General features: G+C 39.4%; 12 protein-coding genes across 13 annotated transcripts; 7 read left to right on the top strand and 5 right to left on the bottom strand.

Annotated features, from left to right (window-relative positions):
- Positions 1-11,493: 11,493 nt before the first annotated feature.
- Positions 11,494-13,655, bottom strand: LOC121172215 (olfactory receptor 4A47-like). Its single transcript, XM_041004066.1, has 2 exons — positions 13,647-13,655; positions 11,494-12,411 (listed from the first exon to the last, which is right to left on the bottom strand). The coding sequence occupies exon 2, from the start codon at positions 12,409-12,411 to the stop codon at positions 11,494-11,496; it is 918 nt and encodes a 305-aa protein (XP_040860000.1). The 5' UTR covers positions 13,647-13,655.
- Positions 13,656-27,839: 14,184 nt separating this feature from the next.
- Positions 27,840-38,637, bottom strand: LOC121172145 (olfactory receptor 4C12-like). Of its 2 annotated transcripts, XM_041003986.1 has the most exons (2): positions 37,740-38,637; positions 27,840-27,865 (listed from the first exon to the last, which is right to left on the bottom strand). In XM_041003986.1, the coding sequence occupies exons 1-2, from the start codon at positions 38,635-38,637 to the stop codon at positions 27,840-27,842; spliced, it is 924 nt and encodes a 307-aa protein (XP_040859920.1). The 2 variants fall into 2 exon arrangements, with proteins under 2 accessions (XP_040859920.1, XP_040859921.1); XM_041003987.1 differs by lacking the exon at positions 27,840-27,865 and having other exon boundaries at positions 37,735-38,637.
- LOC121172391 (olfactory receptor 4A47-like) lies at positions 31,631-32,560 on the top strand. The gene has a single exon (XM_041004266.1). The coding sequence runs from the start codon at positions 31,631-31,633 to the stop codon at positions 32,558-32,560; it is 930 nt and encodes a 309-aa protein (XP_040860200.1).
- An 11,513-nt stretch (positions 38,638-50,150) lies between the features above and the next one.
- On the top strand, positions 50,151-51,098 carry LOC121172155 (olfactory receptor 4C13-like). Its single transcript, XM_041003998.1, has one exon. The coding sequence runs from the start codon at positions 50,160-50,162 to the stop codon at positions 51,096-51,098; it is 939 nt and encodes a 312-aa protein (XP_040859932.1). The 5' UTR covers positions 50,151-50,159.
- A 16,061-nt stretch (positions 51,099-67,159) lies between these two features.
- LOC121172148 (olfactory receptor 4C46-like) lies at positions 67,160-68,098 on the top strand. The gene has a single exon (XM_041003990.1). The coding sequence runs from the start codon at positions 67,172-67,174 to the stop codon at positions 68,096-68,098; it is 927 nt and encodes a 308-aa protein (XP_040859924.1). The 5' UTR covers positions 67,160-67,171.
- Positions 68,099-75,866: 7,768 nt separating this feature from the next.
- Positions 75,867-77,433, bottom strand: LOC121172160 (olfactory receptor 4C12-like). Its single transcript, XM_041004004.1, has 2 exons — positions 76,538-77,433; positions 75,867-75,894 (listed from the first exon to the last, which is right to left on the bottom strand). The coding sequence occupies exons 1-2, from the start codon at positions 77,431-77,433 to the stop codon at positions 75,867-75,869; spliced, it is 924 nt and encodes a 307-aa protein (XP_040859938.1).
- Positions 77,434-86,546: 9,113 nt separating this feature from the next.
- Positions 86,547-87,479, bottom strand: LOC121172214 (olfactory receptor 4C12-like). Its single transcript, XM_041004065.1, has one exon. The coding sequence runs from the start codon at positions 87,477-87,479 to the stop codon at positions 86,547-86,549; it is 933 nt and encodes a 310-aa protein (XP_040859999.1).
- Positions 87,480-102,063: 14,584 nt separating this feature from the next.
- LOC121172213 (olfactory receptor 4C5-like) lies at positions 102,064-103,091 on the top strand. Its single transcript, XM_041004064.1, has one exon. The coding sequence runs from the start codon at positions 102,126-102,128 to the stop codon at positions 103,089-103,091; it is 966 nt and encodes a 321-aa protein (XP_040859998.1). The 5' UTR covers positions 102,064-102,125.
- Positions 103,092-110,215: 7,124 nt separating this feature from the next.
- On the top strand, positions 110,216-111,148 carry LOC121172314 (olfactory receptor 4C45-like). Its single transcript, XM_041004164.1, has one exon. It carries the CDS (start codon positions 110,219-110,221, stop codon positions 111,146-111,148), a length of 930 nt encoding a protein of 309 aa, XP_040860098.1. The 5' UTR covers positions 110,216-110,218.
- A 10,204-nt stretch (positions 111,149-121,352) lies between these two features.
- LOC121172212 (olfactory receptor 4C45-like) lies at positions 121,353-122,258 on the top strand. The gene has a single exon (XM_041004063.1). The coding sequence runs from the start codon at positions 121,359-121,361 to the stop codon at positions 122,256-122,258; it is 900 nt and encodes a 299-aa protein (XP_040859997.1). The 5' UTR covers positions 121,353-121,358.
- An 8,927-nt stretch (positions 122,259-131,185) lies between these two features.
- LOC121172159 (olfactory receptor 4C3-like) lies at positions 131,186-132,194 on the top strand. The gene has a single exon (XM_041004002.1). The coding sequence runs from the start codon at positions 131,286-131,288 to the stop codon at positions 132,192-132,194; it is 909 nt and encodes a 302-aa protein (XP_040859936.1). The 5' UTR covers positions 131,186-131,285.
- Positions 132,195-136,621: 4,427 nt separating this feature from the next.
- LOC121172211 (olfactory receptor 4C45-like) lies at positions 136,622-139,367 on the bottom strand. Its single transcript, XM_041004061.1, has 2 exons — positions 138,475-139,367; positions 136,622-136,682 (listed from the first exon to the last, which is right to left on the bottom strand). The coding sequence occupies exons 1-2, from the start codon at positions 139,362-139,364 to the stop codon at positions 136,622-136,624; spliced, it is 951 nt and encodes a 316-aa protein (XP_040859995.1). The 5' UTR covers positions 139,365-139,367.
- Positions 139,368-144,179: the final 4,812 nt, after the last annotated feature.

Here is a 144,179-nt window from a genome sequence, read left to right as displayed (position 1 = left end):
CTCAAGGTCTCAGGTAGGGCATCTTCACTGACTCACAGGAACCTAGGAATGTCTCTTCCACATTTTAACACTGCAGAGCGTGAAAAACGACTTTGTTCTCTTAGGGACATACTGCATTTTGCATGACTATTTCCATTTTACTCACATGGTCTTCTAAATACTTGAATCAATCACTGTGAGTTGCACTAGAAATCTAGGTAAAAGGAATCAGATAATATGAAGAGAAATTAAAATTTTCACATTAGGGAAATTCATGAAAATGTTAAGAAAACCATACATCTACCTAAGATGATCGCATCTAGAGTGCTACCAGGAAACATTTCTCTTGAAATTCACTTCTTTCCTAGCACCTTCAAGCAACAAAATTAACATTTAGGCAGTTGACCCACCTCTTTCTATCAAGTTAGGCTTGTGGAATACTGATTGCAGGCAGCAGTCTTGCAATCATGATTGTGCCCCTGGAAACAGCTGCATCAGTGCTTAAGAGTTTAGCATCTAACCCAACAGAAGACAAAGTCACTGCACAGTTTATGTGTCTGCACACTATACAGCACTGAGTATTGCAACTGGAAACTGTCCAAGATGAATGCTTAATTAAATTCACTGGGATTTTCCAATAAATTTTTAATCAGCTGTGTATGAAGGTATCATTAGAACAACCACATAATCAGGTTCATGGAGCCTCAAAAAAGGAGGGGAAAAAAATGCTTTAAAGACTCAGCGTGGTAGCCTGGTGGCTAAAGTCCTCACATTGAACGCATAGGGATCCCATATGGGTGTCACTTGATATCTCGGCTGCTCCACTTCCCTTCCAATTTCCTGTTTGTGGCACGGGAAAGCACTAGAGGATGACCCCAACATTTGGGACCCTGCTCCCAGATGGAAGAGTAAGAAGAGGATCCTGGTTCCTACCTTGAATCAGCTCAGCTCTGTCCGCTGCTGGCATTTAGAAAGTGAACCAGCAGATGGATGTTGTTTCTGACGCCTCAGCTCCATAAATGCGACTTTCCAATAAAATTCAATAATCTTAAAAAATACAAATGCTCATTAATGCTAGTGTGTGACTTTCCAATAAAATTTAATAAATCTTAAAAAATACAAATGCCCATTGATGAGTAGTGAGAGATTGGATATGAAACCTTTATCTATGACTCAGCTCTAACAAATGAAATTCTATATAGAATTATATTTTTAAGCATTTTAATGATTGTCTATTTAGAAATAGGTTCTATGCTCTGTGTTATAGATACATATTTAGCAGTACAGAAAGATGAGATCAAAGTCTTGCCTTGATAGCATTATGTCTTGTAATACAGTCAAACAGGAACAGATTAATATATTTATATATGATGTGTGATCAGTGTTAATATGACGACAAAGTGATGTGATAGAAAACAAGAAGAGCCACTATAATCATCACGGAAAGAGATCTTTTGCAAAAGCTCACATGTAAGTTGGAACCCAGAAGACATAGCTATTACAGGAAGAACTGTTATGTCAAGGAAAACTCCAACACTGGGAAGAACTTGGAAATCTGAAGGCAATGGGAAACCATTGTAGATGAAGGATAACATAAATGATGAGGCTACAACTGCAAACCCTGATAAGCAGGACAGATCTTGCTGATGGATTTGAATTTCAGGGCCATGATAGTGTCTCTGAAGCTTAAGCACTACCTACAAGGTCTGCATTCTCTAGGAACACCAGTGAGAATCTTCACAGCTCCACCTCTATTCCAACTTCCTGCTAATGCACACGCATATGAGTGACCCAGATTGACTTTCAGTATTTTGGCTTTGACCTGGTCCATCCTCAGGAGTTGTGGCCATTTGTGGTGAGAACCAGTGGGTGCAGGATGTGTCTCTCTCCTTTCCCCTTCTTTGCTCTTGCTCTCTTATTCTGCCTTTCAAGTAAATGAGTAAATTCTTAAAACATGAACTTCACTTGTAGTTAATGTGTTACATATATTGAAAATTACATAATACCTCATTCATTTGTATATATAATATGTACACAAATATACATATAACTTGTATATCAGGGGCCAGCACAATGGCTTCACTGGCTAATTCTTGTCTACAAGCATCAGCATCCCATTTAGATGCCAGTTCATGTCAGGCTGCTCCACTTCAAATCCAGCTCCGTGCTAATATTCAGCAAAAGCAGTAGAAGATGCCACAGTGTCTTGGCCCATTGAACCCTCATAGGAGATCTGGAGGAAGCTTTCCCTGGATCCTGGCTTTGCATTGGCTGAGATCTCACTACTGTGGACACTAAAAGAGTGAATCAGCAGATGGAAAACCTTTGTTTCGCCTCTATGTAAATCTGCCCTTCCAATAAAAACAAATATTTTTTAAAATAATAATTCATATGTCAATAATTTTAGTTATTAAAATTTAAATAAATCAAAACCAAATATAAATAAGTAAATAAGTACAAAAATGAAATAATTAAGATAGTCAATACTAGTTGTATTTTATGATGTAATTCCATAGGCACTTTGATTTCCCTTACCTCCTCCCAAAATATACCCACCCACTAATTCCCCTCTACTATTACAGTAGTATAATCCTTCAGAAGCAATCATAAGTCATAAGGACTTCATAAGTAATCATAATTCATCATTCTGCTATTTAACTGTGTCCTGACACTGCTGGGACTGACAATGGCAGAGAGTTCGACATCGTATTGTCAAGACACATTCACTAGTCTCATTGGGAGTCTCTTTGACTTGGAAATAGAGATGCATATCGCGTTGCATCTTCACATCTGGACATGACAGTCTCTACTACACAATTACTATGCATTCCTTTAACAAAAGCCATAAACAAAATCAACAAGACTGAAGTCTAAAAATTTACATTGGCATGAAGTTAAATAACACGTTACTGAATGAACAACGTGTTGCTGCAAAAATGAAAATAAAATTAAAACCTTCCTGAAGAAAATTATGCTACTGTAAGACCTATAAATCAGGGAAAGAAATAAGGAAAATAGTATTTTATGAGATATAAAAATAATAACAAAAATATAAAAATAATGTGCTGCAGCAAAAACAGTTTGAAAGTGCTTATATTTTTCATGAAATTTCATTATATCAGAGCCAATATATGGTATTTGTCCTTTGCTAATTGACTTATTTCATTTAGCACAATGGTCTATAGTTGGTACCATTTGGTTACAAATGGTAGAATTTCATTCTTTTTAACAGCTGAGTAGTATTCCATGGGCGCATGTACCATTGTTTCTTCAGCCACTCCTTTTTTGATAAGCGTCTGAGTTGTTTTTATGTCTTGCTATTTTTCTTTTATGCTTTATAAAAGATTCATTTATTTTTATTTCAAAGAGTTATTTTGTTATATTTTTATTTTGAATTTTTAATTTTTTGGTACAATTTTGTATAGACTGGGATTCCCCCTCAAGCTCCTACCCTCAACAGATTTTTCCCATGTTGCTACAATAGTATAGTCCTTCACAAGGAGTCATAATTCCATCAGTCTGTTAGTTAATTGTGTCCCCACATTGCTGGTACAGACAATGTAACACTGTCCGGCATCCCATTGTCTATACATTTTCAATAATTTCTTTGGGAGTCCATCTTTTGTTTGGAAGTAGTGGTGCATGTTGCTTGTACTTCCACATATGGATATGGTAGTTCCTAGTACTCCTTCACTACACATTTCTATAAATGAGAAGCCATGAAATAAGGTCAACAACTGATATGAATTAGAACAACAGCCACAACGACAACAGTAACAAATTATAGCACCATGAAAAGCGTGCAACTAAGTGACCAACACATGGAAACACAAAAGTCTCTTGGGAAAAATCATGCCACCATGTAATCCATTCACCGATGATGAATTCCACCAAAGAAAAGAAGGTATTTTGAATAAATGAAACTGAAACAAAAACATCAAAATACATGGGATGCAGCCAAAAAAAAAAAACCAGCATAGATCAGGTTATTGAAGTTACACTTTCCATGCTGGTTTCTTTATATAAGAGAGAACATACGGCATTTGCTCTATTGTGATTGACTCATTTCACTGAGCATAATGATCTCTAGTTGAAGCCATCTGGTTGTAAATAGTATAATTTCATTCTTCTTTATAGCTGAGCAATATTCCATGGAGTAGATATACCACAGTTTCTTTAACCACTCGTCTTTGGTTGCACATCTGGATTGTTTCCATGTCTTTGCTATTATAGATTGTGCTGCTGTAAATATAGGATTACAGATCCCCTTATCATATGCAGATTTCATTTCCATTGGGTACATTTCTAGGACTGGGATACCTGGGTTGTATGGCAGGTTTATTTGCAATTCTCCATGCACTCTCCATACTGATTTTCACAGTGGTCGTATTAGCCTACACTCCCACCAGCAGTGAAGGAGGGTACCTTTCTCCCCACGTCCACACCAGCAGGTGTTGTTAGTTGAGTTCTTAATGTAGGCCAGTCTCAGTGGAATTAGAGGGTACTTCAATGTGGTTTTCATTTGTATCTTTCTGATGGCTAGGGAGCCTGAGCATATTTTCATATGACTGTTAGCCATTTGCATCTGTTCTTTTGAAAATTGTCTGTTCATTTCCTCTGCCCATTTTGTTACAGGGTTGTTTTCTTTGCTGTCCCTGAGTTTCTGAAGCTCTTTGTAAATCCTGGATGATAGTCCCCTATCATTTGTGTAGTGTGCAAAAATTTTCTCCCATTCTGTTGCTGGCTACTTCACTTTGTTAATTGTTTCCTCTGCTGTACAGAAGCGTTTTAGTTTGATGTAGTCCCATTTGTTTATTTTGTCTTTGACTGCCTGTGCTTTTGGCATCTTATCTAAGAAGTCTTTCCCTGTTTCTGTATCTTGGAGTGTGCTTCCTACATTTTCCTTTAATAGTTTGATGGTTTCTGGGTGTAGATTTAGGTCCTTGATCCATTTAGAGCTGATTTTTGTATGCTGTGACAGGTGTGAGTCTTGCTTCTTAACTGCAAGCTGCTATTCACTTGTCCCAACAGCATTTGTTGAATAGACCAGGAATTTTTCCTGGATTGTTTTCAGTTTCTTTTTTAATAATCTTAGTTTATTAGGGTACAGAAGGTCAAGGGCTACAGGAAATTGGGTAAGATCATTTTTTCCACACTAATATAATTTTCCCTGCATATGGGTTCAGAGGACTAAAAAGGGAAAAGCCCCACCCAGTCTCACTCCCATCCCAGGTCCCCAATGTGAAGCATGCTCTGAGGGTCCTGCTCCACCAGTTTTGATAGTTCAACAGTTCTGAATTGCTGTCAATCTTGCTATTCCAAGCGCGATGAAATCAGTTTTCTTGTCAAACATTCATAGTCTATCCATATGTGGACTCTCTTCTGGTGTTTCTATTCTGGTCCATTGATCTTCTCTGTTTCTGTACCAGTACCAGACTGTTTTGATTACCACTGCTCTGTACCATGTCTTGAGGACTAGAATTGTGATTCCACCAGGTTGATTTTTATTTTTCAGGATAGCTCTGGCTATTCATGCTCTCTTGTGTTTCAGGAGGAACTTGTGCATCATCTTCTCTATTTCTGAATAATGTTATTGGGATTTTGATTGGGTTTTGTTTTTTAATCCAGTCTACTAATCAATGACAATTGATTGAGCTTAAGCCATTTACATTCAGGGTTAATATGTATGGGTGGTACTTCTGTCCTGTCATTTTAGGAATGGGTTGCTCATTGGATTAGTCTTCTGTTGTTATTTTACTGGAATGTTCTTTACATTTACTTATGGTTTTGGTAGGTGCTATTCCTCTTCTCTGTCAAGAAAACATCTTGAAGTATCATTTGTAGGGCAGGTTTGAAAGGGTCAATTTGTTTTAAGTTTTCTTTACTGTGGAAGAATTTTATTTCATTTTCAAAGACAAAAGAAAGCTTTGCTGGATATGTCATCCTAGGCCTACAATTTTTTTCTTTTAGAATCTGGAAGATGTCACTCCATTCTCTTCTTGCCTGCAGAGTTTCCTGTGAGAAATCTCCTGTGAATTTAATTGGCATTCCTTTATATGTCAGTAGTTTTTTTTTTCACGTGCATATCTAAGGATCTTTTCCTTATGTTGAATTGAAGAGAGATTGATAATCATGTGTCTTGGTGAAGATCGTTTTTGATCAAACCTGTTGGGAGTTCTTTGTCCCTCCTGGATCTTGTTTCCCAATTCTTTCTCTAGATTAGGGAAATTTTCCTTGACTATTTCATTAAATATATTTGTAGAACCAATTTCTTTCTGCGTCTTCTGGGACTTCAATAACTCATATTTGGCCTCTTAATAGCGACTTTCAATTCTTGGATACTTTTTTTGGCCTGATCCAGCTCTGTTTCCAGCTTTTTGTTTGTTTCTTCATGGTGACAGGAAGAATTATCTTTCTGAAACTCTTTCTTCTGCTTGTTTCATTCTATTTTGGAGACTCTCCACTGTACTTGTGATTTGCTCTACTGTGTTCTTAATTTCTGATACATCAGTCTTGATTTGATTCATTGCTGCTATTTCCTGTGTAACATATTCCTTAAATTCTTTGACCTCTTGTATGTGCTTCTCATTGTTGATCAGAAGCTTTAAAATGAGTTATCTGAATTCTGTGTCCCCCATTTTCTCAATGTCTTCCTCAGTAAACTCTGAGGGTGCTCAAGGTTTTTGCTCCTTTGCCGGAGAGTCTTCAGTAACATTCATAGTGCCTCTGTCTTGTCTTTTATGTTTTTGCTTGCCATTCTGGTTGGCAGGTTCTTCTAATTAATGCAGATATCTAAGATGTATTACCTACTAGTCTACAAGTTGATTTTTATGTTCAGTCAGTGCCTTGGTTTAGGAAAACACCAGTTGTTCTGAAAAACTGCTGCTTTGGAGACATTGATCTTCTCGATGCCCAGTAACATATATCTGAGTGCAGCCTGGAGTTACTTTGTGTGGCGTTGGTAGTGTTCCTTGACAGGACTGTTTTTTTCAGTGGAGCTTGTGCACTGCTCTAAGGTGGAGGTGATTCTGTTCCCAGCCTAGCTCTTGGGCAACTCAGCTGTCCTCCCTTCAGTCTAACAGTGCCTGGTCCCGTGACACTGATATCTGAGAGCTACTGATTTAGCACATGTGCAATTTACCACTGCTCCTCCTGCAGTTTATCAATGCTCTGAGCCCTTGCCTGTCTGTGCAAGATGGTGCCCATCGGGGCACCAATGTAGATCTGGGGCTGTCAGCCATCAGCCCCAGGGACCACACAGGCCCTGCACAATGCAAGGCTGATGCTGCTTTCTCCATCTGTTCAGCTCAGAGCAATTAGATAGAAACATACCCACTCTGGGCCTTCACTTGAAATCCATACTCACTGCTGCACTACACAAGATGGTACCCAAAAAGGTACTTCAGGAAAACTGGGGCTGCTGGCATTCAGTTCCAGGCACCACACAAACCCTACAGGGAGTGAAGTTAATGCTATCCTCCCCTCTGGATCAGTTCTGTGTGATCAGCCAGAAACGAATCCCCTCTGAGCCATTCCTTCAACTCTGTACTCTGTTTCTCCACACAAGATGGAGCCCAGAGTCCCCTACATTTTCTCCAATTATGGCTGACTCAAGCTATTCAGTGAGATTGGCCTCCTGCGCTCTCAGCATGAACCCGAGCTCCCACCTGGCTGCCGTAGGAGCCGAGCAGAGGCCACTGCTAGATGTCTGACTCGTGCTGGAGACCAGATAACCAGAGTCTGGATTGCCACTTGCCGGCTGCTGGTGGGCTTTTCTATTCACTGTGACACTGCTCTATCACTGCCACCACTTCCCTGTGTCCAGGCGGGATTTCCAGGTAACCCCCTCTCTACTGCCTTACCCCTATTTTCCCCCCTGTAATCTGCTTCTTGTGCTTCACCTTGTCTGAAGATTCTCCATCATAGCAACTGTGTCTTGTACTCTGTGCCACCATCCTTATTTCAAAGATACATAGCGAGAAAAGGAGAGACATAGAAAAAGGATCTTCTGTCCTCGGTTCACTGATTTTCTATAGTAAAAATAGGATACAGATCCCTTTCCTATATGCAGATCTCATTTTCTTTGCATATATTCCCAGAAACAGCAATACCTGGGTCAATTTTTCAGTTCTCTCGGCACTCTCCATACTGAATTTTAAAACGTTTGTACCAGCTACAAACCAACCAACACTGAGAGAAGGCAACATTCTCCCCACATCCACACCAATAGGTGTTGTTAGTAGAGTTAGACCTATCTAACTGGAGTTAAGTGGAACCTCAATGTTGTTTTTCGTTCGTATCTCCCTGGTGGCTAGGAAGCCTGAGCATTTTCTCATATGTCCTTTAGCCATTTGATTTTGTTCTTTTGAAAAATGTTTGTTTCCTTCACCCATTTCTTCACTGGTTGTTTTGCTGTCCCTGAGTTTCTGAAGCTCTTTGTAAATCCTGGGTATTAGTCCCCTATCAGTCAGTGATGTATGAAAAGATATTCTCCCATTCTGTTTGTTGGTACTTCACTTTGTTGATCATCTTCTATGCTGTACAGAAGCTTCTCCACGTGACGTAGTCCCAAGTGATTATTTTGGCCTTGACTGCCAGTGCTTTTGGTGACTTTTCAAAAAAGGTCTTTCCCCATTCCTATATCTTGGACAGTGCTTCCAATGATTTTCTTTAATAATTTGATGGTTTCTGGGTGTAGATTTCGGTCCTTGATCCTTTTACACCTGATTTTTGTAAAGGTGACAGGTAGAGCTTTGCTTCTTTAGTCAACAGGCTGCTTTCAAATTGTCCCAACAGATTTGTTGAAGAGAACAGAATTTTCCCATGCATTATTTTCAGTTCTCTTCTCTAAGATTAATTGGCTGTACATGTGTGGGCTCCCTTCTGGAACTTTTCATCTGTACCATTGCTCTTCTCTGTTTCTGTACCAGTAACACGATGTTTTGATGATCGCTGCCTTGCAGTATGTCCTGAGGTTTGGTATCGTGATCCCTCCTATTCAACTTTTTATAAAGATTTATTTTTATTGGGCCCGGCGTGGTGGCGCAGTGGTTAAGCTCCTCACCTTGCACGGCCCAGGATCCCATATAGGCGCTGGTTCTAATCCCGGCAGCTCTGCTTCCCATCCAGCTCCCTGCTTGTGGCCTGGGAAAGCAGTCGAGGAAGGCCCAAGGCTTTGGGACCCTGCACCCACGCGGGAGACCTGGAAGAAGTTCCTGGCTTCGGATCTGCATAGCATTGGCCGTTGCGCTCACTTGGGGAGTGAATCATTGGACGGAAGATCTTCCTCTCTGTCTCTCCTCTCTGTATATCCGCCTTTCCAATAAAAATAAAATAAATCTTTAAAAAAATAAATAAAATTCAATGATACAAAATTTGTTGCAAATCTGCCATCCTCTACAGATGCCAGTTCAAGTCCCAGCTGCTCCACTTGTGATCCAGCTGTGTGCTAGTGTCCCTGGGGAAGCAGCTGAAGATGGCCCCAGCCCTTGGGCTCCTGTTCCCATGTTGGAGACCAGGATGAACCTCCAGGTTCATGCATTTGGCCTGGTGCAGCCTTGGCTGTTGTAGGCATTTGAAAATGAACCAAGAAATGGAAGATCCGTCTCCCTCTCTCTGACTCTGCCTGTCCTTTGTAACTTTGCCTTTCATATAAATAAAATCTCTTAAAAAAATTAAATGCTGTTATTAACATCCTTGTTCTCAAGAAATTATATGTGTGTGTGAAATCTACATATGAAATGAGTGTAATAAAATATTAGAAGTTGTTAAGTCTCTAAATTTGAAAAAATGTTTCTATAGGCTTATACACAGAAAAAGAAATATCACACTGTACTCCATCAATATGTACAAGTTTGTAAGATTTATTTTTATTTACATGAACAGCATGGTGACAGAGAGAGGTTGACACAGAGAAATAATTCTTTCATCTGGCTTTGATGCGATAGCCTAGTGGCTAAATCCTCTCCTTGCATACCTGGAATTCCATATGAGCACCAGATCATGTTCCAGCTTTTCCATTTTCCTTCCAGCTCCCTCCTTGTGGCCTGGGGAAAGCAGTAGAGAACAACCCAAAACCTTGGGACCCTGCACCCATGTGGGAGACCCAGAAGAAGTTCCTGACTTCAGATTGGTTGAGTTCTAGCTGTCGTGGCCACTTGGAGTTGAACCATTAGATGGAACATCTTTCTGCTTATCCATCTCTCTGTAAATCTACTTTTCCAATAAAATTAAATAATCTTAAAAAAAGAAAGAAAGAAAATCTTCCATCAGCTGATTCCACTATTCCATTACCAAATTGGTTAACAACACTCAGGACTTGGCCAGACTGAGGTCAGGAACCTGCAACTGCATCCTGTTCTCTGACAGTGGTGGCAGAAGCTCTACTAGCTGAACATCTTTTGCTGGCTCCTCAGGCACAATGGCAGGGAACTGAATCAGATATGCAGCAACCGGAACTCAAAATCATACTCCAACAAGACATGCTGGTGTCATAAGCAGTCATTTATCCAGGTGCATCATAACACTAGGCCCTTATAATTGCCATTTAAAAATTTTTAATCAAAGTTAATTAATTTTAGTAACATGAAAACTTAAATGAACAGATAAATAAACCACAGGAAAGTATTTCAGAAATGTAAGTATTTGCAAAGTGTATTTCCTGAGGAAACCTCAAGAATGGGATGCAGTGCATCTTGGAGAGGACCCTGAATATGTCAATGTTTAAGGAAATCATTTTCATTTTTATCCTTTTTGGTTCATTTCCCTTACAGGGTGGCAAAGACAAAGAGAGCCTGTGGCTATTATCCACTGGTTCACTCCACCCAAATATTGGCAAAGGCTCCAGCCGGGAACCAGATATTAAACCTTAATCTCTCACATGAAATAAACCCCATTACTTTAGATATCATTGCTCTGCCCAAGTTTTTGCATTACTAAAAACCTAAAATCAGAAGATGGAGCAAGAAATCAGAGCCAGAAACTCTTACATTAGACATGCATTACGTAAACAGAGTCTTAACCAGATAGAACACTCACATCATTTTACATGGATTTTATTTTTAACATTCTTTAATATCATCTAAATTTCAGTGTGTAAAGCAATATATGTATAATGCTTATAATCATATACACAGTATTAGTTACCTTGAAAAACACTATCTGGGAGTAAATAATGTAACATTGCAAAAATGAACTAAAATCAGTCTCAAAAAGAAAATAAAGTAAAAAAATTAATACCCAGTGTAAAAATATAATTTCTCCATTAATTACATATTATTCAATCCTTACTATATTTAACAATACATTGTAACTGAAGTAAAAATTAAACATAAGTCTTACTTTAGAGCCATACAAAAATTTGAATAATAAAACTACTGTCTTTTGAATCATAATTGTCACAAATGCTAATGCTTTGGGGAAGAAAAAGCAGTTAGCATTAAAGTTAGTAAAATGTCTATTCCCAAAAACAGGGATTTAAGCATATGATTCTCAATGCACAAAGTGATTAACATGTTACATTACATGACTTTTCCAGAGATTCTTCATAGCATTTATCATCTCTGCATTTCTCAGAGTATAGATTAAGGGGTTCAACATGGGGCTTATGACTGTGTAAAACACACTCACTAATTTGTCAAAGGGGAAGGTCTTTGCAGGTCTGGCATACATAAAAATGCAGGGAACAAAGAAGAAGACCACCACGGTGATGTGAGAACCACAGGTCTGGAGCGCTTTCCGCCTCCCTTCCTGACTCAGGTTCTTTAAGGAATGCCAGATGACACCATAAGAAATGAGTAAAAGCAGAAACACAATACTGCAGATCACACCCCCGTTGGCCACCACTAAGAGGTCAATCACATAGGTGTCAGTACAGACAAGTTTCAATAAGGGGTACATGTCACACATGTAATGATCCATGACATTGGGGCCACAGAATGGAAGTCCATAAATAGTGCTGAGTTGGATGATTGAATGTAAGAACCCTCCAAGCCAGGACGATGCCAACAGCAGAACACACACCCACTGCCTCATGATAACCAAATAGTGCAAGGGCTTACAGATGGCCACATAGCGGTCATAAGCCATTGCCAATAGAATAAAGACTCCAGAACCACTGAAAAAGTGCTCAGTGAAGAGCTGGATCATGCATGCTTGGAAGGATATGGTGTTTTTCCCAAAGAGTAAGTCTGAAATCAATTTAGGGTTAATGGCTGAGGAATAAATGACATCCATAAAGGATAAGTTGGCAAGAAAGAAGTACATGGGTGAGCCCAGACTCTTGCTGACAGACACAGTCACAACAATGAGCAGGTTGCCCAACACAGTCAAGATGTAGATGATCAGGAACATCACAAAGAGCACTTTCTGTTCCTTGGGATTCTGGGTGAGGCCCAACAGGACAAAGTATGTCACGTTGCTCCTTGAATCCATCTGTTCCTTCGGTAGGTTCTGATTTCCAATCTTACAGGCAGTTTTCCTATACACGAAGGAGAGCATCCTTTAAGTAGAAGAATTTGTATTCATTGTCTAAAAACTTACAGAAATATCTTACATGTCAAATCTCTCAGGGACATGAGAATCATCACATCAGATGTGACACAGTCTCTGTTGTTAGCAATTTGATACATAAATATGGGCTCAGACCAAAACAAATTAACCACTATTATATGTGTATTCCTGCAATTAAAAAGTATCTCCAAACTAGAACGTCTAAATTACAATAGCATCTTCAGTGGTTTCTCAGAGGAAATATGCTTCATCTGAATTGTGATGACAAGTGAGAAAGGATATGAAGGGAATTCTACTAAAGAAGTATCATACAAAAATTCACTACATCAGAACACTTGAGAAGTCACTGAACATAATTCACATTCAAAGCACAAGGAACTCATTATTCACAGGTCTTTGCCACGACATTTTCATCTCAAATTGCATATCAATTTAATATTTCTCAAATGACTTTAAATGGTATTCACCTGTTCTTTCCTGTTTCTTCAATGGTTAAGTTATATCACCTGACACATTGTTCATCATGCTAGAAAGATCTTGCAAATTTTCTTTCCTCAACTCCTCTCAGATTACTTTGTGACTCATTTTGAAAACACTGCTCACTCCACCTGCAACTTTCCTCAACCTTCTTCAACCTCAGACCTCCCCATTTCCCCACCCACCGTGATAGCCTCTTGCTAGCTTCCTACTTCTACATTTCAAAATCCAAACGTTACTTACAAAAAGCAGATCATGTGATCCCTTTTATTCCTTACTGAGATCATTTCACCCTCTGTTCACAGCTCCTACAGTTTATTTCAATAGAACAGAGTCTACTTCAAGACCCTGGTTGGCTGAATTTAAGACCAGCTTCCCACTTTCATTCTCTCGTAAGCTTCTAAATCCACCCTATTCCTGACATTTGTTTTTGCTCTTCAAAATCATTATGCTTTTTCATATCCTTGGTTTCATTTTAAAAAAATAGTAGTTTCAGAAAACAGAAGCAATCAATGCTGATTTAATAATGAATAATGCTCACAGGACACATACATTGTGGTACTCCTTACAAATAATTTGATTTTGAGACATCAGAAATTCTGCTACCTCACTTAGGTGTAGAATCTAAACCAGGAGTCACATCTTCAGAGCCAAAATGTTTACACTAACTCAGGAATCACATTTTCAGTATTATTCCCCTGTTTACCAAGTAGATTTTATTTGTGGAGGTAATATTAGCCAATGACTATTTGTGGTAGACCTGGAAATGTTCCTGGCTCCTGGATTCATACATGCTCACCTCTGGCCATTATAGCCACTTGGCAATAATCAGTGATACAAGATCTCTCTTGCTCTCCTTCACAGTGTAAATCTGCCATGAAAATAAAAATATTGTCCAAGGTTTCCTTAATGTGTTAGTGGCATGTACTTGCAAGTGGCAGAAAATTTTCCATGTTTTCCTGTTTCTCAATGATATTCAATCTCCTTGAAGAAGTCTCCATTTGGCTAGTCAACAATCATATATGCTTATAAATACGCCTCTCTTATTTCTAAAACCCTGCTCTTTATTTCACAAAGCTAAAAATTGTAAGTTCCTGGGCATTTAAATAAATCAAATATTTTATATGCATGCAGAAACCATTTTAGTTTATTCAAATTTTTATACTCATCTCTCTGACCTACAATTTGGTATATTTGGAAATGAAATTATCCCAAATAGGCACTGAAGTTTTTTGAAGATCTAATAAGTTGAAATATATGAATGCATGCTGTACTGCATTTAGACCAATATGGGTAACTACTAAAACTCCGTTTCATGCATATTTGTAGTGAGTATATAACTTACTGGTATATAAAACCCCAAGGGAATGAAACATATTCATCTTACCAGTTCCATTGAAATAGGCAAAAGAAAATTTAATGAATGGAAATACTAACTATTCTAGAACAACTATCATTATCTGTATGAAACTTCATCAGATACTTTGTGATTGTTACATGTACTTCATATAGATTTATACACATAAATAATCTTATGTAATATACAATAATGATTCTTCAATGTGGTATGAATGGAAATTCCCATTTTACAGTTGAGGAAAAAGTCTCTGATTGCTTTGTTAATTTTCACAACATCACATAGCTTTTAGTGACAGAAATGGAGTAAAATCAATTTTCTTAAGCTGAAAATTCATTTGTAACCCACAAAGTTTCCAACTTCTCACATTACAGCTTCGAAAAAATGCTTTCCTCCTTGACACAAATGGACACAATCAGAAACCAGGAATTCTACTATTACCTGTTATTGCTTCACCTTTTACAGTTTTTCTCAAGGTCTCAGGTAGGGCATCTTCACTGACTCACAGGAACCTAGGAATGTCTCTTCCACATTTTAACACTGCAGAGCGTGAAAAGCGACTTTGTTCTCTTAGGGACATACTGCATTTTGCATGACTATTTCCATTTTATTCACACGGTCTTCTAAATACTTGAATCAATCACTGTGAGTTGCACTAGAAATCTAGGTAAAAGGAAGCAGATAATATGAAGAGAAATTAAAATTTTCACATTAGGGAAATTCATGAAAATGTTAAGAAAACCATACATCTACCTAAGATGATCGCATGTAGAGTGCTACCAGGAAACATTTCTCTTGGAATTCACTTCTTTCCTAGCACCTTCAAGCAACAAAATTAACATTTAGGCAGTTGACCCACCTCTTTCTATCAAGTTAGGCTTGTGGAATACTGATTGCAGGCAGCAGTCTTGCAATCATGATTGTGCCCCTGGAAACAGCTGCATCAGTGCTTAAGAGTTTAGCATCTTCCCCAACAGAAGACAAAGTCACTGCACAGTTTATGTGTCTTCACACTGTATAGCACTGAGTATTGCCACTGGAAACTGTCCAAGATGAATGCTTAATTAAATTCACTGGGATTTTCCAATAAAATTTTAAACAGCTGTGTATGAAGGTATTATTAGAACAAACGCATAATCAAGGTCAGAGAGCTTCAAAAAAGGAGATAAAATTTTCTTTAGAACTATTGTTGAGACCATTCCTAGTCATAAATAAAATGTCAGCTAGTTTTAAATTTTTATTTATTTATGTTGTTTATTTGTGTATTTATCGAAAAATAGGGTTACAAAGAGTGATTTTCCATCTTCTGGTTCACTCCGCAAAAGCACCATTGACCAGAGCTGAGCCAGGCTGAACGCAGAAGTCAGAAGCTTCTTCTATGTGTCACACAGACGGGAGGGTCCCAAGGGCTCTGGCATCCTCCCTTGCTTCCCCAAGCCTTGATTAGGATGCTGAATTAGAAATGGAGCAGTAGAGATTTGAACCACTGCCCATATGGGATGCCAGCATGACAGACATAAGTTTCTCCCACAATTCCACTACAATGGGCACAGGGTCAGTCATTTAGTTACAATGATTTTTATTTCACTTACTATTATTTTCTTCAGTTATAAAGATGGCTTTCCGTTGGAGATTACTAATTCATATGTAATGTGAGATTGGACACATGACATGTTTATCTCTGATTTAGCTGTAATAACTGAAACCAATGCAGCCATTCCCATTTCAAAGCATTTTAATGATTGTCTATTTAGAAATAGGTTCTATGCTCTATGTTATAGATACATATTTAGCAGTACAGAAAGATGAGATCAAAGTCTTGCCTTGATAGCATTATGTCTTGTAATACAGTCAAACAGGAACAGATTAATATATTTATATATGATGTGTGATCAGTGTTAATATGACGACAAAGTAATGTGATAGAAAACAAGAAGAGCCACTATAATTAACACGGAAAGAGATCTTTTGCAAAAGCTCACATGTAAGTTGGAACCCAGAAGACATAGCTATTACGGGAAGAACTGTTATGTCAAGGAAAACTCCAACACTGGGAAGAACTTGGAAATCTGAAGGCAATGGGAAACCATTGTAGATGAAGGATAACATAAATGATGAGGCTACAACTGCAAACCCTGATAAGCAGGACAGATCTTGCTGGTGGAGTTGAATTTCAGGGCCATGATAGTGTCTCTGAAGCTTAAGCACTACCTGCAAGGTCTGCATTCTCTAGGAGCACCAGTGAGAATCTTCACGGCTCCACCTCTATTCCAACTTCCTGCTAATGCACACGCATATGAGTGACCCAGATTGACTTTCAGTATTTTGGCTTTGACCTGGTCCATCCTCAGGAGTTGTGGCCATTTGTGGTGAGAACCAGTGGGTGCAGGATGTGTCTCTCTCCTTTCCCCTTCTTTGCCCTTGATCTCTTCTTTGTAATTCTGCCTTTCAAATAAATGAGCACATTTTTAAAACTTAATTTGAATTTCTCTTGAAGGTAATATGTTACATATATTGAAAATTATGTAATACCTCATAGATTTGTATAATTTATATATACAAATGTATATAATGTATATGTTCATATATGCAATCCAGCTCCCTGCTTATTGCCAACAAAAGCAGTAGAAGATGCCACAGTGTCTTGGGCCATTGAACCCACATAGGAGATCTGGAAGAAGCTTTCCCTGGATCCTGGCTTTGGATTGGCTGAGATCTCACTACTGTGGTAGGGGTCTAGCTTCTTACCTCGGCAGGCTGCTATCCATTTGTCCCAACAACTTTTGTTGAAGAAACCAACTTTTTTTTCTGAATTGCTTTCTATTTCCTTGTCAAAGATTAGTTGGCTGTGCATGTGTGGGCTCCATTCTGCTGTCTCTAATGTGTTCCATTAATCTTCTCTGTTTCTATACCAATATCAAACTGTTTTGATGATCTCTGCTCTGCAAAATGTCTTGAGTCTGGAATTTGGTTTCCTCTAGCTTGATTTTCATTTTTCAGGATCGCTTTGCCTATTCATGATCTCTTTTTTTCCAGATAAACTTTTGTATTTTTTTTCTATTTCTAAAAAGAATTTTGCTGGGATTTTTATTTGGATTGCATTGAATCTGTATATTACTTTTGGTAATTTGAGCATTTTGATGATGTTGGTGTAGCTCATCCAGGAACCCAGGTAAATTTCTCCATATTTTAATGTCTTCTAGTTCTTTTTTTAATGTTTTATAGTTCATCATAGAAGTCTTGCATGTATGTGGTTATATTAATTCCAAAGTATCTAAGATTCCTCTCTGCTATTTTAAAGGGGACTGTACTTCCATTTTCCTTCTCTGCCATGGAGTTATTTGTATGTACTAGCACCACTGATTTGTGTTCCTTAATTTTGTATCCTGCTGCTCTTCCAAATATCTCTTATGAATTCCAATAGTCTCTTGATTTAATCTTTTTATTTTCTTATGTACAGAAGCAGGTCATTTGCAAATAAGGGTAATTTTAATTCCTCTGTTCCAATCTTAATTCCACTAATTTCTTTTTCTTGCATAACAGTTCTGGCAAGGACTTTCTATACTATATTGAATAGCAATGGTAAAAGTCAACATCCTCGTCGAATTCCAGATCTTAGTGGTAAAACTTCCAGTATTTCCCCATTTAGTATGATGCTGCCATTGGGTTTTTCATACAGTACTTTGATTATGTTATAGAATGACCAGTGTGGTAGCCTGGTGGCTATATCCCTTGCCTTGCATGCACTGGGATCCCATATAGGCACTGTTTCCAATCCCAGCAGCCCCACTTCCCATCCAGCTCCCTGCTGTGGGCCTAGGAAAACAGTACATGATGGCCCAAAGCCTTGGGATCCCGCACCTGTGTGGGAGACCCTCCTGGCTCCTGGCTCCTGGCTTCAGATTGACTCAGTTCCAGTCACTGCAGACACTTGGGGAGTGAATCAATGGACAGAAGGTCTTCCTCTCTGTCTTTCCTCCTATCTGTTTGGAATGATCTTTCTATGCCTATCTTGCCGATGCTCTTTAGCATGAAGCGATGTTTTATTTTATTACATGCTTTCTTTGCATCTATTGAGATGATCCTATGATTTTTATTTTTCGATTTGTTGATGTGGTGTATTGATTGGCAAGTGTTAAACCATCCCTGCATGCCAGGGATAAATCCCATCTACCTATTGCAATTCTGATTAGCAGATTCTTCTCCTTAGGGCAGGATCCTTTCTCTTTTTTAAGATTGATTTATTTTTATTGGCAAGTCAGATATACAGAGAGGAGGAGAGATGCAGAAGAAGATCTGCAATCAGCTAATTCACTTCCCAAGTGCCTGTAACAGCAGGAACTGTGCCAATCCGAAGCCAGGGTCCTGTGTGCAGGGTCCCAAAGCTTTGTGCCATCCTCGACTGCTTTCCCCAGCCACAAGCAGGGAGCTGAATGGGAAGCAGGGCCACTGGGACACAAACTGTCACCCATATGGGATCTTGGCATGTCCAATGCGAAGACTTTAACCTCCAGGCTACCACGCCAGGCCCATAACAGGTTCCTAAGTTGTGTCACGAACAGGTGTACAGGTTGATTTTATTGACTGAGTTTAGTATCTTGCTCTTTGTTGTCACTGGTTCCACTCTATCTAGCAAGTTTCAGGCCTGGGCTCTTGTTCTAGGCTTCCACCAGATTCCCAACGTGGCCTCACCTCATGGCTCACCACTCTCCACCTTCCGTGATCCCATGCTACTGCTTGTACAGCCTTTCTCCCACTTCCAGTTCAAGTAGTGTCCAGGATTGGGGATACACCAGCTGTTCTAAATAACTGTGTCATAGGTAGCTGGAAGCTGCTGGCTGTTGTGTCTGAGGGCCACCCAGATCTATCTTGGGTGGAACCTGCACGGTACTACATTGATACCGTCTTCTTTAGGAGACAAGTGCAATGCACTGAGCCTAGCGTGATTTTTCTCACAGTCACCACATATGCAGCTCACTGCTGTCCCTACAGTCCTACAGCCTTGCCACACTACAGAAAATGGTGCCTGACATGGCACTGGTGGAAATCTGGGTCTACTAGCCATTATTTCTGAGGGCCACACAGATCTATCCTGTGGGCAACCCATAGGATGCCACATTGGAACTGTTTTCCCTGGGGAACAAGTGCAATGCACTGACCTAGAATTAATTATACTCTTAGCCTAGTACATGCACAGCTTGCTATTGTCCCTCCAGTTCCAGAGCCTTTGCCACACTACACAAAATGGCACCTGATGTGGCACTGGTAGAGTTCTGGGCCGACTGGCCTTTGCATCTGGGGATTACCTTGACCTACTTTGGGTGGAGCCTGGAGGATGAGAATTCGGCACTGCTCTCCCTGTGGGGTCAGTGCAATGTGCTGTGCCTGAAATGAGCCTGCTCCCAGCTGTCCCTCCTGCCCCACAGCCTTTCCCCCACTACAGAAAACTGGTGCCAGATGCGATGCTAATAGGTGTCTGGGCTGTGAAAGCCATGCTGTTCCTGTACCACCACTTGGAGTCTGCTACTCTGTCTTTGCTCATTGCTGAATCAGACATGTCAGCAGGACAAGCAGTTCTTCGCCTGTGTTCACCTCCTGAACACCTGGTGAACTCCCTTTCTCAGCTGACTGCTGCTAGAGTTCTGACTGCTGGTGGAGCTTGAATTGCCACTGGCCGACTGTCCCTGGGTTATCTGGTCACTGCAACACCACTCTGCTGTCTCCATTGCCTCCCTGTGTCCAAGGATCTCCAGATACCCTTCAGCTATAAGCCTGTCTTCTATTATTTCCTGAATCTGCCCTCTCTGCTTCACCCTGGCTAATGATTCTGTCAGTTTAAGCCTGGCCAATGATTCTGTCAGTTTAAACCTGGCCACACTCTATACCACCATCTTGCCTTCCTTCCACGGCAAGACTTTTAAATGGTGAAATGTTTCCAAATAGTCAAAATTAAGATAGACTAGCTACTTGAGAACTAATGCCAAGACTTCTATGATACTATGCAGATTCCAGAAAATTTATAACCATTCTAATGTGGAAATACAGGTAACTAGAGAGAGGAACTGAAATTTGGTAATATTCTCAACCAATCTATTCTATTATGGACTGTGGCATAACAGAACCCATCTTCCCACCAAAGGATAAGTTTAGTCAGTCCCATGCATTTGCTTAGCTTGCCAGAGTGACAAAGAGAGATAAAGAGAAACAGAAGTCTCCTGGTTCAATCCCCCAAGACCCACAATGACCCGTACTGGACCAGGCTGATGGCAACAGCCAGGAACTATATTAATTCTCTGTTATGGATGACATGGGACCAAGCACTTGACCATCATCAATTACTTTCCCAGGCACATTAGTGCAGAGCTGGATGGGAAGCAGAGCAGCCAGGCTATAACTAGTACTTTGTTATGGGATTCTAGCACTACTAGTGGCAGCCTAAGACACGATACCACAACATATCTCCCATGCATCATCAAGTTTTGTTTTATATACATTTAGTGGGAAAAAATTCCTTAATGTTGCCAACTTAGACCCAGAAATAACTTGAACTATCCAATAGGGCTGCAGGTTCTGTCTGTGCAATGACAGAGGCCACTATAGGTCACTGTCATCATTATGACAAAATAAGCATGGCTATATTCCCACTCACATCCTGCATCTACCTCTATGACATATGTAATATAACTGAGTGGCACTCAAAGCTGAAACAAACTGCCTTCCTTTGGAATAGTCAATGAAACCCTTCCACAACACATGTTGTAAGTTTTACAGTGATATAAAGGGACAGTCCCACTCTTGTTGGGTGCTTTGTGTTCATTGTATGTTTCACATCCTGAAGTTTTCCCACACTTAGTTCTTTTTTAAAAAAGATTTGTTTGGGCAGTGGGGGCAAGGGGTGGAGGCATATTTACAGAAAGAGAGACAGACAGAAAGAGCTTCCATCTGCTGGTTCACTCCCCAAATGGCAGCAACAGCTGCAGCTAAGCTGATCCAAAGCCTGAAGCCAGGAACATCCTCTGGATATCCAAAACAGGTATAGGGTCCCAAGGCTTTGTTAATCCCTAAGTAGGGAGCTGGATGCAAAGAGAAGCAGTCAGGACTGAACTGGTGCCATCATAGGATGCTGGCATAAGCAAGGATTATGCCACTAGGCTACTACACCAGGCCCTGCACTTAGTTCTTGTGTATGCACTTGTATTTTAAGTAAATCCTGAAATCTGGGCATGTCCAAATCAAATTCTTTCATATGTGGTGGGAGTAGCCTACAAAAATTCCAAATGGGAGCCCTGCCCACAACAATTTTGTTTCCCATTCCATTTCCATAGTTTCTACAATTAGAGGTATTGAGTTAATTAGAGGTAGGGTGTGTGTGTGTGTGTGTGTGTGTGTGTGTGTGTGTGTGTGTGTGTGTGAATAATTTATATTTTATCAATAATTTTTGTGCTCTTCAAGTTCCTCCTGTTCCTCTAACTACTTTCTTTTTTAAGTCAGAAACAGGGACATACTTAAGTTTTAAGTTAAAGAAATAAATTTTCCATAGGATAAAATAAAATACCTACTGAGATCCAAACTCCAAGTTGGAAAAAAAAGTCAATGTTGTCCAAATGTCAAAAAATCCCTTAGGAACATGAATCACCACATAAAACGCAAAGGATTGCATTTCTCTCTCATTCCACAACTTGGATGCACACTTGTAAACGGGATTATGCCAAGTGAAAACCTCTATATAATCTTTTTAAACTCAGAATTATTTATCTGCCTTTTAGATACATAGATAGATAGATCCCCTCTTCTCTCTCTTCCACCTGTGGGTTCCCACCCCAAATGGCCACAATGGCAAGGGCTGGACCAGAAGAAAGCCAGGAACCAGGAACTCCTTCCAGGCCTCCCGTGTGGCTACAGGGACGCATGTACTTGAGCAATCATTAGCTATTGGATCAAGTGCATTATCACACAATTCATTTAAACTTGAGCCATTGTGAACTCAAACTGATGTTCCAAAGACTACAAAACCCTTAATTGAATATCATAAATCTTTTCTCCTCAACTTGGTTAGCCTTGATGCAGATTTTACTTCCTTTGGATATAGTCTCCGGAGTACGATAGCTGGTTTATATAATAGATCAATTTTAAGTTGTCTGAGCACTCTACATAATTACTTCCATAGTGGCTGTACTGGTCTACACTCCCGCCAGCAGTGGAATAGCATAGCCTTGTCCCTGTGTCCACCACAGGATGTGTTGTTAGTTGATTTCTCAATGTAGGCCAATTGCACTGAAGTTAGATAAAACTTCACTGTGGCTTTTTATTCATATTTTCCTTATAGCTAGGTAGCCTCCTGAGCATTTTTCATATGTCTATTGGCCATTTGAATTTATTCTTTTTTAAATATATACATATATATTGGTTTTTATTGGAAGATTTACAAAAAGAAGAGACAAAGATCTTTCATTCTCGGGTTCATTCCCTAAGTGATGGCAACAACCAGAGCTGAGCTGATCCAAAGCCAAGAGCCAGGACCCTCTTCCAGGTCTCTCCCTTGGCTGCAGGGTCCCAAAGCTTTGGGCCATCTTCCACTGTTTTCCCTGGTCAAAAGCAGGGAGCTGATTGGGAAGTGGAGAAGCCAGGACATGAACTGGCATCCACATGGGATCTCAGAGCTTGCAAGGTAAGGGTTCACCCATTGAGCCATCATGCCTGGCCCAAATTGTTCTTTTGAGAACTGACTAACATGGAATCTTTTTATTTTGCAATTTCCCCTTTAGTCACTTCAATAAAGAATAATTATTATTTAGCTTTTTAGCCTGTCTCAATACGCAAGGTTGTTAGGCCCAAATAGCCATGCTTGAGCTGTGGAGAAGACATTCTCTTACAACTCCAATGCATCATGATTTAAACCTAACAAAGTGTCTTCTGGAATAGTTCTTTCAGTTCCTAAAGGATAACATCATCTACCTGACAAGGACAGAGATCACTGGCAAATTTATTATAATCACAGTCATCAAGAAGTGCTGCGGGCCAGGCACAATAGTGTAGTGGTTAATGTCCTCATCTTGAACACGCCAGGATCCCATATGGGTGCAGTTCTAATCCCAGCAGCCCTGCTTCCCATCCAGCTTGCTGCTTGTGGCCTGGGAAAGCAGTCGAGTACGGCTTAAAGCCTTGGGACCCTGCACCGGTGGGGGAGACCTGGAAGAGTCTCCAGATTCCTGGCTTCGGATCAACTCAGCTCCAGCTGTTGCAGCCACTTGGGGAGAGAACCATCAGATGGAAGATCTCCCTCTCTGTCTCTCCTCCTCTCTGTATATCTGCCTTTCCAATAAAAGTAAATAAATCTTTAAAAAAAAAAAAAAAAGAAGTGCTGCAACAGGAATGTATCCAAGACTGATTCTTGCTTAATTAAATTTGCTGAGATTTTCAACATATTGCTAAAAGGACATTATACATAAACATATGCTTGAATAAAACACAAATTCAGGGGAAAAAACAAGGACCACAAAATAGCTTTATAACCATAATGGAACAGCCAGCAAATAATAAAATATAACCCTAATTATTTCATTCAGTTGAAAATAAATTTATCACTTCTGTTTCCACTTTACCATAGGAAAATGGCTTCATCTTACTGATATGAATTTGAAAGAAATTTATGCCTTTGCAATAACTGCTCATTTATTTAATTAAGTATGTCTGTGTTAGAAATTCAAGAGCATCTTTCCTTTTACACACAGCTCTTTTCTATCAGACAGGAATAATACAGTTAACTAAGCAGGGGAAGAAAAAGAACTACGTGCACTGTTTTCATGGCCTTTAATCAAGTCAGTAAATCAAAATAAGAACAACTTAAAACAGTATTTACATTCCATGGTCATCATTAATAAAACAATCCATAGGACATTACAGCAGAAAATAAAACAGATTACTAACAAAATAATCAGATTAGGCATTTTAAAAGATCATGTTTAAGCTGATCCAAAGGGTGAGAAGTTGCTCCCATGGGAAGCAATGTTACAGGGTAAAGTCCTATACTTGTCAGAAGTGAAGTTGAACCCAGTGAAAATTCGTTCGGCCTGATGGGAAACAGGAAGTCAGAGCAAAGAACAAAGTGAGGTTGGGGAGTTGGACAGGAAGCACCCCCGAAGCACAAAACTTGGTAAGGAATTAGGATTCCATTTAAAGTTCTTTTCCAGTGAGAAGAGAGAAACTTTCTGCTACAGATCCACATGTAAGGAGCTGAGAAGTTTCCACTCTGTCCCCGCGACTTGCAGCAAACATCAACAGCTATTCTCATTAGAGTCAAAACACAAACCACTTCCTCTCAAAATTGCAGACGCTGAAATCTCCACCTCACCTGTGCAAGACCATAGGCAGAAATCCTCAGGGCATTGGAGGGAGGGATATGAATATCTGAATTTGTGGGTGAACTGCTCAATGTGAATGAACTCCACAGGTAGAAAACCGGTGCAGTCCATCCTAGGGAGTTCCCAGTCCAATCAGCCATTAATGGAGAAATAAATGGTCCCGGAGGCAGAGGGGAAAAGAACCATCCTAAAACACTCCACGTAATCTGTTCTTAAGGAAAACCCTCAAGAGAAGCTGCCTTACACTGTCAGTAGAGTGTTTGCAGGACCTACCTTCCTGGAGTGAGTGAAATACCTGCCTGGAGAGTTTCTGAGGGCCTCTTTTAGAAAGGCCCTAATCCCAGTTGCCAGGCCTCTACCCACAGAATCAAGTCGCTTTCCAAAGACTCCATATATGGTTGAAAGTTAAAGTTTGAACGCCGGTTTTATGGCTGCAGAACCTCTGAGAGTCTACAGCCCTTTCCACAGCAGATAGCACCTGGCCTGAACAGAGGCATTGGGGAATATTTAATTTGGGGGATTCTGCAAATGTTTTCTTTATTAACATGAAATATTTGTATATTTTAATGGCATCCAGTCCAACAATTAATCACATTCTTACGGCATGTCCAATCCCTTACATTATCTTTATGTTTAAAGTTAGGAACCCCTGTCTCTTAGTTCTTCATAGTGCATGACAAAACATTGTAACACACTGGTTCTTATTACCATTTTTTGCCTATGGTTTGGCAATTGTCATTCAACTTCTGGCTCATCTCCTCTCTCCCTTCACAGCCTCTAGTAATCATTATTCTAAGTTCAGATTAACCTTTCATAACTTCCACATAACAGAACAGGCAATGTTTATTCCATATCTGCTGAATTCATTTAACTCTAACCCTATAATTCCATTAGTTTTACTAAGTTAGAATTCCCCTTAGCTTTATGATCCGGTATATTCCATTGTGTGTAACACCACAATTCCTTTATCCATCAATCGATCAACGTGCATAATGATTGATACCATGCTCTAGCTATTGTAACTAGTCCTACAAAGGAGTTTCCGTGTCTTGAAATCTTAACCTTCAGGGAGATAATGATGGCAGGTGGGGCTTTTCAGAGTCTCATTACATCATTCGGGCTCTGGCCTCCAGAACTGGTCATTTCCATTTATATGGGAGAGGGTTAGTTAATACAGGAAGGGGTTTCCAATCACATCGGGTTCAGCTCTCTCTTGCTGTCTGAATCTTCCCTCCTTTCCCCTGCCACCTTTTAACATGTGACCGTGCAGTACAAAGATCCTCTCCACATGCTGGTGCCATGAACATGGACATCCCAATCTAGAACCTGGAGACAAACGTTTTTCCTAAGCCATTCAACCTCAAGCATTCTGTTGCTGAAACAGCAAATGGTCTAAATAGTGAGAACATCTGCACATGTAAGGACAGAAGTTATGTGGAAATGGTCTATACTGCCTGATCAAGTAAAGGTTAGATTGCAGTTTAGGAAACAGCTTGCTTAAAAGAAGAAGAAAAAGAAAAAACAGCAGCAGCAGAGTACCAGCCAAATATTGTGGCAGACCTCTTCCATGATGGGATTATTTGTCTTTGTTTTTAATGATTTGTTTATTTCTTTGAAAGACAGAGCTACAGAAACAGAGGGAGATATACAGAGAGAGAGAGAAATCCTTCACCCACTGTTTTCTTCCACAAAGAGATGAAATGATTAGTCCTGGACAAGGTTAGAACCAGGAAGCAGGGACCCCCTCAAAGGCTTCATGTGGGTGGCATCGGCCCAAGCACTTAGAGCATCTTTCATTGCTTTCTGAGGCAACTGAGCAAGGAGCTAGGACATAAGTAGAACATATGGACTCAAACCAGAACTCATACCAATAAGATCACCTGCTACACCAAAATGTGGACCCCTGCTGCTTTTTTGAGGAACCTCCATAATATTCTGTATAAACTGCTGTACCAAATGTATTGTCACCAGTTTATAACTGACTCTAATATTTAAGGTAATATACCAGTCCTATAAATTTCTCTTAGATGACAGGGCATAAAGAAGACCTAACTTGGAGCCCGGCACCGTGGCCTAGCTGCTAAAAGTCCTCACCTTGAATGCACCAGGATCCCATATGGACGCCAGTTCTTATCCCAGCTGCCCCACTTCCCAACCAGCTCCCTGCTTGTAGCCTAGGAAAGCAGTCAAGGACGGCCCAAAGCCTTGGGACCCTGCACCCATGTGGGAGACACAGAAAGAAATTCCTGGCTTCAGATCAGCGCAGCACCGACCATTGTAGTCACTTGGGGAGTGAATCATCCAACAGAAGATCTTTCTCTCTGTCTCTCCTCCTCTCTTCATATCTGACTTTGCAATAAAAATAAATCTTTAAAAAAGAAAAGAAGACCTAACTTATTCTACAGGTAGAGTTATAACTAGCATGAAAATCAGAAAAAGAAGCTATAAGAAAATTATAGGTCAATTATCTGCTATTAATCTGGATGTAAATATCCTCCAAAATTTTAGCAAATCAAATGCAAAAGTGTATCAAAAGTATCATACATATGAGCAATCGAGATTTATGTAAAGCTGTCCACATGGAGCAGCTTGAGGTTTTCCTTCTCCCCCTCCCAGTGCCACTGGGAGCATCTGCTTCTGTTCCTGTTCAGGTGGGTGGAACTCTCTGTAGCTACAGTTTTGACAGAAACATTTTTCTTGGACCTCACTTTTCAAAGAGATGAAAAACAAGCTGGTTATTTTTTAATATGTTCAGCTTTCTACAAACTGTAATGGTAGGGTAGCGACTTCTGAATCCCTTACAATGCAGACCACTGACAGTAGCTCCCCTGCCTCTCATTGGCAACAAGCTTTCAATAAAATCCTGATTCCTTACCACTGTCTGTCTGCTCTTCAAGGCTTGCTTCCTGTCCATCTCTGCCATCTCATTTTTTTTTCTCTCCTATTCCTATACTCCTTCAGGTACAACTTAACATTCATTGTCTTCAATTCTTCATCATTTCTCAGTATGGGATTTTTCACTTGTAACAATGTGTCCCAAGAGGACAGCTTCTCATGGTTAGGTCAGCTTAAATACCATCCTTAAAGAGCTGTTCTCTGCTCACTCACTCACAGTAGTCTTATTTTCTGCCATAATGCCCTGCGAAGCAGCATCATTAATACTGAAGAAAGATTGTTATTACTTGATGAAGTGATTCTCACTTTATTTCCCGACTCCATCACAAAATATAATGTTAATGCTGGTAAGCCAAGGCACTACTTTTCTCTTGTTATATTAATTATTTTATTTTCAGCTGCTAGCGTAACCTGGGGGGGTGAGGTGCTCATACATTTTAAAAATAGTTATCAAAGCAAATAAATCTTTTCGGAACATATCCTGCTCTGTACCAGTAGGCAGAAACATTTTCATTAAGGCAAAGTGAGGAGATAGGCAATGAATTGCCACTATTGGAACAAAATAGCTACGGCTACATTTTATTCTATATTCACAATTGTTCCATAATGATTCTAAAGCTGACTTTTGTCCTAATTGTATTTTCCTGCCTCTGGTCATCTTTATATGTCAATGCCGTTTTTAACACCCTGTGAAGCATCTCCATGAACTTAATTAAGCAAGAATCAGTCTTAGAGGTATTGCAGGTACAGGAAGGGTACAAGGAATAAAGTCTTCAGTGACCTTTGCTTCCTGTCTGCTTGAAGGTGTTACTCTCCTAGGGAGTGATACAACTGTTTCAGATGATACTTTTATTAAATGTAAAGCATCATGCGAAAAGAACAGGCAGTGAATGCTGTGACAACATGGACAGTCATTCCTAATTGTTCAAATTATGTTGGGAGACAGGCTAAACCACTGAATAGTGATTATGCTTTATTAAAGCTACTAGAAAGAACTTGTGAAAGAAAACATATGCCTCTAAAAATGGTGGGCTGTGATATTCTTATGTATCCACGGGAATTATTTGCACTTTTGATAAATTATCCTACATGGAAAATTATTATTCTGTTCACCCCTTAGAAATTCTTTGAAACATCTTCAAAATCAGTGATATTTCCCTGAAATATTTAGGACTCTACACAAAATGGATAGACATCGATACATGATGTCAGATAGGCTGTGAAGGAATCATACCAGCTTTTTCCCTTTATTTACCTGAGTGAGGTTAGAAAAAAAATCCTCCTTGAAACTGCAAGCAAGCTTCCATAAGGTTAGATTTTAGCTCTTGGGAGTGGGCACTATGCTATTTGATTGTGTGTATCTTTCATCACCTAGGAAAGTGTATCACTTGAGTTTACAATTATTGAGATGCTGAAAAAATATTCTGCTGGCAAAAGGTCAGTTTTACATGTTTGTCATAGATATCTTAAAAATTTAAGTCAGCATTGGTCATTCTGTAGCATGTTGCTTAACTTCATGTTGATGTAAATTTTCTGCTTTTCTCCCTGTGGTAGACTGTGTTTCCTGGCTTTGTATTTAAAAGAACATATAATAAAAGTGCAGCAGAGGCTCATATGTCCAGATGTGGAGACATAGTGCAGTATGCATCTCTGCATCCAGACCAAAGATGAACTCCCAGTGAAACTGCTGAACATACCCTGACAGTAGGATGCTGGTCTCTCCGACATTGTCCATGCCTACAATGTTGAGAAACACTTCAATAGCAGAATGATAGACTTATGACTGCTCATGAAGTACTATCCATGGTAATACTAAATGAAAAACAGAGGAGGTGGGAACTTGGGGAGTGGGACAGGAAATCCCAGAGTCTATGGAACTGTACCATAAAATAGTAATAATAAATTTAATTCAAAAAAATTTAAATCAGCAACCATGTTATATTCTCAAGGTATACTTTTCTCTGGAAATGTAGGAGATTTGTGGCAATAAGGTGATTTTTCAGGCAACACAGTTTCTGTGCTTGATGACATGACCCTAAACTTGAATGAGTAAGTGGTCCTTTGGTGTCTGTCACCTGATTAGCACGACATTAGCTATGTGTTTCTATAAATGGCACTCAGTTGAATAAATATATAAAATATTGAACTTATATACAACATTCTGCACTATTAACAAAGTCCTGATGTCTGTTTCTGATTGCTGAGATTAACATCTACCAAATAACAGACAGAATAAAACAGATGGAAAAGTATTTTGGATATTTGCGGAGCAGTAAAAAAAACTTGTACAAATGAACGTGGAAAATTACTAAGGATGAATTTGGGCAGGTGTATTGCAGTCATCAAAAGGTCCATGGACCATAATAGGGTGACTGGATTTTATTTATTGTGTTAAAGGAACTTCCCTTAAAGGTTTTGTGTGATATAGAATGAGGAAGTTGAAGTGATTACATTGGCTGGGTCAGGAAGACATTATCTTAAGGCTCCAGTGAGTCAGCAATCCTGGCAGGAAGCTTTATAATATACCAGGTACCTAATAAAGGATAGTGAGAACAGCCAAATTTACAGTGTGTTTTAAAGGTAAATCAGCAGGATTTATTAAATTTATGAATGCATACTATAACAGTAATAAACCACAGAGGCAGTATTTGCACAAGCAATAATATGGGAAAATGGTCCTTTTCATTAGATTGAAACAAAACTAGGTATGTTGTGAAGCAACTTTTCTTAATTTCATAAATAACAAATTGACATCTATTTGGAGACATGAAGGCATGAATGAGATAGCTGCAGATGAAAGTTTGAAAATCAGGTAAGAGATAACACTGAGGGCACACAATTCTAGAATGTTCTAGCATTTACAGATTAGCAAAAGCAAGAATATTCCAGGAAAGACCTAAATAGGTTTCAGTGAGATGGTAGGACATGGAAAAATGGTAGTTATCAGCCATATATAATGACACATGATGCAGTTGTAACTTCACTGTTCAAATCCAAAATGTGATACTCTGATACATGATTTGGGTATGGGTCTTCATAGAGTAATCTAGCTAAAATAAAATTATTAAAAATGAATGTGGGTCAATGTAATTGTTATTTTAAATTGAAAAATAAGTTTGGATATAAGGGAAACATCACGTGAACATGAAGTTAATTACCTTCAAGCCAATGAGAGAGATTTGGAAGGACTCCTTCCCTCACAGGCTTTTGAAGTAAACCAATCTGTATCTTGATTCTGAATTTCTAAGAAGCAGAACTGATATGACAAACTTCTGTCATTTAAGGGATCCCATTGCTTCTTTATGGTTACCGTAGTTCTGTCAAAAGAATATCACTTTTGGTACCAGGAATTCATGTTCATGCAAGATTTAAAAACGTGAAAGAGACTATGAGAAGGGATAATGGAGCTGTACAGAAACAGGGAGCCTTGAAGAGACTACTGATAGAAAAACAATCAGAAGTGAGACTGGTGAGGATTCTGAGGAAATAGCAGGGCTTCAGAGAAGGCGCCTATATTATAGAGAATACATGCTTGCATATTAATCAGAATGTGCTAGAAATACTAATAAGAAAATTTGGCACTTGAGATTTCAAAAGGAAGAGAGGAACCATTTTCGGAAAGTCCTAGGAAGGCATTTTTTAAGTATAAGCACTAGCCACTGATATGGTATTTGGATCTGCAGTCTTACATTTGTTATCCTGCTATCATTAACTATTATTGTTTCGTGGCTTTATATATGGTGCATTTTTGTAGCATTTCCAATCCATTCTCTTCTGCAGTCCCACTTCTTATTTAAGCTAATGTATTCAAAGTATTGCTCCCTCAGTTAAGACCCCAGTTGAGTTGGAAGTTACAACACAGAATGCACAGCACAACACAAGCAAATATATTTACTATTTTACCTACAAAATTTCTCTTTTCTTGTTTGATGGTATCATTATGTATCAAATAAAATAGCCAAGAAGCAACTTGTCTAAAAAAGTATCTTTCCTTGTTTTTTTTTTTAGATTAACTATTCCAAAAAAAGAAATGAATACCTAAAGAGAACAGATGGATTCAAGGAGCAACGTGACATACTTTGTCCTGTTGGGCCTCACCCAGAATCCCAAGGAACAGAAAGTGCTCTCTGTCTTATTCTTTTTCTTCTACATTTTGACCATGGGGGGAAACCTGCTCATTGTTGTGACTGTGTCTGTCAGCAAGAGTCTGGGCTCACCCATGTACTTCTTTCTTGCCAACTTATCCTTTATGGATGTAATTTATTCCTCATCCATTTCACCCAAATTGATTTCAGACTTATTCTTTGGTGAAAATATCATATCCTTAAAAATTTGTATGATTCAGCTTTTCACAGAACACCTTTTTGGTGGATCAGAGGTTTTTCTTCTATTGGCAATGGCTTATGACCGCTACGTGGCCATCTGTAAGCCCTTGCACTATTTGGTTATCATGAGGCAGTGGGTGTGTGTTCTGCTGTTGGCATTGTCCTGGCTTGGAGGGTTCTTACATTCAATCATCCAACTCAGCACTATTTATGGACTTCCATTCTGTGGCCCCAATGTCATGGATCATTACATGTGTGACATGTACCCCTTATTGAAACTTGTCTGCACTGACACCTATGTGATTGGCTTCTTAGTGGCAGCCAATGGTGGCGTTATCTGCACTGTTGTGTTTCTTCTCTTACTCATTTCTTATGGTGTCATCTGGCATTCCTTGAAGAACCTAAGTCAGGAAGGGAGGCGGAAAGCCCTCCAGACCTGTGGTTCTCATATCACCGTGGTGGTCTTCTTCTTTGTTCCCTGCATTTTTATGTATGCCAGACCTGCAAAGACCTTCCCCTTTGACAAATCAGTGAGTATGTTTTATACAGTGATAACCCCCATGCTGAACCCCTTAATCTATACTCTGAGAAATGCAGAGATGACAAATGCCATGAAGACACTCTGGGGAAAGAAAGTCACATCCGACAGGACGTAAGGTAACCATTCTTCATGAAGATATTCATTCAACTTTGGGACTCATTTCCTTGCACTCAAAAATCTTTTGAATGCTGATTTATCATATATACTCCTTTAAACAATTTATATTAATTGTAACTAAAGAATTAGATTTATTTTTGTGTTATGTATAGCAATGTTCCCTCTCATGTAAACTGCCAAATTATTTTGCATATTCCTTCACTTGGGATGTCCTAAGCATTTGTAACTGTTAGTCAGTATCCAGTATTTAGCAGCAGACAGGACTTAAAAGTAACCCTCCTTTTGAAGATATTCATTTGGCTGGAACTCATCCATTTGAATATAAGGGTCTTCTAAAAACAGATTTTTCATTTTTGTGCCCCAAAGAGTTTATATTAATTATAGTTAAATAATTAATCTTATATTTTGACTGTAAATAACTTTTATATTCTCTTGTGAACTAATGATTTGAAAACTATATCACTGAGGCATAATGTAAACATGCCTGTGATTTAATAATAGTACTTAATGAATTAGTAGCTGAAATTTTATAGTTGTATTAATTTTAATCATTTTATATTAATGAATATTTTTTCTGAGAATTCATCTGTACTTGTTATTGTATTTTGTTCATTTTTTATTTTATATAACATTTCATTGCAATAAAGCTTTTATTCAAATTCAGTTGTATTGTATAATATCATTATCATGTGATACTTCTGTTTCCAATCTAAAACAAGTGAGAATATAGCAATAAAAATAAGATAAAATTGTTAAATAAAAAAATCAACTTTCACTAATTCTTCATTAATGTCATCCAGTGCCTTTGCCAGAGCATTACTTTAATCTGTTTCTGACAATCTTTGAAATATCAAACTTTGTAAATAAAAACATAGATCCATTTCTGTGAATGTATGCGTCTCTGTGTGTTAAAGTTTAAGTATTATTACTCACTGTCTTCAGATTCTTTGCATATCATCTTATAAACCTATTTGTTCTCAGTGCAGCCAACAGGGGTTCTCATATATTAGCATTCTCTTACAGGTTACAAAAGCTGCTATATCTGGGGTTTTTTATGTTGTTTGCAGTATTTTTACTGACAAGCAATTTCATCCTAAACGCGTGCCTTTTACCATGTGTTCTTAGGCCTATCAACTCTCAGAGGTGAAATGTTAGAATCCAAAAGTGAATGTGTTTAAGATGTTGATTCTCATAGTTCATACCAAAATTCATCCATGACGTCACACCTAAGTATATTCCTGCCCACAGCCACCGACTGTGCCCACTGAGACACATTCTCAACAAGTACTGGCAGATATTTGGGATAAATGACAGTATGCTTCATTTAGCCACTTGATATTTAATCTACATTCTTTAATAGAAATCCTTTTTATTCCTGTGGTCGAGACAGAAAACATTTATTTCACATTTTTAGTTTTTGAAATTATTTTTTTTTATTTTCCGGAATATATTTTTTTCAATTTTTTGAAAAGAGGTAGCACCAAGTAAGAGATTCGTGATAATGATTATGAAGTACAAAAAGAAGGGTACGTTGTAAGCTAAATGTTATGACTCAGTGAAACAATTTGTGTGACTGTACGGAAAGATGTGACATTGAAGTGGTTTTTCTACTCTCTGTGGAGGTTTCCACCAATGATAAGTAGCATATGATAATTGCCCTTCTGGTCTGGCAGGGCCGTGCGTTATCTTGAATGTATTTATCCTTTACCCTCTGATTACTGGTGCTCCCATAGTGATCATTATGAGTAGGTGTACAAAAAATACGGTGAAGTTCACCTTTACATACAAGCATACCTCTTTCTCTGATTTGTAGTTTGATTTTTGAATTACCCTGTGGAAAATGTTGGCCATATGCATTCTTACTACATGCTTAATTATACTTATCAATGTTTTATTTGTTTTCTTGTGTCTTCTTTGAAACGACATCCTTCCCTCATTCCAGACATAATGTTCTTCTACTTGAACAACAAGGAGGCAGAAAGAGAAAGAAAACATCTGCCTTCCATTGATACCCTACTCACATGCCTACAACAGTCAGGGCTCAGTCAAGCTAAACTCAGGAGCCAGGAACTCAGTCTCCATCCACCCAAGAGCCTAAGCACTTAAATGTCACCTGTTATCTCCCAGGATGAGATTATTTCAGAGCTGGGGTTTAGAATACAGCTGAGACTGGGACCCAGGCAAACCAATATGGTATGTTGGGCACAGCTGAGCTAATCAAAAGCCAGGAGCCAGGAGCTTCCTTCAGGCCTCCCAGGCAGATGCAGGATCCCAAGGCTTTGAGCCATCCTCTGTTGCTTCCCCAGGCCACAAGCAGGAAGCTGGATGGAAAGTGAAGTAGTCAGAACACAAACTGACACCCATAAGGGATACCTGTGCTTGCAAAGTGAGGATTTAGCCAAAGGGCCATCACACCAGGCCCTTTGGAGACACAGAAAGAGAGCATCCTGCATCTCCTGGTTCACTTGCCAAGTGGCCACGATAGTCAGTGCTGGACCAAGCATAAGCCAGGAGCCTGGAACTCCATCAAAGACCTCACACATGATGGCAGGGTCCCATGTATTAAAGCCATCATCCACTGACTTCGGGAGACTTTAACAGGCATTTGAATTGGAAACAAAGCAGTCAGGCAGTCCAATATGGGATGATAGTATCACAAATGTGTATTAACATGGTACATCACAACAGCAGCCCTGAGAATTCACAATTTTAAGGTGGATTGTTTTACCCCACCTGCATTAATTTGGAGGAACATTGTCAGGATTAAGAAAGTCCCCAATGGAATTTCAAATAAATATAGATCATAAAGTGGTTTTTTGTTTGTTTGATTTGATTTGGTTTGGTTTTTGTGGGGTTTTTTTGGGGGGGGGTGTTTTGTTTTGCTGTTTTTTGCATCTGACAAAAAAGTGGTCCCTATTAAAAAGGTGAAGCAGGCCCAAAAGGCAGTGATATTTAATGAGCACTGAGCGGCAAGCACTATCCTGCATATTATGCCTTTAGTGGCTCCTCTAAGATAAAATAACCTTACTAACCATGTACCACGATTTCATTGTAACTATAGACAAAAACTAAAATAAGATCATTAGAGACTGTAAAAGCACGCAATGTTCCATAAACTAGTACGACAGAATTCAGGCTTACTTCTACTGGCAATGCCCACATGTTTCCACAGCCCAGGATGCTGATGTGCACCTGCTTCCAGAGTTCAATAGCCCTAAAATTAATAGTGCCAATGCTTCAGCAGGAAAAGTTAGTGACAATGTTGGTCACACAAGGAAATGCCTTTTCACCCAAGAAGACAGAGACTCAGGCAAGATCTAGAGAGTCTTGATCCAAACAAAATGAACATTCCGCTAGTTCTAGAAAACGTAGAAGAAAAAATAAACACCAACTGAACACTGGATTGGCACTGTTTTTGTTTTTTAAAATAGTTTTGTAATATTTGTCTTGTCCCTGGTACTGTTTCAGCCACTTAAGAAACTTAACTCATTGAAACAGTCCAGGTGCAACTGATGCTGCAAGTGCTTTCCTTATCATTTTTGCAGTTGAAGAAAATGTGGACTAAACAGGTTAAATAACTTTCCTGAGAATCTGATGCCAGAGTCTGTCCTTTGCTTTGCAACAGACTCTCTCCTTTGAGCAAAGTCTTATTCTAAGTTTGTTCATATTCTAGTCTGCTATCAGGCTGACCTCAGCGTCAGAGTGAAGTTGTCACTGAATCTTTTGAAGAGGCTTTGTCAAGGGATAATCAGGATCATCTGTGGATCGACCACCAAACCAGGAGCCACAGGGCCCAAGGAGATGACAAAACCAGGGGAGAGTGACATAGCAACTGCCAAGAACGCCAGGAGCCACAGGGCCCAAGGAGATGACAAAACCAGGGGAGAGTGACATAGCAACTGCAAAGGGCACCAGGAGCCACAGGGCCCAAGGAGATGACAAAACCAGGGGAGAGTGGCATAGCAACTGCCAAGAACGCCAGGAGCCATAGGGCCCAAGGAGATGACAAAACCAGAGGGACAAGGGTGCCAGGAGCCACTCCAGCCCACAAATTTACCACAGGATAGCTCAGAGTATTATTCAGCTCTACAAAAATGGAGAAAAAATGTTTCTTTCAAAGTGGAAAAGAGAACTAGGCTAACAAGGGACCAATCATAATAATTATTTTAAAAAATCCCTTGGCAAGAATATTCTTAACAACTAATAGCTGTTGAATATTCAGTGGTAGTATGACTTTTACAAAACCTTTGCATTTGATCCTGAAAAAACATACATTATTACTATTTTACTCAATCTCAAGGTATAATTTACCAAAGTTCATACTATATATGACAAAACCAGGTTTAGGCCTTTGGATTATTTTACTTTGAAACTATGCTTTTAACCATGGTAATACACTAAATCCTATCCAAGCATAGCACCAAAATGTACACTCAATATTTTCTCCTGGAAAAATCCTTAAAACAAGGTTCTCAATATGAACGATCAGGTAAAGATTAGAAAGCAACCAGTTTTAATCCAAAAATGTACCTACATTATATGCTAAATGTTTCCCTCTGGCTGTACAGAGAAAAAGAATCAAGCCAGATGCATACAGGAAAAAAACAAGTAAAGACTACATACCTAGTAACAGCTTTAACAAGATTTATCATCTGTGAGATATAATTGCCAAAGCAGTGATTTGCATTGTCCGATGGATGCAAAGTTTAGAATATGAGATTCTCTTAATAAATATTTTTTGAAAGATATTTTCTTAGTAGAGGATCATGCATAGGCCAAGAATCAAGCATAATCTATGCTATATAATTACTCAGATTGTATGTAAATGCCATCTGCTTAGAAACATCCAGATCATTTGTTTAAAATGCAGATAGGCCAATGCAAAACAGTCCTGCTTCATATTTTTTGGACTCTGTCCTGGGAATGTCCATCTCAAAGATTCTTATAACACACCAAAGCTTAGGGACCCGAGGAACAATAAGTCTTAATGGATTTCTTAAATGACGAATGGTGTAGTGCCCAAGTCTCTCCTCACAGGACTTGTACTACAATGAAAGCATGCTTTGTCATGTACTGTTTTCTTAGCCTGTAATCTTAGTCACTGTATTATGTGCTCTTCACCATTTGAAGGATTAGGTGTTTTCACAGTTTAAAATAACTTCTTCATTGAAGTCAACTTTTGGCCCATAGCTGCTTCATAGCATTTTTCACCTCTGCATTTCTGAGGGTATAGATTAAAGGGTTTAACATAGGAGTTATCATGGTATAAAACACAGCCACAGCTTTATCGATGGAGAAGGTGGCCACTGGACGCAGATACACAAATACGCAGGGAACAAAAAATAACACAACCACTGTGATGTGAGAGACACAGGTGGAGAGGGCTTTGCGTCTTCCTTCCGAACTATGGGATTTCACGGAATGTAAGATGACCATGTAAGACACCATTAAGAGGAGAAAGTTCAACAGGCAAATGAACCCACTGTTGGCAGCAACAAAGAGACCAAGTGTGTGAGTGTCCATGCACACGAGTTTCAACAAAGGGTTCAAGTCACACATGAAGTGATCTATGATATTGGGACCACAGAAGGGCAGCCAGACTGTGAACAGAATCTGAATGGTGGCATGGATAAAACCTCCAGCCCAGGCCACTACCACCAGGAGGCTACACACCTGTTGGTTCATGATAGTCACGTAGTGCAAGGGCTTACAGATGGCTACATAGCGGTCATAGGCCATCACCGTGAGAAGGATAATCTCAGCAGCACCAAACAGGTGTTCAGCGAAGACCTGAGTCAGGCATCCTTGAAAGGAGATGGTTTTTCTCTCAGCAAGAGTGTCAGCCAGCATCTTTGGGGTCATGGATGAAGAACAGCAGCCATCTATAAGTGATAAGTAAGCCAGAAAGAAGTACATGGGAGTTCTCAGGGCCCTGCTGCTGCAGATGGTAATCATAATGAGTAGATTGCCTGCCAGGGTGACCAGGTAGACAATTAGGAATACAACAAATGACAGTTTCTGAAGCTCTGTATTTTGGGTGAGCCCCAGAAGGATGAATTCAGATACATTGTACATTGTCACCGTCACTTCAGTGCAGGTCACTTGGGACTATTCTGAAACACAATCACAGCAATAAGATTTTCACTTTGTACAGAAATAATTCCACACTTATATTTTTATAGCCTTATAGGAAGTCAAACAAGTGCAAGATAGCAGTTTTGTCTTTGTATTCTACAGGGACAACATAGATAGTATTTTTCTTCATAATTTCTTGAATTTTTCTTTCTTCAATCATTGAGTTGCAAATATTCTTAATATTGTGAATTATTTACTCTATTTAATGTGAACCAATTTCATGTATAATAATACTTCCTATCCTATAGCATGCTTTCAGTTCAGTTGACAATCAAAGGCTTAACACTCCATTTGGTAAAATAATAATAATAATAATAATAATTTTAAAAACAGTCAACAAATAGCAAATAAAAAAGCATTCTTTCTCAATAATCAATTTTCAAAGTGCCAGTTTTGCTCAAATACATCGCATTTTTTGTTCTCTGCCACAAATTAAACATATGATATTTGTTTTTGGGGGGATTGGCTTATTTCACTATGCATTAAGGTTCCACTTGCATCCACGTTGCTGTAAAAGATAGGATTTCATTCTTTCCATGGATGAGTAGTATGGATAGTGCATATGTGGCATATTTTCTGTATCCAGTCATTGGTTGATGGACATCTGTATTGATTCCTTGTCTCAGCTATTGTGAATTTTTCTACAATAAAAAGTATAATTTCTTATCAAAAGAAAAATAATATGCGTTACATTTCAAAAGTCAATATATCCTGTGACCACATATACAACGTATTCAGAAAACTAAAGATATGCGTAATTCCATATTCTTTTAAAATTTTTATCTATATAAGATGACTAATTTTATGTGTTTTACTTATACAGATTTAAGAGCATAGTAATACTTCAAAGAAAACTTGGAATTGTTCTGATAGCTTCAGGTCACACAAAAAATTCAAAGACATGCAAAGATTCTTTCCAGAGTCATGCCTTTGCTACTTTGCCTGGAAACTTCTCAGCTTCCGCAATGCTGTAAACCTCGCTAGCATCTCCTCGCAATCTCCACTGCAGCTCTCGCAGCATGCTCTCATGCTCAGGTCTTTGCGGTCTATACAGGAGGTCTTTGAAAGCAAAATTCTTGCTTTATTACAAATACAGGCTTGTTTATATTTCTATAGCCTGTGTTAGACAAAATGTTAATACACAGAAAGCATTTACTGAGAGAGAGAAAAGTATAAATGCAGTTCAAAAAGTTCATGGAAGAAATGGAACTACAAGATGAATTTATGTTGGAGCAAAAAATGCAAACATCACGCGTGATTTGTAAAGACAGCATTTTCTATGAATCTTCCAAGACTGCTTATATAAAACCATGTTGTTATTCCTTTGTGGTTCCACCTTTGTATCTGTTAAAGGAGAAACAAAGCTACTGTACTTAAGACTGATGTGAAGGATTAAAATCATTCCTAACTTATATTGTTTTTAAGATGACTTTACAGATGTAAAGAAAACTCACCAAACAGAATTTTAAATTGTATCTAAACATCAAAAAGCGGCAAAGAATTTGAAAACTTAAGCTAAGAGAACATAACAAATGAAAACAGTCAAAAATAAAGGATGATTTTTTTTTCAGAAAGAGAATAGGATTATCCTTAGTGTAAATAGTTCATTATTGTTTATTTTGCTTTCTTTTTGTTGGAATTATTGTTTATTCCTATAATGTATTTGCTTAACACCATTCCAACACCTATAAATTTCAGTGTTTCCAAATTTGCCTAACATGACCGAGTGTGGAGGATTTCTGAGGCTGTTAAACCAATTCATGACTCACGCAAAGGCTTTGCAGATTCGTTTTTGTATCTCTTGTGCTAGCCAATGGTAGAAATTACAAAATGTTTAGAAAATACAAGAAAGGTTTTTGCAATGTGAAAATAAGTAAGAAAAGAGAAGAGTTCAGAAGAGAGGGAATGAGATGAAACTGGATGAAGGCAAAAAAGGTGAGACAATGCAAGGAGAGACAAAAAGTGAAGCCAAAATGGAGAAAGTAAGAAGTCACCTAAGGGAGACCTTTTTTAAGGAAATGAGTCACAATATTTCAAACACATGTTGCACGTGAAACCCCAAATTTTATTCAACATGCAAGCTTCTCACGGCCCTTTGAATTGACATCAGAGTAAAATACAAAACAATGTCATAAATTGTTCTTACCTTCAGATCGGTAATGAAAAAAATATCTATTTTTGAAGGTTATACTTTTCCAGCTGACTCTTTGTAGACACAACAGCATTTAAAATAGACTTAAATTTTTCTTCAAGACTTGTATAGCTTTAGTAACAAAAATGTGAATTTAATCTAAATTTACCATATTTTTAAAAAGTAATGCTTGTGGGAAAGATAAGCCAGTGAAAAAAATCAAGAACAAAATTATGCTTCTCAGTATGCCAGTATCATACTGAATGGAGAAAAGCTAGAACCCTTCCCACTGAGATCTGGAACAAGACAAGGGTGCCCGCTATCACCACTGCTATTCAACATAGTCCTAGAGGTACTTGCAGAGGCCATAAGACAAGAAAAAGAAATTAAAGGCATACGTATAGGAAACGAAGAAGTCAAGCTTTCACTATATGCAGATGACATAATCCTATACATAGAAAAACCAGGAGACTCAATACAGAAACTGCTAGAACTTATACGAGAGTTTGGCAGAGTGGCAGGGTACAAAATTAACGAACGAAAATCAACAGCCATAGTGTACGCAAATAACACCAAGATGGAAGAAGATCTAACCAACAGGATACCATTCAAAATAGCAGAGAGAAGTATGAAGTATTTGGGAATAAATCTAACCAAAAGCGTAGGAGACCTATTCGAAGAAAACTACAAACTATTTAAAAAGGAAATTGAACAAGACCTCAAAAGATGGAATAACATCCCGTGCTCCTGGATAGGCAAAATCAATATCATTAAAATGTCTATACTACCACGAGCAATATACATTTTCAACGCAATTCCAATCAAATTGCCCAAAACATTCTTCACGGAACTGGATACAATGATTCAAAAGTTCATCTGGAAACACAAAAAACCACGAATAGCTAGAACCATCCTGAAAAATAAGAGGTTAGCAGGGGGAATCACAATCCCGGACCTTTGGACATACTATAGAGCAGTGGTTATCAAAACAGCCTGGTACTGGCACAAAGACAGAAAGGAAGATCAATGGAATAGAATAGAAGCACCAAAAGGGAACCCACACAAATACAGCCAATTAATCTTTGACAAAAAGACCAATGATAGCTCAAGCAAGTGGGAAGGCCTCTTTAGTAAATGTTGTTGGGACAACTGGCTGATAGCCTGTAGAAACAAAAGGATAGACCCACATCTATCACCATACACCAAGATCCAATCTACATGGATAAAAGACCTAAACCTACATCCAGAAACCTTCAAACTCTTGCAAGAAAATGTAGGAAATACACTGCAAGACCTAGGAGTAGGTTCCGACTTTCTAAGAAGGACACCAAAAGCAATAGCAGTTGAGAACAGAATAAACAAATGGGACCTCATCAAACTAAGAAGCTTCTGTACAGCAAGGGAAACAATCAACAAAGTAAAAAAGCAACCCACAGAGTGGGAGAAGATCTTTGCACACGATATAGGCGATAGGGGGCTAATTTCCAGGATATACAAAGAACTTCAAAACAACCAAAAAACCAAAACGAACAAGCCACTCAAGAAATGGGCACGGGAAATGGGCAAACATTTCACAAAGGAACAAGTCCAAATGGCAAACAAACATATGAAAAAATGTTCCAGCTCCCTAGCAATAAGGGAAATCCAAATTAAAACATCGATGAGGTACCACCTAACACCAGTAAGATTGGCCCACATAAACAAGAACACCAACGACGCTTGCTGGCGAGGATGCGGGGAAAAGGGAACCCTACTCCACTGCTGGTGGAGCTGCAAATTGGTACAGCCTTTATGGAAATCAGTCTGGAGAACACTCAAACAACTCGGAATCTGCATGCCATATGACCCAGCAATAGCACTCCTAGGAATATATCCAAAACACCTGTTTTACGACAAACCAACATGCATCCCTATGTTCATTGCAGCACAATCAGTAATTGCAAAAACATGGAAGCAACCGAAATGCCCATCAGCAGAAGATTGGATAAGAAAGCTTTGGTTCATCTACTCCATGGAATACTACTCAGCTATTAAAAAAAACAAAATGCAGTTCTTTGTGGCTAAATGGGCACATCTGGAAACTATAATGCTAAGGGAAATGAGCGAATCCCAAAAGATTAGATACCACATGTTTGCCTTGATTTAACCTGTAATTTTTTGTTTGGTTGTTTGTTATTTTTTGAACCTGTCATCGATACTGTCTCAACCCAGATGTTTCGAAGAATGGAACTCGCATTATTCTTAACATATTGTTTACCCATTACTATGTCAATTAATTCCATAATGTTGTATATTGAAACTGAGGCCTTGTTGGGGCTTTTAACCGACCGGATCTTTACTCTGTTAGACCTATCTTCAGACCATAGAAGGTCTCCCCAGGAGGCCACTGAACTTATCTGGACAATAAGACGCTGAACTTTATGCTAGGCATGTGCATGTGTTTTCAAGCAATGAATCTCAACTGAACTTGAACTATGGTTATGCAACAAGGTGGAGGAATCCACCATGGGGGGAGGGGTATGGGGAGGGGTGGGGGGAATCCCCAGCGCCTATAAAACTGTACTACATAATACAGTGTAAGCAACAATAAAAAAAAAAAAAAAAAAAAGTAATGCTTGTGGGAAAGATAAGCCAGTGAAAAAAATCAAGAACAAAATTATGCTTCTCCTGCTAACCAAAGCTTGTGTGTCTAAGGCTTCTAAACTTGGTCTGAACTTAACCACAGAATAAGATATCCTAAACCAGAAGACCCATTTTCTTTGTTTAAATGGAATTTCTCTTTGCCCAAGTCTAGAGAATTTTTATGTAGAGTGTGGCCTGACAGCCTTGGTATGATAAGACCCGGGTAGCCGTTTGTAAAGTTGAAAAGCAAAGCTAATGCCCAAGCAGGAGCTGCTAACAGAAGGTGCCCGGATAGAAAATAACCTGAAAGCAACTCTTCCAAGCATCTTTATATCATCAATACTCAAAACACAGCCACATATTTGGTCAGAAAGGTGAAGGCTTTCTTGGGTCAGAATTTCAGTGCAGACTCATGTCCACCCTCAGCATATGTTAGGGAAAACCACTACTTTAGGGAGTATCCCAGTCCAGAAATCCTCAGATCCTGTTTACTCAGCTCCCTTAGTTGTGACCATCGAAACACTCATTTTATACAAGTGGGTAACATTCTCCGAACTAGTTCCTCAAGGGAAGAGCAATTAATTTGAGGACTTTGGGCCAAAATGTCAGCTCAACACTAGCTCCTACTGCTATATGTCTACTGATTAATTGTTTTCTTATTTAGCTAAAACAGGTAAAGGTATATTGAACTTTTATCACAAGGAATAAGGAAATGCAAGTCAAATAAATTAAAACATTATCAGGGCCCCAGCATGGTAGACTAGTGGCATGTGCTGGGATCCCATATGGATGGTGGTTCTAATCCCAGCAGCCCCACTTGCCATCCAACTCCCTGCTTGTGTCCTGAAAAAGCAATTGAAGATAGCCCAAATCCTTGAGATCCTGCACCCACATGGGAGACCTGGCTTCGGGTCAGCTTAGCTCAAGCCACTGTGGTCGCTTGGGAAGTGAGTCATCAAACAGAAGCTCTTTCTCTTTGTTTCTCCTCCTCTCTTTTTATCTGATTTTCCAACAAAAATAAATAAACCTTTTCAAAAAAATTATCAGTTGGCTAGCTCCTGATGAAAGAGCAAAACATTTTGTAAGAGAAAAATAATTTTCATAAAGAGCTTTATGATATTGCAAATACTTTAAGAATTTTAGAGCCAGAATATTTTTAGGTAACTGCATCTATATGCCTTTGTAATAACTCTACAGTTTAAACTGGCACGAAAGTGGGTTGTTCAAGGAAGATTTTCCTAAGGAAATGATATAAAATTTGAAACCAAAATACAATGTTAACAACAATAAAAAAAAAATTTGAAACCAAGAGATATCATCCAAGGTCCAACTGAGACACTTGATTGAGGCCTCATGAAAATGGGAACTAAGCTGTGCTTTCCTCACTCAGTGGACTGTGGGCCTGAGTGAGCCTTCATGATACATCGGTAATCCTACCCTGATTCTTTATCAACATGCAATAGTGGGACATTTTAATAGAAAACAGTCTAATATTTCAGCACAGAAAATAAACCTAACAAGTTGTTTCAAACTAAATGCAAGCAGGTGTACATTTCCAAAGGTGTCTCCAATGTGACTATAAGCTTTCGTTGTCACTCTCAGTTATCTTTAAATTTCTTGAGCCCTAATGGGAAAAATTCATGAAACATGTAAAAATGCCAACTAAGCAAAGGCAGCTCATCAGAAAGCAGACTAAGTGAGTGTACACAGGTATCTAATCTGAGCCACAAATGTTTTGTTTACTTCAAAATAAATTTTCGCAGCCACAATTTAATCACCTTAAAAATGAGATTAATGTAAGTCATTATTTTGAAGATTAAGTAAGCCCATACTAAGAAATCAATCAACGAAAATTGAAATAACCTTTAAAAAACCAAAAACATGGGTTGTCTAATTTTATGTGACTCTTTCACAGAAGATTTGAGAATTAATTTCCAATTGACTAAGGATCTACCTTCTCAGGCATTGTTCATGTATTACTTTCTGCCACGGAACCACTAATATGATTGCCATTCTTGTGCTTTCCCTGATTTGTGGTAACAAAAATATAATGTGTATGAGTGATGCTTGTGTACAAACTTTGTATATATTCTTGAGGAAACATGTTTGACTTCTCCCTTCACAGTGTCATGTTGATCCTATATTTGGCATTTACATTTTTTATTATTTGAAAGTACATTCTTTTCATACCAAAATCATTTTAAGACCTTAATGTAAGATGTGAAGCAATAAAAGTACTGTTGTGAAAGGAAATATAAGGAAATTACTTCTTACAAATGTCTGGCCAATGTCATTTAACACAAAAACCAGAAAAAAAGACATGGCATTGCCACAAAGTAAAAGCTTTTGCACCACAAGAAAAATATACAGCAGTGAAAAAGCAACCAATGGAATTGGGGGAAAGAGTTACAATCACATAGCTGATAGGTTGCTAGCAATCGAAAACATGAAAAAGGATTCATACAACTCAATAGCCAAAAGCAACACAGGATGGAAACATGCATCTCTCAGAGGCAAACACACATATGTCCACCAGGCATATGAAAAAGCTGAGCAGAGCCAGTCATCATGGAAACACAAATCAAAGAAATCTCACCTTGCACCTGTTGAAACGGCCACACCACACACACATGCACACACATTACATATATTCTTTTTTTTAAAAAAGTTATTTTTATTGGAAAGGCAGATATACAGAGTAGGAGAGACAGAGAGGAAGATCTTCCAACCGATAATTCACTCCCAAAGTGGCCACAATGGCTCAGCCAAAGCCAGGAGCCCAGATTCTCTTCTGGATCTCCCACGCAGGTACAGGGTCCCAAGGATCTGGGCCATCTTTGACTGCTTTCCTAGGCCACAAGCAAGGAGCTGGATGGGAAGCGGGGCTACCAGGATTAGAATCAGTGCCCATATGGGATCCTGGTGCATTCAAGGTGAGGACTTTAGCCACTAGGCCACCGCACTGGACCCATCATATATATATATATATAAAATATGTTATGTAATAAGCATTAGGGAGGATGTGGGAAAAGGGGGAATCACTGCATACTGTTGGTGGAAATTTAAACCTGTATAAACTTCACTTAAGCAAAATAACATAAATATTCCTGAAAACATTAAAATTGATTACCTTATAATCCAACAATTCTACTTTTTAGTGTGTTCTCTAAGGAAGTAAAATAAGTATCTTGACGATATACCTTCAATCCTATGTCATTGCCACATTATTCCCAAGAAGAATGATAGGAATCAATTTAATTGTCTACCGATAATGAACAGGTTAAAAAAAATGACAGACATGTATCTATATGTAACACATATAATCATACATAATTATATATTTAAAAGAAGTGTGTGTGTGTTTGTGTGGGGGTGGGGGTTGTCTTTAAAAAGAAAGAAACCCATAGGGCCAGCATGGTTGCATAGCACAATATTCCTGCAGCAGTGGTTCTAGCATTCCACAAGGACACCAGTTTGAGTCCTAGCTGCACTGCTTTTGATCCAGTTCCTGAGAAATAAGCAGACGATGGACCAAGACTTAGGCTCCTGGATCCTGATCCTGTGAGAGACCAGAAAGAAGCTCCTTGCTCTCAGCTTAAGACTGGTCCAGCTCTGGCTATTGCAGTCATTGGAGGGCAGTGAGCCAGTGGATGGAGTTTTTAGGACTCCCAACAATACTGTCTCATATATCTTGACAATAGGATGCCAGAACTACCTGTACCTACAATGTCATGATATACTTAAATAACAGAATGCTGGACTTGTGACTGTTCCTGAAGGACTGTATTATTATACTAATACAGGGGAAATGTTGGAGGGGAGAGATAATAGGGAAGGAAGAAGGGAAGATGTAGCAGTAATGCCTATACCACAAAATGGTATCGTGGAAGATAATGACAATAAAAATGCAAAACAGAAACAAAGAAAGAAATCCTGTAATTCATAGCAGCATTCATGCATATACCTAGAGCACATTGTGCCAATTGCAGTAAGGTAGGCACAAAGAACAAATACTGTATGACTGTATTTATTTGTGGGAATTGAGAACATCATATTGGGTGATTACCAAGGGCTGATGGGGAAAAGAGAGATGTTGGTTAAGTATTCAAGATCTAGTCTACAGCTAACTGACTATATTAACAATGTGCAATAAATACTTAAAAGTGTACTAAGAGTATTTCCTCAACACAAAATATAATGTCAACACTATGTTCGCCAAAATATTAGTTATCTTACTTTTGGTAATATTTTATAATGTGCACATATATAAAATTTAACTATATACTGCAGCCACATACAATTTAACTTTATCAAACACTGATCAATACAATGAAGATGGTGTTAAAGAGTTTTGGGAGGCTGTTACTGTGAAAGAGCTGATGTTTATCTTGTCCTCTTTCTGTTCTGGCTCTCCAGAGTAGTAATTTCCACCACTCTTCCCCTCCCCAAAAAAATGCTAATTTTAGGAAGACAAAAGCATCTTTCCATAGCATGAGTCGACAGGAACATCACAACAGAATTCCCACACTGGAATTATGCCTCATTCAGACTCACATGGTGTTCAGGTTTCTTAACTCACCATTAAAAACAAACAAAAAAAGCAAAAAAAAAAAAAAACAAAACAAAAAAAAAAAACCTCATTCACTTAGGAGCTGGGTCTAGGAAATCCAATTCCCAATCCCAAGAATGGAGTTTTTGTCCAAATATGTATCTCCATAATATTTGCTCCTAAAATGAAAACTTTTCATCAAAATAGATAATTGATCCCTGGGAGAGGAGTGTCAAGTGCTCACTCCAAGGGCCCACATCTGTGAGGGAACTTCTTCAAATACCCAGGCAGGGTTAGAAGTCAGCATCTGCAGAGCAAGACTTACCGTGGCTGCGACTGACTCATTTCAACGTGTCTCAGCTGCACTTTCTGCCGCTCCCCCAGCAGAAACCACTACCTGCCTGCAATAGCATTTCTCCATTATACTTTCAGCGAATAAATCCAAAATTCGAACCCCAGGTTTTCTGTGTAAGTGTTTCTACATCTGGGGCTACAATGGTAAGATTCAGACTTTTGATGATGCCGCTTCACAACTGCTGATTTGATAAATAATTATCTGAACTCTCTGTGAAGTATTCGGTTTCTTCCAAATTTAAACACAGGGTTGCTTCTGAAAAATACGCAAACATTATTAGAAGCATCTTAGACTACTAAGGTGAGTTTATCATAGAGTTGATACTTACTGAAGAGCCTTATTTTCCATATAGTCTAATTTTCAAAATTTTTCATGTGTAGTAATGGCATCTTTCATGCTTACTCCACTTCTAGAAACTGGCCACTATCATTTACATGCTTTGAAATTTCGGAAATTTGAGGCTTTTAGAGATTAAACAGTGTGTGTAGGCTCAGCTCTGAAACTAGGCACTGTGCATTCACCTTCAGGCACCTTCTGTAAGAATCAAGATTGACCATGAAAGTAAAATAAACCTGAACACACTTCACAGCCTAAATGACCTAACGACAGGTACTGAATGATATGCATGATCCGATGATCTTCATGCAGACAATGCTTTCTGGAATTGGTAACTATGGGTGAGACGAATCCTTGTGGCTTCTTGCAGAACAAGGTTAGAGATGATGTTCCCTGGGTTTGCTGAACTAAATGCTTCTCTCTGTTGTTTATCCACTGTAAATGTTCCCTGCCTCTATGGTGAGTACATACCTACACATATAAAGTCCTATGTGTGCCCACAGCACTGGGGTGAATGGTTTCATACACACATCAGTTGATTTTCATAGTTTCATATCAAACTCTGTGGAGCCACTCGGAATACATTAAGCATTCAATAATTTTTTATCATAGCCATTATTATCTTGATGTAGATTATAGCTATTGATACTTAAAATTTTTATGGACATTAGTCTCTAAAATGGCTACGTCATCTATAAAGTGGAGGAATTAATACAAAATGCATAGGTGCCTCAAGTACCAAATGGGCTAAAGGGAGAAACCACTTAATAACATGCAATGTACATAGAAACTCATCATTAATACTAAAAGATGCACAATATTGGCTGTTGCAGACATAATTGGATTTAGATGATTGCAATTATTGATTCTTTTACAGCAGGTCTTATATCCTCTCTTTACATTCCAATTATCAAATCCCCTTTTATGTAACTCCTTTAACCTTTCCGTTGAAATTTCTTAGCTCTTCATTCCCTTAGTGAACTTCACCCTGTTTTATTCAAGATACTAAAAGAAAATTCCAAAAACTATAACAAGACAATACCCCTTCCGCACGCCACCTCACCCTCCAATTCACATTCTAAGTTATCTACCAGTGTTACTCATTTCTTTATTAATTGAAGTGTAAATCTATTAACTTCAAATAAAGTTTCTACCTCTGCTTTCAGGAGTTGTTATCCCTGTGTGTAAAATCCTCTATATTAAGTTAAAACACTCAAGTCACCTCACATGTTCAGAGCGGGCCAACCTCTTCATGGATTTACAACAGTTCCTTGTGTCTCTACTGTTGAAAGTCTTAATCAGAAGAAAACGTGAGTTATCTTCAAAAACTCAAAACTTTCTTATCTCTAAGAGAAATTCACAATAATTTCATAAGATAATAAGATCCAGGAATTTATTGTTTAATACTATAGAAAAGTGAAAATCAAGGATACCTCCATAATTCTTTTCTCAGATATTATTAACTTCATATGCAATACATGGGGAACAAGAACAATGTGACAGAGTTTATTCTCCTGGGGCTTACAGAGAATCCAAAGATGCAGAAAATCGTATTTGCTGTGTTTTTCATCATCTACATTGTCTGTATCACAGGAAACATGCTCATTGTGGTCACTATCATCAGCAGTCCACTTCTGAGGTCCCCCATGTACTTCTTCCTGGCCTATCTCTCCTTCATTGATGCCTGCTATTCCTCCGTCAACACCCCAAAGCTGATCACAGATTCCCTCCATGAAAGGAAGACCATCGGGTTCAACGGATGTATGACACAAGTTTTTGGGGAACATTTCTTTGGCGGAGCTGAGGTCATCCTACTTACAGTGATGGCCTATGACCGCTATGTAGCCATTTGTAAGCCCTTGCACTATACAACCATCATGAACCGAAGGGTGTGTGGCCTCCTTGTAGGGGTGTCCTGGGCGGGTGGCTTTCTTCATGCAATCATACAAATGTTTTTCATCATCCAGTTACCCTTCTGTGGTCCTAATATCATAGACCACTTTATGTGTGATCTAAACCCATTGCTCAATCTTGCCTGTACTGACACCCATACTCTTGGACTTTTTGTGGCTGCCAACAGTGGATTCATCTGTCTGTTAAACTTCCTTCTCCTGCTGGTTTCCTATGTGGTCATTCTGCACTCCCTAAGGACCCACAGCTTGGAAGGCCGGCGGAAAGCCCTGTCCACTTGCATTTCCCACATCACAGTGGTTGTCTTATTCTTTGTTCCCTGCATATTTGTGTACATGAGGCCAGCGGCTACTTTACCTATTGATAAAGCAGTGGCTATATTCTATACTATGATAACTCCTACGCTGAATCCGCTAATCTACACCTTGAGAAATGCTCAGATGATAAATGCCATTATGAAATTGTGTGGAATACAATCTATATTAAGTGATAAATAAATATGCCTGGAGTCCACTGTGTATTTAACCAAGGGAGAGAAAGATTCTGGATGAGCCTAACTAGTAATACTTGAATGATAATAATAATAATAATAATAATAATAAAGTATACCACCATAATGGAGTTTTGCACATAGAAAAAAATAAGTAATTATAAGAAGAGAGAAAACCTAAACTAGGCCCATAGTCATATTTGGGATTTTTTGTAAAGACTTTTTTTTTGAAGGTAAGATTTAAAGAGAGAAAGAGAGAGAGAGGACATCTTCTAACCACTGGTTCATTCCCAAAACGGCTGCAACTGCAAGAGCTGGGCCAATATTAAACCAGGATCCAGAAGCTTTTCCAGGTCCCCCTCATAGATGCAGGGGGCTAAGGACTGAGCCTTCCCCTGCTGCTTTCCCAGCTAATATACAGGGAGCTGGATCATAACCAGGTCTAGAACCAGGACCCAGAGGAGATGCTGGCACTGACAGACAGAGCCAGTCATTCCACACTGTCGGACCCAACGGTCATATATTTGTAAAACTCCACAAAATTGCAATTTAAATTTTGCCTGTTTCAATGACAAATATGAATTTATGCATGTTACATGTGATACAAAGACATTTGTATCAAGAAACTAGACAGTAATATTTACAGAATCCCCAGGAGTTAAATGTTGTCAGCCCATCTTGTAGATGAAGATGTTGGCAGAACAATTAAGTCATCAGGTCAATATATGGAAGCTCAGTAACAAGAACGTGACTGCATTTCCAGGCCATATGCTTAATGGTGTGGCATTCTGTCAGGCAACAATGAGACGGACAAGATAATTTTGCTAATCAACAAATACAGGACTTCTGCTGCACACACTGTATATGTCAGTTCCTTGTCTGTACTAAAAGTCATTTTTTAATTACTCTTTATTTTGATAATCACAACTGATGGTCATATTTTCATTGTTATATTATGGTATGTACTTCAGTGCTACAAAAGAAGTAGACCATTTGATTTCTGATTGGGTAGGTAATTAAGTTTGTATGCTATAGCTTTGATTTGAACCTTGTAAACTTCAGGATGATTTTTGTTGCTCATGTTTTATAATATGTTAAAAAAAACTGATGACTAAAATTCAATACTATGTGAATGTATCACAGAAATTTCCATGAATAAGTACAGATTGATACTATATGAGATATGTATCTCATAGATGTTCATACTTCCTTCAAGGTACCAAATTGTCTCATGCATAAATAAATATGGCTTGGTGGGCCTGGCACGGTAGCTTAACAGCTAAAGTCTTCACCTTGTACGCACCCGAATCCCATGCGAGCACTGATTCTAATCCTGGCGGCCATGCTTCCCACCCAGCTCCCTGCCTGTGGCCTGAGAAAGCAATCAAAAACAGCCTAAGTCCTTGGGACCCTGCACCAGTGCAGGAGACCTAGAAGAGGTTGTAGACTCCTCGCTTCAGATTAGCTCAGCACCAGCTGTTGCAGTTACATGGGGTGTGAATCATCAGATGGAAGATCTTCCTCTCTGTCTCTCCTAATCTCTGCCTTTCCAATTTAAAAAAATATTTTAAAAAAATACTTCATGGTGAAGAAAAGTTCATGAAGGTGAAGACAATGAAACAGAAACATGGTATTGAAGACTGCTGCAGACTATGGAATTTTTTTGCTCCATTTATCTGACTCTAGGAAGAATTCTAGCTGGACCTCACTGTGACACTGTGACTACCTTTCATTACTGCCCAACCTGAAGAGACAGAAGAATGTGGAACTGAGTTCTCTACTGTCTGAGCGAATACTTCACTGTAGTATCTTGCCTGCTGTCAATAAGACTTCACTCTCTTGTGAATGTGTAATGATTATCTAATGTATCTGTTCATTAGTTTGCTCTATACCATATAATGATTTAATACTGACAACAAAAATAAACACCTCCAACAATTTTTAAAAAGCCATACCTGGATAATTATTTTCTATTCCAATCTTTTAAATCTCTATTTATTAATCAAAAATATATATGAACCTCCAAAAATGTTTCAGGAGCATTTCAGTGGTGAATAAAGAGCAACTCAAACACTTCCTGCTCAAGATTTACACTCCACTTAAAGGTCCAGAAGAAATAAATGAAAATTATAAAATGGTGTTACAAGTGGTAACATAGTGGACATTGAGATTATAAAAAAGTAAATAATACTAAGATGGATGCTAGCAAGAGGGAAAAGGAAGATCATATTTTGTATGAACTTTGTCTTATATTAGAAACAGTATGATATTTATCCTTTTGGTACTGACTTATTTCACTGAGCATAATGGTCTCCAGATGGAACCTATTCTTTTTTTTTCGAATGGTACACTTTCACTCTTTTCAATGGCTGGGTAATATTCCATTCATCTTTGAACAGCCATCTGCATTGTTTCCATGTCTTTGCTATTGTGGATTGTGTTGACTATATAGGATTGCAGGTCACTTTCTCACATGCAGATTTCACTACATTAGGGCCAGGAGTGGGATAGTTGGGTCATACGTTACATCAGTTTTCAGTTGTCTTAGAACTCTCCGTACTGATGTCCATAGTGTCTGCACTAGTCTGTACTCCCACCAGCAGTGCAATAGGATACCTTTCTCCACATATGCAAGCCAGCGGGGGTAGCTATAATATTTCTGACTGTAGACTAATCTCACTGGAGCCAAGTGGAATTGTAATGTAGTTTTTATTTGTATGTCCCTAATAGCTATGAAGTCTCAGTAATTTTTCATATGTCTATTAGTCATTTGAATTTGTTCTTTTGAAAAATGCTGGAAGAAATGAAGGGGTGGAGGAAGCTATATACTTACAAACTGTATAATTGAAAACAACAACGATAAGAGAAAAATTCCTGATCTTTGGCTTTGTCCGTTTCTTAACAGGGTTGTGTGTTTTGCTGTTGTTGAGTCGCTGAAACTTTTCTTTAATCCTGGATATTAGTCCCCTTCTGTAGTGGGCAAAGATTTTCTCCCATTCTCTTGGTTGCTTCTTTGTTGATCATTTCTTTTGCCATATAGAAGCTTTGAACTTTCATAACCTATGCTTTTGGTGACTTTTCTAAGTCATTACTGATGCCTATATCTTGTAATGTGATTTCTATGCTTTCCTCTAATAGTTTTATGGTTTCTGGGTGCAGATTTAAGATCTTGATCTATTTAGAGCTGATTTTTATATAAGGTGGCGGGGAAGCGGGGTGGCTCTGGCTTCTAATCTCTACATGCTGCTATCCAATTGCTCTAACAGCTTTTGTTGAAGAGGCCAACTTTTTTCCCCTGGACTATTTTCAGTTCTCTTATTAAAGAGTAGGTGGCTGTGTGTACATGGGCTCACTTTGGGGGTTTCTCTGCTGCTCCACTGAGCTTCTCTGTCTTTGTGCCAGACTGTTTTGATGACCATTGCCCTGTAGTATGATTCCTTCAGCTTTATCATTATTCTTCAGGATAGCTTTGGCCGTTTATGGTCTCTTGTATTTCGAGATGAACTTTTACACCTTTTCATCTTTCCTTCTTTCTTCAGTACCAATAAACTGAGTCCTGACACAGTAGCCTAGTGGATAAAGTCCTTACCTTGCACACAGCGGGATCCCATATGGGCATCAGTTTGTATCCCGGCAGCCCTACTTCCCATCCAGCTCCCTGCCTGTGGCCAGTCTTTAAGACCCTGCACCTATGTGGGAAACCCAAAAGAAGCTCCTGACTCCTGGTTTTGGGTCAGTTCAGCTCCAGCTGGTCTGTTGTGACCACTTGGGGAGTGAACCAGCAGACAGATCTTTCTGTCTCTCCCCCTCTCTGTATATCTGACTTGGCAGTAAAAATAAATAAATTTTTTTCAAAGACCAAGAAACTTATTTGGAAATGAATCTCCAATTATATTAAAATTGACAGGTAAATATAATTTCTGTAATTTGATATTGAAAAATATTTCTCATAAACATTATGCTATTTGAAGTATTCAGTTTTCTGATACCAGGCACCATGTTTTTGTCATGAGATACCTCCTTAACTAATAAGGATTAATTATGAGAATTAGCACATTTAAATACATTTCACAACACATATAACCTAAATGCAAATACTGAATAATATAAATAATTGTGTTGACCAAATAATTAACATAGAGAGCTCCTTCTGGAATTTCTAGAAATAAAATATGCAGGCCTCCAAATTCTTGAGGAGACTTATTGGAGCTTAGTATGTGGTTAAACGTTTCTCTGTATATTGCTGTACTGTGACTTCTTTCCACAGTTTATAGAAACATGAAAAAGATGTATAGACATATTCTCTATGTTCTAAATATTTGGAGATTTTTCATATGCATATGTTTCAAAATATTTTTGTGAAAGGAAATTTTTCTTGGCATTTCATCTTCTTCATGAACTTTTTGACACATGTGCATGTATACACACTCCTAAATTTAAGCCCATTAAAGTCCTGTGCTTGTCCATAGGGCTGTAGTAGCTGTTTACCTGCATGTTGCCCTAATTAACTATTGCAGTAGCTGGCATGGTGGCTATTATCATTGTCATCCTATTGATGAAAAAACAAGGATGCCAGTTGCCAATAAATGTATCTCAGATCAAAAACGTTGAAGGTGAACAACCCCATATTCTAATCTATTTTGTGGTTGTTCCAAAACCCAAGCTTTTGTTTCTAAAACCATTATGATAGTATTTTTCGAACAATTTGAACAAGATTCTTAATCCCTGGGATCCCAAAACAAAAGGACTTTAACAGATGAAATATGACATTTTTATTAATATTTGAGTGTTCCAATAAAATTGCGTGTGGATGCTAATGGGACTGCTAATGAAACTGCTCCAAACCAATTTACCTTTCAAGTTGTATTAAAGTAACTATAACTATGATAGGCCTATCAAAGCAGATTACTTCTGCTGTGTTCATATGGTATTTGACGGTGGTACTGGGAAATTGCCATACGTGCTCAGAAGGCTACACAACCAGCTTGAAGAAGACATAAAAGACAAACCGTGAGTCACATACAGCACACAAACTGGAAGGTCTCAGGTCACATTCACTACATATGGCTGGCAGATAGGCTGTGGGTCGCATTTGACTTCTTTGAATTGCTTATCAAGGAAATCCCAACACAATTCATCCAAGGACAGAGAAGAGAGACTTGGGTCCAGCCCACCGCTCTCACCTGCATGATCAGTGAATAGGCCAGTTGAGGTCTTGATGAGCCAAACCATTTTCTCAGGGTTCCCCAGGGAACATGGTGTGCCATGTGCCTGTGATCTTTTGTAAAGACTAAGCCGAAAGAAATCCAAGGGTGATCTCCCACACTGAGTGTGTCTGTCGCTGTGATTCTGGAGAATACCAACAGTGGAGTTGATAGATGTGATAAACTGGTTGTTCTCCTCCATGAGGATAGCCTGACCTCGTTTTCTCAATGTTTGATGGTAACAGAGACTCAGTAAGAAGAGAAAGCTCATGATTTCCCTGACTGCCTTTGAGCTGGGTTGTTATGTCTTTGATTCAGACAGTGATGCTAGTACTTGCATTGGAACAAAGCTATGAATCTCCTGATTCTCAAGAGCTATACTTGAGGGATAGTAAAGCATTACTTCTAAGTATTTCTATACAAGTGTTCTCACAGAATATCGTTGTATCCATTACAGAGTGGTTAATACCACCCCTCAAAGTGAGTTTGCAGCGAGTTCTCCGAAAGAATCAACCAGATTAAATTTATAAGTAAATGCAGGGGGATTTATTGGGGTAGTTGGCCAAGTCCCACTGCCAATTATCTGAAAATTGGAGACCTGGAATTCTATTAACATGACTCAGCCCAAGTCCAAGGGCCTGAGGACCAGGGTGGACTCTTTAGTTAAAAGCTAAAGTGTATCTATCTAAGTCCTGGCCCATAGCTGGCATCACTATGTAAGACCAACAGTATCCAAAGCAGGAGTCAAGAATCCCTCAACCTTCAGTATGAGAAACTAATTCATCTACTGTATATGTTTTCTACAAACTCCCAACCAACTGTTAATGGTCACACACATGAAGGCCAAGTCTTTCCACTTAGCACACTCAGATATATATATGCTAATATCATTTAGAAATACCCTCTGGGTCTGGCACAATGGCACGATGCCCATATCCTCACCTCGCAAGTGCTAGGATTCCATACGAGCTGTAGTTGGTGTCTTAGCTGCTCTACTTCCTCTCCAGCTCTCTGCCTGCAGCCTAGGAAAGCAGGATAGGATGGCCCAAGTCCTTGGGACCCTGCACCTGGTGGAAGCTCCTGACTTCAGACGAAGCTCCTGGCTCCGGGCTTTGGATCAGCTAAGTTATGGCTGTTGTAGCCATTTTCGGGGTGGACCAGTTGATGGAGTATCTTTCCCTGTCTCTTCTCTCCATAAATATGACCTACATTTCAAATGAAAATAAATAAATATTTTTTAAAAAAGAAATGTCCTCACATACACATGCAAAATAGCACTTTATCGGGTTTCTAGGCATCTCTTATGCATGGAAGTTAATCACATAAAATTTAACCATCTTAAGTCCACCCTCCTTGTCAACTTGGAGCCCATAAACATCTCCTTAAATCCTATTTTATTTCCAGATAAAGGCTTTAACAAGATCATTGTTCAAATAAGATTATTCAAAACTATACTATGTATAGCTGAAAAAATACCATCTCCTTCTAGAAAAGGCAATAAAGCCCTCAATTTGTGACTACTTATCTTCTGATAGCAAATGATTTAAATGCCATGATACAAAATTGATAATACTTAAATACTGAGATAAAACCAATAATATAATATTATATGTTAAAGGAATAAAACTACATTTTAAACATATCAATTAATGAATATAAAGATGTATAGCTATATTCATAACAAGATAAAAAGTAAATATTCATGACAATTATAGTGCTCATTGCTGTATGTGGTCATGTGGTCATAGCTGGTATTCATAACTGCCTTTTGCTTCTCATTCTATAATCTTCCATGTTGTGGATTGGCAGAATATTCAGAATACCAAAGGCATTCTTCTCAGATCTGAAGAAAGTTTCTGTTAAAAGAAGGGGGAAAATTTGTTTACCGTGATGAAATGGAATTAATTCTAGCAATTCAAGGAGAGTTCAGTACACATGCATCAATAAACAGTTTACAATACATCACTAGGATGAAAAACAAAAGCCATATGATTATCTCAATAGGTTCCTGAAAGGTATTTGGTAAATTTCAATAATTCAGCATCCCTCCATGATTAAAAGAAAGTAAGTTAAGTATAAAAGGAATGTGCATCAACATAATAAATGTCATGATAACAAGATATTGAATATGAAAAGGCTGAAAAGTTTCAGTCTAAGATACAGAAGAAAAGGACACTCGCTTACACCTTTTCTGTTTAGCATACATACTGGAAAGCCCAAGCCAGAAGCATTCAGTAAGAGAAAGTAGAGGACATTCTAACTATGAAAAGGAAATTAAATCATCCTTATCTGTAGATAGTATAATCATAACTAAAGGGAAATCTAAAGTACCAAGAAACCTACTAGGTGTAAAAAAATAACTGGTCCATATCTTAACTGACTAGTGTTATGGTAAATATGGGAATGAAGATGCTGCTTTAATATCTTGAGTTCAGGAGAAATCCAACATGATTGAACAGTGAGATGATGCCACAGTAACATTAGAGAAACACAAGGAAAAGGAAACACTTTCCGAGAGGACTGTTTATGAGAATTTCACAGAGAAGAATGGACAAACCAGAACACTGGCTCCATGGAGCGGTGAGTAGAGTGGAAAGATTTTGTGGGGCCATAGTAACTGGGTTCTGCAGCTAAAAGCCAGCAGGACCAGGTAAGAGAGGTCAGTGTAGCCCATGACACTGTTGGACTTGACTGAGAGAAATTCCATAGTCCATGCTGACTTTTGAGTCCTTTCTGGAAATCTGGAGGTATAAGGGATTCACTTAGCTCCATGCAGGTGAAGGTATTTTCATTCCTATATTTATCAAAGCAATATTCACAATAGTTAAGATACATAATCAATTAAGTGGCCATCAATCAGTCAATGGATAAATATTTCACCTTCATTTATTAATGAGATCTTCACTGGGTAAAGTATTGTGGGTTGGCAGGTTTGTCTTTAAAATTTTGTTTCTCTGCTGCATTTTCTGGTTTTGGAATTAAGGTGATGCTGGCCTCATAAAAGGGGTTTGGGAGGATTCCCTCCCTTTGAATTGTTTTTAATATTTTTTTAAAAAAAAATGGAATTAGTTCTTTAAAAGTTTATTAGAATTCAGTAGTGACATCTTGTTCTGGGCTTTACTGTGTTGGAATGGTCTTTATTGCTGATTCAATCTCTATCTTAGTCATTGTCCTTTTAGATTTTCTGTCATCATAACCCAATTTAGGTAGATCGAATGTATCCAGACATGTGAGAATTTTTCCAAAATTTTCCAATACATTGGCATAGAGCTAATTGTAGTAATTTTTAATAATTTATTGTATATCTGTGATTTCCACTCTTACATTTCCCTTTTCATTTCTGATTTTATTAAAGTCTTCTCTTTTTTTTTTTTTTTGTTTAGTTGATCCAGTGCTATATCCATTTCATTACTTTAAAAAAAGAGATATTCAATTCATTGATCTTATGTATTGGATTTTTTTTTAGTTTGAATTTGGTTTATTTCTTCAGTAATTTTAATTATTTATTTGTACTAGTTTGGGTTTGTTTATTGGTGGTTTTGCAGGTCCTTGTAATGCATTGATAGATCAATTATTTATTGCCTTTCTCATCTCTTGGCATAAGCACTAATTGCTATGAACGTCTGTCGTAACATTGCTTTTTCTTTTTTTACACTGCTTTTTCATAAGCCTTGATATGTTGTATTGCCATCTGCATTTATCTCCAAGACTTTTTTCCCTTTTGATTTTATCTGTGACCTGATGATCATTTGCTAGTGTATTATTTAGTCTCCATGAGCTTGCATATTTTCAAGAATTTCTTGAGTTATTAATTTCTAGCTTCATTTCATGGTGGTCAGAAAAGATACATGATATGATTCAAAATTAATTTAATCTTCTGAGGCTAGCTTCACAGCCTATCATGCAGTATATCCTAGAGTCAGTTCCATGAACTAACGAAAAGAATGTATATTTTCAACCCACCCTCAGCCCCAGCCTTTGCACTCACCAGTGATAATAGTAGCCTAGTAGAGGAGCCCCTTAGTTCTTCTACCAGACCGATTCCCAACCCTGTATCTTACATGTGCCCATGGTACTCTGACCCAGCCTGACATGCCCAGCCCCTTGTCCTGGAACTTGACAACAGATGTTGCAACCTGGCCTGGCCAAGCCACCCCCACGTCCCAACTCCTGCCAGTGGCTGTTGCAGCTTAGCTCTGCCCAAGTTATCCCCACCCTTGGCTCTCGCGTGAACTGACAGATGAAGTAGCCTAGCCCAGTGTAGCCCATACCCTGTCCTCATTCTTTCTTGTGCCAGTGGGGTGTTAAGGCCTGGTCCAGCCCAGCCCAACCCAGCCCAGCCCAGCCCAGTCCAACCTGCCAGCTGCTTGAGCCGACCCACACACATGCTGATGAATGGTGCCACCCTACCTTCTCTGGTCCATTCCCAGCCCCAGCTCTAACATTCACCAATGTGAGCTACAACCTAATAGGGGAGTTCCCCAAGCTCCCCCACCAGGCCAACTCCAAGACTCATATCTCACTTGTGCTGACAGATGTTGGGCCCCTGTTCAATACAGTCAACCCCTAGTCCTGGCCTTTGCATGACTTTGCATGACAATCCAGCCCATCCCTATACCTGATTCTCAGGCCACCCACAGTAGCTGTGGCCTGGGCCAGCCTGGCCTTCCTCCAATCTCAGTTCCCAGGAATGTCAGTGAGTTCTGTAATCATGCCTAGCTTAGGCTATAATTACCCCTAGCTTATGCAAACCAATGGGTACTGCAAACCCATAGGGATGAGCCCATATAATCCCTTACAGAATCTGCTCCCAGACTTGGCTCTCTCACATACCAGTTAGTGTCATGGCCCAGCCTCACATGATCCTTCCCTGCTCCAACACTCACTGGCAGGTACTGTGGCCTATCCCTGCAAGGCAGGTCCTACAACTCTAGCTTTCATGTGTGCTGGCTGCAGCAACCCTTGACATGCATGTGGGCTGGGTCTGAGGTTTGGCTGGACTGAACCCTAGCACATGTTGGCACTTGCAAGATCCAGAACAGAAATTTGCCAGGCTGGGTTAGACAACAGTACCCACCAGTCCACAAGAGAGCTGGATCTAGGGAAGGGCCAGGAGGGGATTGGTTTTTAAACCCACCAGTGAGAGCCAAAATGGATGCATGTCATTGGGCAGGGCCACATTTCTACCAATGAATGCCAGGCCTGGAGGCAGGCCATGTCAGGCTGGGCTGAGCATCCACCAGCACACGAGATGTTTGCAGCTGGGAACTGGTCTGCCTAGAGGACGTGGGGACCTCTCCTTTTAGACTGCAGCTCCCACTGGTGAGCATGAGAGCTGAGACTGGGAGTAGCCCAGGCCAGGCCAGGCAGAAGTATCTGTTGGCATACGTGGGTATTCAGTCTAGGGGAATGCTGGTCTGAACCAGTCTGCAGTACCTGCTGACAGATACAAAAACCCAGGATTTTTCAGAACTATGAGAAAAAACCACTCAAGCAATACCCTCAGAACATTCTTAACCCACATCAGGGTCACTAAGATGGCATCAAATAATCATCCCTCATCCCCAGTTGTGGATGTAGTTTGGCAGCAAGTAGGAGCCCCCTCCATTGCTCTCCCTACCCTGCTCCCTGCAGATACAGGATAAAAAAAAAAAAATTGGAAACATTTGTCCCACCTATCTTCCTCCGTATCTCGATCCTCGTCTCCCGAGTCAGTGGCCCACATGGTCATACATCCTTCTCAATCACGTAATCAACATTAAAAATAAAATAAAGATTTTTAAAAGAATGTGTATTCTACACCTGTAAAATAAATTTTTCTGTAGATCAATTAATTAGGTCTGTTTGATCCATAGAATAGATTAGCTCTGTTGTTTCTTTGCTGATTTTCTTTCTGATGATATTGGGGTGTTTACGTCCCCCTTTATTATTGTATTGAAGTCTAAGTCTCCCTTAAGATCCATTAAATAGTCAGATGCCCTGGCACTGGGTGTGTATACATTCGCTATAATCATGTCTTCTTGCTCAACTGATCCCTTGCTCATTATGTAATGCCTTTCTTCATCTCTTTTAATAGTTTTGGAGTTAAAGCCTATTTTTCCTGATGCTGTACTGGCTATCGCTGCTTGTTTTCCTTTTCATTGGTGTGGAATCTATTTTTTTTCATCCTTTGACCTTCAGCCTATGTGCATCTTTGTTGGTGAGATATGTTTCTTATGGGCAAACAAATAGATGTGTTTTGTTTGTAATTCATTAAGCCAGTCTGTATCTTTTGGTTAGAGAATTTAGGCCATTTGTATTCAAGGTTATTTTTGAAAGATACTGACTTGGTTCTGCCACTTTTTCATAAATAGTATAATTGTTTTCTTTGGATTTCCATTGTACCTTTATTAGAAGATTTTTTACCTATACATTCTATTTCTGTGTGTAGCACATCTTAAACCACCAATTGCAGGAGTGATTAGATGATAGCAAATTCTTTCAATTTCTGTTTGTTTTGGAAATTATTTCACCTTTATGTATAAATGAGAGCTTTATTGGGTATAGTATTCTGGGTTGAAGATTTCTTTTAGTATCTGGACTATGTCTCTCAATTATCTCCTAGCTGGTTAGGTTTCTGGTGAAAGAATCTCCTGTTAGAATGTACTCTTGCTTTTCTTGTGCACATTTTAATAGCTTTTCCAAATGTTTTATTGTGAAAAGTTTGACTATAATGTATTGTGGTGACAATCTTTTCTGACCGTGCCTGCTAGGGCATCTATGTGCTTCCGATACTTAGACACCCATTTCTTTCTCCAAATTAGGGAAGTTTTCAGTTTTTATTTCACCTAACAGACCTTCCAATACATTCTGTTTTTCTACACCTTCAGGAACTCCTAAGATGTGTATGTTGAATTGTTTGTTTCCCATAAACTGTGAATGACATTTGCTGGTTTTTCTCATTTCTTCTAGTCGTTTTCTATATAACTGAGATATTCTTAACTGTGGGCAACATACTCTGATCAGGGCTCAAGTGTGTCCAGGAGTCCAGGGTCACATCCAAATTCAGCCTGCTGTAGCTCCTCTTTTGTTAGCCAGGGGGAGGCAGTGATCATGTGTGTTAGTGGAATCACTGCCTCACCTCGTTTCTTTTAAGGTGGTCAATGCATGGTGGCTACAATTCCCACCCACGCCAGCACATGAACTACAAAAAAGGTCTGCACAATTCTGTCTGGACCAAGAGACCCAGCTAACTACCACACACCATCATGCACAGAATTCCAAGTTTTTAAAGACTCCTATAGTTACAGGATGCTGAAGCTCCTCTCAAACCCACAAAGCTGCCCTTGTGACCCCAGGGAAATGCAGGGTTTGTACATGCCTCACAGTCCCAGATGTGAGCTCAGCCCCATACCAGGCCACCAGTAGCCACTCAAAGTCAGTGTGGAACACAGATTTATTCTTTCAACAAAACCACCTAATTGCATGCACTCATGCAGGGCGAGGTGCTGCTAGGTCCTTCACAGTTGCACAACATTCACTTGTGTCATATCAGCGGTGGATCCTGGCAGGTCCAGGCTGCCTTCAAAATGGCACCTTCCCCTTTCTGGTCCAGGTGCTTTGTAGGAGAATGGGGGGAAAAAATGACCAATTAGAACCTTTTCCTCACTCTGGTTCCTGTCAGGACTCAGAACAAATGTGATTCATGCGTTTCTACATTAGACTAGGCTGCCATTGACTCTGGTCATGCAGTCTACCTCCACCTCTTTCTCCAAATCTTTTTATTCCTTAGTCCTCTGCACTGTGAGTGTCCCTTGCTTGAAGTGGTGGTGAGCTGCAGTTCTCCACTGGCCACTGGCTTTCCCACATGGCTGACTGACTGTAAGCTGCACTTCTGATCTCTGTCCTCCACAAAAGAGCTTCATATGACACGAAATAGGGAACCTATCTCACAGTTGCGCACAGTAGAATTACTCCCCCTGGTTATTCAATGGCATTTAGCCTCCATAATCCCTTCAGATACAGAAAGATGACTGGCTCATGTTTCCAGTGTAGGGAATGCAATTCCCCATTCAAGGATAGAAGTTCCCCCCCCCCCACGTGTCTCTCCAGAATACCTGCTTCTAAGACAAAGTCCTTCCATCAAGGGAGATAATTAGTACCTGAGAGAGAAAGCAGAAGAAACAGAACAAGGTCCCTGAACATTTGTGGAAACTTCTTTAAATTATATGATGTGAGAATGTTTTTGTCATTCATATAGCCACAGGAAGATAAATTATAGATGGGACTCACTTATGCTCACATTCTCTGCAGGTTCTGCCTGTTGCACTATCAGATCAGAGCAACGTATAAAGGACCAATTCCTTGAAGTGTTTAAAGTGGATCTATTTTAGTTCAAATCCAGGGATTTATGTGGAAAAAGCTTATAGGGTTAGAATGGATGGAAATATTTATACTCATAAAAATACTTTTATAAATAGGCTTTGTTGACGTATGGCAATGTACTCAGAACTGCATACTAAATAAATATAGCTTCTTGATAGTTGATTTGACATTAAATTTTCTGTATAGATTCTTTTAAATGTGAAGCATCTCTAATGACGAGATCAATTTGAGAACAGACTGTTTCTGAAACATGCCAAGTGAGATTAAGTTCATCTAACCACTAAGGCTACTAAGGTAAGTTTCAATATTTCTGGTGCGCATTAAAGATTGATATTTCCATCCATAGTAAGATCATATTTCAAATATATTGGTGCAATTTTTATTCTCATCTCAATTTTCAAAAGATAAATGGAAATTATTAAGCAGGAAGTTAAAAAGCTTAAAAATAGGAATGAATAATTTTTGCACACAACTCTCTGAAGCCAGACACCATGTTTTTGGCCATAGGTGCATCATTGATAACCAAAATTTATGATAATAATTAAAATAAATTCAAATAAGTGAAGATAGATAGAATGTTTAAATATGGATCATAAATAGTGTAAGTTCCTTTAATCAACTTCTACAGATAAAATGGGTCTTGATTGCCTCTTTGAGAGTAGTACTGGAGATGATTCTTCTGAAAATAATTTCAGGCTCGGATGTGTCTCTGATTACTGCTTAACCACTAAATCTGTCTTCTAAGTGCATGTACATTCATTAAAAGCAAACTTCATTCCTATGTATGCCCCATTGCCATGGGGATGGTTTCATGTTACATACTTCAACCAATTCTCTTTAGCAACCTGTAAAATTAAATCATTGCTACTGCTTTTTAAATTAGAAAGCAAGAATATATCAGGAATTGTGTCCAAGTAAAATAATTTCCAAGTAGAAAAATTGAAGTTCTAACCCAACATACCTTTGATTTTAAATCCAACTTATGTAAGAAAAGCAACAATCATTTTAGGCACTATGGTGGAGAATTTGGGGGACCCTTCTGGAGTTAGGGTGTATTCAGTGATAAAAGGCCCTTCAATGACTATCATAACACGTTTGAGTTGATATTTGGGAGATCAAGACTATTAGTGTGCCTGTGTGCTTGTATGTGCTTGTGTTGCTGCATTAGCTAAAGAAAATACTTTAGGCAGATTTGCCTAAAACCTAGTAGTAAAGCAGTGACAACTGAAATTACTCAAACAGATTACTAGTTCAATGTTGCTTATTAAAACATAATACTATAAGACATGAATTCAGAATTTAAAAGTAAAATAATTCATATGAATTACCTTATATAATCTTGACCTTCTCTTATATTTGATCTTTGAACAACACTTAAATTCTGTATGCCTCTCTTCCCTAATATGTAAAATGAAGTATTAAAATTTTAGTTAACTGTTTTCTGAATTTGTAGTAAGTTATTATCAGAAAATATCTATGTAAACATTTAGAATACAGTGGTATACAGTACATTTCAGCCCATTATTATATTGTTATAACATTAATAAGTTATTTTATAGTCTACATTGTATTAATATTATCAACATTCATCTCTGAGATTGCTGTTTCGTCTATCACTTGGAGTAAATAATATCACCTAAGCAGACTGTTCTAATGTTAATAAGAATCATCTATGGAAAGCACTCAGTACTCTGTGTTGACCCTGGCAGTCCATCATTAAAATGTGTATGAGGCTACTTGAAAGCAGTCACAAAAAACAGAATCAAATTTGAAGTATATTTTGGTGCATTTGAGTCCAAAATCATTACAAATCATACTATATTTTTCCTTAATACACATTTTCCGTGAACTTTTGAAGGCACTTTGTACTATCGACTATCAAAAAACCAAAGAAAATTACAGAATACGCTCTGTGAATTCTTTCACTCTAGTTCTTACATCCTTTATTTGCATTCTTAACACCAACATCCAGCTACTGATAACATCAGCTATCCTTAATATTTGGCTAAAGGGATTTCCTTTCCTGGTGCCTGTGTATTACTCAGCCTCAGCCCATTTAATCCAGCACACACGTTGTCTGTTATAAGAGAAATGGCCCAAAACTCCCACTTTCTCAAGTTCTTCTTTGGCTTCTTATTTATTTTCTCTGTAACCTGATAATATATTGCTATTTTTGAAAGAATAATGTGATTTTTTTTAAGTTTACCTTCATGCCCATTATATCCATTTTTAAGCTTAGATTTTGATTAGCTGGTTTATCTGGTAGTTATGCTGAAGTCATTTCCAATGATTAAGTATATCCTAATGAGCTCCTTGTCTTGTGTGTGTACAAATATTCATGACTTAGCAGAATTTGAAGGGTCTTCAAAAATTGAGAATCTTTATTCATATGCCACTAAAAATCTCACTGCATGCAAACATTTATTTTATATTGTTCTAATGAAGTATAATAAATTCAAAATTACATTAATAATTTTTTTCAGATAATGTAGTTATACATTTCACGAAATACATGGAGAACGGGAACAATGTGACAGAGTTTATTCTCCTGGGGCTTACAGAGAATCCAAAGATGCAGAAAGTCGTATTTGCTGTGTTTTTCATCATCTACATAGTCACGGTGGTAGGGAATGTGCTCATTGTGGTCACCATCACTGCCAGTCCATTGCTGGGCTCCCCCATGTACTTCTTCCTGGCCTATCTCTCCTTCATTGATGCCTGCTATTCCTCCGTCAACACCCCAAAGCTGATCACAGATTCCCTCCATGAAAGGAAGACCATCAGGTTCAACGGATGTATGACACAAGTCTTTGGGGAACATTTCTTTGGCGGAGCTGAGGGCATTCTGCTTACTGTGATGGCCTATGACCGCTATGTAGCCATTTGTAAGCCCTTGCACTATACAACCATCATGAACCGAAGGGTGTGTGGCCTTCTAGTGGCAGTGGTATGGGTGGGTGGCTTTCTTCATGCAATCATACAAATGTTTTTCATCATCCAGTTACCCTTCTGTGGCCCTAACATCATAGACCACTTTATGTGTGATCTAAACCCATTGCTCAATCTTGCCTGTACTGACACCCATACTCTTGGACTTTTTGTGGCTGCCAACAGTGGATTCATCTGTCTGTTAAACTTCCTTCTCCTGCTGGTTTCCTATGTGGTCATTCTGCGCTCCCTAAGGACCCACAGCTTGGAAGGCCGGCGGAAAGCCCTGTCCACTTGCATTTCCCACATCACAGTGGTTGTCTTATTCTTTGTTCCCTGCATATTTGTGTACATGAGGCCTGCGGCTACTTTAACCATTGATAAGGCAGTTGCTGTATTCTACACCATGATAACTCCTATGTTAAATCCCCTAATCTACACCCTGAGAAATGCTCAGATGAAAAATGCCCTTTGGAAATTGTGTAGTAAGAAAACTATTTCAAATGAATAATAAAAATTCCTAGGTCACAACATTGACTGACCTGAAAAACAAAAATGTCGAAAGTACAATGTATAGGATACCAGCAAGGAATACTTACAAGCTAAAGGGGGAAAATGGATGCTACATTCCATAGATTATTCTCTGAAGACAGTAGAAAAGGTGAAAGGGGAAAAAAATCTAAACCAGCACAATTCTTTCCTTGTTTGGGAAATTCTACCTAATATGTCCTCAGTTTTAGTAGCTTCATCCAGCTTAGTGGTTCTATAGGCTTTTCTTCTTGTTAAAAAGGAAAAAACAAATGCAAGGTTGGTATGGAGCAGTGATATCTAAACCGTGCCAAACAGATAAGGACTGCTTCTATCCTGGTTTATAAATGAAAAGAAAGTTGTCAAAATAAATAAATTGATAAGCCAATAACCAAAATATTGTCACACTGCTAACTTCCATGGTACTCTCCCAAAGAATGGTGATAAAAATCTGAACTGATCCATATACTACATGTCATTTGGAGTGACAAATGATGTTAGTCATATTCAAATTCGTTCATGGTTCAACTAAAACACTAACAGATTTTTCCTAATAATCTGCTTGCTTCTCTTTATCACAATTGCTGTACCCTTACTACCTGAAGCTTTATTATATGTAACTATCTTAAGGCTACACTAACAATGAAACAGTAACCCTCTGATGATTGGATAACAATGTTCATATTCGTATTTTCAAATTTCTGTGTAGATTCTTAAACCATTTTGTACTGCTCATGTAAACTGTGTTATGCTAATAACCCATTAGAAAGATGTAGCTCAAATAAAGAAATATTTGGTAGTCAGGCAGAAATTCTATTTGAAATATACAGTGATAACTCTATAACACATTTGCTTTCTAAATTACCATTTTGTTTCATTATAACTAAATGTCTGGTACCTGATAAATATTGGTTGCTTGAAGGAAAGCACAAGGTAAAATAAATGAATTTAAAATGTAGAGAAAAAGAATATGGCACCAAAGACTGTGGAATTACTCACTACGATTTGCTGCCATTGAGGATCTAGCTAGACCTTTAGGAGCAACCACACTTGTTTTCACACGTTCTCATACTGAAGAATAAAAAAAAAATTCAAACACATTCTCAACATACAAACTAATACTGTACTTTGAACTCGTCTTTACTTTTAGGGCAATTTTATTAGACTTTGATCGTGATCTCTTTAGGACTAATTCATGTGTCTAATCATTTGAATTTTTGTGCAATTTCTTTATTAACAGCTGTTTTTTTTTCCAAGTGTGTGGTTCTATCTCCCAGAAAGTCAATTCAGAATAAAAGCATTTCTTCATTCCTTCTCTTTCTTCTATCATTCATTGATTCACAAATACTTGATCCCTAGGGTTTTGTGTGTGAGTGTGTGCTGCATGTGTGTATGGATAGCACTGAGACTTTCAAGGTTTTTTATGAAAAATCCACTGATCTTATTATGAACCACTTGAATGTAACAGGTTGATTTTCCCATGTAAGTTTCAAATTTAAGTTTTTATAATTGGATGAATCTCTTTGGATTTACCTAATAAGTTTTCATTGTTCTTCTCTGCCAAAATTCTAAATCTTTTCCTCAAAGTTGAAAGATTTTCTGGCGATGAAAATACGTATAAAAGGAACAACAAAATAAAACTAATATGTAGCAAGCCACAGTAAACAACTCACAATAAAATGTAAAATGTTTTAACATCTAAAAGAAAGAAAAAAATAAAACAAGGATACTGTTTTACCACATCTATTCAACATGGTAGAATAAGTCTTAGTTAGAATAATAATAAAAAGAATACATAAAATAAACAAGCAAATAATTTAAATCCATATAGGAAAAGAAAAAAGGAAATTATTTCTGTTTGCTAATGGCATCAATTATCCCAATAATTAGAAAACAATAGACTCTACCAAACACTAGTACAAATGACAAGCAGCTTCATTAATATTAAAGGCTATAAAATCAACAATAACACAAAAAAATCAACAGTGCTATTAAATTTCTAATGTAATTTTTCACAAAAGCAGAAAAAATATTTAAATTGCACAAAACCAGAAAATATTTCAAAAAGAAATCTCAAACAAAAAGAACAAATCTGAACAAATCTTAATTTCTAAACGTATTTTAAAGCTATTTCAATCAAAACAATATGGTATGGACATAAAGACAGACACAGTGACCAATGGAACAAACCAGAAAGCCCAAAAGTAAACCCAAGTGTTTACAATTGCTTTCTGACAAAGTGCCAAAAATACACACTGGGAACAGGAACTGCTCAATAAATAGCACTGTCAAAATGACATTTTCACATGAAAAAGAAAACTGGGCCAATACTTAAAACTATATACAGGAATCGAAACAATATGCATTAAAATCTATAAATTGGAAAGCTGAAACCTTAAGCATCTGAAAGGAAATTTAAGGGGAAATGGCTTCAACAGTAGTCAGGGCTAGGATTTCTTGGATCGGACTTTCAAAGCACAAACAACAAGGACAGACGGAAAGTTTCTGCACAGCAAACTATCAGAGTTAAGAAACCACCATGTGAACACTTTCAAACTATACATTGATTTGGGGTTAATATCGGAAATTTGTAAGTTCACTCAACTAATAGCAAAAAAAAAAAAAAAAACAACTGGCAAAGCATCTAAGCAAAAACCTTTCCAAAAGCACATACAGGACACAAACAAATGCACAGAAAAACTGAACACCATTAATTGCTGGGGAAGTACAAATCAGGACCACAATGAAGCACTGCCTTAATCGCATCAGATTAATTACCAACAAGAAGACAGAAAAAAAAGATGGTTGAAGAAGTGGGGAAAGGGAGCCATTCGCACTATATGTAGGGATGTAAATTACTCGTATGGAAAGCAGTATGGAGATTCCTCCAAACACTAGAATTAGGAATGAACATTTAACCTAAATTAAGATATGCACGTGGCATATTAGAGTACTTGGGTTCACTTCTTGGCTCTGGCTCCTGGTTCCAGTACTGTATTAATACGGATCCTGGAAAACAGAGCTGAGAACAAGTGACTGAGTTGTTTTTCCAGATCTCAACTCCTTTGATCTTATCTAACCCAACCATTGCCAGAATTTTTAGGGGATGGAAAAATGGGTGGGAGAATGCTCTTGCCTGTCTATCTATATCTCCTTCACTTTCCCTCCCACCCTCCCTCTCATTATATAGACAAAGATACTGCTAGATACACATCTTCCTCCTTCTCGAGTAATTATAAAACAAAAAAGGACCTGTATGATTCAACAATCCTATACTGGTATATCTAGTCAAAAGACATAAAACCAGTATCACAAAATATTTTCTGTGCCCTCATGTTATTCATAATAGCCAAGACAGGAAATTCACCTATGTGGTCATAAACAGACAAGTAAATTAAAAAAAAAAAAAAAGTGAGTCCTATTTATCCTTAAAAAAACAAAGACATCATTTCATCTGTGATGACATGGGTGAAAGAAGATATAATGTTGAAGAAAGAAGCCAAGCACTGTAAGACAAATACTGCATAATCTCACTTACCTGTGAAAATTACAAATATCGGGGCCCGGCGCGGTGGCGCAAGTGGTTAAGTCCTCGCCTTGCACGCCCGGGATCCCATATGGGCGCCGGTTCTAATCCCGGCAGCCCCGCTTCCCTTCCAGCTCCCTGCCTGTGGCCTGGGAAAGCAGTTGAGGACGGCCCAAAGCTTTGGGACCCTGCACCCGCGTGGGAGACCCGGAAGAGGCTCCTGGCTTCGGATCGGCATAGTATCGGCCCGTTGCGGCTCACTTGGGGAGTGAATCATCGGATGGAAGATCTTCCTCTCTGTCTCTCCTCTCTGTATATCCGCCTTTCCAATAAAAAATAATAAAAATAAATCTTTAAATAAAAAAAAAATTACAAATATCAAACTTGGGGGCAGCCTCATTACACATCAGGCTAAGCTGCCAGCTACGTTGCAAGCATTCTGTATGTGTGCCGACTCGGGTCCTGGCTGCCCTACTTCCAATCTAGCTCAATGCTGATGAACTTGAGAAAGCAAAGCATGATACCCCAACTCTTTTGGCTTCTGCACCTCCATAAGAGATGCAGGTGCAATTTCAAGCTCCTGGCTTTGCTCTGGCCCCGACACAGCTACTGCAGGCATTTGGGGAATAAGGAAGCAAATAAAAGATATCTGTCTCCCTCTCTGTTTGTAAACCTGCCTTTCAAATAAACAATTAAACCTTCTTTTAAAAGTTGAACTCAGGGCCCGGCATGGGGGCTCAGCAGCTAAAGTCCTCGCCTTGCACACACCCGGGATCCCATATGGATGCCAGTTCTAATCCCGGCTGCCCTATTTCCCACCCAGCTCCCTGTTTGTAGCCTAGGAAAGCAGTCAAGGATGGCCCAAAGCCTTGGGACCCTTTACCCGCATATGATATCTGGAGGAGGCTCCTGACTCCTGGCTTCAGATCAGCTCAGCTCTGGCCATTGTGATCACTTGGGGAGTGAGCTATCAGATGGAAGATCTTCCTCTTTGCCTCTTCTTTCTGTATATCTGACTTTCTAATATAAATAAATAAATCTTTAAAATAAAAAAAAGTTGAACTCATACAAGAAGAATTGTAGTTTCCAGCCCCTGGGGATAAAAGTAGAAATATTGGTACAAGGGTATAAAGCTTCAGTTAGGCCAGATAAGTAAGTTCTGAAGAGCTAATGAACATGATAACTATATGTAATAAAGTAATACGTACTTGAAATTTGCCAAGAGAATAAATCTTCTTACCAAAGAAAATATGTTAATGATATGAGATGATGACTAATTAGCTTGGTTATGGTAATCTTACAACCATACGATTAGAATTTACCAAATGTTTATTTTATAATTTATAATGCATACAAAAATGAAAACCATGCTGTACACCTTAAATATAGTCAAAATTGATCTTTAAATATTACCCAATAAAGATAAAAGTCAGCAGATAAATTATATAATTACTTTGTAATATCTATCATTTTATTGCAAATAAGCAAATATTTTTATTACAAATTATATCATTATAAAGCCAAACTGTTCATGTAAAGTGTGAGTCCCATTTGGATTTTTTAAAATTTATTCATTTGGAAGTCAGTTACAGAGACAGAAGGAGAGAAACAGAGAGAAATCCCTCATCAGTTGATTCACTCCCCTGTTGGCAGCAATGGACAGCATTGGACCACATAGAAGCCAGGAGAGTGGAGCTCTTTCAGATCTCCCACAGGAGCAGCAGGGGCCAAGCACTTGGAGCATCTTCTGCTGCTTTCTCCCAGATGTTAGCAGGAATCGAAATAGGAAATAGAGCAACTAGCATATGAACCAGCACCCATATGGAATGCTGATATTGTAGGTGATGGCCTTGCCATTACACCACACCGCCAGCCCCCTTTTGGAAAATGTTTGACCGTTGATGGCAAGGATTAATTCAAAATCAAAGTAGAATACCATGCCTATAGATAACCATTTATTAAAACTATTTGTACAATGACCATCTCTGGAATCAATCCCAAATGGACAAATATTATATGTTCTCTCTAATATAAGGCAAACTTCATGCAAAATATAAGATCAATAGACACATAAGTAAACATGTATATACATACATTGTCACAGATGAACAGAATAATGAAGACTAGCATACCAGGAAGTAAAGCATACATCTCTACTCCCAAATAAAAAGATGCACTTACACATGTTGGACTTGTGACTATTGCCAAAAGACTATACTACTGTAATAATATGGGGGAAAACAGTGTCAGGGGAGAGTGGGGAGGGAGGTAGGGAAGATTGAAGAGGGAATCCCTATACCTATAAAACCATATCATAGAAATAATATAAATAAATAAATAAGACCATTTATACAATAACCATTTCTGGAATCATCTGGACCAGCCCAATGCAAAACTGACATGAAATTTTTAACAAACATCACTAGTTTTAACTCCTTTCTGTACAAACTCCCTTGGAATCTATATTAACTTCCACCCAACCAGACAATGGAGAGACACGTTGCATTTGTGTCATACAAATCCCCCCAGCCTCTATTCTCCACCCACTCCTCTAGTATTTCTTGATCTCAGTTGTAGGCTTCAGTCATATTGACTTGTAGATGATTTTGTCTTTCTACCAGATTGAAACTTCATTAACTTCTGGATATCAATTTTTTCCTCAATGTTATTCTATATGATAGATTTTTCCATGATTTTGTCTTCTCTGCATATTCCTGTTCCCATTCTAGTGCCAAAGTCCATCTCCTAGAAACCTGTGAGAAAAACAAAGTGCTCCATGGATGGAAACACGAGCTCCTTCACATATTGCGAGAAAGCCACATGAACAAAATCATGCACACAACAGACATATTAAAATATGTTTTACAATATCCGTTCATGTGTGCGTTCAAAATCTATGTATTCTTGATGAAATAATTAATAAGGATACCATAGACCTGGAATAAGCTCCTGGCTCCTGGTTTCACATCGGTTCAGTTTCAGACATTGCAAACCCTCCCCCAACTCCCCCGGGAAGTGAACCAGCAGATGGAAGATATTTCTGTCTCTCCTTCTATCTGTACATCTGCTTTTCCAATAAAAAAAAATAAATTTTTAATTAAAGAATATCTCAGTTTGTATCTCAGTCCTACCACTTTCATGAGGTTTTTTTATTTTTGACTGACAGTTTAAATATGCATATTTGCTACCACATGATATTTTGATACATGGAACCATTGCATAATGTCCAGACAAGGTAAGCATATTTCTCAAACATTTGAAGAGTAATATCTTGCAAAATGTATTGTAAGAATTTAAAATACCTTTAGTGTGACAGTCATCAATTTCTTACATCGCAGAAATAAATAGAGCCTATATGGTCTAACACATATTAGCAAATTCTGTAAGCATTTCTCCCCACGCTTAATCTGATGCTCTAACTTCTGTGCTTATAGGGCATTGAAAGTGGCATCTCTTCTTGATTTAAACATGAGTCTATCTTCATCTTGCTTTGACTATGTGGCTTTCATGTGTATGTTTCCAGGTGTCTGTGTATGCATTCAACAGGGCTCACTTCCTTTGACTTGGACTGACAACTTCATAGGACTGTGTGGCAGCTCTGCACGCAAATCTCAGTGATTCATCAGCTTCTCATCTCGGTATGCCTGCACTGTGGTGGGAAGGTTGGGGAACCATGCTCTCTGCCAACCTTAACGCAGCTGTCCCCCAGTCCAAACCATAATCTCTTGCTCACCAAACTCACAGTTCCTTGTTGCTTGCTCATCACCATCTGGATGAGAAGTACCCAGCTTTCCAGCTGAAGGCGTGGTCTGCACAGCTAACTTGAACACTCTCTGTTGCATAAAAAACAATTCAATTGACTTCTCTGTGACTCAGGGGAGGACAACTAAATCTTTCAAAACTTAAAATCCTACTCCAGGGAAGGAAGCACAACTGTTAAGTTAGTTTCTTTCTTAAAACCTCATCTTCCTATGACAGATGTCCTATAGCACTTTTATCATTAATCCTGTTACAGTTGACATTCCTGTTCAAACTTTCACACGAAAGCTATGGATCTCTCTCTTGATTGGACCCAAACTAATGTAGTATGGAAAACACATAATAAAATAGCAACCATGCAGACATCACTTAATATTTCCTGTTCTTTCTATGCAATTCACAAAACAGAAAATTCATTTTAAGGATAGAATCCAAAGTAAAGAATATCTTGAATCCTGATTTTTTTTCATTGATCACTAATAACAAGTAATTGTCTCAATGTCACATAACAACACTATTTTAATATCCATCCAATGCCCTAGACTCATACATTTTAGGATACGGTAATGTTTAATTCCAAAGTAACTGATAAATATATATAGCTATATATTGACTAAGAATCAGTAAATAGTGATAATGAGAGTGGAAAAGGAGACAGTAAATCTGGATGCAAGTTTTCTATAAGCTTTCTGCTATTTAAAGTAATATCAAATGCTTATATAAACCAGGTTTCTTCTGTTTTTTTTTAATATGTATTTTCTTGAGAAAGAGTGAGAACAAAGTTCCCTCCTATCAGGTCACTCCTCTAAAACCCACATGGACAGGGATACATCAGATCAAATGCAAAGCCAGAACCGTAATTCAGATTCACACATGAAAAGCAGTGACTCAACCACCTGAGCCATCACTTACTCTCACGGTGCTCATCAGGGTGAGCAGGGTGTACAGCAGGGAATTGAACCCAAGCACTCCGATGTGGGATGAAGTAGTTATGTCAAGCAGCTACTTACCCTAGACCACTCATTCACAAACACCATGTAATGCTCTACAGACTAAGAGGTTTGGAGTATTACTTCTACTATATGTTACACTCAGTCAGGCTATTTAATGAGCATCTGAATTCCCTTTTTCCTCAACAGCTTCCTTATCGCATTTTTTACCTCAGCATTTCTGAGGGTGTAGATTAAAGGATTTAACATAGGAGTCACCATAGTATAAAATATAGCAACTGCTTTATCAATGGACAGAGTGATCACTGGACGAAGATACACAAATATGCAGGGCAAGAAAAATAACACCACCACTGTGATGTGAGAGACACATGTGGAGAGGGCTTTGCGCCTGCCTTCCACACTGTAGCTCCTTAGAGTGCACAAGATGATCACATAGGAACACACCAACAGGAGGAAGTTTAACAGGCAGATGAATCCACTGTTGGCAGCTACAAAGAGGCCAAGGAGGTGAGTGTCCCTGCACACGAGTTTCAACAGAGGGTACAAGTCACACATGAAGTGGTCGATGACATTGGGGCCACAGAAAGGCAGCCAGACCGTGAAGAGGATCTGGATCGTGGCATGCAGAAGCCCTCCAGTCCACGCCACTCCCACCAGCAGGACACACAGCCTGGGGCTCATGATGGCACTGTAGTGCAGGGGCTTGCAGATGGCCACGTAGCGGTCATAGGCCATCGCTGTCAGCAGAAGGATCTCGGTGGCACCAAAAATATGCTCGGCATACACTTGAGTCATACACCCATTGAAGGAGATGATTTTCTGCTCGTGAAGGGAGTCTGCGATCAGCTTGGGAGCTGAGGAAGAAGAATAAATTGTGTCTATCAAGGAAAGGTGGGTCAGGAAGAAGTACATGGGCGAGTTCAGGGCCTGGCTGCTGACGATGGTGACCACGATGAGAAGGTTTCCTGAAAGCGTTATCACATACAGAAGCAAGAACACCCCGAACAGCACTTTCTGCACTGTAGGGTTCAGGGACAGACCTACTAAGATGAATTCCGTCACATTCCTCTTGCTCTCCATCTGTGAGATGTTGGTGGTAAAAACTCCAGGAGGAAATGTGTCACCTTTAGAAAAGAGACAAAAGAATCAAGTAGGTCAAACTCCACATTTTCCCTACTCCTGCACACCACATTAGATTCTCTCCCTTTTTCTCTCTAGGAACAGGAATCTCACCATTGTTTAATGGACTCTTTTATTGTCTTCATCACCATAAAATATTTTAATAAGACATAGGAATTCAAGAAAAAAGAGAGATTCCATTTTCTAGGATCCAAATCATTGTAAGATTTGACTTGGACATCAGTGCAATGGAAATATGCAGTTATCTGAGATAATTTTGGAGTGAAACTAACAAGGCTTAATGTTGTATATACTGAGAAAACAATTAAAAAGTTGTATCATATGCATTCTATACTTACGTAGCATACTCTATACAAAAAATAATAAATAATACTTATGAAATTGGCATTTGAATGTTAACTTTTGTTTTAATCGTTAAATTCAAAATTTCACTTACAAATTATATTTGTTTTGCTTTTTGCTAAAACACATATTTAAATATTGATAGTGAAATGAAGAGGTGATGAGTCTTCAAATCCTCATCACAATGAAAATTATGAGAGTTCTATATGTGAATGTCAAATATTTTTAGACCAAATTAAATTTTTGCTAGCATTTGTAATATATCTTATTATGACCTAATTTAAGAAACTAATGATAAGAGGTCAGTTTTATATCACTCCTAGTAAAAGAATCTAAGCAAGAATAGATGAATGAAAATGGTGAAATTATTGATATTTTATGAAAAGTTTTGTGCAGTAATATCACCAAAATTAATAAACTGACATATTAAAAATTTAGTTGAAGCAAAGACAAGATGATCTTGGCAAAGAAGGCAGCACCAGACAACTGGTACAAATGTGTGAGAAAAATACTGGTCTTTTGCTCACCCTAATTTCAACAATTAACAACAGGAACCTTGGTCACCACAATCAATAGTTCACTTGTTTAATTTTATGCACTTCTGAGATTTTGAAATACAGAATATGTCCCACTAAATGGATCCCTTAGCTGTTGTATCCAGCAGCCAAAGGAGAGCCCTGAGCAGAAATTGAAGTCATGAGGATCCTAGAGCACGTCTCCAAAAATTGGTCGCAGGTCATGAAACATGCTCTCCCCAGTGTGATCTTGAAGAAAAGCCAACACAGTAATGAGTCAGGTACAGAAGCAGCCCAGTCAAGAGCATCAGCTTTTCAGAATGCTCAAGGCGTTTTGCCTGTTGGCATTCTAGCGTGTGAAAGAATGACACATTTGCTTCTAAGAGCATCAGGACAAAGTGTCGAAGCATTAGCAGAAAATGCCTGAAAAAAACCCTCAGAGTTCCTGCCCATCATGGCCAATGTTCCTGCTCATTTCTCTCACAAAACAAAGGCGTTCTGCACAAATTTTAATGGTGAAAAATTATATATGATGTCAATGTCGTGATTGGCTCATTCTGACTTGTTTCATCTCCTAATCTTAAAAATTATCTCAAGAGCTGCGAGTAATATAAAAAAGACTGACTTGACACAGTTAAATGCACAGGGACTAACATTTTTTCAAAGTAAGTTTAAATAGAGTCAGAATGAAAAGTTACAGCAGAAGTTGTCTTATTTGTCTGCAGAGCATAGAATTTAATGTATTTGTCATTTGTATCTCTGCTTCAGAGATAAAGTTTTCCTTTGAAAACCAGAAGTCAAATGATCCCTTCTCACTTCACCTGTCCAGCCAGGACAGTGAGTCACACACCGTGTCCCACACTACACTGAGTGTGTCCTTACTGGTCTCGGCTGTCTGTTAAGTCTCCTTCTGTCATTTAACCTCACATGGTATGCAAGATGAGGATATTCTTTCAAGTAGACATTGTGCACAAGCCTGTCTCTGACTATCCAAATAACATACACATTTTTCCCGGAGGAAACTGACATTAAGACATCCAACTACAACACTCATCCCATACTGAAAAACCTAGAAATTGACTCAAGATGTTGCAAAATGCAAACTTTTTCTTAATAACTTAGATTTATCAAAATCCACAATTCAGTAAGATATTTCTGTAAAATAGCCTTTTGCATCTAAAGTGACCCTTCATCAAATATCTGAAAGTAATTCTTCAGGTATTTTAACTTCCTCTTAGGAAGAAATGGAACTCTACATTGAGGTTAGCAATCTGCAATCCTACGTCACTTACTGTGATTGCCTCTGTAGCTGAGGAGAAGGACTAGCGTCTTCAGAAATACAAGTAATTATCGTAGGCAGCTACTCAGATAACATGCTATGTAATGTGTATTCTCCAGTCTCCAGTGACAGTACAATCTTAGAGAAACCAAAGGAGGACATAAATTTCTTCAAAATTACGAAACATACATTTTCAAAGATCCAATGCCTTCTGAAATTCATACCAAATTTCATGCCTGGAATTTGAGACTCAAGAAACATTTCAGAGCTGAAACAGGATCCTCCTCAATTAAGACTATTTCTCTTTCAGTCATCATATTTAGAGAAGATGGTGAATTTTTTTATTAAAAGACTTCTCCTTCTAGTCGAGGCTTTGTCCTCTCAGGAATTAATTATCTCTCTTTTGTAATTTTCATAGAAGATACTTAGAAATATACATCTGTAAATAATGCATCTGCACCTGATTAGGTATTACCCTTGCATTGTAAGTAATCTATTAAAAGCATACATTTCTGATCTGTGTGCTAAGGGGTAGAACCCTCTGGGTATCATTAACTGGGCAAAGAAGGACTCTAAATGCTATCTGAATAACAGCACAGGTTTCCCTGAGGAGAGGTAGTCGCTGGCTGAGTCCTGGAGGAGGATGAGACACAACTCACTCTCAACCGTACCATCAACAAACCACAGCACTATCTGTCCACAGAAAGGAACCCTGGAAGTTGAAACACTTTCATGCCATGAGACGTCTGGAGGTGGAAGCTAGAAATAAGCAAAAATCCTGCTGATAAATATTGCAGTCCCAAAATCTAATTCTAACCTGATTTCCATGCCTTCCCATTCATGTTTCCTGACACTTTGGAACTTCTGTGATCATTCAGTGTAATAAGTTAAACCTAGGGAAAGACACTTTAGATTTTCTTTGTGCATGATATGCCCAGGAGAGTGGAGTGGAGTCAAACATGTTCTGACATCCTGCAAGCATATGTTATACATCCAGCACTCAGCCTGGAGGATAGGCTGCTGTTTAACTCACATATCATAGAAGCTGAAACAGCAGTTGTATTTCAATGTATGGCTAGACAGGGAATGGAGAATCAGAGGGAGAAAAAAAAAACATTGCTATGCTCTATGTCCTTTGTTCTATCAATAGGATGCATGACATTGATTGGTTTTCCTATGTTGAAACAATCTTGCATTCCTGGGATAAAATTCCACTTGATCCTGGTGCATAATGTTTATAGGCTATTAGACACCGTTTTTAAGAATTCTGTTGAGAATTTTTATACCTATTGGACATAAACATGGACTGTAATTTTCTTGTACTATCTTTGGTATTGGTACTAGGAGCTACAGATCTCATAGAATCAATTTGGAAGTGTTCCCCTACTTTCTGTTTTTTGAAAGATTGTGAAGGATTGATGTAAATTAGTAAATAAATGTGTGATTACACTTGGCAATGAAGCTGAAGTCATCCTGACCTGGATTTTCTTTGGGGGAAGAATTTTATTTTTTCCTTGCTAATTCAATTTCTTTTCTTGTAGATGCATTCCCATGATTCCATTTCAATGCTCTTGTTTGCTTTCAAACAATTTCTCATTTTCATCTAACTCATAGAATTTGTTGACTACTTGTTCATGACATTCCTTTACAATATTCTTCATAAATTCAAGGGCAATGTATCCTTATTCGATGCTGGTCTTTTGTTTTCCCCTTTCTTTTTTTAAATCAAATCTAGTTCTCATGTTGTCATTTTAAGAATCATTGCAAAGAGCATACTTTTAAGATTTTTCTCTATATTTCACTTTCTGACTTACTTCTTTCTCCTCTGGTCCCGTTCATTTCTTTCTATTTGTTTTGTATATAATCTGCTCTTTTTCTTATCTTAAGGAGAAAGTTAAGGCGATTGAATGGAGAGCTATTTTAAAGATGTATTTGAAAGGAAGAATTACACAGAGAAAGGGAGCAACAGAAAGAACTTTCATTCATGGGTTCACTCCCCACATTGTGGCAACAGGCGGGGCTGGGCCCAATTGAAGCAGAGTTCCAGAAGATTCTGCAGCACTTCCCATAGGAGAATAGGGTTCCAAACACTTGGGTCATCTTCCATGGCTTTCTTAGGCACACGAGCAGGGAGTTGGAGAGAAAATGGAACAGCTGGATCTTGAACACACCAGCATATGAGCTACACCACAATGCCAACCTCCCTTCTATGTGTAAAACAGACATTTTGAGCTGTGAATTTCCACTTAGCAAGATCTTAGATGCATTCCACCATCTTTTGGTATATTGTAGTTTTACTTTTCCTTCATCTTGAAGTGTTTTCTGCTTTTCCTTGTGTTTTTTATTATGTGTTATGTAGGAATATGAAACTTAATTTACACATATTTGTAAATTCCCCCTGGTATTATTTCTAACTCCATTACATAGTGGATAATGTATTTAGTATGATCAGACTCCTGAAATGCATTGACTTACGTTTAAGGCCTAATCTACAGTCTAACCTGAGCCAGGTTGCATGTGTGCTTGAGGAAAATGTGTAGGTAACACAGCATGGCCCATGTAGTTGGGTCCTTGCCACCCATATTGAACTCCAAGATGGAATTCCTGGCTCCTGGCTTCTGGATTGAGCCTGACACCACCCTGTCTGTTGTTTGCTGCCACCTTTTAAGGAGTGAACCAACAGGTGGAAAGTATTCTCTTCCTCCCTCTCTCTCTCTCTCTCTCTCTCTCTCTCTCCTTCCCTCTCTGCCATTTTGCTTTTCAAGTGAGTAATTTTTTTAATGACTGTCATATACATTAAACAATAACACTATCCAAAGCCATTAATTAGACATATAGAATCTATCATTCAGGCTCTTTTCATCCATTTTCAGGATTTGTAAAAGATAATTGTTGCTATTTACTAATAATCAGAAATGTAATTTTTACTTAGAAAAGTATAATAGATATAAAGGTATTAGGATAAGAAATAATATCTCAGTTTGTGTCTCAGTTTTGCCACTCGTGTGACATTTAGTCAAATAACATTGGGTTTTTTTAATTTTTAATTGACACATTAAAAATGTGGATATTTATGTAGTATTACATGGTATTTTTTCATATTATTATGATTTTATGACAGAGATCCATAGGCCCTGGGATTTCCCCTACCCTCTTTTCAAATCCCTCCCCCTACACACACACTGAGTTCTCTCATCATTACAACAGCATAGTTCCTCATAAGCAGTTGTAAGTCCATCATTGCGGCCATGGGCAATGGCACAGAGTCCAATATCCCATTGTCAAGACATATCCAAAAGTTTCACTGGGAGTCCATCCTCAATCCAGAAGTAGAGATGCAACTGCACCCGTATCCTCACGTCTGGACAAGTCAGTCTCCACTACACCATCATTATACATCCCCCCAAGTGAAAAGCCACAAAATAAAATCAACAACAGGAAGAAAAATAGAACATTAGAACATTACAATGCCATGACGTTAACTAACATACCACTGAATGACTAACGTGCCATTTAAAAAATGAAAATCAAGAACCTTCTTGATAAGAAGGATGCTACTGTGTGAACTGAGTCATTAAAGAATTTACTGAGGAAAAAAGTGTTTTCAAAAAATGAAACTAAAAGCAAAAACATCAAAATCCATGAGATAGATTCTGCTGATCTTTTTTGGTGAGTTGTATCCCCTGTAGGCAACAAATGAACTTTTTTTAATCCAGTCTACTAATCTATGACATTTGATTGATGAGTTTAAGCCATTTACATTCTGGATTAATATAAATAGGTGGTAGTTTGTTCCTGTCATTTAGTAATGGGTTGTTCATTGATATAGCTTGACTCAGCTCTGCTTCCAACTTTTTGATTATTTCCTCACTGTGACAAGAAATATCTTCTAATTTTGAGATCCTTCCTTCTGTCTCATTCATTCTACCATTGAGATTGTCCACTGAATTTTTAATTTGCTCTGGTGCAATCCTCATTTTCAACAATTTGGCTTGATTTTGTCTCAGTGTTGCTATTTCCTGTGTGACATACTCCTTAAGCACCTGCAAGTGCTTCTTGTGGTTGATAAGAAGCTTTATAACATGTGTTTTGAATTCTGTATCTCTGATTTTCTCTATGTATTCCTCTGTTAACTCTGAGTTTAGCAAAGGCTTTTGCTCCTTTGTTGGGGACTCTTCATTAATATTCATTGTGCCCATGTCTCCATTTTTCGCTCTTAGTCATTGTACTTCTGGTTAGCAGATTCTTCTCCTTAGGGCAGCTTTCTAAGCTGTGTCACCCACAGGTCTACAATTTAATACACATATACGTGTGATGTGCAGTTAAGGTAAACTCTCTCCTTAAAAATGTGAGCTTTCAGATCCCATAAGATATGTTGCAAGCATTAAGAATATGTTTCTGTGAGAGTAACTAATTACCATTCAACTTCAAACATGCACTTCATTGCTTCAACTTTGTTGAAAAAAAAAAAATAGGTCTTCAAGAATTTTCCACAAACCTGGCTTGATATCTGTAAATGTTAAGTATATCTTAAAGGTTTATCAATTCAATCATCTGTTTGAAAGGCAGAGAGAGGCGGGTAAACAGAGAAAGAAAGCTCTTCCCTTCACTATTTCATACCCCAGATCCCAGCAAGAGTCAGGACAGGGCTAGTCTGGAGCATGGCAGGGTCCCAAGTACTGAAAAGTGCATGTCTTCCTGATTTAAATGTTTCTGTTTTCAACTTGCTCTATGTGAATTCCAACTGTTTTATATGTGTGTTCACACATCAATAGGTTTCATGGGGATGTCTCTAGTGGTGTCCACTTCTATTAAATTTGATGTCGCCTCATGGACAATGTCCCATTCAGTCGCAGTGGCAGCTATGCAAGACCTCCTAGTGATCTTGGACACGACGCTGCTCTGTTTCCCAGCCCTACCTGTCTGCACTGTGGTGGGAAGAGTTCCAGCAGACATTGTCAAGTTACACCCCAGTCTGATCGCCAGTCGAAGTCACAGTTCCTTGCTCACCATCTTTTGCACACCGTGATCCCAAGGAGACAATTGCAGATCTCCAGTTTCAGGCTATGTCCTGTGTGCCAGCTTCTGTATACACTGTGTGGGCCAGTTCCAGCCTTTTCAAACACAATGAGGCTTCCCACCATCCAAAGGAAGTAAACTACATCTTTCTGAAATACCAGAAGCTTGGACGTAGGAAGGGAGAACACATTCTAAATAAATTGTGCTTTTAGATATTCATTTTCCAATCCCATGGTATTCTTTAATACTTTATTATTATTAAACTTCTGATATAATTCATTCTTCTATGTAAACTTTCCTTATTCAAACTTTCCCAGGAAAAGAATGTGGCCTCATTGGATGTTAACTAATGGAAAATGCTTCACCAATTATATAAATATTACCTCTATTTCTTATATAACCAATATTGAATAAACAATAAATTACACAAAATAATAAATTTCTATCAAGGCCAGAACACAAAGTAAAGAACTGTCATTAGCATATTCTTTTTCATCGCCATAGTAACCATATCTTTGGAGCTAACTCATTCCTAGGCATAGGATTAGCTTGCAATGACAGCACCCCATATGGGAAGCAGTTCATGTTCCAACTGTTCTACTACCAATCCAGCTCCATGCTTATGGTCTGAAAAAATAGTGGAAAGTGACTCAGTGCGTGGGCCATGGCACCCACGTAAGAGACCAGGAAGAAATTCCTGACTCCTGGCTTTGGATTAGCTTATCATCAAACATCGCAGCCATTTGGGGGAGTGAACTGGCAGATGGAAGATATCTGTCTCTCTCTCTCCCCTTCTCTCTCTCTATCTAGCTGCCTTTCTTTTTCTCTCATAAATATTCTTTTCAAATTAAAGCAATAATAAATACATAAATCCAAAAAAGTAAGATAATCAGATCAAAAACATAAAAGTAATAACTGATATCTCAGGGTTACATAACAATATTACTTAAAAATCAACCCAATATCTCAGATTCATATTCTTAGATACTAGAAATATTTGGGACGTCCAAGTAGCGTGTAAAATATTATTGGTTAAAAGGTAGTATGTTGGGCCTGGGGCAGTAGCCTTGTAGTTAAAGTGCTCACCTTCCATGCACAGGGCTGAGATCCCATATGGCACCAGTTCATGTTTCAGCTATTCCACTTCACATCCAGCTCCCTGCTTGTGGCCTGAGGAAATAGTGAAGGACAGCTCAAAGCCTTGAGACCCGACACCCACTTGAAAGATCCAAAAGAGGCTCCTGGTTTTGAATCAGCTCATCTCCAGCCATTGGTGAACTTGGGGAGTGAAAGAGAGGACAGAAGCTCTTCCTCTCTGTCTCTCTTCCTTTTTGTATATCTGACTTTCCAATAAATATAAGTAAAATCTTTTTTTTAAAAAAAAAAAAGGTTAGTAAGATGTGATGTGTGGAACTGGAGACAATAATCTAGGCGACAGTTCAAACTTTACTTAAACATGAGTAACTCTGCAAGTATTAGCCCTCCTCTGCTTAGAGTGAACATAGTCCTGATTTTATTTTATCTGAAAGGAAGATCCCGACTCCTGCTTCACAATTGCAATGCCCGCTGTGGACAGAGATAGAGCAGGCTACATCCAGAAGCCAGAAACTAGACCTAAGTCTCCCAGATGGGCAAAAGAGATGCAAACCCCTGAGCCATCACCTGATACCTCCTTATAGTACTCATGAGCAAGAACTTGAAATTACAGGAGGACCTGGAAATCAGACATGGATACTCCAGATTAGACATAGGCTTAAGGAAAAGCAACTTACACACACACACACACACACACACACACACACACACACACACACCTGAAGTTAATGTTGTGATACAAATCAAGAACATGGGACTACATTACATATATTATATCCACATGTTACACCCAAAGGACTTATTCAATAATTATCATCTGAATTCCCTTTTTTCTTCAACAGCTTCCTTATCGCATTTTTTACCTCAGCATTTCTGAGGGTATAGATTAAAGGATTTAACATAGGCGCCATCACAGTATAAAATACAGCAACTGCTTTATCAATGGACAGAGTGATCACTGGACGAAGATACACAAATATGCAGGGTACAAAACATAACACAACCACTGTGATGTGAGAGACACATGTGGAGAGGGCTTTGCGCCTGCCTTCCACACTGTAGCTCCTTAGAGTGCACAAGATGACCACATAGGAACACAGCAACAGGAGGAAGTTTAACAGGCAGATGAGTCCACTGTTGGCAGCTACAAAGAGGCCAAGGAGGTGAGTGTCCCTGCACACGAGTTTCAACAGAGGGTACAAGTCACACATGAAGTGGTCGATGACATTGGGGCCACAGAAAGGCAGCCAGACCGTGAAGAGGATCTGGATCGTGGCATGCAGAAACCCTCCAGTCCACGCCACTCCCACCAGCAGGACACACAGCCTGGGGCTCATGATGGCGCTGTAGTGCAGGGGCTTGCAGATGGCCACGTAGCGGTCATAGGCCATCGCTGTCAGCAGAAGGATCTCGGTGGCACCAAAAATATGCTCGGCATACACTTGAGTCATACACCCATTGAAGGAGATGATTTTCTGCTCGTGAAGGCAGTCTGCGATCAGCTTGGGAGCTGAGGAAGAAGAATAAATTGTGTCTATCAAGGAAAGGTGGGTCAGGAAGAAGTACATGGGCGAGTTCAGGGCCTGGCTGCTGACGATGGTGACCACGATGAGAAGGTTTCCTGAAAGCGTTATCACATACAGAAGCAAGAACACCCCGAACAGCACTTTCTGCACTGTAGGGTTCAGGGACAGACCTACTAAGATGAATTCCGTCACATTCCTCTTGCTCTCCATCTGTGAGATGTTGGTGGTAAAAACTCCAGGAGGAAATGTGTCACCTTTAGAAAACAGACAAAAGAATCAAGTAGGTCAAACTCCACATTTTCCCTACTCCTCCATACTATAATTGAATATCTTCCTAAGACGCTCTAGGAACAGGTGCCACCTCAGTTTCTTGGTTGCCCTGTTCGTCTTTCATTATCTTGATTACAACAGTATTGTTACAATAAACAAATTCCTTTTCTAGAATCTGAGTAATTGTAAGACTTCACTTATACATCAGTATGTTGGAAAATTTAGTCACTGGAAGTCATGGTTCTGGTGACTAAAAGACTTCATAATGTAATATAAAGTGCTTTTAAAAATGATTTTATTTTATCTTGAATTTTAACATTTTGAAATTTGGGGTGTTTCTATTATTCTTTCATATACGTGAGGATATTTGAACATAATAGGATGCTTCATGGAAAATAGAATTATAATAGTTTATTTTGGTGCCAAAAATTTAATCAGGGCATATGGGGGTTCTTTACAAGTTTATGGAAATGCAATAATGTAGTGCATCATTCTGCTTTTTAAGTGTAATCTTACGGAACCGCATTGTAAAATAGCAATAATAACAATAATAAAGTACAGGTTTAAAGTTTATGAAAAACTACTCATGGATTTCAGAATTTTTCATTGTGTATAAAGCAATTTTCTTTTTCACGTTTAAGGAATGTATTAATACATTAGAATCTCAGGATCGCAGAAATGAATGGTATACTTGTTGAACTTTCTCAGAGGATAATTGAGCCTTTAAATTTAACTTTTTCATTTCTTTTTTTTCTCTACATTTTTTGAAGTACCATCTTATGACATGTGACTCTCCAAAATCTCATGTGAGTGTTTCCCCTTTCGTTGATTCTCATAAACTACCCAAATTAGAGCCCTATTTCAAATAAATGAGGGGCTGGACCCCGACCATCTGAAACTGTCCAAATCTGCTGTACCAAACCCCGCTCTTGCTGGAGGAAGCTATAAATGACTCATCCAACTACTACACTTTTGTCACACTCAAAGCCTAGAAACTTACTTAGGAATTCACAACATGTAAACCTTCTTACTACACCTAAATCTACAAATTCGTGTAATGAAAGTTTTGCAAAGCAGTCTAAACCATATAAATACAATTCTTCATCAAAACCAGAAAGTAATGCTTTGTCTTAACTATAGATTCCTTTGGGGGGGAGGGAGAAATGGAAGTATAAAAATGAATTAAAATCCACAATTTTAGGTAACTTACTGTGATAGCCTCTGTAGTTGAAGGGAATGACCAGTGTATTCAGAAATAAGAGGTAAGCATATATGTAGCTACTCAAATAGTATGCTAGGTGGTGTACATATTTCTCACTGACAGGACCATTGTATAGGATGCAAACAGCAGCACAAATTTCTTCAAATGAATGAATCAAGCACCATCAAACTTCTAATCCCTTTTAAAACTCATGTCTACAGAACAGAAACAAAAAAAAATAGATGCTGAATTTAAAAATGTAAAAGTCTTTCAGCACTAAAAAGAATTTTCTAGTCTTCTCTCGCCTAAATGTACGGTTACACAGCGATGGATAGAAATGTTTCTAATGTTTTATCTTACTTCCTTAAAACAAAAAACAGTTTTCATCATTATCTTCAGAGAGGATACTGATGTTTTTATTAAAGGCTACCCCCGCCCATGGGAATTAATTAACTCTTTTTGTGTAATCTTCTTGGAAGATTTTTAGAAATACTCACCTATGAAGAACACATAATCACCTGATTATTCCCTGTCCTTGTACTTCAAGTAATCAACTAACAGACTACCTTTCTGGTGTGTGTGTGTTGTGTGATAGAAGCTCCCTCATGAAACCTGGGGGATCTTTATTGGGGTGTGAAGGACTCTGAACGCTGGGTGAGTAACAGTGCAGGACCCCCGGGGAGATGTCCTCCTTGGCAGAAGCCAGGAGCTCGAACACTGATCCAGTCTCTCAACTGCACCACAAATGAATCAAGAAATTCACTGTAGAGAAAAAGCAACTTTGGGCATTGAAACTGTCTCAGGCAGAGGAATGCCTAGACTGGGACGTTTAAATGGAGGCTAAAATCCTAGTGAGAATTTTTGCAGTGTTGAAACGCCAAGTCTACCCTGATTTTCTATGCCATCCCATTCATGTTTTCTGAAAGTTTAGAAATTCTATGGCCATTTGTGGGTAGGCAGCATCAGATTCAGGGGCTACATTAAGTCTGTGGCTGGTTTGGACTGATCCTGCCAAGGCAGCCACAGACAGGACTTGAAATTCATCCGTAGCAGAATTTTGAGGCTGATAATGAATGGCTCTCAAATGATGCTATAAATATCTAAATGGCCCTTGGCAGGGAAAAAAAAAAGGTAAACCATTTCTGATTAATCTAGGCAAATAGACTTCAAATCTTGTTCACGCATTATGTCCCCAAGATAGTGTAGATTTTCACCATCAAAAAAGTTATGACAGCTTTCAAACACAAGTTGTAGCAATGACTCTACAGCCTGGAGGATATGATGAGGATATGCTGAGGCTTAAGGCACAGGTTGTAAAAGTTGCAACAGCAAGAGTACTTTTTTTTAAAGATTTGTTTGTTTTTACTGGAAAGGCAGATATACAGAGAGGAGGAGAGATAGAGAGGAAGATCTTCTATCCAATGATTCACTCCCCAAGTGAATGCAATGGCCAGTGCTGCACCGATCCGAAGCCGGGAACCAGGAACCTCTTCCAGATCTCCCACGCAGGGGCAGGGTCCCAAGGCTTTGGGCCGTCCTCGACTGCTTTCCCAGGCCACAAGCAGGGAGCTGGTTGAGAAGTGGAGCAGCCAGGATTAAAACCAGCACCCATATGGGATTCCGGAGCGTTCAAGGTGAAAACTTTAGCTGCTGGGCCACTGCGCCAGGCCCAGGTAAGAATATTTAAATGTGTGACTGGACAGTGAATGAAAAATTAGAAAAATCGTAAGAATTGCTTCCATTATTGCTTAACACTATGTCCTTTATTCTATCAATATTATAATAAATCAACTTTGTATTCTTGGGCTAAGTACTAATATTCTTCATTTACTGAGAGTTTTGCTGAGAATTATGTATCAGCCATAAAAAAAAATCACACTTTTCATTTTTCTAAAGATTTATTTTTGTTTGAATGGCAGAGTTAGAGATAGAGAGCTTCCATTCATTGGCTCACTCCCCAAATGGCTGAAAACAATTTGCCCTTCATCTGTGAAGAATGGTTTGTTGGGTAACCAATCTGTGGTTTAGTTTTTCTTTCAGCATCTTCTACCTCCTAAACTCAATTGCTTGTAACAAGAAGTCAACAGCACGCATTTTGCCTGATCCCATAACCTCTCTGAGTTTATTTCATGTGGAGTTTCTGGAACAGTCTATAATAAAGTTTGAGGGATCTTCAAGCCATTTTTTGGTCAAGTGTTAGCTCTGCCTTTTTCTCTGCTTCTCAGACCTCCAGTTTGTGTATGTTGCCACTCCTGATGCTGTTACAGGTCTCTACAGCTCTGTTCACTATTATTCACTCTTTTTCTTTTTAATCCTCACGGGTGGGTGATGCTTATGGACCTATCTTCAAACTCAACCTTTTTGTTTTCCTCCCGTCTACTCAAATTTGATGTTTGACCTCTGAATTTGTACTTTATGTTGTACCTTTTATTTCTAGAATTTCTATTTGGTCTTTTTATAATATCTGTTTATTAATATATTCTCCCTTTAATATTGTGTGGAGCATTTTTTCTCGAACTTGGCTCTTTAGTCACAATTTCCTATAGTTCCCTAAGTATATTTAAAATAGCTAATTTAGGGTCTGTACAACAGCTTAATTGGCTAATTCTCTGCTTGCCAGCACCAGCATCCTATATGGGTGCCAATTCATATCCCAACTGCTCCACTTCCCATCCAGCTCCCTGTTTAAGGCCTGGGAAAACAGAAGATGGCTGAAAGCCTTGGTACCCTGCACCTGCATGGGAGACCCAGGAGAAGTTTGGATCAGTTCAGCTCCAGTCGTTGTGGTCATCTGGTAAGTGAACCAATGCATGCAAGAGCTTTTCCTGTAAATCTGCCTTTCCGATAACAGTAAGCAAATCTTTAAAAATAGTTTTTTTCAGGTTTTTCTGTGATTTTGTTGATTTTTAAAGCAATTTACTTTTGTTCATGTAAAAATAATAGATTGCCTGTGGTTCAGTCTAAGAATATAGTGATACTTCCCTTCCTATGTGCCTCCCTCCTCCTTCCTTTTTTTTTTTAATTTTTGAAGTAACATTTTATTTACTTTAGAGACACAGGATTCATACCCTACTAAATAAAAAGTTCAATAAAAGTGTAAATATCCTTGTTCTCCAGGAATACAGACAATAGAGCTGTAAATAATAGTAATCACTCCCAAGATGTCAATTCCACTCATTTACATTGATTTTTGTACATTATGTGTTAGTTACCACAAACTAGTGAAACATGTTTCGTGTACATATTTATTACAGTTTGTTAAATCAATACACACATCCATATACAATGTCCAAATCAGACACTATATTTTCTCTAATAATTCACAAGATTGTAATTCCTTTTCCAAGCTTTTTAAAATACATATGTGCAGTATGTTATTATAATCTTCATTTTTATTTATTTATTTATTTGGCAGGCAGAATGACAAGGAGCCTGAGACAGAGAGGAAAAAAGAAAGAGAGAGAGGCTATTCCTCATCCTTTTGGGGTCTGATCCACAAAATTATTACACATTTGAATGCCCTGATATTACTGTTTCCTTCAGATTATTTCAAAGTTGTAGGTCTCACATTTCAGCTTTTTATTTAGAGTTTATTTGTGTGCATAGTGAGAGATAGAATTGTAGTTTTATTCTCCTACATATGGATTCCTATTTTGCCCAGCATCATTTGTTAAAGTGACAGTCCTTTTTCCCATGCATGTTCCTAGCAACTTTTTCAAAGATCAGTTGGCTATTGATGTATAGGCTTATTTCCAGGGTTTCCATTCTGTTCCATTGGTCTATTGATCTGTTTCTAAGCTAAAACTATGCTGTTTTGACTACTGTCACTCTGTAAAATCTTTTAAAACCTGACAGTGTGAATTTTCCTACCTTGCTCTTGTTGCTTGAGATTTCTTTGAATATTCAATGGTCCAAGCTGCACCTCAGTGCTTCTACTGCAGAGGTCAGTTACGGTATGATTTTTCTAGGAGTGGAACTGTTGGTTGGCTGGCTATTGAGTTACAGACGTGCCAGCAGAATTTGCAGGCCTAGAGATGTATAGTATGCTGCCCAGTGGCTGGGGCCACCGTCTAATTTACTTTTGGACTGGTGTCAGGTGCACACAGGCACAATGGACCAACAGACTCAATAGTCAAGTCGTACAACCACTAAGGTGAGCTGTGCTCTAGCATTGGATACAGTCTCAAGATGAATTCTAACTGCAACAGCTGGGGTCATGGAGAACAGAAGGTAACGACATGGACTTCTGCTTTGTGTCACCATAATAACATTAACTCCAGGCAACCACCCAGCTTGTGAGGAGTGGCAGAGTATCCTGTGCTGTCATCTACAGTGCCAGTGGGGGCCATGGGCATCTCCAGCTCATGTTGTCCTAGACAGTGACATTGTATCTAGGTTGCTTCATCATGTAGGCGAATAATTATAGCGATACATGACTATTTTATTAAATAATAATTTATGGCCATCAGGAATCAAAAAACTCCATATTTTATTTTTCAAGAGATCTTATATGAAATAAGAACCAAAACAGCATAACGGGATCATTCAAAATACCGACTCACATGTTTATAGTGTTATCAAGGTGCTCACACAGATGACTGACACTCAGGGACAGAATGTATCTTAAATCTGTGTGAGCCTTCTAGGTCTTCAGCTCCCCATGAGGCTCGGTGCTTCCGTAATGGAACAAGTTCTCATTAGTAAGCTGTCTACACATTGTGACGGTATGTTTTCCTCTTGTTCTTACCTTCTGTGATACCAAAGTACTGCTGTTTTTTACTTTTTGTGTCAATCCTTTATTGGTTCTTTTTGTAGTAAGAGTTATTTTCCCCTTCTGCCATTGAAATTAGCCTTCACCCTGACCCTTCCTTCATCTGATATAACCCAGGACTCCTTTTTTTCTCATAGACGTCAAAGAACCATCATAAGAAACAAGATTTTCACGTCTGCTCATGAAAGGGTTCATCATCTCTGTGTTCAGTTAAACTATTCTGTGTGCTGCTGCCTGCCAGGATGTTGGTCTCCGCATCCTGAGTCCCATCGTCAAACTTTTCAAATTTTGCATAATTTTTGCAGAACTTATTAACGACTTCCTAGTCCAGGATCTCAGGTAGCCCTGGGTGGCAATTTCATAAACCCTTACAGAATGCATTGCTAAGGGAAGAGAAAGTTTTCTTCCTGAGCCTCTTTTTCAGGAGGAAAGAACATCATACAAAAGACCTCCTGGAGTTTTGCGCTTTTATCTCACGGACAAGAAATGTGTCACATAGCGATCTGTAAGTTAGCTGCTAGAAAGAGAGGAGCATTTTCATATGGGAAGTAAGCTGATCCTGAGCCACACCAGAAGCCTGAATGGAACCCACCTTGATCCAAACACGTGATCTCTGACACTGGAGTGGAGTTCTATTAGAAAGAAACGAGGTGGGAATGGCTCTGTGGGCACCTAAAACACGCCCGCTCATCTGCTGTGCTTGTGGCGATGCCCTCAACACTCTCCTGTATCTGTAACCTCTCTCGTACGCTTGCTCTTCTCTCCACGTGTGCTCTTTCTCTCCAGTCTTCATCTCTCCCACATTTCAACATGATTGTTTCCTCCATCTTAAAAAAAAAAATCAGCTCTCAACCCCCTTCTTCACTAACTAACTTGGTTTCCACAAAAATACTGTCATCTTTGGTAGAACTGAAGTTCCTAAGCAATGCATAGCTGTTTATGCCAGTATCTTCTCTCCCATGACAGCACAACAATGTGTGAGACTCACCATGGAAATGGCAAATAAGAAAGTATGTAAAAATGTGATTAGAGTTTGAATTTAGAATTAAATAAATCTAGATTTAAAGTTGGGATTTACTAACCATTAACCTTTTTACTTTGACTACATGATATTCAAGGTCAGCATCAACTTCTTATAGATAAAAAGAAACTCTTCTTCATTGGGATTATCCCTGAATTAGATGTAATATCACACTTCACTAAGAAGAGAGAATTATTTATTACTTCTCTTCGTATTCACATTTCCTTTATCTCCTAGAACCATTCCAAGCAAACTCGCTTTCATTGCAAACTTTTGTAGGAAGCTCAAATACAGAATAATTCATAGTTACAATGACATGCAAATCAGTATTCAAAACTTTTAAAATGGCCTTCCTTCTGTCCTAATTTGTGGAACTTCTTGGATTCTACCAAAGTTTTGGACCAAAACAAATTTGTATTTTAATTTTGGTGTTCCATGAACTTTTTAAAGTACCCTTGTGTGAACTGGATCAACTCTTACCCGAAAACAGAAGCAACGACACCATGAGCTCTGATTTACTGTGTAGAAAATGACTAATGTAACAGTGAGCCCTGACACTATAACAGGCACGAGGTAAGTCTGTCCATGAATTATCTCAGACATCACAGCATTTAGTTGTCTCCCATTTTGTACACATGTAGAAATTCAGACATGAAGAGGTTAGATACCCAAAATCATGTACCTACAAAGTAGAAAATCTTGCAAAACTCTCTCTTTTAGCCATGATTTGATCTTTTAACACCATAAGAGCCATTTCTCTAACCTACATGTGTTTTGCTCAATCCTCCCTGTAACTCTGGGAGATGAGTATTGCCAAGGTTGTTTTGTAGAATCAGACTGGTTCAAATATTCATATTCCCATTACTAGGCCATTCTGTGCCTTGAGGCTCAGGTCCTAAAATCACTTACTTTACCATACCCAGAAAAAAAGGCTATTAACCTGGCCTCCCTCCCCACTCCCAACCCGTTGGGTCACAAGAGACAGAACGAGAAACATTGAGTTGACTGCCATCTTGCCTGAAACTATTCATTGTAACCCTGTGGGAGCAGAGACCAGAGCATCCCTAACTCCTTGCACTCTGCCCTTTAAATGTGTCCCTGCCATGCACACAGCAACATGCTGAGAAGGATGGACTCTGAGGATCCCCTGCTTGGGAAGATGGTATAAGCATAACAAGCCACAGATCACAGTTGCTGTTTGATTCTGAGTTTAGAATTCAAGACTTCCAAGGACCAAAAGAGCTCTCTGCAGCCTGGACACAGGTTTTACAAAGAACGCCAATGTTAGAATCTGCTACTTCAAGGTAACTTTCCTTTGTGGCTAAATTCTCATTTCTCTCCTTTAAGTGTAATTCGTAATTTCCACAACTTCAAATCAGATTAGATTGAAATCCGGCAGTTTTTGTAGTGTATTTCATCTAAGCACCAAGAAAGATGGGAACCTGTATAGTGAGGCAACTTAGATGTCCTCAATGATTCCATTTTTCCCTAGCAGCTTCTTTGGAAACCAAATTGTTTGGAGGCTGGTGGAAGAAGTTAACTTTCTGACCTGCAATGCTTGTGCCTCACACTACCAAATGGTGTGATCCCACAGAGCAAAATCAAATCCAACTCACTCACTTACCTTCATTTAGGAAGTTTCCCTTACCAATCATTGACAAGTCACCAACCAAGCAAGAGATTGCAAAAAAGCTGAAGGATGAACCTGCAAAGCAGCAGTTATGATGAAGTCATGAATGCTAAATCTAAACTATCCCTTGACAAGTAAGATGACTTGTTACACAATGAACCAGTTATGTCAGTTCCAAACACATGTAGAGAAGTAAGTGCAAGCATAATGCTCTCACTAACATTCTAGTCTTAAGGTGAGTTTAGCTTATATATTTGTTTCTGCTGACAGATTTTTATTAATATCACACAAATGCTCAGTCCACTAAGAAAAAAAATCATTTCAAGTTTTATTACCAAGATTTGATAATAAATTAATCTTTTTATTACATTACTTCAATAACCATAAACATAATATATTCTCTCTGTAGAAACTCAGATCAAGAAAAGTTTTAAATAACAAAGTTGCCTTTAATTCCTCCATCCATAAAAGCATTATTAATCTTTGCTTGGACTTTTTGAGATGTTTTATATGCATACTTTACATTTTACACAATTTAGGAAATAACAGGTATGGTGTTTTATGTCTTATGCTTTCTAATCCTGGAACTGGAAGAATCTTTCCACCTCATAGGTTTTCTTTCAAATGACTTGAATTTCTACTTTATACTTCATAACTATAATTAATTTAACTGATTCTCTTTTTATAGACGTTTTTATCATTTTACTTTTTCACTATAGCAAGATATTTTGAAACAAAATCTTCATAGTTTTCCCACCTTTTCAATCTAAAATAGATGACTAAGAAGTGTAAAGTCCTCTTAAGCGGAATGAAACTTCAGAATATTTCATTTTAACTGACACTCGCCTTCTCTGCCATAAGCGTCAGCCAGTTTAAGTATCACTCCTTCAGCAACAAAGGACTTCTAACATATTTTTCCTGAGAATTTCCTTTGGCTAGTTTTGGTCTTTTTTTATAATGATGGAGTAAACATTTTAATTCAGTAAAAATTATTTCTGTAATATCAGTTGTCATATTGCAAATATTTTTCTAGTATTCCATATCTATGTAGTTAACTTCATTCGTTTTCCTATGCATCTGATATCACATTTTGTGTTAAAATGTATTTCCCTAGCCAGAAGTTAGATTTATGATGGAATACATATAAAAGCTCATATGAATTAAATTAAAAAATATTTTGCACAAAAATGTCTTGAAAGTCGTGTGCATGTTTTCATGTGATTTCCTCGTTCTTGTTTTGAACACTTCTGTATTTTATATAAGCTCTTTAACATACACAATTCTCTTTTTTTTGTAATGGATTTTGAAGAACTTATTTTAAAAGCAAATGCCTGTCTTGCTGCTGAAACTATTTTACAAACTACATGTAACATGTTTTAAACATTCTTCCAAATATTTTGTTCTTTCTGATTTGACCATACTTGCTTCAAATTGAAATTGTGTCCACCATTTCTATCTGAATCTTTAAAATGCCAAGAAGTTTTTTAATGTCTGTGTAATATTTTTCCATTATCTGATATATTTATGCCTGCTTTCCACTTTTTATTCAGATAATTGGTTATTTTTTGCCTATTAAGAACTTAGTTCATTTATTTTCTATGATCTTATTACATATCAAGTATTTTAAGCATAAAAATAATCTTTTTTAAATGCAATCTCTAATTTTCCAGTTTTTGTTCGTTATAGCTGTAAGATTTCGTTAATAATTATTTTTTCATTTTGGCTCTTCAATCAAAAATCAGGTATATGTGAAAAGCTATGTAATTTACCTTTAGGATACAAATACACACACAACTATGTATAGTAAAATACCTTTCAACTTCTTTATTAAGCTTATTATTCTCACATTTCATAAATGGGAATTTTTAGGAGCAGCAAGACTAAGATGTGTATATGATAATGTGTTGCTAGTCATCGGTGACAATGGAATTCCAAAGTTGCCAGTCTGGCTCTGTGAAACACACTCCACCCAATAAATTGTGATTCTTTTACTTCTTCACCTTTAAAATATCTGTTTTATTAACATCCAGAATTTTTTTTAATTGTATTGCATTATGTGACACAGTGTTATAGGCACTGGGATTCCCCCCACCCCTCCCCGAACCCTCTCCCCATGGTGGATTTCTCCACCTTGTTGCATTACCACAGTTCAAATTCAGTTGAGGTTCTTTCGTTGGAAGTATTTACCAAGCATAAAGTCCAGCATCTTATTATCCTAGTGGATTCAACGATTTCTTGGTGAGACCATCTCTGGTCTGAAGGTAAAGCCAGCAAAGTATCATTCCAATCAATTAAAAGCCCCAACATAACATCAACATCAATTTACATTATGGCATTAATTGACATGGTATTGATTAACCAATATGTTAATAGGAAAATGCAGGTTCTTAACTACATCCTGTGACTTCTTCATAGACATTTCAATTTTGGTTTATATTCAACCAGGTTCTATAACCTCAAAATGGCTAGAGATTACTATTCAGCTGTCTCGTGTCTATTTTCATTTTAGTATTTAGCTGTTTATAGTGTTGAAGCATGATTTTGCTGAACTTGGTTGTTTTTTGGATGGTCTGAACTGGCTTATAACTCCAGCAAGACATGTGTCAACAGTTTAAGTACAGAACATTTTTTAGGAGGGGTGTGCAGAGAAATCCCCAATACCCCAGTGAGGCGTAACTAATCTTTGTGTCCCACCTAGTGAGGTATGAGTGAATCCATGCTGACCATTTGCTGTCTGCTTCTAAGCTTTCCTTGTTGTTGTCTGTCCATTCTAGATTTTTTTGTTTATTTGTATATTTGTTCCTTTGTTTTGAGGGGTTTCTGGAGTGATCCTAATGGTCATCGCAAGAGAGGGTGGGGACCCAGAGCTGGAGCTAGGCGAGGACCAGAGAAAGCTCGCCTCCCCAGTCCCAAAGGAAGTTTATTATTCTTCTGTTTCTGCAGACCGCTCAGGGCTCCTGGTTGTCATTCCGATGACGCTGGTTTCTGCACGGCAGAGTTTGGACTTCTTCCATCCCCTGTGGAAGCTCCAGATGGGGGTGGGTGACCTCAGAGTTCTCGGCCTCCGAAGGCACTCCTACTCCCTGTGGTCTCCTTGGCAGTTGGGATGTAGTCCTTGATGTCCGTACTGATAGTCCTTGGTGAGGATCTGGAGAATCTTCAGGGTTGGGATACGAGCCTGCTCCTGTCCACCTGCTCCACTCTGGGGTCTCCCCCCTGCTCCATACGCACGACCTCCTGTTAAGAGGCTGTCAGGATCACTCCCAATTCCCCCCTTATGCCTGTGTAGCCTTACTATTGTCTAGTGCCAACTTGAGTCTGTTGTCTATGAGTTACCAGATTTGATCCTGATAGGCTATATTTCAAGTCTTCCTCACACTTTTTAGGGGGATGGAAGATTTCCCTGCTCTCCCTCCCCATTACAGAATAACATAAGGTATTAAGAGTGTTTTAGGTTTTACACGTCTTTGATGTAGGTCATAAGCAGTCTGTGTCACATTAATTGTTATTTTATAGATTACAATGGCTTATCTTATTGCATTGGATACAGGCTGTCAGAGATTGCAATAATATTACAACATACAGGTACTATTTTCCAGATTGACATATTTTCATCTTAAATTAAGGCAAACATGTGGTATTTGACCTTTGGGGATTGGTTCATTTCTCTTGGCATAATGGATTCCATTTGGGCCCATTTGGCCACAAAAAAAAACTGCATTTCGGGTTTTTTGATAGCTGAATAGTATTCCATGGATTATATGAACCATAGCTTTCGTATCCAGCCTTCTGTTGATGGGCATTTAGGTTGCTTCCAAGTCTTTGCAATTATTGATTGTGTTGCTATAAACATAGGGGTGCATGTTGGTTTCTCATGTAGCAGGTGTTTTGGACATATTCCTAGGAGTGCTGTTGCTGGGTCATATTGTATGCTGATTTTCAGTTGTTTGTGTATCCTCCATACTGATTTCCATAGAGGCTGTACAAGTTTGCAGTCCCACCAACAGTGGAGTAGGGTTTCCTTTTCCCCACATTCTCGCCAGCAAGTGTTGTTGGTGGTGTTTTGTATGTGTGCCATCCTTGCTGGCATTAGGTGGTACCTCATTGTTGTGTTCATTTGGATTTCCCTTATTGCCGGGGAACTTGAGCATTTTTCATATGTTTGTTTGCCACTTGGGTTTGTTCTTTTGTGAAACGTCTGCCCATTTCCTGTGCCCATTTCTTGAGTGGCTTGTTTGTTTTGGTTTTTTGGTTGTTTTGGAGTTCTTTGTATATCCTGGAGATTAGCCCTCTATCTCCTACATAGTGTGCGAAGATCTTCTCCCATTCTGTGGGTTGCTTTTTTACTTTGCTGATTGTTTCCCTTGCTGTACAGAAGCTTCTTAGTTTGATGAAGTCCCATTTGTTTATTTTGGTCTTGATTGAACATCCAGAATTTTTCAGAATCTTACTTACATTGCGTTTTTATGTGCAAACTGAAATCCAAACATGATGTAAGTCCTCCAAATCATGAATTCTGGAGTTTCAGATCTCTGTGGGGAGTACTACATGGCATCATGCTGTCTGCTCGGCCCCCTGAATGGTATGTTCCTTTCAACAAAGCATGATCAGATCCAGAGACAGCTCTGTTGGGAAGCATCACAGGCTCACAAATCTAACCACCAGCATCGTCCTAGTCCAGCCTCACTTGCTGCCAGTGACTCTGAAATGTAACTACATCATCTCTAATTTTAAATTAAACCCTTTTGGGCCCAGCACAGTGGCCTAGCAGCTAAAGTCCTCGCCTTGAACTCGCTGAGATCCCATATAATCACTGGTTCTAATCCCGGCGGCGCTGCTTCCCATCCAGCCAGCCCCCTGCTTGTGGCCTGGGAAAGCAGTCGAGGATGGCCCAAAGCCTTGGGGCCCTGCAGCCGCATGGGAGACCCAGAAGAGCTCCTGGCTCCCAGCTTTGAATTGGCGCAGTACCGACTGTTGCAGTCACTTGGGAGTGATTCATTGAATGGAAGATCTTTCTCTCTGTCTCTCCTCTCTGTCTCTCTTCTCTGTATATCTGACTTGGAATAAAAATGAATAAATCTTTTTATTAAAAAATTAAGCCCACTTGATATACTATAGTTGTCACACTGAACCCAAATTCATTTTTCTGTTGTCATCACAATGCAAGATTAAAGCAACACAAACTGAGGCTGACACCATGGCATAGTAGGTTAAGCCTCTGCCCATAATGCCAGCATCTCATATGTCCCAAAGTTCATAGTCAAAGCTGCTCCACTTCTAATCCAACTTCCTGCTAATGTGCATAGGAAAGCAATGAAAGACGGCCCACATCCTTGGGCCCCTGTACCCATTTGGGAAATATAGGGACACTCTAGTCTCCTGGCTTCAGATTGGCCCAACTCCAATCATTGCTGCCATCTGGGGAGTGAACCAGATGGAAGCACTTGCACTCGCTCGCTCTCGCTCTCGCTCTCTCTCTCTCTCTCGTAAAACATTGTAAAGACTACAAATGATAAATTCGTCTGTGCTACGGCCTCATCAGCACACGGACTGAAGAGAAGACCCTGGGAAATAGATGTTTAGAAATCCAAGACTTTACTCCTCCTTAACAGTCTTTTTATTCCTACTTTGCTATAGGCAAAAAGTATGATGATAATGATTGTGAAAATCTCCAGCCATGAGCAACTCCAGGACAGGTTCCTGGCATGTCAAAGTCATAAAATAAGGCTTTCATATATTAATGAATTTGTGTGTGCAGATCCATGGGAGAATCTTCATTGTTTGATTAACAACAGGGCCTTCCTTTAAGTTGGATTTGTGACTTTTAGTTTCCATCAGTGTTTCAGAAAGCATTTCTAACGGAAATTATCTGCCTGATCAAAATGTGTCTTTCATAACTGCAACCCTTGTGCTATTTGCAGATGAATCAGTGAAGCAAATGTCAAAGTACATTCACAGAACAAATGAACAACGTCACAGAATTCATCTTGCTCGGCCTGACCCAGGATCCAGACATGCAGAAACTCCTGTTCGCTGTGTTTACAATCATCTACTTTCTCACCCTGGCAGGCAACATGCTCATTGTGGTGACAATCACTACCAGCCCAGCCCTGGGCTCCCCCATGTATTTTTTTCTGTCTTTCTTGTCCTTCATAGATGGCTGCTGCTCCTCTACAATGGCTCCCAAGATGATATTAGACTTACTAACGGGAAAACAAACTATCTCCTTCAGTGGGTGCCTGACTCAGCTCTTTGCAGAACATTTCTTTGGAGGAGTGGAGATCATCTTACTCACAGTGATGGCATATGACCGCTACCTGGCCATCTGCAAGCCCCTGCACTACATGATGACCATGAACACACAGATGTGTGGCCTCTTGGTGACCGTGGCCTGGGCTGGGGGATTTCTTCATGCTCTGATTCAAATTCTTTTCATAGCCTGGTTACCCTTCTGTGGCCCCAATGTCATTGATCATTTCATCTGTGATCTTTTCCCTCTGTTAAAGCTCTCTTGCACTGACACTCACATCTTTGGACTCTTTGTTGCAGCCAACAGTGGGCTGATGTGCGTGATCATCTTTTCCATTCTGATTACCTCTTACGTCCTCATCCTTTACTCCCTAAAGTCTCACAGCTTTGAAGAACAGCAAAAGGCTCTCTCCACCTGTGCCTCTCATATTACTGTAGTCGTCCTATTCTTTGTACCATGTATCTTTGTATATCTTCGGCCCATGATCACCTTTCCCATTGATAAAGCAGTGGCTGTGTTTTATACTATGGTAACACCCATGTTAAACCCTTTAATTTACACTCTTAGAAATTCAGAGGTGAAAAATGCCATGAAGAAGCTATGGAACCAGACCATAATCTTGGGAAACAACATGTGTGTCAACAGAGAAGATAAAGAAAAAAATCTGTCAATTTTTTAACATGTGTGACGAGTGGAAAGCACAAAGTTCTTAAAGTCAGAATGTGTGAGTTTCAATGTCTATTTCGCAAAAGATCGATAGTTGAATAAATGGTTACTAAGTCTCTATCTCGGTGTTTACAAATTATTGACCAAAGGGCCATTTCTAGCCAATATAAAAAAAGTTATAATACTTGGATGCTGAGTTTATTTGCTTAAGAAAAAACTCTATAAATCTTCAGGTATGCGTTATAGTACTAATACACTGCCCTACTAAAGTACTTAAACAAGAGACCTAACAATTAAGTGCTTAGATGGAAATACAGAGTTTTAAGCTTAAGCAATGGAGACAGTTTTGTCATTGTGACAAATAGAGACCAACCAGAAATGAAAGGATTTTAAGGAATGGGAGTCAATATGGTGTCACTTATCCCAAAATTAATGCTTCTGTGCTATGCAATTCCAGGGGCTCCATTTACCTTGGAATCCCACTTTTCCCAGAATACATCATTTTGACTTCCTAAAGCCAAGGAGTGTAAGACATTGACAACTAAAGCCTGAAAAAAAACCTTGGACATGACTTTTCTAAGCAGAAGATATTGTTTGGAGCACTTTATTCTTGAAATACGTTCTATGCACCTTTTCATCTCCAAAATAGATTTTTTTTTCTGGGGGAAAGAAGTAAACTTGTGCCTCCTTATTTAATGAGAACAAAAATAATTGACACAAGAAAGTTTGCAGAAGGAATTCAGGTTTCATTCAGGCAGAGCCAGCCTGGTAGGAATCAGGGTGCTTTTTCCCTGCTCCATCACTCGAAGACATATACAAAGATGGAAGGACATATACAAATAAGCTAGGATTACTGAGTCACTATATGGAAACAGCTGCCCTAGAGGATCACAGGACTATTCCCAGACAAGACAAAATCTCATACGTTAAACCACCCATAGGTCAGAATTCACTTATTACCACATCAAAACACAGCTTATCCTGACCACTGTATCTATTAGCTTTATCATCTAAAATATGTATAAACATTAAAGAAAGCATGTTAACATAACTTTCACAATTATAGTGGAATAGCTAAACGATGGAATGTGATCTTTAAAAATGCTTTATTGGACAATTTGACACTCAGGCAAACATCATTGAGTGTATTTACACAAATCCTGATGGCACAGCCTATGGCTCCTAGGTGATAAATCCATACAGCAGTTATTAATACTGACCACAACTGTAACACAGTGGTAAGTACTATAAACTGGGATTTATCTAAACATAGAAAAAGAACAGTGAAAGACAACATATAAAAAATAGTTCCCAGCTGTAAGCAATTATGTAGGTTACCTTGCACCTAGGCAAGTGTTATGCTGCTGGGAGAAAAGCAGCCAGTAGCTGGTGGACATTCTAGGCCTGGTTAATACCAAATGTGTATTAATTATACTAGTATTCCAGCATAGTTGCTTGTTGGGTGTTTTTTTTTTTTAAGATAAGTGGGGAAGGCAGGAAATGCCAGGCCTAGACATATCACCCCAGTTCCAAAATGCTCCAGATTGCCGAGGGAAGGAGGTCTAGGGATATATTAAAGTGGGAGCAGCTGAGAGCATGTTTCACAGGGAAGAAATAACTTCTGGGTCTCCCATGGACTGCACCATTGCACTCACAGATAGGCAAGGGAGCTGAGATCAAGTGGTCTTGAAGGGAGAAACCAGAGGGCATGTCTGGTCAGGCCAAGGCACCTGCCCATGCGGGAGATCTAAGCTGAACTAAATGGCATTGCCCACTACCCTCTGGTGCTTGCAAAAGTGGGAACTGGGGGCATGCCTGGCTGGAACAGACCAGAATACCTGCCCTGGCTAGGGCAAGTACAAACAGGTCCATGAACATTGGAGCAGAGAATGGGCCACATCAAGCTGAGCTGTAACACCCACCAGAACATGGGAGAACCAAATCTGGGGTCAGATTCAAAAAGGTGCATGGGGGCTTGCCTCTGTGGGAAGGCAACATCTGCTGATTTACAGAAATAGCAAGGGTAGTGATGGGCCAAGTCAAGTTGAACCACAAAACTCACCTGATAGGAACACATCTGACACTCATGAGAACTGGGGCTGGGAAAAGGCTGAGTAGGGCTAGGCTACAGCATCTATTGTGACATGCAAGAGCTGAGGGCCCCCATTGGCACATGTGTGATCCAGGACTGGGAGCAGGCCTGGTAGGGAAATCTGAGGAATTTCCTTGCCAGGTCATAGCTCCCATTAGGGAGCACAAGAGCCAAGGCTGGTGGTAGGCTAGATCAAGCAAGTCTGCGGCACTTGCCAGGGCTGTGTGTGCTGGTTCTGGAAGCCAGGTTGGGCCAGACCTCAGCATTCACTGGTATGTATGAGAGCAGGGACAGTGTGTTGGCCACACCCAGGTGAACTAGGCTGCAATACCCACTAGTGCCCCAACCAGCAGAGCCAGTAACTTGGACAGGGAGAGGGTCTGGGGATGAAGCGCCGATAGGAGACAGTGATGGTAGAAGTCTCTGCCAAGTCTCCCTTTATTGCTCCTTCACCTCTCCCTATTTACTCTTCCCTCCACATCCTCATTTAGCAGGATATTGGATACAGATGAGTCCAACTAGTCTAGGTGTTTTTAGCCACAAGCCCAGTTCCTGTTCCTGCTCAGCTCAACGAGCGCTAATCAACTCCTTAGCCCACAACACAGTAGCAAGAACTGATACTGCAGGTGGGCCAGGCCAGGCTAGGTTGAAGTACCCAGCACATGCAAGACCCAGGGCTATGAATGGCCCTGTTGGGGGAACTCTTGGAACTCCCCTGCTGGACTACAGATCTCACTGACAAATGCAAGAGCTGGAGTTGTAGGCAGCCCAGGCTGGGCCAGGGTACAGCACCACGTGGGCTGGATTTAGGGGCAGGCCAGACTGGAATAGGCTTCAGCACTGACTGACAATCATGACAGACAGAATGGCTGTGGGAAAGGTAAGGCTAGATCTGTGGCACCTGCCAAATCACATGAGAGCCAGGTCTGAGGGTTGGCCAGGCTGGGCTCGAATGTAGCACCCATTAGTGAGAGCTGGAATGGGTGTGGGCCAGTCAGCCTAGGCCACAGTACCCGATAATGAATGCCATGACTGTCAGTTTGGGTAGCAGTGCCTGCTGGCACACGTAGGAAAATTTGGGGAACGCCTCTGCTGGGCACAACTCCTTCATAAGAGTTGAGGCTGAGAGCAAACTAGACCAGGCTGGGCTACAGCACCCTTTAACATATATGTGAACCAGATATGGGAGCGGACCAGGCAGGGTGGGTCCACAGCACACTGGCACAAGTGAGACCTCAGACAGGGTGAAGGTCAGGCTGGAATGGACCACAACACCCACCAGTTTACATGACAGTTCATGTGGGTCAGGCTTGGCCAGACTGTTGCACCTGCTGGTGGGAGGTGAGACTGGGGGCACACCAGACTGAGCCAGGCTATAACATCTGCTGGTAAATGCCAAGACTGTGGATAGGCTATCTTAGAGTAGGCCACAGCACCTGCTGTTATGTGCAAGACACAGGGCTGATGGCAAGCCTTGTAGAGGAACTAAGGGGACTCCTTTGCTGAGCTACTGCTTCTACCAGTGAGCATGAGAGCTGGGACTTGGAGTAAGCCAATCTGGGGATGGACCAGGCTGGTACATGGGTGCAGACCAGCCAGGTTAGGTCACAGCACCAGCTGGCAAGTGCTGGGGGTGAATACAAATAGTATCAGGCTGGCCCACAATACCTCCTGGCAGGCATAATATCTAGAACTGGGAAAATGTCTGGCAAGGGAACCATTGGCACAGCCTCCTGCTAGGCTGTACCTATCACTGGTAAGCACAAGAATTAGGGCTGAGGGTAGACCAAGCTGGACAAGGCAGTAACACCTATCAACATATCTGAGGGCCAGGTCTGGGGGCAGGGCACAAAAGGCTAAGCTGCAGCGTCAACAGGTGTGCACAAGATCTGGACAGATACAGGATGGGCTGAGCTAGGCCACAGCAGAGTCTGGCATGTGCAGAAACCAGGCCTAGGGGCAGATTTAATGGCAGTTATTGGGGGCAAGGGATGCCCTGACTAGGCTGCAGGAACCACTGATATATTTCAGGACTACATCTGTGGCAGGATGGCTGAGCTGTGTCATTGCACCCATCAGTTCATATGAGGTATGGGGCTGAGGAAGAACAGACCAAGCAGGTTTGTCCACCATTATGTGCTGGTGCAGGTGACAGACCACACCTGACCCTGCACTGGCTGACACACGCAAGAGTCAACTCTGAAGTCACACCAGACAAGGATTCTTGGGGGACTCCATGACTAGACCACTAGACTCCGACCCTGGACACGGGGAACATCGACAGGTATATGGTCCTACCTCCCAGTGCATGTATCAGTAGTGGGCCTCCTCAGTTGCTGATATCTGTGCGGTGGACACTATGTCCAGATGCACAAGTGGGCCATGATGGCCAGCTCATACATAGGCCAGCAGCAGACGTCAACTGTCTCCTTAGAGAATGGAAAGCAAAACAGGCTGGACAATTACCCTGGCTGTGGACAATTTTTATTGTCAAGTCCTTCCAAATTACATCACCTAAGTCTCAGCCTAGCTCACAGCCACAGATACAGCCTTAACTCAGGCTGAAGTGCATTTGTGTAACTAGCACCTAATGATGTATATGGTTTCCAAGAGAGAGTAAGTAAAAGACTGAAAGTTAATTTGGTAAAAATGACAAATGGTCAATTACTAAATCCCTAGGCATTTGAGAGCTCACCATAGTATCAAATCTTGTGGTCTGTGAGAGTATATTTAAACAAATCTCTAAAGTCAGCAATGAAAGAAATACAGAGCAGGAACTGGGACCGAATAACAGCAGCAGAGTCTGAACCAACAACCCAAACATGGGTTTCAGAGTTTGGTGAGTTTCTTGGGAACTAGAGTTGAAAGGACTTGAACTGGGAACAAAAGAAACTCTCTGATTATGTTGTTCTTGGCCTGGAGAAAATGGAAAATTTAGCAGACGTTTAAACAAAGGTCCAAATCACGGAGTTTGATTTACACACACATTTGTAGCTACATATTCTGGCTTTTCTTTCCTAATTTCAGGAATTTAACAACATTCTCTCTCTCTCTAGCTCTCTCTCTCTCTCTCTCTCCCTTTTAGATTAGCAACAGTTCTAACAGGTCTTATATTAATGTTTCCATTGAAAATCAGGAAAGTGATAAGTCACTCCTAACCAGCACAGCTTATTTTCTGACTATAAAGGATAGAAGCCAAAATAGCATATCCAACTTGGGAGAGTAGCTTAGAGATAAGAACTTCAGCACTCTGCTTATCAACTTACAGATTTTAACTTTTTTCCATGTGCCCGAAGAGGAAGAAAGTGATGACTATATTTGATCTAAAACCAGAAGGCCAGCAACGATCTCAACTCAGGTCAGTGAGAATTACGTTTCTTTTTTCCATGTTGCAAGCTAACTTCTTTATAGCTCATTTGTTTTCACTGAAATAGCTTTTGTAGCTATGCACTTGACCTAAAGGTTAGTGTTTCGTTACAAAAATAAATTCAGAGATAATAACAGATAAATGTCAATGGAAAATACTCTCTCTGATGTTTCCAGACCAGACGCTAAGATCAACTGAAGTCATTTTTGTGATGGTGTGATTCATCATGGATGTCTGTAGAAGGAGGCTAATGTGTTTCCATTTGAAATTTTGTCTTTTCATACCCGCTGAGTTGTCACATTGATAGTGCACTTTGTGGAATGCATGCATTGGGAATGCTGAACCACGCTGGCCCCATCTACAGAATCAAGAGAGTTTTCTTCACTTTTACTGAAGCTACAAGGTCATGTTCTTGTCTCCTCTGACTCCTGAATATTTGGGGAAGAAAACGTGGCTGTGGTTTGGTTTTAAAAAGAGAGAGAAAGAGCAAAACAAACGAAAAGGAATAAAATATCACAGACTATTTTATAATAACAAGTGATCACTTAAAAATTCATGTACAGATCATTCATCAAAAAATTCTCTATCTATATTTACAATTATATTTTCATAGACATTTATACATAATATATACACACAGCATTAAATTTCATCTTAAACTCATAAGACTGTGTCAAATGGGAAAATCTAATTATATTAAATAACTGTAACATGTCTTTCTTATCAGTAAGAAAACCAATGAAATTCAAATCTCATCTATTTTCTTTTGTAAAATAGGAGTAAATACATTCAAAATAGAGTATTATTCCATATTTATAATGACAGGTCACTATCACCAAAAAAATATATGTGAGAAATAATAGGAACTCTCAGAAAACTTTGCACTGTTTAAACACATCCAAGGATATGGGAAGCTGTGAGCCCAAAGGAAAGGCCAGTGCAGAGCTCAACAACGCCCATGGCTGTTACGTGGATTATGTTCTGGAAGCTGTTTCTTGGCATAGTGGGAGAGATTCCACCTTCACATTTGTCTCTGTCTCCGTGTACATGCCTATTCACTTTGGGGGAAAAGAATTTTCTTCTGTCTCTTTTGAATATTTCCATTAATATTAGGAGAATAGATTCCGTGAATTTCAAACTTACAACTCCCGCCCTCCTCCTTCCTTTCATTTGTTAAGTTTTTACAACTTTGTGAATCTCAGAGTGCAACTTGCTTGGATGAAGTGAGGTTGGTTCTTTGGTCTCTGATGCATAATCACCTCTACTCATACTGTGCTCAAGTACTTATGAATAGCCATGCCAATAGAGAAGAGGAACCCCAGTCTAACAACTATTGAAATCAGTTGACCCATAAGGGAAGGCAAAACATCTGTGTGACTTCTGCAGCCAAAAATAAAGTTTGAAATTCAGACACGTATTCACAATAACTCTTTGCTTTAATGTGTAAGGTATTGTTGCTACACCACCCTAGGAAATGAAAAAAAAAAATCTAAGCTGCTTCTGTTCTCTGCAATAATCTACAAAACAGCAGAAGTCAGTAGAATTTTAGCTCCATCGACTAAATTTTGCACTGAACATTTGATATCATGAATATTTTACAGTGCATTAAAAACATCATCACTAACGAATACTGGTTTTGTTTTCTCAGATGTACCATACGTTAACCACCCACATTAAAACAATGGAAAAGATGAACAATGTTACAGAATTCGTCCTGCTGGGTCTCACCCGGAATCCAGAGCTTCAGAAACTCCTCTTTGTGGTGTTTTCCATTACCTACTTGATGACATTGGTAGGTAACACATTCATCGCAGTCACCATCTTCATCAGCCCAGCCCTAGGTTCTCCCATGTACTTCTTCCTATCTTACTTGTCTATAATAGACGGTTTTTACTCTTCTTCCATAGTACCCAGAATGATTTTTGACTTGATCTCTGAAAAGAGCACTATATCCTTCAATGGATGCATGACTCAGCTCTTTGCTGAACATTTCTTCGCTGCAGCTGAGATCATCTTATTAGTGGTCATGGCCTATGATCGCTATGTAGCCATCTGCAAGCCCTTGCACTACATGAGCATCATGAGCCGGCCTCTGTGTAGTTTCTTCGTGGGGGCGGCCGGCGTATTGGGGTTTATCCACGGAGGGATCCAGATCGTGTTTATGGCACAGTTGCCATTCTGTGGCCCCAACATCATCGACCATTTCATGTGTGACTTAATCCCGCTCCTGGAGCTGGCCTGCATGGACACTCGCACGGTGGGTCCCCTGATTGCCGCCAACAGTGGGTCACTGTGCCTGCTGACGTTTTCTGCGCTGGCAGCTTCCTACATTATCATTTTACGTTCTCTGAGGGCTTACAGCTCTGAAAGGCGTCACAAAGCACTGTCCACCTGTGCCTCGCATATCACGGTCGTCGTCTTATTCTTTGTACCTTGTTCTTACCTGTACCTGAGACCCGCGACCTCTTTCCCCGCTGACAAAGTCGTGACGGTGTTTTGCACCTTAGTAACACCCATGCTGAATCCTTTAATCTACACCCTCAGAAATGAGGAAGTGAAAAATGTTATAAAGAAATTCTGGGGCAAAAGAGTGAGAAGCGATAAGAGATAAATCTTTTGACTGAAACTTCAACAGTTTATTAGATGAGATCACTTTTATTGACACCTTGATGGCAAAGCAGAAAAACTCTGTTGTTGAAATGCAATCACAAAAAAGCAGCACTGACATTAAAAAGTGTTTCCGTTCTCATTGCTTCGTGTGCTCTAACTTCCAACTGTTCCACAAAGCCTAAGTGCATATATAATACTGTTTTATTTCTGAATTTTGAAAAAGGTAAAGTCATTAGTTATTGCAACTGAACCAATCACAAACTAAACAACACAAAATCCCGCCCAATGATTTCATCATTAAGTATATTTCTAATCTAGCAAATATGAAGATTCATTGTTATTATTATAAACAAATAATAAACACACTCTGTGTATTGCTAACAATGTATTTATGTATTCCTCATCTGGTAAGCCTAACTGTTCAACTCACATTTACACTGAGTGTTTTGTCAATTTTAAGCTATGTGTTATATGCCCAACGCAAGTAGAATATTATTAAATATTATACATGAAATCCAAAAGTACATATTCCTTGATTTTAAGAACTTCTAACTTTCTTGTTGCTGTACATTCAGATTATCATAATATTTGAGTTTGCCAATATCAATATGCACTATTTTTATATGGTTACCATTGGTATTTTGGAGGGCAATACCTCCTAAAAAAGGGGGAAAACATTGCGATGTTTTTAAGTAATACCTGTAAAGTCCACATTTACAAACAAGTTTGCAAATATTCTTTTTTGAATTTTTTTTTTATTTATTTGACAGGCAGAGTTGAAAGAAGACAGAAACAGAGAGAAAGAGGGGCCCTCTGCCCACTGATTTACTCCACAAATAGCCTCAAGGCCTCAACTGAGCCAGGTTGAAGCCAGGAGCAGGAAGTTTCTTCTGTATCTCCCACATGGGTTCAGGGGCCTCAGCACTTGGTGCATCTCCCCTGCTTTCCCAGCAATGTTAGAGGGAGCTAGATTAGAAGTGGTGCAGCCAGGACTCAAACCAGTACCCCTGTAAGGTGCCAGCACAAGTGGCAGTTTAATTCACTACGCCACAGTGCCAGCTCCAGCTTGAGAGCTTTATAGCCATGTGAAACTTCTATGCAGATATAATCTAGACTAAAATTTATAATATATGTTTAATACAATAGTTAGGCCTAGTGTAATGGCTCAGTGGCTAAATTCTCACCTTGCAAGCATCTGAGCCCTCTATGGGCCTGCTTGTTGCACTGATTGCTACACTACCCAACCAGCTCTCTGCTTATGATCTGGGAAAGCAGTAGAGGAAGGTTCAAAGCCATGGGACCCTGCCCCCTTATGGGAGACCCAGAAGAAGCTCCTGGCTCCTGGTTTCAGACTGACTCGGCTCTACTTGGGGACTGAGCCTGAGTGTGGAAGATCTTTCTCTTTCTCCTTCTCTCTGTAAAATCTGTCTTCCAATATGAATAAAAACATCTTGAAAAAAAAAAGAAAAAGAAACTGAAGGCTGAAACTGAGCTTGGAATCTCCAGTCCATTCTTGAACTTTGCTTTCAAGATAAATTTCATGAAATCAAATTGATAGCCCTTGGTGGTGTCACTTCTGGTGTTAAGATCAGCACACACAGGCTGCACAGTCATTTTCCATCCAGAGGGAGAGTCAGCAGCTGTGGTGCCAAGGAACAGAGCCAAAGACAGTTGGGGCTCACTGGGTGCAAATACAGTGAACCCTGTATCATTAGATAATGACTCTTCTGAACTCATTTGTCTGTCTTGCATGTTAAATATATTTTATCTGTTATTGGTATGGGTATCTTTGCTTTCTTTCAGCTTCCAGTTGCATAGAATATTTTATTCATTGCTTCACTTTCAGTCTGCATGTGTCCTTAGAGGTGAACTGAATTTCTTAGAAGCAGCATATAGTTCACTCTTGTTTGTTTAAAGATATTTTTTTTATTTGAAAGGCAAAATAATAAGAGACTGAGACACACAGAGAGAGGGAGGGAGGTTTTTTGCTGGTTCACCCCCAAATGACCACAATATCCAGGTTTGGGGTCAAGCCACAGTCAAGAGCCTAAACGTTATCCTGACCCTCCACATGGGTGGCAAGCATGCAACTACTTAGACCATCCCTGCTGCCCTCCCAGGAACATCAGTAGGAAGCTGGATCAGAAGTAAAGTGGCTGCTGTCACAAGTCAGCTTAACCCTCACTGCCACAGTGCCTGTCCCAGTTGGATCCTATTTTTGCACTTCATTTAGTTACTCTATGTCTTTGGGTAGAAAAAAAAATGTTTTTACTTATTTTATTTATTTACTTATCTATTTATTTGTTTATTTATTTTCCTTGCCCCATCCCCAAATTCCCTCTGCCCACAAAATTCCCCTATATTATTACTACAGCATAGCTCTTCATAAACAGTCACATGTTCATTGTTGCACACATGGACAATGGCAGAGAGTCCAGACTCCCATTGTCAAGATACAGCTAATAGTTTCATTAGCAGTCCATCTTTGATCTGGAAGTAGAGATGCACACTGCATTGCATCCTCACATCTGGACATGATAGTCTCCATTACACAGTCACCACACATCTCTTTTAAATGAAAAGCCACAATACAAAATCAACAACAGGAAGAAAAATAGAAATTTACAACACCATGAATTTCTCAGGTGGTTTTGATAGTTCAACAGTCCTGAATTCCTAGCAAACCTGCCACTCCAATCACGATGAAATCTCTCCCAAATCCACTGGCTGTTATAATCCACCTTACTGTCTCCATCGGCCAAGATCTTCAATGCCACTGATTGTCTGGGGTAGTTCATCAATTGTTCTGTCCTCCATCTTCTGGCATGGCACCAGGTGTCCTCTGAAAGTTCCAATGTACTGCCACATCCTCCATGTACATTTGGATAGTCTGTCCTCTGCTCCATGTGAGCCACTGAGGAGGCCCAGCTCTGACACTTCCACTTCCAAAGTCAGCCCACGGAACCTACAATTCTCTCCATGGTTAGGGTTCTGGGTCCAGCAGTTCAGTTGGGAGGGAATCACCCAAGAAACCTCCCAGATCAGATTCTTAACGTGTGTTTGCCAATACAGGGTCCGGCACAGTCTGTCACCCAAATCAACCTACATGCTCACTGATAGTTGCAATTGCTGGGTCAGTTCTTTCTCCAGCCCCATGTTTTATGAAACCTGATGGGTCTTGGAGCCCAGCCCAATCCTGTCCACCACATACTTGACCTTCACATAAACCAGTGAGAGCTGCAGTCTAGCCAGAGCGACCCACTAAAACCCCCACCAGGTCCGCCCCTGCCCTGGTTCCTGTGCTTGACAGTAAGTACAGCAGACTGTTCCCATCTGTCCCACATCCCATTCAGCCCTTGTACATGTTGATGGATATTGAAGCCCAGTTCGTCCCAACCAGCCCCACTATCCAGTGCACACTGGTGCCAACGGATGCCACCATCTGTCTAAGCCATGCCTGCGCCTGACAGAATTTGGCCCCTGTGCCAGCATCTGCCAGCTGATGCTGCAGCAGAGCCCAATCAATCCTCACAAACACAGGTTTATGCATGTACCAGAAGTTACAGTAAACCCAGCCTGGCTTTTCCCTGATCCAGCTCACATGTAGGCCATTGGATGTGGCCCTGCCCTACCTGGTCTGCCCCCATCCCAGCTCTCAGGCTCACCAGTGGGAGTAGAGGCCCAACAGGGGGGACCTCCACAGTCCCCTCACTGGGGCCAGCCCTAACACCCCCCATGTTTCATATGTGCTGGTTGGGTGCTGCAGCCCAGTCTGGCACAGCTCCTTCACCTCAGCATTTGACAGTGGGTGCTATAGTCTGGCCAAGCCAGACCTACCCCCAATTCCAACTCAGGTTATGGGGGCTACAGCCTAGCCCAGCCTTGCCACCCCCAATCCCGGCCCTCATGTTGACTGACTAGTATTGCACCCTGACCCGGCCTGACCCATACTCCATTCTGGTACTCGGATTTGCCAGTTGGTGATATGGACTGACCCAGTCTGGCCTGCCCCCAACCTGCACCAAATGTATGCCGGTGGGTACCGTATTTTGACCTGGTCTGGGCTACTCCCCTTCTTGATTCTTGCACTCACGTGCAAGGAGCATGACCCCACAGAGGAGTTCCCCAGGGTCCTCTCTCTGGCTCTCTCCCAGTGCCAGATCTTGCTCACACCAGTGGGTCCATGGGCCAGCCCTACTTAGTCCACCTCCTGTCCAAGCAGGAACAATGGCCTCTCCTCACTGGCCCTCGCCCTTTCCAGTTCTTGTTGGGTGCTACAGCCCAGCCAAGCCTTATCCATACCCAGACACAGCTCACACATGGCTCAGCTGGGGCAGAAACCTGGCCTAGCCTGTCCTATAGCCACCCTGGTTCTCACAAGTACCAATGGGTGCTGGGTTCTAGCCCAGTCTGGTGCATCCCATACCCAGCCTTCTCACATGCTGAGGGATTCTGCAGCTATATGCAGATCACACCGCAGCCCTCACACTCTCCAATGGGGATCACAACTCAACCAGGGCATCTCCTTTGCTCCTCAGCCAGGCCTTCTCCCCTCCAAAGATTTCACGTGTGCCAGTGGCTGCTCTGACCTATACTGTCATAGCCCCCATCCTTCTTAGCCTTTGCCTTCAGATGCTGTAGCCTAGCCTGACCTAGCCAGCCCCCAGTCCCAACTCTTGCTGGCAGGTGCTGCAACCTGGCCCTGCTCAGTCTGCTCCCATCCCTGGCTCATGTGAACCATTAGGTGTGATACCCTTCCCCAGCATGACCTATACTCCAGCATGGTTTCTGCACTTGCCAGTGGGATAAGATCTGCTCCGCCCTGCTCAATCTGCTTCCTTCCAAAACCAACCCACACACTTGCCAATGGGTGGGGCTATCTTGCCCAGCTTGTCTGACCCCAGGTCTAGAACACATGCTCACCAGTGGGAGCTATGGCTCAGTAGGGGAGTCTCCCAGTTTCCCCACTCAGCCCACTCCCAGACCCAGATCTCACATGCTCCAGCAGATGCTAGGCCCTTGCCTGGCATAGCTTGTCCCTCCATCTTGGTCTTTGTACGAGCTGGTGGATGTTGCAGGCTGGCCCTGTTTTAGGATGCACATGCAGGTGCTGCAGCTTGGACCTGCCCAGCCTATTCTCAGCTCCAGTACCCATGAGTGTTGGTGGGTTCCATGTTCACTCCTATTTCAGCCAATCACTACCCCAACTCTTGAGCTAACCAGTGGGACTTATATTTCCATAACGTTTGGCCCACTTATCCCCCACAGAATCTACCCCCAGGCCTGGTAAGTTTCATGGCCCTGTCCCCTGTTCCAACACTCAATCAGGTACTCGGATCTAGGACTGCTAGACAGGCCCCAGCCATAGCTTTCGTGTGGTGGTCAACGATGCTCTGTACTAACAAACCCATCTCAGGACTCTCATGTGGACTGATGAATCAGTTTGGCCTTACAGATCTTCCAATCTCTCCCCTATATACCACCAGGTCTCAGTCTGAAACTGGTAGAGTAGGGAAACTGACCCAAGGAACTCCAGCATTTCATAAGTGGAATGCTATTTGAGTCCTGGCTACTCTGCTGTTTAATCAATTTCCTGCAAATATGTCTGAAAAGGTAGCAGATGGTGGATCAAGTGCATGCCTACTGCCCACATGTGAAAGATGGGATGTAGTTAGCGGCTCATGGAGCATCCTGGGCAAACTATGATTATCATGGTTAGGTGGGGGTGAACCAGCTGGTAGAAAAGCTCCTTCTCTCTTTCTCACACACTCTTTCTCTTTATACGTCTTATTCTCCTCCTTTCTCTCTACCACTCTACCTTTTAAATAAGTACATCTTTTGAAAAACTTTCACAATATTTCAGTATAATGGGTCACATAACCTTGAACACTGAAAAATTCATCATCAAAGAACCTGTATCATTTCAAAAAATTTGCAGAGATAAATCTGATCTCTGACTTTCTCTCTGTGCCTAACCTAACCTATTTGCCAGGACTTACTTGTCATTTATATAAGTGACTAATCCAAATGAAGATTTCAAATGGACTCATCCAAATATCTATGTTCAAACTATGCCCAAAGACATAGCTTTAATACAAGAGTAACTGCACTTCCAAACCTGTCCTCTATTGATGCTCCTGAGTACAAAGTTGCAGTTAACACCAGGACGTTCACTTTTACTTTGGCAAGGTTCCAACTAGTCTATTATTGATCCTCCAAGGGCTTCAGAATGCACCACCAAGCACTCTAGCTTGTGATCCTCTAATTAAGCGTTTTGCTAGAATCAGGAGAGGCTGAATAAAAGAACCAGAGAGTGAATGCCAACAATGCTGCCATGTGATGAGTTTGAGACTTCTGGCAACTCACACATCTTGAGTTCTGTTTCTTTTAAAAAATAATAATTTATTTGTTTCTATTGGAAAGGAAGATTTACAGAGAAGAGAAGATAGAGAAAGATCTTTCATCCTCTGGTTTATCCCTCAAGTGGCCACAAGGCTGGAAGTGAGCCAATCCAAAGCCAGGAGCCAAAGCCTCTTCCAGGTCTCCCGCTTGGGTGCGGGATCCCAAGGCTTTGAGCCATCCTCGACTGCTTTCCCAGACCACAAGCAGGGAGCTAGATGTGAAGTGGACCAGCCAGGACATGAACCAGCATCCATAGGGGATCCTTGAACTTGAAGGGACAACTTAGCCAAGTTAGCCAAAGCACCAGGTCCTGAGCTCTGTTTCTAAGAAAATAGCTGAAGAACTGACACCTGGGCATAGGGCCAGGAGATGACTCAAGTACTGAGTCTCTGCTACAATAGGATGCTGGCATTATCCCCACCATTGTCAGATTTGACTCTAGGTGCCTCTACTATGTGTGGGGAATGCTGTCGAATTTGAAGGTTCGCTTACACATTCGTAAGACTCCAAAAAGGTGAGTGAAATTTAAATCTTTCTCTACCTGAAACAACTCATTCTCCTTATTTTCTGGGTAAGTCTATACAAACATGGGAAAAACAAACTAAACAAACTAAATGTTCAAGTTTGGCTGAGTTTTCTAAAAAGATAACAACTTCATTTTCTGTTTGGCAGCTCATAAGTTGGACTTAGGTTACATGTGCTAGAAAATCAGTAAGTTTATGACTGCACTGATCTAAACTTACAGAATTCAGAATTAACTAGATTTGAGTCAATATGATGAAATAAATCCCAATTTTAAGCATGCCAAATTTAGTTTATTTATTTCTAAAAGGTTTTAGAATAACATTCTAAGGCTGTAAGTACAATATGTATCTGGAAACAAGTGGAATGAGAAGACACACCAATCAAAAACATTACTTCTAACGGTTCCTGTGCAGACACAGTAAAAAGCTAACTCAACCGAAGACCAAATCAATAAGCAACCCATTGCTAACATGACAGGAACAAATTACCAACCATACATATTAACCCTGAACTTAAATGGATTAAACTCAACAATCAAACATCCTAGATTTGTAAACTGGATTTTAAAAAAGCCATCTTTATTTTGCCTACAGGAGGCATATTTCAACAACAAAGATCAGCAGGAACTATATTTAATGCATTTTGATTTTTGCTTGTTAGTGTCATCTCTTTAAAACACTTTCTTCGCTTTAAATTCTTCGATGACTCATAGATCATACAGTAGTATCAATTTCTTCAAAAAGGTTGATTTTCTCCTTCATTTCTTCAGCAACACTTTAGTCATCAGTAGCATGTTATTTAACTTCATGGTGTTGTTAATTTCTTTTTATTTTTTCTTCCAATTGTTCATTTTGTTTTGTCGCCTTTCATTTAAGGGGATATATAGTAACTGTGTAATGGAGACTATCATATCAAGATGTGAGGATAAAATGCAGTATGCATTTCTAATTCTGAACAAAGATAGACTACCAAACTGTTTACTATATGTTGATAATAGGTTGCGGAACACTCTGCCATTCTCCATGACCACAATGATGCACATATTCCTGTTTATGAAGAATTATACTCTAATAATAACATAGGGGAACCCAGTGGGGCATGGGAGGGAATTGAGAGGATAAGGGAAATTCAAGGACGTATGAATCTGTATCATGAAATAATAATAGTAATAAGTAACATTAAAAAAAGTCTGCAGATTCCAAAACATATATATAAGCTTCCCAGATGATCCAGTACAATTGTAAAACTTATGGTTTAACTGTGTATATTTCTTCTTTTCTTTAGGACTGTGTAACATTATGAATGTGAATTGCTTTTCTATTTGTAGCTTTTTTTTCATTTGTGTGGTACTGATAATTGTTGGGCCATGGGTAAAACAAGTGCCTTCTTATCTAGAGGCTAACAAATTCCTGCTGTTCCCAGTAAAAGAACAATCAAGCATGATTTATACAGAGGAGTCCCAGAGAGACCTCTGCAGTGTGAACTCTTGTTGCTGCCTCCAATTTACCCTAGACCCTGCTTGAAACAACCGGAGCAAAAGTTGCTCCTTTTCATTAACAAATAGAATTACCATTTCAGAAAGGATATTTTTACACACAGAATGCCAGTTGAATAGGAGGGAGCTGGAGCCTTCTCCATCACCTGCAGATAAGTCTCAGAGAGTCTGAGAAATCCAACAAATAGATTCCGTGGAGGATTTCTGTGTTTGGAGAGTACATGCCTAACTTCTCAGCATCTTTTGGTGAACCAATCACAAAAAGTCCCCAAATACATTCTGTTAAAAAAAACACTGGACATTCAGCCCTCAGTGGATCTCTCAAAGGACCCCATAAAAAATACTGCTTATAAAAAAAACACTCTAATTTTTAAAAAATAAAACTTCCTTCAATTGTACAAAAAAAAAAAAACGAAGTCATTTCTTCAGCATTGTGATTAACACATTTCATGAAAGATACTGATTCTGTGGATTTATCTTCTCAGTGGTTTCAAATTGGTCCTCTTTCAGGACTTCCGTGTTGGCGCTCTGATGTGAGAACTGCAAACTAAATCTCCTTGGAAGATTTAACAACATACTCATGGCATCCAAGAACCGTGGCTAGGAAGAAAACAACTCAGACCCTAGAGGTTTCTAAAAACTCAAGGAAGTTTTTCTCATGCTTAGTGATGCAGAGGAGCCATGAAGTTGGCTTAAGGTTCCAGAAATGTTGCATAGAGATTCTGAGGCTAAACTTTTTATAAGAAGTATCACACAGAAAGTGGTAAAGAAGGCATGAATTGGAGGCACTTTTATGGCAACATGTACTCATCTTAACTATACAAGTCTGGATCACAGAAATAGTATCTGTATATAATTTAGTATTTCTGCCATGAAGAAGGGAAATTTCAGGTGTACCTCAGTTGACTGAGGTTATGACACATGGAAAATTGTGTTTTCTTAGGTGATGCTAACATCTGCACCCAGTCAATAGCTTGCTGGGAATAACCTCCAGTTGCAATTTATTCTGTCTGTAACAGTGATAGAAGAAATATATTTAACTCTGGATGCAAGCCTAATTTGTAAAGGACCAATTACAATATTTGTTTAAGAAATGGCATGAGCTTTTCAGGGAAGTTTGATCCACTTGCAAGTTGTGAATAGAAACACAGAGATTGTTTTTATGAGTTAGAGACAACCTTCAGGGCTGCAAAGTGATGTGTACTCAATGAGTACCAATCAGCAACTTTAACACTAATCAATGGCTTCTTGAAGAAAACAGTTCCACCTTCTGCCCTTTCCCTGCTATGTTCTTGTACATTCATGTGACAAAGAGGAATAATAAATAACAGAAAATAACTTGCTTAGACTTATGAAGGCTTGGCATTCAACGTAATAATTCTATAATTTTTAAAGGAAGATGACACTAATAAATAGTCATGACAAAGGACAAATATAATTTCAATGAAATTGCTTCTAGAATAATCCCAAAAAGAAATAAAGTCATGTCATCTCTTTAGAGCCAAAAATAACATTGGGAAGACAGCATTCTAAATAATGCCCTAGTATTATCATGTTATTAATATGTATTGTCACGATTCAAGTAATACATTAGTGACCATAACATTTCTCTCTTCTCAGGCAGAGTTATCAGTGAAAAGGTTAGTAAAGTGTGACACCATCCACCACAGACATCAGGGAGAAAGTGTTCATCTCCAAATACTGTATTTAAAAGAATCATCACTGAGATATATTGTGCTTTTTCTTTTTTTAACAGAACAAACAACCCAAGCTAAGGCTTTGGGAAAAGATGAACAATGTCACAGAATTCATCTTACTGGGAATCACACAGAATCCAGAACTGCAGAAATTCCTGTTTGCAGTGTTTTTAACCACCTACCTGGTCACAATGACAGGCAACCTGCTCATCTCATTCACCATCTTCAGCAGCCCAGCCCTGAGTTCACCCATGTACTTCTTCCTCTCTTATCTCTCCATTATTGATGGTTTCTACTCTTCCTCCACAGTTCCCAAAACGATCCTTGACTTGATCTCTGAAGAAAGCACCATATCCTTCAATGGGTGCATGACGCAGGTCTTTTTTGTGCATTTATTTGCTGGGGCTGAGATTGTCTTGCTCATTGTCATGGCGTATGACCGCTACGTGGCCATCTGTAAGCCCTTGTACTACACAAGCATCATGAACCCATCAACCTGTAAAGTCTTGGTTGCGATGGCTGGGCTCATAGGATGTCTTCATGGAGGCATTCAGAATCTGTTGATAACCCAGCTACCCTTCTGTGGCCCCAACATCATTGACCATTTCATCTGTGATCTGATGCCTCTCCTGGAGCTGGCCTGCACAGACACTCATATTCTGGGACCCCTGATTGCTGCCAACAGTGGAGCTATGTGCTTGCTCAGTTTCTCCATGTTGCTGACTTCCTATGTCATTATCCTGCGCACTGTGAGGGCTCAGCGCTCCGAAGGCCGTCGCAAAGCCTTGTCTACCTGCTCCTCTCACATTATTGTTGTCGTCTTATTCTTTGTACCTTGTTCATACCTGTACCTGAGACCCATGACCATCTTACCCACTGACAAAGCAATGACTGTATTTAATTGTTTAGTCACTCCTATGCTGAATCCATTGATCTACACCCTGAGAAATGCAGAAGTGAAAAATGTTATAAAGAAACTCTGGATTAAATAAGGAACATTGATAATAAACAATTATATGATCCTAGTGATATTTTGTAGAAAAAATATTCCCTCTCTGTTTTTTGGAATTAGGACAAATTATCATAATTGGACCAATTTTCTTTGAGTTCACTTAAACTGAACTTCACTGGCAACCATTAAATAACTACTTCCACTATTTTCTCATGAGTTATTCGAGATCTGGACAGGAAGCGTTATTGTCAGGACACAAACCAGCACTTACATGTGATGGTGCCATCAAAACTGGAGGCTTAAAACATGGCACCACTGGCTACCATGTATCATTTTTTTTAATTTATTTTCCTTTTTATTTGAAAGGCAGACTTAGAAAGAGAGAAGGAGAGACAGTTATCCTCCATCTGCTGCTGCCCTCACCAAATGGATGCAATGATCAGAGCTGGGTTGGTACAAAGCTAGGAGCCAGGAGATTCTTCCAGGTCTCCCATGTGAATGCAGGGCACCAAGGACTTGATCCATCCTCCACTGCTTTCCCAGCCCATAAGCAAGGAAGAGGATTAGAAGTGGGGCAGCTGAGACATGATCTGATATCCCCCTGATAATGCCAGCACTACATGAAAAGGGTTATTCCACTACATCAGGGCACAAGCTCACATCATTCTTCTTTCTTATTAAGATATATTTTTATTGGGAAGATAGATATTTCAAGGAAAGGAGATACAGAATGAAAATTTCTCATCTACTAACTCACTTCCCAAGTGACCACAGTGGCCAGAGCTGAGCCATTCAATGCCAGGAGCCAGGAACCTCTTCTGGGTACCCATGTAGGTGCAGAGACCAATGCTTTTTGCCATCTTTATTGCCTCCCAGACCACTCACAGGAAGCTGGAAGGGACGTGGAGCAGCCTGGACATGAACCTGTGCCCATATGGGATTCCAGCAGATGGGAGGTGAGGATTACCCACTAGGCAACCATACTGGGCCTGCACATCATCCTTTATCTTACTTATACTCAAAGTTTTTTCCAGTCTGATACCCATTGAAAACCAGAGATTCAAATTCATTTGAATGAAGTTCAATAGTCTATCATCTCTGCCATATTTTGACATTCCCCTACTTGGATGTTTATTTTCAGTAATTTATCTTTTATTTTGGATTAATATTTAAAAACAAATTTTTAAGAATGTAATATTTCAGCATAGCATATACAGCATATACAATCACTATCCTTTCCATTTCCTTCTATTTTCTTTGGGTTTTGAGCCTACTAGCTTCTGCTTTCCAGTTCTTTGCCAAGGATGTTATACTTCATTTCAACCTGGGGTCACACTATTCTGCTGCATGTACCACAATGCATTATATTTACACAATGCATATATAACACATATCAAGGACTTATTAACTTCCAACTAAAGTAAGTATGATTTTCTGGAAAATCTTGAGCCAAGACTTTAGCAACCTGAACAAAAAAATTAAAAAAAAAAAAAACATGTTCCTAAATGTATCAATATATGGGCCTGGCATGATAGTCTGGTGGCTAAATTTTGGCGTTGAATGTGCCAAGTTCCCATATGGCATCTATTTGTATCCCAGCTGTTCCAAATCCCATTTAGGTCCCTGCTTGGAGCCTGGGAAAGCAGTAGAGGGTAGTCCAAAATGTTGGAATCTTCCTTCTGGTTCCAGGTTAGAATCAGCTCAGCTCTGGCCATTAGGCCACTTGTAAAACTCTGCTTTCCAATAAAATTTTTCAAAAAAAATATAAATCTATTTTTAAAATTGTATCACTGTATTCATATTGTTGAAAATCTACAAAATCCTTTCAGAGAGTTCCGAGAGTATCAAGGGTATATGACACCTTAGTTGATTCTGGAATTCCTTTTTTTTTTTTTTAAGTATTTCCAGAAAAACTAAAATGTCATACATCCTTGTACTCTTTTTTTTTTAAGATTTATTTTTATTTTTTTTTATTGGAAAGGCAGATATACAGAGAGGAGAGACAGAGAGGAAGATCTTCCGTCCCATGATTCACTTCCCAAGTGAGTGCAACGGCCGATGCTATGCCGATCTGAAGCCAGGAGCCTCTTCCGGGTCTCCCACGTGGGCGCAGGGTCCCAAAGCTTTGGGCCGTCCTCAACTGCTTTCCCAGGCCACAGGCAGGGAGCTGGAAGGGAAGCGGGGCTGCCTGGATTAGAACCGGCGCCCATATGGGATCCCGGGCGTGCAAGGCGAAGACTTAACCACGTGCGCCAACGCGCTGGGTCCCATCCTTGTACTCTTAATTTTCACTAGTGTGTAGCATAGTTTTCCGAGGCTATATCATGTATAATATTATGACAGATTGAATAAATAAGCAGTTATGAGAGTCCAAAGGACATTACTTAAGTGGGACACTGGGGGGTTACCAAGATGTAAAACATTCTATTATTCACTAAACATTTTTGTTTTCATGTACTACAAATCTGCTAGTAAGTTTAAACAGCATGATTCTGGCATGAAACCTGAGTGTTCATTAACAGAACAGACGAGAGGTGTCAGAAATTAATACAAACACAGAAAGCAAACTGATTTTCTACTAAGGTGCTGTAACCATACATTAGAGAAAAGATCATCTTTTCAATTTTAATAAGTGGTGATGGAAGATATACATAGGTATAGAAAAGTGAAATCATCCCCATCTCTGCTCACAAGCAAGAATCAACTCAACATGGTTCAAAGATGTACATTAAGACCTGAAGCTTTGAAATTGCTAGCAAAGCACACAGCACAACACAGCAAGACACTGATGTAGGCAATGATTTTGTTTTGCATTATATCCCAAAAAACAAAACTGAGCAAATGGGATTATTTAAAACCCAGAAGCTTCTTCAAAGCAATGGAAGAAATCAACCTAGTGAAGAGACACCTGGGAGAAGGGAATATTTACAAACTGCTTATTTGACAAAGCATTAATATCCAGAATACATGAGGAACTCAAAAACCTCAACAACAGTAAAAAACAACAAGCCAGCAGAGGTAAGAAGTGGGCTATAGATTTGAATAATCTATTCTCTTAAGAAGAACTATGAATGGCAGTCAATATATCTAAAAACTGCTCAATGCCATTAGTGAAAAAATCTGTCATGTCGGTTGATGAGGAAACTTATGCCTTAGTTATCAAACTTGATAAATAAATGAGTGTATAAATCAAGGTCTAGAACATACATGTTTATTAAGTTATAAAATAAAAACATTATCAATGTTATTTTTATTACCTAGGTGATTTGAGACAAAACAAATACCATTCCCTGGTGATCTCCAACCTTTATTGCATCTTGGAGTCTATAATGCCAAGAGTTTTTAATATTGTTTTCTAGTTTGTTAATTTCTTAAATAGAAGGCTGATATTTTGCAACATGGTGAAAAATAGCTTTTAACAAAATATGGAAGGTATACTTTCTTACATAGTCAAATTTTTTCCCCCATTTCATTGAGATACATTATAGATGCTTTTAAAATTTCTACAATATGCATGAAAGGAAGGAACTGCAGGACATTATACTAAGTCAATGAAAGCCAGACACAGGAAAACCCGACTGATATGTGGAACATAATCTGTTCTGTAGCTAACCTAATTCGTCATTATTTTAAAGACAAGCATCAGGGAATAAGACATCATTTAGGATGCCTCCACCCCATATCAGAGTGTCTGGATGCAGTCACAGAAAACTCCAGAATCCAGACTCTTGTAAAGGCATGCCTTGGTAGGCAGCAAGTGATGGCTCAAGCGGTTGGGTCTCTGCCATTCACATAGGAGAGCTGCATCAAAATCCAAGCTCTTGTTTGAGGTCTGGTCCAGCTTTTTCAGGCTTTTGGGGAATAAATAAATGGATTGGAGTGGTGTGTGTGTGTTTGTGTGTGTGTCCTGTTTTTCTCTTTTTGCAATTTAATTTTTTATTACTTTTAGTGGATTCACATGTGTGGATACCATTCAAACTTCATGATATTCCTTTCCTCAGTCTCTGCAATCTTCCTTCTCCTTTTGTCACTCTCTTTATTTTTTTAATATGTATCTGTTTTTATTGCAAAGTTAGATATATATAGGGAAGAGGAAAGACAGAGAAGAAGATCTTCCATCCAATAATTCACTCCCCAAGTGACTGCAATGGCTGGAGCTACGCCAATCCAAAGCCAGGAGCCAGGAACTTTCTCCAGTTATCCCACACAAGCATAGGATCCCAAGGTTTTGGGCCATCCTCTATTGCTTTTCAGGGACACAAGCAGATAGCTGGATGGAAAGCGGGGCTGCCAGGATTAGAACCAGTGCCCATATGGAAACCCAGCGTGTTCAAAGCTAGGACTTCAGCCATTGGGCCATCGCACCTGTCCCATTTTCAGCTTTTGAGATGACATTTTAAATTCACGTTGCAGTAAAAAGGCCTAGTATTTCACAGAAGAGGAAGTTTAGCAAGTTAAAGGTAAAAAACACCTTACTTGAGTAGGAATACAGGCCATGGATATAAATAATAAAAATAAATAAATCTTAAAAAAAAATCCCAAAGGTGTCATTGAGTTAAAAATGAAGACTCAGATTAAGAGGTTGGAGAAAGGACTTTCAAGAGAATGGCAAGAGTTGTAAATGGTTCTACTGGAGAATTTGGACTATGTGTTGCTCAAAGAACTACACAGTATGTTTTGTGAGCTTATCAGAGAGTGTGCCATTTAGGATGTCCTGTCCCATATTAGAGTACCTGGGGTCAGCATCCATCTCAACTCCTCACACCAGCTCCTGCTGATGCAGATCCTGAAGGGTAGAGGTGATGGCTCAAGTACTGGACTTCTGTCATCCATGTGGAAGAGTCAAATCGAGTTCTCAGCTAATGATTTCAGTCCAATGCAGTCCCAGCCATTGTATGTATCTGGGAACTTAGCTAGCACATTGGAATTCCGTCTGTCTTTTGAAATAAACAAATACAGTAGGATTGCCGGGCAATATTGATGGGACTTTTGAAGCCAGCGACATAAATTTATAGCACACTCTTTTTATTCCCACCCCACTAGATTCTGTCATGGAACAAAAAGGCTTAGGATAAGGTCATCAAGTCTGAAAATTTTCTGGATGCCAATGGCAATGCAAGCAGTAGCACTTAAATGTACATGGATAAAAATGGATGGAATAAATTTGCTGCATATATCAAAACATTAAACGGTTATTCCCTCAGACTCAGCAACTGTATCATGCATTACTGTTGGGCTATCTATGTTTTTGGATTAATTTCCCAAATTGGAATTTCTAGGATCAAAAGATAGGTAAATTAATACAGCCTTTTTAAAGAGAAATTTGTAAAGATGCATCAGCACTAAAGTATGTGAAATTAACTCAGAGATTCCATATGACTGGCTTTGTAATTGTTGTACGTGTTTGTCTTCCTGCTTGTTTTACAGCCCATTTTAGAATATGAGCTCCGGGCCCGGCGCGGTGGCGCAAGTGGTTAAAGGTCCTCGCCTTGCACGCCCGGGATCCCATATGGGCGCCGGTTCTATCCCGGCAGCCCCGCTTCCCTTCCAGCTCCCTGCCTGTGGCCTGGGAAAGCAGTGGGAACCTGCACCCGCGTGGGAGACCCGGAAGAGGCTCCTGGCTTCGGATTGGCGTAGTATCGACCCGTTGCGCTCACTTGGGGAGTGAATCATCGGATGGAAGATCTTCCTCTCTGTCTCTCCTCTCTGTACATCCGCCTTTAGGTTCCTGGTTCCCAGCTTCAGATCAGCGCAGCTTTCTCTCTAGGCATCAGAGGCCATAAGGAAGTTATTTGCCTGTGAGACAAAAAGCGCATTTACACGGACTAACTGAAGGATGGCGTCAAGCTTAACTCTGAAGGACACAGAAGTTGCTTCCAGCACTGCTTGAACACCTGATCCTTAATTAATAATCTTGTTCTCTCATTTCCACCTGATTTAAAAAACCCACTTTTAATGGAAGAGGAACAATTTCTTCTTTCTGCTGATGAATAGTCTTAGAAGAAAGCAGAGCTAGCAAATCAGCTACCGTTTCTGTGTGAGGCTCTTCTAATATGAGCTAGAGTGCGTTTTGGACTTGACCAATCCAGAGGAGAAAGACAATGGGAGGGAATTTGGGTTGGAGGGGATGAAAATCCCAGAACCTATGGAATTGCATCATTAATAATAATAATAATAATAATAAAAGAAGACAGTGGGAAGTGGTGGTTACATTGGAAAGGGCATGGAGTGGAGCAATGAGTGTCATAGGTTTGAATTGTGTGGCTGCCATGAATCACACATGTGACTTTGGAGCAATTACATTTACTGTTTCTGTGTCTAATGTCCACCATTAAGTCAGAGGCAGTAGGAAAGGATCTTGAACGTCAGAGGTCTCTTGATCTAATAAGAGTTAAGTGGATGATGGGATAATGAATTCCCAACTGTTTGTTAATGTATAATCCCATTTGGGTTTTAATCTAGCACCATCTAAGAAAGTTTCATCCTAGATGAATTTCTGCAGTCCACAGTGAGCGCCAACACTGTGCTTTGCTTTAATATAAGTAGCAATGTGAATCTCACCGAGGATCTTCTAAACATGACACAGTGAAATATGGGATCATATCCTTGAAGCCAGCTGTGGTAACCAAGAATTCTTCCAAGTTCATCATTCCATGATGCTAGGATGTAAGACAATTCTGGAGACCTGTTGGTGGCTTCAGACCCAGTTGATGTAAGTTTATTGAGATCTATTTTAAAATTAAAATTAAATGCCACTTGCAATGAATGCAGTGAAATAATTTAGAAAAATCATGATAACTTTCCATGAATTTTATCATGGATAACTCATGGACATCTTTCCTTACTAAATTTTTAACAAATACTGTATCTTGGACTTCTACAAGTTGAGTCACAGGGAGTTTGTGATGTTTATTTTGGGGCACATAAATTCATGGTTTGGTTATATTGTCTACTGCTAATATTGATAACAATCTTTTTCCTTTGTTTGGGAACTGGTGTTATGTCCATGTACATATTTGCTTAATTCTGATTGTGTATGTTAGGCCCTAGGCTCCTTAAACCCACATAAAGATATACTGCTCATGGAATAATGAGAAATGCCATTTATTGAATGTTTTTACACCCAAGCTCTGAACAAACACCTGACATGAGCTGCTTAAATGTTCCCTCTGTTGTCCCAGAGTATGGTGGAATCATTTTAAAACTCTCTCTTGTTTAGAAAACATTACATAGTAACTGTAAATACTCATTATTATTTTATAAATAAGAACACGGAGGTTTTGAAAAGTTTGTATAGTTTCCTAGGTAATTAATAACAGAGAATAGGGTCCAACTCAGATGCGTATCAGTCGCAGGTGGAGTACAGTGAGGTCTATAGTTGCTGTGGCAAAACAGCCTGAGTGCAAGCTTCAGCTTTGTTACTTATTAGCTGTTTGTGTCGCTCACAAAATGATGGGGGAGGGCAATAAAAAATATTTCTCTTACCAGTTGCTAAATGAGGGTGTTTATTTTCTTTCTCTTTAAAATGAGAATCAAAAGTTTCTTTACTTGTGGAACACTGTGCGGATAATACAAGCTGGTGCGTATCAAGCAGTTTGCACAGTGTTTGGTGAAGACTAAGTGTGTACTTTGCTCATCTCACTACCATCTATGCTCTAGGATGTACAGTATGGTCCTCATTGTACGTGCCACTTTCAGAAATTCTGATTGATTTCTTGCGGCAAACCACGAAACGAGAAGAACACAGCTGCATGAATAACAAGAGAATCTTTAACATTTTGTGTCTATACATGTACAATTGCACCTGTCTATATTATCTTCTTCTGACAGTTAATGGGTCTGCTCTAATTTTTATCACATGGAGCTTTGGAAGATTCAGCTCGTTTACTAAGGTTGATGTTTCCAGAACAAGAATGAAATGGTAAGGAGAGTTAGTGACAGCTTTCTATTTGGTTTGTCAAAGCTAATAGAGACAAGGGCATTTCCTTAATATTTTTAGGACAGTAAAGAGAATAGGAATGTACTTTGTTTTGAGATTACAATTTCTAACTGTTTAGAAGAGTTTGTTCTGTGCTCCTACAGTTGCCTTCATGTAGTCAATCGGCAGGTAATCATTTAACCTAAATTTTACGGTTCTTAAATTTCAGAGGGGACTACCTTTAACTAAAAGAATTTCACCAAGCCCAGGGGAAACAAAACTGCAAAAATAGGCAAAACGTATAAAGCAAGAAGGAGGAAGAAATTCAGTTGGTTTTCTAGATAGGATGCTGTTCGCAACAAGGGCGTGGAGCCGGAGTAAATAGATTGGGAGAAAAATAGTAAAATTGGGCAAGTCTCCAGCCTGCAGCCAAGTTTTTTCTCCTGATTTGGCCTGGTTTGTTTTGTATCAATATGTGTTATAACTGAAGAAACTGACTGAAACTGATTTCAGAGGCCAAGAAGATGGCTTTAATTCAAAGGGCATGGACTGCACATGCAAGGATCTTAGGAAATTTGTAATATTAATTTTAAGTTTAACTGCCATCTCATCTATGCTAGAAATGATCTTAGCTGCATTCTATTTGGGACTCGAAAATCAATGTCTTTCAAATTTCAGCCTCAGCAATGACAAAATGTGCATGCTTCAATGCTATTTCCATTCAGTAATATAGGTACTTACTGCCAATGAATGCTGTAATTAATATATATATGTTAATTCTATATGTTAATTATCCCATTATATATATTATCCCATTATATATTTCATATATATGTAAAAATATGAAATATATTATATGAAATATATAAATGAAATATATGTTATATATGTTATATATGAAATGTTAGATATGAAATATATAAAGGAAATATATAATGCATATATAATATATATATGCTTAATATATATATATATTGAATGGGATAATTGGATCTAAGAATTTTTGAGGGAAGATAGGGACAAAGGTAAGTGGGAGTGTCAAAGGAAACCTTGCATTGATCTTTCCCCTGTGGAGTTAGATCTCTAATATGTGTCTCTCTTGACTCTTTAGGCATCGCTGGCTCTGCATTCACAGTGTCCTGGGAGTCTATGGAAACAGCACACAATATCACAGGGTTTTTCATGCTGGGACTCTCACAGAAGCCAGAGGTACAGAGAGTCCTCTTGGTGGTCTTTCTGGCCATCTATGTGGTCACAATGTGTGGCAATACGCTCATTGTGGTCACGGTCAGCTCCAGCCCCACCCTGACTTCCCCTATGTATTTTTACCTGGCCAATCTGTCCTTTATTGACACCTGTTATTCTTCTTCCATGGCTCCCAAACTCATTGCTGACTCCTTGTACGAGGGGAGAACTATTTCTTTTGAGGGATGCATGGCTCAGCTTTTTGGAGCCCATTTTTTGGGAGGTGTTGAGATCATTCTGCTCACTGTCATGGCCTATGACCGCTACGTGGCCATCTGCAAACCACTGCACTACACCACCATCATGACCAGGCATGTCTGTGCCATGCTGGTGGGGGTGGCTTGGCTGGGGGGCTTCCTGCACTCCCTGATTCAGCTCCTCCTGGTCCTTCAGTTGCCCTTCTGTGGGCCCAATGTGATTGACCACTTTGTCTGTGACTTGTACCCTTTGCTGGGACTCGCCTGCACCAACACGTATGTCATAGGTCTGCTGGTGGTTGCCAACAGTGGTGTGATCTGCCTGCTGAACTTCCTCATGCTGGCTGCCTCCTACATTGTGATCCTGCGCTCACTGAGGTCCCACAGTGCAGAGGGGAGACGCAAAGCCCTCTCCACCTGTGGGGCTCACTTCACTGTTGTTGCCTTGTTCTTTGTGCCTTGTATATTTACTTACATGCGCCCTTCGTCTACTTTGTCCATAGACAAAAGCATGGCAGTATTTTATGGTATTCTGACACCCATGCTGAATCCCATAATTTACACTCTGAGAAATGAGGAGGTGAAATGTGCTATGAGAACGCTCTTATACAGATGAGTCAAGACCAGCAAAACAGGAAATAAAAACTGAAAGTGATTTAAAAACCAGGCTTGTTTTATAATCGTCATATACCATCTTATTCTGTCATAACCATTCTTTAAACTTCGTGGACTTTTATGGTTTATACAATCTCCTCACTTGACTTGTATAATAATTATAAAATGGCTACATTAAACATACATGGAAGGGATATCTATTTTTATTTTGCAAATAAGGAAAGAAAATCTAGCAACATGGTTAATTGATTAATCAAGCTTATATAGTTTTAACATCTAGCCTTTTAATGTATCTACTTGTTTATTGTTTCTAATTTAGATTAAAAAGAAAGAGAGTGGCCCCATTTGCACATCCTTGCCAGAGCCAGAGTTTGTCATTCCATGATCTGGGTTTTAGCCATCCTGGCAAGGGTGAGATGATATCCCACTGTGGGGTTGATTTTCATTTTCCTGATGGCTAGAGACCCTGAAATTTTTTTTCAAATATTTTTTCTTTATTGAGAATTGTTCACTGACTCATTTTCTCACTTCTCAGTCGGATTATTTTTTGCATTTTAAATTTCAGATAAAATGAACAGAATTCACATTTTTCACAATACATTTTGTGCGTCGAGGGGTTCTTTTCTCCCCACACCCTTTCTCCATGGCTATCTTCCCTTAATTTTTTCCAAGTTGTTACAATAGCATAAATAGGGCTCAGCATGATGGCTCAATGGCTAAATCCTGACCTTGCAAGTGCCAGGATTCCATGTGGGTGTGGGTTTGTGTCCCAGCTGCTCTGCTTCCCATCCAGCTCTCTGTGGCCTGGGAAAGAAGTAGAGGATGGCCCCAAGCCTCGGGACTCTGTGCCCATGTAAGGACCTGGAGGAAGCTCCTGGATCCTGACTTCAGATAAGCTCAGCTATGGCCATTGCAGCCAGTTGGGAAGTGAAGCAGATGGAAGATCTTTCTTTTTCTCTGTCCTTCTCTCAGTAAATCTGCCTTTCCAATAAAAATAAATAAATCTTAAACAGCTCCCCCAAATAGTATTATTGATCTCACAGTAACAAACCTTATTTTCTGATATATAAAGTTCTCATGACATGGCAAGTTGTGAAAAAATAAAAGTAACATACACAATTAATATGGAAATTATGCTGTTACTGAGGAGTAAAGACAGATTCTGTATGGTGCATATGTGCTATGTACTACTCAATGAAAAAAAAAAGAATGAGATCTCACTGTTGTATTTCACTTGGTTGATATATTTGGGATAACAATCTCTTTTTGAAGATTTAGTTTGAAGATATTTTTGCCCATTCTGCTTCCTGTCTCTCTACTCTATTCACCAATTCCTTTGTTCAAATGTGTCTGAGTATGATATAAACCCATTTGCTCAGCTTTTCTTTTGTTGCCTGTGCTTTAAGGTTCTTACCCAAGAAGTCACCCCCTACACCAAAATCTTGCAGTTTTTCCTCTAAAATTTCTTCTAACAACTTCTTTATCTTAGGTCTAACATTTAGGTCTTTGATCCAGATTGAGCTCATTTTTCTAAATGCTGAGAGGCATGGGACAAATTTCACTGTTCTACATTTGTAGATCCAGTTTTACAGGTACCAATTGTTGAGGAGATAATCTTTGCTACATTGTATGATTTCAACACTTTTAGCAAAAATCAATTAGTATGTGTGGGTATTCTCGGTTCTCTGTTCTGTTCGATTGATCTGTGTATTGTTTTTTATGCTAGTACCATGGTGTTTTAATTACTGTAGCTTTGTAGTATGTTTTGAAGTTGGGTATTGTGATGCTTGCTAGCTTGATTTTTCTTATTCAGGCTTACTCTGGTTATCCATGATCTTTTGTGATTCCATATAAATCATAAGATTGCATTTCTTGATGCTGTAAGGAATTTCTTTGGCATTTTCACATGGATTGTGTTGAATGCATAGATTGCTTTGGATGCTAATTTTCATTGTGGAGATCTTTCACTTACATAGTTAAATTGACTGCTCAGTCTTGGACTTATTTTAGCAAGTATTGTGAATGGCATTTGCTTTCTTGATTTCTCTTTCTGTGAATTCATCAAAAGCAGTAGCTTTTTTGTATGTTTACTTTGGTAACCTGTAAGTTGACCGATTCAGTATATTAATTCTCACAGTTTTGTGTGGAAGTAGGAACACAAATTAATGTAACCAATGCAGAAAACAGAATAGAGATTTCTTAAAACATTCAAAATAAACTTGCTGAGTGATCCAGAAATTTTATTACATTCTTTACACCCCAAGTACTTGAATAAAATGAATCTAAGAGATACTTGCATCACCAAGTGTATATATTAGCACTGTTTACAAAAGCAAACATTTGGAATCAATCAACACATTTATAAGATGAGTGGAGAAATTGTGGTGTATATATGCAATGGAATAATATTCAGCTATAAAAACAAAGCAATTCTACCATTTGTACCAAAAAGGACTCTACTGGAGACATAATGTTAAGAGAAATGAGCTGGGTCCAGAAAGACACAAGCCACATATTCTTCCATATGTGTGCAAGTGAAAATAAAAAATAGCAGAGAATAATAAAGTTTCTGTGTGTATAAGAATTGCTGAAAATATAGATTTCTAAGACGTTATTTTTATACCTTTGCTCAATAATTCAGAATGTTTTACTGCTATAGTTTTAATGATTTGTCATTACTTTAAAATTTGCTGTGTATGAGTGAAATTGTCATTTTCCAATTCAATAATTATTTATAGCCATGGACTGTATTCCTACTCAAGTAAGGTGTTTTTTACCTTTAACTTGCTAAACTTCCTCTTCTGTGAAGTACTAGGCCTTTTTACTGCAACGTGAATTTAAAATGTCATCTCAAAAGCTGAATATGGGACAGGTGCGATGGCCCAATGGCTGAAGTCCTAGCTTTGAACACGCTGGGTTTCCATATGGGCACTGGTTCTAATTCTGGCAGCCCCGCTTTCCATCCAGCTATCTGCTTGTGGCCCTGAAAAGCAATAGAGGATGGCCCAAAACCTTGGGATCCTATGCTTGTGTGGGATAACTGGAGAAAGTTCCTGGCTCCTGGCTTCGGATTGGCATAGTTCCAGCCATTGTGGTCACTTGGGGAGTGAATCATTGGATGGAAGATCTTCTTCTCTGTCTTTCCTCTTCCCTATATATATCTAACTTTGCAATAAAAACAGATACATATTAAAAAATAAAGACAGTGACAAAAGGAGAAGGAAGATTGCAGAGACTGAGGAAAGGAATATCATCAAGTTCGAATGGTATCCACACGTGTGAATCCACTAAAAGTAATAAAAAATTAAATTGCAAAAAGAGAAAAGCAGGAGACACACACACACCACTCCCATCCATTTATTTATTCCCCAAAAGCCTGAAAAAGCTGGACCAGACCTCAAACAAGAGCTTGGATTTTGATGCAGCTCTCCTATGTGAATGGCAGAGACCCAACCGCTTGAGCCATCACTTGCTGCCTACCAAGGCATGCATTTACAAGAGTCTGGATTCTGGAGTTTTCTGTGACTGCATCCAGACACTCTGATATGGGGTGGAGGCATCCTAAATGATGTCTTATTCCCTGATGCATGTCTTTAAAATAATGACGAATTAGGTTAGCTACAGAACAGGTTATGTTCCACATATCACTGGGGTCTTCCTGTGTCTGGCTTTCATTGACTTAGTACAATGTCCTGCAGTTCCTTCCTTTCATGCAAATTGTAGAAGTTTTAAAAGTATCTATAATGTATCTCAATAAAATGGGGGAAAAAGTTTGACTATGTAAGAAAGTATACCTCCCATATTTTGTTAAAAGCTATTTTTCATCTGACAAATAGTGTGTAATTCACCATGTTGCAAAATATCAGCCTTCTATTTAAGAAATTAACAAACTAGAAAACAATATTAAAACTCTTGGCATTATAGGGCCCGGCGCGGTGGCGCAAGTGGTTAAAGGTCCTCGCCTTGCACGCCCGGGATCCCATATGGGCGCCGGTTCTAATCCCGGCAGCCCCGCTTCCCTTCCAGCTCCCTGCCTGTGGCCTGGGAAAGCAGTCGAGGAAAGCCCAAAGCTTTGGGAACCTGCACCTGCGTGGGAGACCCGGAAGAGGCTCCTGGCTTCGGATCGGCATAGTATCGGCCCGTTGCGCTCACTTGGGGAGTGAATCATCGGACGGAAGATCTTCCTCTCTGTCTCTCCTCTCTGTATATCCGCCTTTCCAATGAAAAAATAATAAAAATAAATCTTTAAAAAAAAAAAAAACTCTTGGCATTATAGACTCCAAGATGCAATAAAGGTTGGAGATCACCAGGGAATGGTATTTGCTTTGTCTCAAATCACCTAGGTAATAAAAATAACATTGATAATATTTTTATTTTATAACTTAATTAATAAACATGAATGTTCTAGACTTTGATTTATATACTCATTCATTTATCCTGTTTGCTAACTAAGGCATAAGTTTCCTCATCAACCGACATGACAGATTTCTTCATTAATGGCATTGAGTATTTTTTAGATATATTGACTGCCATTCATAGTTCTTCTTAAGAGAATAGATTATTCAAATCTATAGCCCACTTCTTACCTCTGCTGGCTTGTTGTTTTTTACTGTTGTTGAGGTTTTTGAGTTCCTCATGTATTCTGGATATTAATGCTTTGTCAAATAAGTAGTTTGTAAATATTCCCTTCTCCCAGGTATCTCTTCACTGGGTTGATTGCTTCCATTGCTTTGAAGAAGCTTCTGGGCTTTAAATAATCCCATTTGCTCAGTTTTGTTTTTTGGGATATAATGCAAAACAAAATCATTGCCTACATCAGTGTCTTGCTGTGTTGTGCTGTGTCCTTTGCTAGCAATTTCAAAGCTTCAGGTCTTAATGTACATCTTTGATCCATGTTGAGTTGATTCTTGCTTGTGAGCAGAGATGGGGATGATTTCACTTTTCTATACCTACGTATATCTTCCATCACCACTTATTAAAATTGAAAAGATGATCTTTTCTCTAATGTATGGTTACAGCACCTTAGTAGACCTGGCCATTGTGGCCACTTGGGGAGTGAGCCAGTAGATGCAAATCTTTCGCTCTCTATCTCCTTCCCTTGAAATATCTATCTTCCCAATAAAAATAAATCTTAATAAAAAACAAAAATGATGTGAGCTGGTGCCCTGATGTAGTGGGATAACCCTTTTCATGTAGTGCTGGCATTATCAGGGGGATATTAGGTCATGTCTCAGCTGCCCCACTTCTAATCCTCTTCCTTGCTTATGAGCTGGGAAAGCAGTGGAGGATGGATCAAGTCCTTGGTCTCCTGCATTCACATGGGAGACCTGGAAGAATCTCCTGGCTCCTAGCTTTGTACCAACCCAGCTCTGATCATTGCATCCATTTGGTGAGGGCAGCAGCAGATGGAGGATAACTGTCTCTCCTTCTCTCTTTCTAAGTCTGCCTTTCAAATAAAAAAGAAAATAAATTAAAAAAAAATGATACATGGTCACCAGTGTTATGGTGCCATGTTTTAAGGTCTTGTGACCCTGTCCTCTATGTGGAAGACCCTGATGAGGTTTCTGGCTCTTGACTTCAGCCTAACCTGGCCTAATGTCTTTGTAGCCACCTGAAGAGTGAACTAGAGGGTGTGTGATAATGAGCTCGAATTATCCCCACAACACTGTGTGTGTGTATTTCAATGCATCATTTTGTTCATGATAAATGTATTCAATTTCATGTGTCAATTTAAATAAAATGTCAAAAGAAGAAATTGAAGGCAACCTATGTGTGTGAAATGCGTATCTTGGTTAGAAATTTATTTAGAGTTCCCAGTAAGAGCAGCTAATATGGCTGTCAACATTTATAAAATTTTAGTGAACTGAGATGAAAGTTCAAGAATATGAAAAGGATTTATTTGATATTTGCAATGAAGGCAACATGAATTCAGGCGCAGTATTTGTGTATTAGGTTGTTAATTTCTGAAAATTATTGAAAAATGTATTGTATTGACTTCATGTAGATAGGAATATAATCAAGTTGTATTTGAGTCTGTTAAGTTTTCTTCTTGTTTTAAAAGAAAGTAAAGTATTTCAGCCAGTTTAAAGATGTTGTAATCTCTGTATCTGTGCCTGCTATTACCTAATGGTTGTCATTGAGGTTCAGTATCAGTAAACTAGAGAAAATTGTTCCAGTTAGCATAAATTATTCTAATCCAAACAACCAGAAAGGAAATCTTTTTTCTACAAAATATCACTAGGATCATATAATTGTTTATTATCAATATTCCTTATTTAATGCAGAGTTTCTTTATAACATTTTTCACTTCTGCGTTTCTCAGGGTGTAAATCAATGGATTCAGCATAGGAGTGACTGAGGAACAAAAGACAGTCATTGCTTTGTCAGTGGGTAAGATGGTCATGGGTCTCAGGTACAGGTATGAACAAGGTACAAAGAATAAGACGACAACAATAATGTGAGAGGAGCAGGTAGACAAGGCTTTGCGACGGCCTTCGGAGCGCTGAGCCTTCACAGTGCGCAGGATAATGACATAGGAAGTCAGCAACATGGAGAAACTGAGCAAGCACAGAGCTCCACTGTTGGCAGCAATCAGGGGTCCCAGAATATGAGTGTCTGTGCAGGCCAGCTCCAGGAGAGGCATCAGATCACAGATGAAATGGTCAATGATGTTGGGACCACAAAAGGGTAGCTGGGTTATCAACAGATTCTGAATGCCTCCATGAAGACATCCTATGAGCGCAGCCATTGCAACCAAGACTTTACAGGTTGATGGGTTCATGATGCTTGTGTAGTACAAGGGCTTACAGATGGCCACGTAGCGGTCATACGCCATGACAACGAGCAAGACAATCTCAGCCCCAGCAAATAAATGCACAAAAAAGACCTGCGTCATGCACCCATTGAAGGATATGGTGCTTTCTTCAGAGATCAAGTCAAGGATCGTTTTGGGAACTGTGGAGGAAGAGTAGAAACCATCAATAATGGAGAGATAAGAGAGGAAGAAGTACATGGGTGAACTCAGGGCTGGGCTGCTGAAGATGGTGAATGAGATGAGCAGGTTGCCTGTCATTGTGACCAGGTAGGTGGTTAAAAACACTGCAAACAGGAATTTCTGCAGTTCTGGATTCTGTGTGATTCCCAGTAAGATGAATTCTGTGACATTGTTCATCTTTTCCCAAAGCCTTAGCTTGGGTTGTTTGTTCTGTTAAAAAAAGAAAAAGCACAATATATCTCAGTGATGATTCTTTTAAATACAGTATTAGGAAATGACCACTTTCTCCCTGATGTTTGTGGTGGATGGTGTCACACTTTACTAACCTTTTCACTGATAACTCTGCCTGAGAAGAGAGAAATGTTATGGTCACTAATGTATTACTTGAATCGTGACAATACATATTAATAACATGATAATACTAGGGCATTATTTAGAATGCTATCTTCCCAATCTTATTTTTGGCTCTAAAGAGATGACATGACTTTATTTCTTTTTGGGATTATTCTAGAAGCAATTTCATTGAAATTATATTTGTCCTTTGTCATGACTATTTGTTAGTGTCATCTTCCTTTAAAATTATACAACTATTACATTGAATGCCAAGCCTTCATAAGTCTAAGCAAGCCATTTTCTGTTATTTATTATTCCTCTTTGTCACATGAATGCACAAGAACATAGCAGAGAGAGGGTAGAACTGTTTTCTTCAAGAAGCCATTGATTAGTGTTAAAGTTGCTCATTGAGTACTCATTGAGTACACATCACTTTGGAGCCCTGAAGGTTGTCTCTAGCTCAATATAACAATCTCTGTGTTTCTATTCACAACTTGCAAGTGGATCAAACTTCCCTGAAAAGCTCATGCCATTTCTTAAAGAAATATTGTAATTGGTCCATTACAAATTAGGCTTGCATCCAGAGTTAAATATATTTCTTCTATCACTGTTACAGACAGAATAAATTGCAACTGGAGGTTATTCCCAGTAAGCTATTGACTGGGTGCAGATGTTAGCATCACCTAAGAAAACACAATTTTCCACGTGTCATAACCTCAGTCAACTGAGGTACACCTGAAATTTCCCTTCTTCATGGCAGAAATACTGAATTATATACAAATACTATTTCTGTGATCCAGACTTGTATAGTTAAGATGAGTACATGTTGCCATAAGAGTGCCTCCAATTCATGCTTTCTTTACCACTTTCTCTGTATTACTTCTTATAAAAAGCTTAGCCTCAGAATCTCTATGCAACATTTCTGGAACCTTAAGCCAACTTCATGGCTCCTCTGCATCACTAAGCATGAGAAAAACTTCCTTGAGTTTTTAGAAACCTCTAGGGTCTGAGTTGTTTTCTTCCTAGCCACGGTTCTTGGATGCCATGAGTATGTTGTTAAATCTTCCAGGGAGATTTAGTTTGCAGTTCTCACATCAGAGAGCCAACACAGAAGTCCTGAAAGAGGACCAATTTGAAAACACTGAGAAGATAAATCCACAGAATCAGTATCTTTCATGAAATGTGTTAATCAGAATGCTGAAGAAATGACTCAGCTTTTTACTGTTTCTGGCCTGAGAGCATTAGAGATAGTGTTTTTGATTGGTGTGTCTTCTCATTCCACTTGTTTCCAGATACATATTGCACTTACAGGCATAGATTGTTATTCTAAAACCTTTTATAAATAAATAAACTAAATTTAGTATGCTTAAAATTGGGATTTATTTCATCCTATTGACTCAAATCTAGTTAATTCTGAAATGTGTATGTTTAGATCAGTGCTGTCATAAATTTTTTGCTCTCCTAGCAAATGTAACATACCATAAATAATTATTATGCATTGACAAGCAGAAGAATGAAGTTGTTACTTTTTTTAGAAAATTCTCCCCAACTTGAACATTTTAGTTTGTTTTTTCTTTCCCATGTTCGTATAGACTTACCCAGAAAATAAGGAGAATGAGTTGTTTCAGGTAGGGAAAGATTTAAATTTCACTCACCTTTTTGGCATCTTATGAAAGTATAAGTGAGCCTTCAAATTCGACAGCATTCCCCATACATAGTAGAGGCATCTAGAGTCAAATCTGACAATGGTGGGGATAATGCCAGCATCCTATTGTAGCAGAGACTCAGTACTTGAGTCATCATCTCCTGGCCCTATGCCCAGGTGTCAGTTCTTCAGCTGTTTTCTTAGAAACAGAGCTCAGGACCTGGTGCTTTGGCTAACTTGGCTAAATTGTCCCTTCAAGTTCAAGGATCCGCTATGGGTGCTGGTTCATGTCCTGACTGGTCCACTTCACATCTAGCTCCCTGCTTGTGGTCTGGGAAAGCAGTCGAGGATGGCTCAAAGCCTTGGGATCCCGCACTCAAGCGGGAGACCTGGAAGAGGCTTTGGCTCCTGGCTTTGGATTGGCTCACCTCCAGCCTTGTGGCCACTTGAGGGATACCAGAGGATGAAAGATCTTTCTCCTTCTCTTTGCTTCTCTCTGCAAATTTTTTTTCCAATATGAACAAATAAATGGTTTTGTGTTTTGTTTTGTTTTGTTTTAAATTAGGACTTGGAGCTCAGGATGTGAGAGTTGCCAGAAGTCTCAAACTCATTACACGGCAGCACTGTTGGCATTCACTCTCTGGTCCTTTTATTCAGCCTCTCCTGATTGAGGAGAAACAATTAAGCATCACAAGCTAGAGTGCTTGGCAATGCATTGATTTCTCAAATCCTTGGAGGATCAATAACAGCCTTATTGGAAACTGCCAAAATAACAGTGAATGTCTTGTTGTTAACTGCAACTTTGTACTCAGGAGCATCAATAGAGGACAGGTTTGGAAGTGCAGTTAATCTTGTATTAAAGCTATGCTTCTGGGTATAACTTGAACATAGATTTAGGTGAGCTAATTTGAAATTTTCATTATGGATTATGGACTTGTAAAAATGGCGAGTGTGTCCTGGCAAATAGGATAAGTTTCAGCACAGATCATAAGACAGAAGCCAGATATATCTCTGAAAACCAGTGTTTCAAATAATATAGGTTCTTTGATGATGATTTTTTCAGTGTTCAAGGTTATATGATCCATTATACTGGAAGATAGTGACAGTTTTAAAAATGATGTATTTGTTTGAAAGACAGAGTGGTGGAGAGAAAGGAGAATAGGAAAGACAGATGGAGAGAGTGTGTGAGAGAGAGTCAGAAGGAGAGAGAAAGCTCTTCCACCAGCTACCAGCTGGTTTCCCAACTCGCCATGGTAGTCATATTTGGCCCAGCATGATGCTACAAGCCAGTAACTCCTTCCCCATCTTTCACATGTGGGCAGTAGCCATGCACTTGATCCACCATCTGCTGCCTTTTCAGACATATTTGCAGGAAATTGATTAAACAGCAGAGTAGCCAAGACTCAAAGTAGCGTTCCACTTATGAAATGCTGGAGTTTCTTGGGTCAGTTTACCGGCTGCAGCACAGTTTCAGGCACTTTTTGTGATATTCATGGTAGTGGCTGACTGAGGAGACATAGTTCTCAAGATTCACATCTAGCAGTGGTTTTGTAATATAAATGCAGTTATTTTTATTGGACATACAAACATCTTTCTAAATGATTATCTAAGTGATAGATTCTCCTGATATGTTAGGGGAATATAAGTTTTCCATCCTCCTTGCAAAGAGGAAATCATGATTCTTATAATCAGACTAGAGTTTCCAATATTGAAATTGAGAAATTACATTCAGCTGAGTACTCACGTGTGGAGAAGTGTTGTGGAGAACTGAAGCAGTACATAAAGGGGTTCAGTTTGGCACCCCCTGCAAGACCCTCCCCACATGCATGCTGAGAGTCGTCGCAGCCTTGCCCACCCTGGGTTGGCCACATCCCAGCTCTTGCTCTCTAGAAGGGGCTGCAGCCAAGCTGGTGATCCCCAGAGTTCCTCTCCCAGGCCTGTTCCCAGCCACAGAGCCTGTGTGTGCTGGCAGGTGCTTCAACCCAGCTGCATGGCTTGTCACAACCTCAGGACTCGTTTGTGGGTGTTGTAGCCTAGCCCAGCTGGGTTCAGTTCCCATCCTGTCCTGACTCTTATGCAAAACAGCAGGTGCTGTGGCTTGGTCAAGCCTGACCTGTCCCCAGACCTTGTCCACATAAGTGTGGAGTGCTGGAGCCTTGCCTTGCCTGGCCAACCAACCCCAAATCTTGTGCACTGCAGGGAGAGCTGTGGCCTGATAGGGGAGATCCTTAAGTTTCCCTACCAGAGCAGCACCCTACCCTGTATCCCACACATACTGGGTGATGAGCACAGAGCTTTGATTGACAGGGTCTGCTTTTAGTCCTAGCCTTCGCATGTGCTGCTGGGTGCTGCACCCTGACCCCGTCTGGCCTTCTCCCACCCCAGCTCCTGTAAGTGACAGTCAGCTGGGTTCATGTAGGATAAGTTCTGTGGTCTATCCTGGCTCAGTCTGTCACCACCTCCAGCTCTCCATGTAAACCAGTGAGTGCTGTAATCCCCAGAGGCAAACTTACCATTCCGCTGCAGAATCTGTCTCCAGATCTGGTTCTTTTGCATTCTGGTATGTGGTGTGGTCCGTTCTGACATGGCCTAAACCTGCTCCAACATACATGGATGGGTACTGTGGCCGAGCTCAGTCAGGCATGAATTCCAGACCAGCTTTTGTGTGCCAGTGGGCTGCAGGTGATGCTATTTGCCCCAGCCTAGGTTTCCCAAGTGGGTGTGTGCCTTGGCCTGACATGCCCTCCTGCTTCTACCCCTCTAAACCAGTCTGTCTCAGCTCCCTTGCCTATGTGTAAGTGCAAGAGCTAAGTGCCTGGGAGACCCTGAAAGTCATCATCTGCTATCAAGCATTCCCTCAGCCATTCTCACCTCAAATATGTCCCCAGATCCCCTTCCCTGGGCAATCTGCAGCAGCAGTGCTCCCCCATCCCCATCCCTTACCTGAGGGCCAGGGTAGCATCTCCCGGTCAGCCAGCTGTTTCCCGTCTTCCAATATACCTTTAAAAGAAAGG

Source organism: Ochotona curzoniae, unplaced genomic scaffold, assembly GCF_017591425.1.
Source record: "Ochotona curzoniae isolate NIBS_2020 unplaced genomic scaffold, NIBS_Ocur_1.0 scaffold_3171, whole genome shotgun sequence".
Taxonomy (NCBI): Eukaryota; Metazoa; Chordata; class Mammalia; order Lagomorpha; family Ochotonidae; genus Ochotona; species Ochotona curzoniae.
The sequence above is the reverse complement of the archived record's forward strand: the minus strand, read 5'-3'. Positions and strand labels throughout refer to the sequence as shown.

What these genes read in the sequence shown, in the direction of transcription:
- LOC121172145 (XM_041003986.1), bottom strand. Translation starts at nt 38,637, where the DNA reads ATGTACAATGTATCTGAATTCATCCTTCTGGGGCTCACCCAAAATACA. An exon ending in GAAGCAGCTATGGGCCAAAA is followed by an intron (nt 27,866 to 37,739) that starts GTTGACTTCAAT and finishes CACTTCATCAAG; the next exon opens with TAATAACAATCTTTCTTCAG.
- LOC121172211 (XM_041004061.1), bottom strand. Translation starts at nt 139,364, where the DNA reads ATGAACAATGTCACAGAATTCATCTTACTGGGAATCACACAGAATCCA. An exon ending in AATGTTATAAAGAAACTCTG is followed by an intron (nt 136,683 to 138,474) that starts CATTAAATAAGG and finishes GCCATTAATGAA; the next exon opens with GAAATCTGTCATGTCGGTTG.
- LOC121172159 (XM_041004002.1), top strand. Translation starts at nt 131,286, where the DNA reads ATGGAAACAGCACACAATATCACAGGGTTTTTCATGCTGGGACTCTCA.
- LOC121172148 (XM_041003990.1), top strand. Translation starts at nt 67,172, where the DNA reads ATGGAGAACGGGAACAATGTGACAGAGTTTATTCTCCTGGGGCTTACA.
- LOC121172160 (XM_041004004.1), bottom strand. Translation starts at nt 77,433, where the DNA reads ATGGAGAGCAAGAGGAATGTGACGGAATTCATCTTAGTAGGTCTGTCC. An exon ending in AAAAATGCGATAAGGAAGCT is followed by an intron (nt 75,895 to 76,537) that starts GTTGAGGAAAAA and finishes TGTGACATTGAG; the next exon opens with ACAATTACTTGTTATTAGTG.
- LOC121172215 (XM_041004066.1), bottom strand. Translation starts at nt 12,411, where the DNA reads ATGGATTCAAGGAGCAACGTGACATACTTTGTCCTGTTGGGCCTCACC.
- LOC121172155 (XM_041003998.1), top strand. Translation starts at nt 50,160, where the DNA reads ATGCAATACATGGGGAACAAGAACAATGTGACAGAGTTTATTCTCCTG.
- LOC121172391 (XM_041004266.1), top strand. Translation starts at nt 31,631, where the DNA reads ATGGATTCAAGGAGCAACGTGACATACTTTGTCCTGTTGGGCCTCACC.
- LOC121172212 (XM_041004063.1), top strand. Translation starts at nt 121,359, where the DNA reads ATGAACAATGTCACAGAATTCATCTTACTGGGAATCACACAGAATCCA.
- LOC121172213 (XM_041004064.1), top strand. Translation starts at nt 102,126, where the DNA reads ATGAACAACGTCACAGAATTCATCTTGCTCGGCCTGACCCAGGATCCA.
- LOC121172314 (XM_041004164.1), top strand. Translation starts at nt 110,219, where the DNA reads ATGGAAAAGATGAACAATGTTACAGAATTCGTCCTGCTGGGTCTCACC.
- LOC121172214 (XM_041004065.1), bottom strand. Translation starts at nt 87,479, where the DNA reads ATGGAGAGCAAGAGGAATGTGACGGAATTCATCTTAGTAGGTCTGTCC.